The sequence below is a fragment of the Mus musculus genome, chromosome 9 (genome assembly GCF_000001635.26).
Source record: "Mus musculus strain C57BL/6J chromosome 9, GRCm38.p6 C57BL/6J".
NCBI lineage: Eukaryota > Metazoa > Chordata > Mammalia > Rodentia > Muridae > Mus > Mus musculus.
In genome coordinates, this window is record NC_000075.6 from 70,060,445 (window position 1) to 70,204,623 (window position 144,179).

Sequence of the window (144,179 nt, forward strand, 5' to 3'; positions counted from 1 at the left end):
ATAGCCAAGGCTATGTATTGAGAACTTGTTTCAAATCAACAATCAAAAAGATACTTTAAAACTGTTTTTAAATTTGTATTTAAGTGTGTGTGTGTGTGTCTGTGTGTGTGTGTCTGTGTGTGTGTGTGTCTGTGTGTGTACGTGTTGGCATGAATATGTGTTTGTAGGTGCCTTCATAGGCCAGAAGAGGACATCAGATCCCATGGATCCAAAACTACAGATGGTTGTGAGCTGTCCTTGTGAATGCTGGGAACGAAGCCTGGGTGGGTCCTCTTCAAGACCAGCAGTAAGGACTTCCAACCACTGAGTCACCTCTCCAGTCCTGGACAGGTTTTGTTCTTTTCATTTCAGTGTGCAGGGTAGCGAAGGGAGGAGGAGGAGGGAGGGAGACTTTTGTTGGTGTTTGTGTTTGTTTGCAAACCTACAGCCTTCTCTTGCTAAACTAGCATTGTAGTGCTGAGCTACACCTCAACCCTAGGTTAGATTTGGGGGGGGGTTAGAGTTTAATCTGTTTACACTTAAAGAAATCACTGATAAAAAGCAGTTTCCATCTTTCCTTGCTCTTTGCTTGTGATAGGCCTTAAACTTTGTCTTTCACCCTCTATTTCCAGTACCACCAACTCCCTATTTATTTATTTATTTATTTATTTATTTATTTATTTTGTAGTGAAACATTTCCTTTCTCACTTGCTTTCATATTTCTTATGAATATTCTCTTGGTGATGACATGAGGGATTACATTAGCCGGCTTAAGTTATAGCCCTGAGTTTGAGATTCTATCAACTTATCTTTAGAACAGGCAGATGCTCAGCTCCGAAGCAGCTGTTCACAGCCTCTCTGTATTTGCTTTCCTAAAATTAGATACTTTACTCAAAACATAAGCTACTAATTATTAGAAATGCATTACTATCCTGAGTTATATAGAATTAAGATGTGGAATGATAGACCAAATTTAGGACAATATCAGGCTTTTATTACATTTATTTATTCACGAGTGTGTGTAGGGGGTGCATATACCACCATGCATGTGTGTAAGTTAGGGGACAACTTGTGGGAAGCAGTTCTTTGGGTTCATCATGTGACCAAAAGATTCAGCTGAGGTCACTGTGCTTAGTGGCAAGTACCCTCTTGGGCCATCTTGGTAGCCCATATTTTGGTGGTGGTGGTACTGCTGGTGGTAGTGGTCGTGTGGTGTGTGATGTGTGGTGTGTGTGTGTGTGTGTGTGTGTGTGTGTGTGTGTGTGTGTGTTTGGGGGTTGTTCTGGTTGTCTTAGAACTCATAGAGATCTGCCTACCTCTGCCTCCAAGTGCTGAGGCTGGGGATGTGCCCTACCGCCATGTTGTCAGCTTTAAAGGCAAGAGTAGTGGGACTCCTTTGGAGTTCAAGATGCTCAGGAGACTGAAAGGGTAAAGACTCCTTAGCCCAATAGGATCAGGGGAGAAGCTAGGAATAGTGGTGCACACCATTGACCCCACCTTTCAGGAAGCATCCTGAGGTGGATCTCTGTGAGTTCAAGGTCAGCCTAGTCTGCATAGTGAGTTCCAGGTAATCAAGAGCTATATGGGGGAGATCTTGTCTCAAACAACCAGGAAAAAAAAAAAAAAGAAAAGCTTTTCAAACACTTTCAAAAATCCATCATCGGTGAGCCTGAAATAAGTCACTCCTTACAAGAAAAATTACATAACTACTGGCAGTTATTCAACAAATTGTGAGGGAAACAGGAAACAGTATTTGTTTTATCTAATCAGCCATTTAAGGAAAGTGCAATCAACATGGTTCAAAGTCCTGCTTCCCAACTATGTAAATAATAAAACAATAAAATTTGGGATGTGAAGGAGCTCTACTAAATAATCCGGCAGCCAGCACTTCATGGCTTTATGAGCAGCATTTGAACTTTATAAGGAATCCAAAGCACATCTTTTTTAATTATGATTATTAATTATTCCATTCGTTTATGCCTCAAATGATATTATCCCCTTCCCAGTTACTACTCCATCCAAGCTCGCTAAAATCTCTTTCTTTCATCCTAACAATTTTTGTTGGTTTCTGAAATAAATCCACAGATAATGTAGACATTATGTCAGACCCATTGATGATGGATGAGCTCTTTATGACTAGAATTCATACTTTCCCACATTGAGCCATGGCAGGTGGGTACACATATACAAACTGAGCCAAGAACTGACTTGTGTGGTTTTAGTCCTTGGCTTTCTTCACGACTATTTATTTTTATTTTAGTTTGACTTACTTCTATCTCAGTGGTTCTAAAAACATGATTTGATTGAACGATTTAAACTTCTTGGCTCCAAAGACCAATGCTTCATTTTGACAGTGGTAGAAGCTTTTAGTTCACACTTGGACATCTTACATGGTCCGTTTAATTTAGATGCTTGGATCCTGTTGACACTTGGATTGTAACAACCACAGATAACATATTCTATCTCCTTAGAATTACCAGGGCCAAGGAATCTTTCCCTTGGAAGATGAGAACAACTACCAATAATTAAAGATGTAATTTATGGTATTTATACGCATGCATATCCACAAGAGCACAAGCATATGCACAGATACGCATGCCATACAGGATGTCTGTCCACAGGAAATGACAGCCGCTAACCATCATGTGGACTTTGAACTAATTTTGAAAGCACCATCAATGAAACGTGAGAGCACACATTACTACTGCCTGCTGACTTACATGAGATAAGAGAATGTGATATCTTAGAAAAGTGTTTATGATCCTTTCTGGTTAAGTCCTTCAACACATTGCACTTATTGAAACTGGGCAGAACCCAGCTACCTTCCACTACAACACAGATCCGTATCATTTCCTCCATGGCTTGGATCCTTCAATTTCAGCATTCCTATTGATCAAGACAAAAAAACCAGGGAGCTAGGGAAGGAATGGGTTGGATGTCCACACCACACTATTTGGGCTCTTTAAACCACCTGGGAGGGAAGGGATAATCCCTGCTGCTGGAGGGAAGGGATTATAACCATAGACCTAGAGGCAACTCAAGCACACATCCTCAACAGTTGGGAAGCAATATCCTTGTGGTCAGCCTGGCTCCTGCTGATCACATGCAAACTGCCATGGTTACACCTGTTATCTGAAGCACTGAGGAAGTAGAGGAAGGAGGATTTTAAGTTCAACGTTCCTTCTTAGCTACATAGAAAGTCTAGGGCTTGCTTGGGCTATATCTCAAAAATATAAATAAATAAAAATAAAACAAAACAGAAAAGCAGAGAAGAAAGCAAGTCTCTACCAAACAGCAATCTTGATTCTCTGATTGGTTGCCTTCAACACTTCTGAAAGGTATTTCTCACCTTCCCCAGAGTCCAGGATGGAGGTGAGAACCTGACTGGCCCATGGGGCTTCCATCTCTAGAACATGAAAGACTCCAAGAGGAGCCCCTCGCTCAGGCCTCAGGACAATAGCGGACACCCAAGAACTCACGATAGACCGAGCTTGTTGCAAACCACATGAGGCTTTATTCGGGGAAAGCCAGAGCTCTGGGGATGACTCATATCCCATGCAGGGGTAGAGGAGTCGACCTCGAGGGGAAAGAGGTCCCAGTTTTTATAGGCCCTTAGGGGGGAAAGGAGAAGGGGGAGAGTAGGGGATTTCCAGATCTAAACAATGTCTAGTCTCAAGAAATGGGTATGGGAGGGGTATAAGGAAAGAGTCTGGTGCAGGTGCAGCAATGGGCACACACCTGGTCAGAACATTGGCAGACACATAGGTTCAAGGAGTGGCCAGAGCATTGTGCACCTCTATTTTTCTAAATCAGTGAAGCTAGTTCTGCTAACACTGACGTCTATCTTGCCAATTTCAGGGCTTCTGTGTCCTTTTACATTCTGCCAGGATCTTTCAAACACAATCTCTGAAACTTACCTGACATGAAGATCTTCCTGTTCAGCAGGCTCCACTCTTGTTCTTAGTTTCATGACAAACTCATGTTCATGGGTTGGGTAAGAGATGACATCTCATTTTTATGTGTATGGGGTCTGTGGTGATTAGAGTTACTGTTACTGTGAGGAAACACCATGACCAAAAGCAAGTTAGGGGGGAAAGGGTTTTATTTGTTTAGCTTACACTTCCACATCATAGTCCTTTAGAGAAGACAGCAAGGGCAGGAACCCAACTAGGGCAGGAACCTGGTGGCAGAATCTGATGCAGAGGCTATAGGAATACTCCTGATTGGCTTACCAATCCTGGCTCACTCCTCTTGCTTTCTTACAGAATACAGGACCACTAGCCCATGAATAGCACCACCCACAATAGGCTGGGCCCTCCCCATCAATCACTCATTAGGAAAATGCTCTACAGCTGGATCTTATGTGCTCTCAGGAAACGCTTTTCAAAAACACCTTACTTCAGTGATACTGAGTGAATTTTTTTCTTTGAGTTTGTTTATATAGTGGATTACGTTGATAGATTTTCATATATTGAACGATCCCTGCATCCCTGGGATGGAGCCTACTTGATCGTGGTGAATAATGGTTTTGATGTGTTCTTGGATTCAGTTTGCAAGAATTTTATTGAGTATTTTTACATTGATATTCATAAGCAAAATTGGCCTGAAGTTCTCTTTCTTTGTTGCGTCTTTGTGTGTTGTAGATATCCTGGTGGTTGTAGAGCCAGGATTGGTAAGCCAATCAGGAGTATTCCTATAGCCTCTGCATCAGGTTCTGCCACCAGGTTCCTGCCCTAGTTGGGTTCCTGCCCTTGCTGTCTTCTCTAAAGGACTATGATGTGGAAGTGTGACTGTGGCTTCATAGAATGAATTGGGTAGTGTTTCTTCTGTCTCTATTTTGTGGAATATTTTGAGGCATATTGGTATTAGTTCCTCTTTAAAGGTCTGGTAGAATTCTGTCTTAAAACCATCTGGCCCTGGGCTTTTTTTTCATTGAGAGGTTTCTAATGACTGTTTCTATGTCCTTAGAGGGGTTATAAAACTGTTTAGATAGTTGACCTGATCTTGATTTAACTTTGCTACATAGTATCTGTCTAGAAAATCATCCATTTCATCTAGATTTTTCAGTTTTGTTGGATTTTTAAAAATTTTGTCAGTTTCTGTTGTTATGTCTCCCTTTTCATTCCTGATTTTGTTAATTTGGATACTGTCTCTGTCTCCTTTAGTTAGTTTGGCTAAAGGTTTATCTATCTTGTTGATTTTCTCAAAGATCCAGCTCTTGGTTTTGTTGATTCTTTGTATCATTCTCTGTATTTCTAATTGGTTGATTTCAGCCCTGAATTTGACTATTTCATACAGTCAATTTCTCTTGAGTGTGTTTGCTTCTTTCTGTTCTAAAGCTTTCAGCTGTGTTGTTAAGCTGCTAGAACAGGATCTCTCCAATTTCTTTATGAAGGTACTTAGTGCTCTTAGCACTGTTTTTATTGTGTCCCATAGATTTGGGTATGCTGTACCTTCATTTTCATTTAATTCTAGACAGTCTTTAATTTCTTTCTTTATAAATTAATCTGGCAGTTCCTCAGAAAATTGGAAATGGTTTTACCTGAACACTCAGCTATACCGCTCCTGGGCATATACCCAAAAGATGATCTACTATACCACAAAGACACGTGCACCACTATGTTCATAGCAGCAGCCTTTTTCATAATAGCCAGAAGCTGGAAACAACCCAGATGTCCCTTAACTGAAAAATGTATACAGAAAATGTGGTCCATTTACACAATGGAATACTATTCAACTACTAAAAACAAGAACATCACGAACCTTGCAGGCAAATGGGTGGAACTAGAAAATATCATCCTGATCGAGGTAACCCAGACCCAAAAGGACATGCATGCTATATTCTCACTGATAAGTGGATATTAGCTAAAAAAGTACAGAACACCCATGATACAACTCACAGGCCATATGAAGTTTAACAAAAAGGAAGGTCCAAGTGAGGATGCTTCAATCCCACTTAGAAGGGAGAACAAAATAATCATGAAAAGCAGATAGAAGAAAGGACCTGGATGGGAGAGGGGAAGGGAGGGGGAAAGGCAGGGGCAGGATTAGGCATGGAAGGAGACAGGAGAGAAGCCCAGAGGGCCAGAAGAATGAATGGAAATATGCAGCTGTGGGGGTGGGGAGTGGGGGAACCTCTAGAAAGTCCCAGAGACCTGGGATGTGAGAAGCTCCCAAGACTCCATGGGGATGTCCTTAGCCAAAAAGCCCAACAGTGGGAAAATGGAACCTGAAGGGACCACCTCCAGTAGATAGACAGGGCCCCTCGTGGAGAGATAGGGCCACCTACCCATCTTCAAAGATTCCGACTCAGAATTGTTCTTGTCTAAAGGAAATGCAAGGATAAAATGAAGCAGAGACTGAAGAGAAGGCCATCCAGTGACCAGCCCAAATTGAGATCCATCCCATGAGTGGGCACCAAACCCTGACACTATTACTGATGCTATATTGTGCTTGCAGACAGGAACCTAGCATGGCTGTCCTCTGAGAGGCTCTACCTGCAACTGACTGAGACAGATGCAGATACTTACAGCCAACCATTGGACTGAGGTCCAAGACCACTATGAAAGAGTTAGGAGTAGGGTTGAAGGAGCTGAAGGGGATTGCAACCCCCATGGGAAGAACAACAATATCAACTAACTCTGACCCCTCAGAGCTCCTGGAGACTGAAAACCAACCAAAGAGCATACATAGGCTGGCCTGTGGCCCCCAGCACATACATAAAAAAGGGCTGCCTTGTCTGGTCTCAGTAGGAGAGGATGTGCCTAATCCTGTAGAGACTTGATGGCCCAGGGAAGGGGAATGCTAGATAGGGGTGAGGTGGGGTGTGAGGGAATATGAGGGAGGGGGTGGGCAGGTAGGGGAGTACCCTCTCAGAAGCAAAGGGGAGGGGGAAGGGGTGAAGAACTCTGGGAGGGGGTACCTGCAAGTAGGGACAACATTTGAAATGTAAATAAATAAAATAATTTAATTTAAAAATAGAAACTAAATATACCTTAGTGGATAAATACACCTATATCCTCCTTTCTCTTGGTATATATAAATTCATTGCTTATTTTTAATTCAAGTATTTATTTTTAGGTCACAAAGGACAGTCACCTTGAATTTCAGATTGGCCCTTCTATTTTCATGCCTATCTATGCTGGGAACAAAGCTGAACAGAAAATGTCTAATGGTGACTTAAGCTATTTATTCTATTGGTCAGAGGTAGAAGTCCAAGTACCCATGCAGTTCTGAGAGTGTCCGGCGCACTGTGCAGGGGAAGGGACAGGACTGATAAGTGCATTATTATAAGGGTGTCTGTGCACTACCCTAAACCAAATGAAGGTCCTGGAGTGCTAGACTGTGTCAGTTAACTTACAATCAGTACACATAATGCACAAACAAGCACTAACACCTGTGCAAACACACTGACGCTGTGTGTGTACAATGCACATTTGTACAACATCTAATCATAAAAAAATAAAAATAAAATTGAAAACTAGGGGTGGCAAGGTGGCTTATCAGGTAAGGGTGCTAACCACCACCAAGCCCGGCAACCTGAGCTTGCTCCCTGAAGCTCATATGACAGAAGGGGAGAACCAACTCCAGCAAGCTGTCCTTTGCAGTATGGGGCTGCGATCCCCCACTAACAAGTAAGTATGTTCATATTTATTTGCTTATATTTATATAATGTGGGCTGGAGAGATGGCTCAGTGGATAAGAACACTGACTGCTCTTCCAAAGTTCCCGAGTTCAATTCCCAGCAACCACATGGTGGCTCACAACCATCTGTAAAGGTGTCTGATGCTCTATTCTGGTGTCTGGAAACAGCTACAGTGTACTCATATAAATAAAATAAATCTTAAAAAATATTTATATAATATCATAGTATTCTTATTTTAGACTAGGGGCTAGGGTGCAGTACTGTGTCAGAGCAAATGGGGCCATCTTCTTTGGAGGGAACTAAGTTAAAAAAAACAATTATTTAAAAAGAACTTTCTCCCAGTCATATGGTATAGTACAAAAAGAGAACTTTGAATATTCTGAATATTTTACTTCAAATTTTTTGAAGTTCATTTATTTTATGTGTATGTGTGTTTTTCTACATATGTGTACTAGATGTGTTCCTGGTGACCTTGGAGCTAAGGAATGGGCATCAGATCCCCTGGAGCAGGAGTTACAGATCTCCGGGAACGACCTTATAAGTCCTGGCAACTGAACTTGGGTCCCTGCAAAATCAACAAGCGCTATTAACTGCCAAGCCATCTCCCCAGCCCCTCTGAGGATTTTTTACTCATTGAGTAAAACTAAGTCATTCCCAGGCATGGCCAACCTTTGACCTATGGCCACATAGGGCCAAGGTGAATGAAACCCATCACAAAATTGCAAGCTTGCTTAAATATTATGAGGGTGGTTTTTTTTTTTACCATTTCTTTTAAATCTTTAACTATCTATCTATCTATCTATCTATCTATCTATTTATTTATTTATGGGGGCATGTGTGTCATGGAACACGTGTGAAGGTCAGAGGACAACATGCAAGAGTAGAGTCTCTCCTTCCATCATGTGGGTCCTGGGTATCAAATTCTTGTCATCAGACTTTATCAGCTGAGCTCATTGGCTGCTGCTGCTGCTTCCTCCTCCTCTTCTTTCCCCTCTTCTTCCTCTTCCTCTTGTTCTTCCTTCTCCTCTTCATCTTCTCTGTCCCCTGGCCATTTCTCCCACACCAGCATCTCCTTCCTCAAACTCTTTGTACTCACCTGTGTTCTAGTGGCACATCGGATCTGGATGTCTGTACTATGTGTGTGTGTGTCTCTGTCTCTCACTCTGTGTGTGTGTGTGTGTGTGTGTGTGTGTGTGTGTGTGAGAGAGAGAGGGGGGGGGAGGGAGGGAGAGAGGGGGAAGAGAGAGAGAAAAAGAGAGACAGAAAGAGAGACAGAAACAGAGACAGAGACAGAGACAGAGAGAAAGAGAGACAGAGACATAGACAGAGAGAGAGTTTGCAGGACCCAGAGATTGAAATCAGGTTATCAAGCTCTGCAGAAAGAACTCTTGCTGGCCCCTAAATGTTCTTTTCCAGTGATGGAAATGGCACACTCCTTACTTGTCACTTTCCTAAGCTCTCCCCTGGCTGATCGCCTTATAGTCCGCCTTCTTTCCCTGTCAACTTTTGTTTATTCCCTGCCTCCTCCCAGTACACACGAACAGGTTTGTTTCATTTTTATTTGTTTTTGCCTTTCACTGATGTAGTCCCAGTGCCTGGATCAGAGTGTATCACAGAGTGGGTGTTTTACAAGCATTTCTTGACTGAATTCTGGCCACAGGACCTCATGGTTAGCAAGGGGTGGAATTTGTTAAAGTAGTTTACCTAGCTACCTGCCCAAAGGAAAGACAAGACATAAGTGAACAATCCGGAGAGAGGTTTTCAAATTTGGAGGTGTCTAGGGGGTTGGGGAAGGGGGAGAATAAAGTTCATACAATTTTATTTGATAAAATTAGGAAGAAAAGCAGCGAGGAAATAGAATCATTTGCTGAAGCAGACAAGTGTTTCTGGGCAAGCCTTTATCACAACGAAGCTACTCATGTTGGCAAGGGCCCGCAGCTGTCAAGGTCAACCCCAAATGTCAGCACCCAGGAGGAAAATGAGGAAAGACTCATGTAGCCAGCACACACGGAATCAATAGAGGCATTAGAATAAACACAGATATATAGATGACAAGACAGGCAAGATTAAATATTTACCCTGTGCCTGAGATAAATGTGTTGGCAGAACACCGAGGCTAGGGAGACATTGGATAATTTGCTGTGTCAATGGGGCCAGATGGGGCCAGATGGGAAGCGGTGGCTGCCTCTCCTCTGACATTGTCACTGTTCCCTCATCCTTGGCCTCAGAATAACTTCCCAGCTTACAGCAATGTCTTCCCAGCTCGTGGCTGAGCATGTGATTATGTGTGTTCTGACTAAGTATGTATCTTCTAGGGATTGCACTATCAGGGCCTACGGGAATCATGGTCAGGCCATTTCATTACCGGAATGACACAGTCCATGGGTCATGTTGGGTAAGGAATTATTAAGAAAAGGACCATAGACACTCCCCATCAATTAAATAAGAGAAGTTAAATGGCTTCCTGCATGCTGGGTACATACATAGCACTCGTGGTCCACTGGCTCCCTGTGGGGAAGGGTTTTTGTTGCCTGACCTTTTCTGCAGGAAATAAAGCTCAGACAGAGGAGCTGCCACGTCCTCGTTTCTCATCATGTGACCCCACCTTCCTATTGCCTCCTCCATAGCCTCTCCCCATCTCCCTCTCTTAGATCACAATAGTGTCTTAACCTGTTTCTACTTCTATTCTGTTTCCAGGGACAATCACATGGAACACCTTTGAGTTAAAGGGTGTTTATTTTAAAAAAAAATTTTTTTTTCTTTCTTCTGGAGTCTTAGCCAGTCAGTATTCATCCAGTTTATCATTTTACCCTTATTTTTGTTAAGGCCTGAATGGAAATGTTAAGGCCTAGGTAACTGTTCCCTGGCTAGCCTGCCATTTTGTGCTATTACTAATATTATAAACAAACTTTCTTATAGGTTGTTTCTGCTGTTACTAGGAAACTTTCTCATGCCCAAGTTGATTGCATACTCTGTTATGTTCTGTGCCCTTGGAAACTAATCATGATAGAAGTCAGCAGAACTGCTTTGTATAGGTACCCTCAATAAGCTTTGACCCATACATACATCTAGTGGTACTTCCTGCATCTCTGTATACACTTTTATGGTATTTGCCTTCCTGGGCTGCCACTGAGATGGACCCCAACATGAGAGACACATACATCTACTTAGAATAAGACTTCCATTTTAGCCAGGGATCGGTTAAAGTTTAAGTTCCCAAGACCTCCCTGGGAACTAACATCATACTTAGCAGAAAGAAACATGTACATGGATGTACTGGCTAGTTTTGTGTCAACTTGACACCGCTGGAGTTATCACAGTGAAAGGAGCTTCAGTTGAGGAAATGCCTCCATGAGATCCAACTGTAAGGCATTTTCTCAATTAGTGATCAAGGGGGAAAGGCCCCTTGTGGGTGGGACCATCTCTGGGCTGGTAGTCTTGGGTTCTATAAGAGAGCAGGCTGAGCAAGCCAGAGGAAGCAAGCCAGTAAAGAACATCCCTTCATGGCCTCTGTTTCAGCTCCTACTTTCTGACCTGTTTGAGTTCCAGTCCTGACTTCCTTGGTGGTGAACAGCAGTATGGAAGTATAAGCTGAATAAACCCTTTCCTCCTCAATTTGTTTCTTGGTCATGATGTTTGTGCAGGAATAGAAACCCTGACTAAGACAATGGATAACTCACATCCTGATTGGCAAGTTGCAACAAAAATATTAAACAAGGCAAGTTCCCACACAGTTAAATACCCCAACAAATGGGAACAGGATAAATATACAACAAAGACATGTCCCTAAGGAAATCTCCTATCCCTACATCCTGATCGGTGAAACAACTCAACACAGACGTTTGTGGATTTTAGACTCTAAGATCCTATAGAATCTTAACTCAGTGCCATGGTTACATTCTAGAAGCTGGACCGTAGCCCTGATCGATCAGTCCTGGGGTGTATGATCAATAAACTATCCCTGTCTGAGATCGGTGTCCATGTGATTTGTGAGGTGACTCCTGGACCCCAACAATACTCAAGCCTAGTTTCAAACAAGGATTTTATTAAAATACCCTTCAAGCACACCATAACAACAAGAATTAGAAATAAGAAAGATGATGGGTCTGCAGAGATGGTTCAGAGTATAAAAGTGCTTGCTACACAAACATAAAGACCTGAGTTTTAATCCCCAGGTAAAACCACATGCCCATTGAGAGGAGAAGAGAAGAAAAGGGAGAGAGAGAGAGAGAGAGAGAGAGAGAGAGAGAGAGAGAGAGAGAGAGAACATGGCCATCAATCTCCTGTTTGAAAAAGAGGAGCAATGAACCACTGTTGAAAGGTTTTCCCACAAGTGACTTCCTGCAGTCTGGATGGTAGTGCGTCGGCAAACGCCCGGCATGGCGCCATTTCCAGCAAAGCTAAGGGATTTAACTGGTATACCCAAGACCCCAAGAACCCAAGCCGAGGAAGCAACCAAGGAGTCACCAGGTTTCCTGTCTGTCTCAGCCAAGTGCACAGAGGCACACGCCTGTGAGGTGGAGGGTGGAGACCATTCATTCTCTGTGCAGACTGCAAGCACCTGTTGCTGAAAGGCAGGCAATCCAAGGAGCCAGTGTAACAATGGTTTATCTCAGCTGCCTGCAGGCCACGGCTCTGAGCAGTTACTTCCTCCTGAGCCTTCCAAGACAAACCATCAGCAAAACCAACTGGAAAGTAACTGAAGTCAATAACCAGCTTCCTGGGATTATGATAATCAGCTATTAGGAGCACACACCCAATGCCAAGGAGCTTTGAACATGTGAAAGGTTAGGAGAACAATACCCCCCTTTTTGGCCCAAAGGTAGGCATCTCCCTGTGTTCTGGTAGCTAGAACAGGTTCACAAGGATGGCCCAAGACTATGGAAAGGCACTGATGAGTAGGAACAAGGCTGTCGGTCCCTGTGCCGTGCTCCCTCCCACCCTCCAGACCCCCAGCCACTCACTGGATGGCAAACAGGGAAGTTACTCTTCTATGAACCATGCTCACTTGGAGTGTGGGGGTCTTATAAAGATCCTATGAGATTATAAAGGTAAGAGTCGCAGCTAAAGTCACTCAGTTCCTCTGTCTGATAAAGGCCGACAAGGTAAGAAGCCAAGGGGAGCCCTGTCCCTCATTCCAGCACAACTGCTTTTTTTTGTGACTCACTTCTCCCAGGGACAGGAACCAGAGGCTCCCCTACCTGTGAGCAAGGCCCAGGAAATCTACTCTGACATAAGGATGCTTCCTTCCCTGTTGGCTCTCAGTGTGACTCCAAGAAGACTGCTCCACAGACTCCAGTTCAGCCAAGTTCTCCTGAAAGCCCAGATATAGGGCAACTTGAAACTTGGAAAAATGAGTCCCTACATTTTCCATCTTTAGTGTGTGTGTTTATGTAAATACATGTATGTATATGTGTGGTGGCCAGAGGTTGGCTTTTGGTATCTTCCTTGCTCACTCTCCACTTTTTTTTTTTTTTTTTTGAGAAAGGGTCTCACTATGTATCCCTGGCCAGCCTGGAATTCTCTATATAAACCAAGCTGGCCTTGAACTCACAGAGATGCACCTGCTTCTGCTTCTGCTTCTGCTTCCTGAGTGCTGGGATTAAAGACACAGCCTGCCTATACCACCTTATTTTTTGACCATTTAGCTAGGCTGATGAGGTCAGCGAAACCTCTGGCTCCTCCTGTCTGCTCACCTTCGCTGTTGTGAGTGTAGGCACACACATCAGGGTTTTTATTTACTACAGATGCTAGGTAGGATTGACCTCAGGCCCTCGGGTTTTCATGGCGAGCACTTTATACGCTGAGCCATCTTTTCAGCCTCTCTGGCTTTTCCTCTACAGTAAATAAAGCAAATGGAAGGCTGTCTGAAAGGGACTTACGGTTCAAAAACCCAAGGAGAGCAGACATTTCTTCACAGGTGAGAGCAGTTTTCTGGGTGTTTAGTACGCAAATGAAGCACCTCCTGTAGAGATAACATGGGGGCCCAAGACCTCGGATAGCCTGGGAGAGGTGGGACTTTGGTAATGAGAGGATTTCTGAACCCAGTTGGTGGAGATAAGAGAGACTCAGACACAGAGAGAGGAACTGAGTCAAGAAAAATGAAGGTGAGAAGAAAGATCTCTAACAGTGGCTCTCACCCTCCCTAATGCAGGGAGCCTGTAATACAGTTCCCCATGTTGTGGTGACCCCTACCACAAAATTATGCATTGCTACTTTATAACTTTATGTAATTTTGCTACTGTTGTGAATCATAATATAAATATCTGATATGCAGAATATCTGAAATGCAGAATATCTGAAATGTGACCCCCCCCAAAGGGATCTGGAAGCATAGGTTGAGAACTACTGATCCAAAAAGACATGCTCCTGAAGTCTGTAGAAATCTCTCTCCTCAGCCTCCCCTCACAATGACTCTGTTCCTTGAAATCGCTTGCTGGCATCCCTCACTGCGAGCACAGTCTCTCCTGTCCTGTTTAACTCACCATAACCGGAGCCTCTCTGGCTGCTGCAGACAAATGCAGCCCTGAAGTCCACAGCCTCCTGACTCCTCTCTGCCATGACAACCCACGGGGTCAGCTCACGCACCAGTTACCTCAGATCTCAGCCGACAGCAGGGTGGGTAAATGGCCTTCAGGGCATCCTCTGCTAGATTTGGGGCTCTCTGAAGTCTCCTCCCACACAGGTTTGTGTGTGAGGTAGTTAGCGCTCCTCCATGTAGAAGCATCCCATCACTGAAACTCCATTTTCTTCGGTATCAGTCCTCTTCCTGAGCCCAGATATCTGTTCAGATACAACTCACCTCAGCTCCTCTGAGGCCCAGATCACATGGGGGTTCATCTTCCACAGCTTGGTGGGATTTGGAAACACTAAGGAAACATCTCTCTAGGCAAGTTTGTGAGGTAGTTTCTAGGTTGGATTAATGGAGGCAGATGAGCAGCACCACTCCCCAAGGTAGACTGGGCAAAATAGGGGGAGTGAGCTCAATCCCAGCGTTCGTGGCTCCATGCTTTCTGACTGGATATGCAATGTGGTCAGCTCCCTCATGCTCCTGCTACCAAAATAAGCCCCTCCCCCCTTAAACTCCCCCTTTCAAGTATTTTTGTCTCAACCATGAGAAAAGTGACACCACACACCGGAGATCTCAGGACTTCCAGCCTCCTGAACTTCAGCTGTATAGCCTCAGGGCTTCAGAGCACAGAGGATGTGTGGAGCTAAGGGTCCTTGCCACACTTGACCTCCTCTGACTTGAAGAGTGAGTTGCTGGGTGTGGCTCCCAAGAGCCCAGGTGTGCTCCTTAGGAGATTTTTGGTCCACTTGATACAAACTAAAGTCAAATGAGCAACAGTCTCAATTGAGAAAAATTCCCTATCAGACCAGCTTGTAGGCAAAACTGTGGGGGCAATTTCTTGATTGATACTCCATGGGGGGGGGGCAGCTCACTGTGGGCAGTGACATCTCTGAGCACAGGGTCCTGAATTGTTTAATAAAGTAGGCTGAGCAAGCCATGGAGAGCAAACCAGCACCTAGCAGTTCTTTGTGGCATTTGCTTCAGTTCCTGCCTCTGGGTTCCTGTTTGAGTTCCTGGCCTGACTTCACTCAGTGGTGGAAGTGATTAGGACACATGCACAATCAATCAATCAATCAATCAATCAATCAATTTCTCTCCAAGTTGGTTTTGGTCATGGAGTTCATCACAGCAATAAGAAGTCAAACTAAAACAGCCAGGGAGAGTCGGCACCACAGATAACAGCATCGAGAGGGTCCTCTTGAGTTTCTAGTTAGTGGTTGGTTCTTAAATGACTTCTGAGGGCTCATGTGTTGAAGGCTTGGTACCCAACTGATAGTGTAGTACGAGGTGGTGGAACCTCGTGAAAAGAAGCTAGGTCACTGGGGCTGTGATGAGGGTGGCTTTCCTCTGCCACATACTCCCCCGAGATGTTCAGCCTCATTTTGTCCATGGGAAAGAACCAAGCAACCATGGGCTGAAGCCATGTGCCAAAAGGATCCTTTCTCTCCGGCTTTCTCTCAAGTCACAGCTATGGAAACCTGACTTACTCATTTTGGGAACACAGACTAGTTCCCTCCCTGCAGCTCAGCACCCATCCCGGGACTGGACTACTTACCCAGCCATCTTCTCTCCTCTTCCTCCCCTCTCCCTGGCTGATCATCTCCAGCTCCTTCCATCCGTGCTCAGGTTCTCCTCTTCTGACCCCCTCACTGTCCCGTCCTTCCTTCTTCCCACACTGATCTCGGAGCAATGCTCACCCCACTGTTAACAGAAACCACCTGGCCTCTTTCTCACAGGCTTCAAGGGACCCTGAAGGTCTGGGCTGTACCTGGGAGTCTGAGTTCCTAACAGATTCCAGGATGAGGCATCTCTGTCCCAGTCCCCTCCTCTGAGTGGTCAGGCCTTCCCATCAGAAGCAGCTGAAGCTTGTTAGAAGCAGGCCTCCTTTTTTTTTTTTCTTTTTTTTGCTATATATATGCTTTAAATAAAATTTGTAAGAATTTCATAGAGGAGTGCTACATGTACAGTAGCTTCACCCCTCCCCTCCCCTCTAATTCTTCTGACCTCTTTTCCTTCTTTCTTTCTTTCTTTCTTTCTTTCAATTGGATATTTTCTTTATTTACATTTCAAATGTTATCCCCTTTCCTGGTTTTCCCTCCGAAAACCACCCTCCCCTGTCCCCTGTCCCCTATCCCTTCCCCCTGCTCACCAACCCACCCACTCCCGCTTCCTGGCCCTGGCATTCCCCCACACTGGAGCACACAGCCTTCATAGGACCAAGGGCTTCTCCTCCCATTGATGTCCGACTAGGCCATCCTCTGCTGCACAGGCAACTGGAGCCATGAGTCCTATCATGCGTGTTCTTTGGTTGGTAGTTTAGAGGCAGGCCTCCTAATCCAATTCTGCCGTTTTAACAGGATCTGCACCTGTAGAGGAGATGCCTCGAAGGTACGCATCCTGGCTGCACATCAGAGTCACCTAAGAAACCGGAAAAAATCCCAACACAGCAGCAGCTGAAATCGACCGCATTCGATGGTATGCATGAAGCATCAGCCACTCTATAGCTTTCCCAGAGATTCCACAGTCAGCCAGGGCTGAGAACCCTGCTTCAGAGACTCCGTGTGATTCCACAGTCAGCCAGGACCGAGATCCCTGCTTCAGAGACTCCGTGTGATTCCAGAGCCGGCCAGGGCTGAGAACCGTGCTTCAGAGACTCCGTGTGCAGGTCTTACCTTTGAGAACACTGCTTAAATCAACAGAGGGCATGCTGTAACCTGGAGCTTCCCTGATCAGTTTCAAGGCCCATTTGTTCTTGGCAGCTGCCTCCACTTCTAATTCGTTTTGCTGTCAGTACAGGACAATGCTTACATATTCTGGGCTGTCCTGATGGCTCAGTGACAAAGAGGCTCCTGGACAAACCTAACATGAGCTTGATCCTTAGAACCCATGTGATAGAAGGAGAGAACTGACTCCTGAAAGCTGTCCTTCACCTTCCAAGCAGGAACTCACACATGCACAGTGGCTTTAAAACAAAACAAAACAAAACAAAACAAAACAAAACAAAACAAAAAACTGAGTGGAATAGGGAGTCTGAGATGGACAAATTATAGATTTTTTAGGAGGGCAAGTAGCTGGGAGTAGGGAAGGTCAGGATGGCAGCATGGATCTGGAATGTATGACAGGTACTTGTGATACTGAGGGAACCTGGAGGCCAGCTGGGCTTTGATACGTCCCTTCTGCCACAGGTCAGAAAAACGACTTTTTTTTTTTTTTTTTTTTTTTTTTTTTTTGGGAAGGGCGACAGATGGGAACCAGTTTCACAAGTTTCTGAGGAATGATGGCTTTTGTTTAACCACCAGAAATCTCATGGTACAGCTTGAGTTCGTTTCTAGACAAATGATCAACCTGAGACCTAACAGTGTCCACTTTTAATCCCAGAAGTGGGGAGGCAGAGGCAGGTGAACCTCTGTAAATTCAAGGCCAGTTTGGTCACATAGAGAGTTCCAAGCCAGCCAGTACTACATAGTGAGACACTGTTTCAAAACACCAAATTGTTACATATGTTGTGACCGATAAGAGAGGGTTGCAGTTTGCCACAGACACCCTGGCAGCTGTCCCTGGATCTTATTTAGCCATCTCTGAGTAAGAGTAGGTTCATTGATTCCAGTACTTACACAAGAGTCTGAGGCAGGAGGATCAATAGTTTGTGACCAGCTTGGGCCAAATAGTAAGGTGTCGTCTCTAAAAATACTGAATGCTTCCCTCTACAGTGCTAGCCCAAATTCTGACTTCATCATAGCCCCGCCTCCACCACCCCTGCTCTATCACCATCTGCCCTAGTGCTGGATTTCTGCCCCTCTGACCTTCAGTATTTCCCTAAACCATTCGGGCCTCTTCTTCCCACAGTCACTAACTGAACCGAGTCTAAGCCTCTGTCCCCTCGCCCACATGGAAGAGCCCATGAAGTCATGGCTGGGCTCTCTGGAAGTTCTCATCTTCTTTTTCTATAGCTGTAAATATTTATTTCACACTATCCACTGGCTACTTGTTAGTTATCACCCATTTTCTAGGCTGCCTTGGTTAGTGTTCTAGTGCTGTGAAGAGACACCACGGCCAAGGCAAGTCTTGTAAAGGAAAGCATTTAATTGGGGCTTGTTTTACAGTTTCTCCATTATCCTCACAAGGGGGAACATAGCATAGCGCACATGCAGGCAGTTGTGGTGGCCGAGAGTTATATATCCAGCTCTATAGGCAGCAGGCAAATAGATCGCCACTAGGCCTGGCCTGGGGTTCTGAAACCCCAAAGCCCATCCTCAGAAACTCATTTCCTCCAACAAGACCACACTTACTAATCCCTGTCAGGAACTATCACTTCCTAACGGCCAAGCCTGAGTCCATGAGGGACATTCCTATTCAAACCACCACATAGTCCTTAGGGAATAGTTTGGTTCCTGAGAGGGACTCAGGAGACTTGGAACTGACAATTTGAAGCAGGACTCTCTCACTAAGGTGCATTTTCAGTGAAGGAAATTCAAACGAAAAGGCCACCTGAGAGGCTCTGTGAAGAGGGCCATGCCTCCTAAAGCCACTTACAATAGGCAGCAGAGGACACATGGCAAGAGCGACCGTGAGGGACGACACAGGAAGGGACGCACAGCAGACAAGGACTTAGACGTGAGGCACCTGAGGACGGCTGCTGCAGTATGTTGGAAACTGTGTGCAAGTCAGATGTGCCTCTGCGATTGATTGTTCTCAAAGCCACATGTAGGTTGTTCCCGCTATATCAGAAACTAAGGATCTGGTATCACAGGGTGTGTGTGTGTGTGTGTGTGTGTGTGTGTGTGTGTGTGTGTGTGTGTGTATACAAGCATGCCTACTCACACATGGGGATAAAAGGACAACTGGAAATTGCCCGTTCTCTCCTTCCAGGGAATCAAACTCAGGTAGGCAGGCTTGGCAGCAGCACATTTATCCACACCTGGAAGACTTACCTCTTATCTTCCTGGAGGAGAGAACTGAGTCAAAAGATATTTTCAGCCAGTGGTGGTACACACACCTTTAATCCCAGTACTCGGGAGGCAGAGGCAGGTGGGTCTCAGAGTTTAAGTCCAGTCTGGTCTACAGAGCAAGTTCCAGACCAGCCAGGGCTACACAGAGAAAACAAGTCTTGAAAAACTGAAAAATTTTTAAAAAAGATATATTCAATATAAGCAGAAATTTATTTAGCAAAGCTAAGCAAAGCAGATACTCCAAAGTTGGATGGCAGTCGGCTGCCCCAAGGCAGGAAGTCGTCCAGGGAGTTCTGCACTGTGGACTGTAGAAGAGTTTTATGGATACTTATGAGGTGGATGATATGATCATGGCGTAAAGTGATCTCTCTTCCTTTCCAAATTGTGGTAGGCCAGATCTCCCTTTTCAGGTCTCTCTTCCCATGAACCTTTTGAAAAGATTACAAAAGGAGGGTACATCAAACCCACAATGCAAGTGATATTATAACCCTGTCGGGTCTTGTGCAGATTCAGTCCCTCTGTTTAGGGCACAGAGGTGAGAGAAAGCCATTCAGAACATTAGGAGACACAGCCACCAACATGCCACTCTCTGTGGTTTTCTTCTGCTACTTCGTGCGTAACTTCCTGCCCACCTGGTATCAGAAGGCGTGAGTCTCACACACAGATGTTCCGCATTCTCCTCTTTGCTTTCTGTAGCTTTCAGAGTCTAAGAAATGCAGACCTGCAGGCATTGCCACCCAGTGCAAGGTTCCAGCACAGGGCTTTCTTCCTAGAAGCTTCCAGAATGTCATAAGTTGTGGTAGGAAACCACAAAGCCTGATGTCCAAGGTCGGGCGTTTAATACCTCTTCAGTTGCTGAATGCCCTGAACCAAGACAGAGATTTATTTTTTCTGTTCTAAAATGGAGACAGTCATTTCTTAGTCACTGGGCTGTGACATGAGATATGTACTTTAGAGTGTCTGACAACACAGATGTCGATCAATTAAAATGAGTAAGTTTGGAGTCACCCAGATGGCTCAGCCCATAAAGCCACTTACTGTCAAATCTAAGGACTGAGCTCAATCCCATGGACCCACATGGTGGAAGGAGGGAACAGACTCCCAAAAGTTGTCCTCTGACCACGCCCCCCAAAGCACTTCTTGTCTCCATCTGCACACAAACAAATCCCAAACAAATAAATGTAATAAAACTTTTTTTTAAATAAATAAACTTAGTTTCTCCATCTGAAAATGAGAACACGGATAGTAACATAGTGAGTGGTGTTGGAAAGACTAACTCTCAGGTCCAAAAGGTTTGTGTCTGTGGTGGCTCACACATTTCTTTATAGCACTTGGGAGGCGGAGGCAGGCAGAGCTCTGTAAGTTGGAGGCCAGCCTGGTCTACAGTTAAATTCAAGGACAGCCAGGGCTACACAGAGAAACCCTGTCTCAAAAAACCAACTGACCAAACAAACAAACAAAACAGTGATTTGTGAATCACAAAGTCTTGTACCTGGACTATCCTTAGGCCATTTGAAGAGCAGTATTTGGTTATTGAAATTTTATTGTATTCTGCCATCTGGTGGTAAACAGTGCTCTGGATTCATTTTTTTTTAAATAGCTGACACAAGGTTCCTGGGTCTTACGAAATCAGATCATGCTATGCTATCTAGATCTTGAAACAGCTATAAGAGGAACCTATGAAACTTTTACATTACATGAATAATATATAAAACAGTTGAAATGCTCCCAAAGCACTTTGGAGGAGTTTGGAGAGCTGCATTCAGTCGTCCCAATAGTTCTACCTTCCTCTTGGAATCTTACCCCCAAATACAGACTCTTCAGAAAGATAATTTAATAATATTAGTTTGTTTTGTTTTGTTCTATTATTTTTAAAAATCACATTTTTAAAAGTATTTTATTTTTATGTGTTCTATTTTTTTTATCACATTTTTTAAAGAATTTATTTTATTTTTAAAAATATATTCATTTTTATTCATTTGTATGAGTGTCTTGTCTGCATGCGTGTCTGGGCACCGAGTGCATGTCTAGTGCCTTTGGAGGCCAAAAGAGGCCACTGAGTCCCCTAGAACTTGAGTCACAGGGAATCATGAGCCACCATGTGAGTGCAGAGAACTGAACCCCAGTTCTCAGCAAGAGCGGCAAGTCTTAACTACTGAGCATCTTTCCAGCGCTGGTTTATTTTACTTGTGTGTATGTATCCGAGTGTATGCCATCTTCAATGACCAGAAGGAGGTAGGCTCTCCTGGATCCCGCTGGAGTCACAGCACGTGTGAGACGCTTAATGTGGGTGCTGGGAGCTGAATTTGAGTACTCTCAACCACTGAGCCATCTCTCCAGCCTCCTGAATTACATCTCTCTATTTATTTTGTGTGTATGTGTGTGGGTTTGCATGTGTCATGATGATTCATCTGTGGAGGTCAGAGGATGGTTTGCTGGGGTTGGCTCTTTTCTTCTACCATGTGGGTCCTGGGGATCAAACTCAGGTAGACAGGCTTGGCAGCAGGCACATTTACCTGCAGAGCCATCCCACCACATCCAGTATGTATGTACACACACACACACACACATGCGCGCGCGCACGCATATTTACAAAAATTGTGTGTGAGTGTGTGCCTATTTGTTTATATGAGCACTAATTGCTTGTGGGTGCCTGTGGAGGCCACAGAGGGAATTGGACCCCCCTGGAAATTAGTGTTACAAGCAGTTGTGAGTTGCTGGGAACCAAATATGGGCCCTCTGCAAGAGAAGCAAGCATTCTTTTTGTTTGTTTGTTTGTTTGTTTGTTTTGTTTGTTTGTTTTGTTTTTTCGAGACAGGGCTTCTCTGCATTCTTAAACATTTCAATGCGGGGCCTGAAAGCTGTAGAACCTGTAGGAGCCAGTCCAGAGCAAGGGCGGAGTCGAGATGCGTCTAACCCCCACCCCCACCCCAACTGAGACCGGAAGGAGTAGGACTGCTTCTTCCCTGCTCCAGGCTTGCATGTCCCTGCGCACGCAGTCTTACGCACGACCCCCCACCTCCACCACCCTTGAGAGGTCATGTAGCCTGGTGGCCAGATTACCAGTGAAACTTCCTCTCTCATAAGGACACGTCTATCGAGCATCTGGAATTCCTCTTCACGTAAACCAGACATCCCCAGCAGCTCGACACCAGCCAATAATGTATACTCACCCCGAAAACCACTATTCACCAAGGTTTATATAGCCCTTGTTACCCCCAATAAAGGAGAGCTGTTTCACTGAAAACTGTCTCCAGAGAAAGCTGTTTCTCCTGCACTCACGCAGACCGAGATCCTGTCTAACCCACCAGCCGACTAAGCTGCATTTCTTCCGGTCCAGCCTAGTGTGCAGCAGGGCCTGGGTAACGCGAGGGAAAAAGCAGAGCTGGCTGGCATCAATACATTCTCTCTCTTCATCGTCTTCCAGGGTTTGTACATGACTTCTCCTTTCCTCTCCTTTCCCTTCCTCTAACTCCACCCCCACCCCCACCCCCCACCCCCGGCGCTGGTTAATATTGGCAGTTAGGTAAGTTTACAATCTGCTAGGTTACGAGCCTCTGGTGCTGTTTGTGAGGGATTTTCTAGGTTAAGTAAATCCAGGTGGGAAGAGACACCCTAAGCGTGGCTGGCACATCTCCACGGGCTAGGGTCAGGGACTGAATAAAAACCAAGCTGAGCACCAACGTTCACACACACACACACACACACACACACACACACACACACACACACCCCCGCTTCCTCCTTACTGCAGATGCAGTGTGACCAGCAGCCTCGGGCATCGGCCGCCATGATACTGTGCACCTTTACGGACTGGCTGTGCTTGAACTGCGAACCCAAGTAAACCTCCCCATCTTAAGTTGCTTCTGTTGGGTATTTTGTCAGAGCCACGAATCAAGTAACTAATGCAGTTTAATTAATATTTGTCGTTGGTAAGCAAAGGAATGGATATCATTGTGACGTTTTCATACATCTGCGTCAATATAATCCATTATAATCAAATTCCTTTGCCTCTCCCACCAGCATCCCTGGATCTTCGGCTCCCTCTAGCTGATCCCCACTCCCTCAACAGTCTCCACTTCTATGTTCCTGTCACACACACAGTCCATTACCGGCCCCCAAAAGTCTCCCCATCTTAAAGGTTCTCTCTTCCTTATGTCTTACGATCTTCTTTCTTATTTATTTATTTATTTATTTATTTATTTATTACCGTTGTGTTTGTGCCACAGTGTGTTGGAGTCAGTTCTCACCTTCTACCTTTTATTTGGGTTCGAGGTATGAAACTCAGTTGGGAGAGTTTGTGCAGGAAGGGCCTCCTTAGCCCTCACCTTCTGTGCTCCCCGACTTCTAGTTTTAGGACACACACACACACACACACACACACACACACGTTGTTTTCTTCCAAAAAGTTTACCACCTCCTGCCTGGCCTGGTATTCACTAGTTTGTTTTCTATAACCACCCACCTCCTGTGAGATTCACAGCTCTGTAAGGGGAACTGTTAGTCTGCAGAGCTGGTACTGTCCATAATATAGCGACATCCAGTTTCCTGTACTGCATACTTCCTGGCCCGCTTCTGACTTCTCTGCCATTAGTTTGTTGTTCCAGAGAGAGTTGCGCCCAGCGATTCTTCCAGGCCCCTTCCTTGAGGCAGTAATCAATGGACGCTTTGCTTCTGGGCTCTCCGAATGCAGATTCCTTAGCAGTTCCCATTCTTGCCGTGTGGGGGCAGCAAACACATTTACTTCTCACTCCTCCAAATCCTACAGGTGTCACAGTTCATTGGGATCTTTGTGGTCCAACCTAGTCTCCAGAAAAACTAAATCCAAAGTTATCGAGTAAACAAAGAACGGTAGTTAGGCATAAAAACAGACCAGCGTCTATCCAAACCGGTCAGATATGCCCAAGACAACCTAATCATAATTACTGATTGCTGTACTTAGCCCCAGATTACCACAGAGCTGGGCAGGTCAGGGTTGGTGTAAGAGGCCCTGAACTCAATGCAAAATGCAAAGGAGCCAGATGTCTCAGTCATCAAGCTAAATAACACTGGGCTAAAATGTGTCTAAAATTAAAACCAATCAATAAAATAGCCAGTATTTATAAATTGTTGCGTCAGAGTGTAAAGAAAGGCCTCAGATGACAGACTTTACATATGTATTGAAAAAATATAAAAGCAAAATTCTAGGCCTTTAGGCCCAGGCTTGGGAATGTGACCTCTGTGACTCAATGCTCCAAGGTATGATAATCATAAAACAGATAGACGACGTTCCTCCACCCACCTGCTTCCAGGGTTCAAAGAGTGTTCATTTAAAGAAAGTCACCCTAACCATTGGGGGGGGGACACCCGTTATGCAAATGTGCTATTGTTAGGGGCTCTTAGAAACTGTCTTGAGAGATAACCTGCACAATTACCAGGTATTCCTTGTGACTCTTGTGACTTTGCACTTCCTTGTGACTCTTAACTGGTATCTTGGGTATTTTCCAACAAAGCCCTCCCCACTTCCTTGAGTTGTGGTTTCTTCCTTTAAATACCCACTTACCCAGCTACTCGGGGTGCCACGGTCCTCTACCCCTGCATGGTGTATGACCGTGGGCCCGAGAGCACTCTTGAATTAAAAGTGCTCTTGCAGTTTGCAGCAAGACCGTTTCTCGTGAGTGATTTGGGGTGTCGCCTCTCCTGAGTCAGAACGTGGGGGAGTCCTCACGTTGTGGGTCTTTCAGTATAATGTGTATGAGTGTTTTGTCTGCAGGAATATCTGTGTACCAAAAGTGTATTCTTAATGCTGAACCACCTCTCCAGACCCTGGCCCTTACTTATGATCTGTGTGTGTGTGTGTGTGTGTGTGTGTGTGTGTGTGTGTTTGTGTCATATGCATGAATTACTATACACTAACTGTACAAACCAGTCTGTATCATGAAGTTTTCATGGGTATATAGAATATACTTTATTTATATCCATCCTTCTTTCAACAAGGCTGACCAGGGTCATATGGAATCTCAATGTACTTTTAATTTGCATGTCTCTGGTGGCTAACTGTGGCTATGAACATTTTTCATGACTTTTAACAGCCATTTTTTTTGTACTTATCTTGAAAATTCTATTGAATTTGTTTGATTGATTGGATTACTTGTTCTTTGGGCATTTAAATTTTTTAGTTCATAATTTTCTAAATATTAACTCCCTGTCACATGAATAGTTGACAGGAAAAAAATTTGTCTTATTCTTCAGGCTCCTGACTCTAGTAATTGATTCCCTTATGTACCTATTTCTAACTTGACACAATATCATCTGTCAATAATTTGTTTCTTTTTTATTTACTTACTTATTAATTTTTAGACAAGTTCTCACCACGCACCTCCATCTGGCCTGGAACTTACTTTGTAGAATAGACTTGTCTCAAACTACAGAGGTTCCCCTACCTCTGCCTAATTTGTTCTGGGATTATTGTGTGAAGGATGACATAGGAATTTTGATGAAAATTGCGTTGAACCAATAAGTACCTGGCCTTTTAAAAAACGTTTCCTCTTTTTGGGGGCCAGGTTTAGTAGCAAACATTCACTGGTGGTGAGTTTTTGGCAACTTGATACAAACCAGACTCACTTGGGAAGAAAGAAAGTCATCCCATTATCTAAACAGCAGGTCTGTGCAGCATGATTGATGATGGATGTGGGAGGTTCCTGCTTACTGTGGGTAGAGCCACCCCACCCCTCCGCAGAGTTCCCAGGCTGTATAAAAGAGCAAGCGGGGCAAACTGCTGGAAGCAAGCCAGTAAGCAGCACCTCTCCCTTGGGGGTCTCTGCTTCAGTTCCTGTCCTGATTTCCTTGGGCCATGGAGCACGACCTGAGAGTTGTAAGCTGACACAAACCCTTTCCTCACCACCACATCGTTTATGGCCGTGGTGTTTTACCACATCGTTGCTCAGCGTTGTTCAAGCTTGCTTCTGCAGTTCAGGATCATTTGTGTTTCCGTGTGGATTTTGTATTTTTTTCTACTTCTGTTTAGAATAACATAGGAACTTTGATGGAAATTGCGTTGAATCAATAAGCTGTTTTGTAGCACGACTTCTTTCAATTTTTTTTTTTTTTTTTTTTTTTTTTTTTTTTTGGTTTTTCGTGACAGGGTTTCTCTGTATAGCCCTGGCTGTCCTGGAACTCACTTTGTAGACCAGGCTGGCCTCGAACTCAGAAATCCGCCTGCTTCTGCCTCCCAAGTGCTGAAATTAAAGGCATGCACCACCACGCCCGGAGACTTCTTTCAAATCTTAAGTCTGCCAATTCATGAACATGGGAGATCTTTATACCTTCTAGTATCTTCTTTGATGTTCTACCAAAAGGAGTTATATCCCTTATCTTTGGCATAAAAGATATATAGCTACCGAGCTGGAGAGATGGCTCAGCGGTTAAGAGCACTTCCAGAGGACCTGGGTTCAATCCCCAGCACCTACATAGCAGCTCACAACTGTCTGTAACGCCAAGATCTGACAGCCTCACACAGACACACACAAAGGCAAAATACCAGTGCAGATAAAAATAGATAAATTATAATAAATAAATAAGAGACGTGGCCACCTGTGGTGCCTATTAGCATAGCAAACCTCATGCTGGTTTCCAAGCAGCTCTTGGAGTCTTTAGTGTCACAGTCCCTGTTATACATTTCAAAGTTCAGGCTCCCATGCCAGTCCTTCTCACCTCCTCCTGGACCCTCCCTCCCTCCAGTTCATGGCTTCCCTCCCCAGATCCTCTGTTCTCCCTAGAACTCTGCAATTCTTGCTATGCTTTTTCTCTGTGTTCAGCTCCTGCCTCTCACACTCTGTTCTCTCTGGTTCTCTGGTCTCTTACGGTCTTCCCTCTCTCACAGAACCCTGGTCCTGTCCGTTCTACTCCTTTCTCTCTGATCTAGATTTTTCCAGATGCCTGTGGCTGGCCTCATCTCATATCCACAACAAAAGCCTTCCCCTTAGCCGAGCCAAGGAGTGGTCTAGTCATCAGTGTATATAAAACCCATAGTGGGAGGAGACAGCTGGCTCCTGCAGGTTTCCTCTGACCTCTGTATGTGCACTGTGGCACCCCCCACATGCATACAATTATGTGTGTATACACACACGATACATAAAATGTAATTTAAAACAATAACAAGCACAGTGCCTCGCCCCTCTAATCCCAGCCCTTGAGAAATAGAGGCAGGGGGATTAGGGGTGCAAGGGCATTCTCATCCACATAGTGAGTTCAAGGTCAATGTCGGCTATGTGAGAATGTCTTTAAAAAAATAAGCGAAATGAGCAAGGATGGTCAGACAGAGGCTGGGGGTGATGGCCTGTCAGATAGAAAAGCCAGGATGCATAATCGGGTGCTTCCTAGAGTCGGGCTTCCTACTTATGAGCAGTAGGATTTGAGGTAAGTTGTGCCATTTTTCCGTGACTGTAAAATGACGGACAATGGTATATACTAGACACTGTTAAACAAAATGAGTGAGCACACAGAAGCATCTCAGCGAGGGGCTGTGGGGATGGTGGGCAGCTAGCATCACTTGATCTTCCAGAGAGCAGGTGTTTAGTTCCTAGCACGCATGTCAAGTGATTCACCACCATCTGTAACTCCAGCTCCAACGGATCCGATGCCCTCTCCTGACCTCCGTGAGCCAATGTTCACGTATGTATCACACGTGCACACACGTATACTCACGCATACACATATGTACACGCACACACCCAATGGGATTTTAAAAAATTTTTAAAAAGAGCCTCAACACAGACTTAAAAAGGTCCTTGGCACATAGCCATCCAGGAACTGCTCACTGGCGCGACTCCAGAGGCAGCCTCGAGAAAATCAAGCAGTACGTCCCCTAAGGCAGCTGGCCTGCCAAGGTTTTCTTCCCACACTCAAAGATTCTTCGCATTTAAAAGTCCCATGCCACACTTATTTGGAAATTTTATTCTCTTTATTGCAAATCTCTGGTAAAGGAAAAGACAGGGCAGCTGATTCTCCTTTAAACTTTGGCGAGAAGAGTACTCCATTGTCTTCGCAGGATGGCTGGCCTCCCCATAGCACACAGAATCGCTGGGGGTGGGGGGGTGGGGGGGATTCGGGATAGGGCTGTGACACATACTGGTTGGTGCTGGTGACTGCCTCCCAGATGCTCTGACTTAATGGGTCAGGAGGTTGTTTGGTGTCAGTTGCTCTTTAAACTCCCCAAGTGACCCCAAGCAGCCAGGGTGGAGGGTCCCTGCCACAGTGTCTTGTCACATGGTCGGCAACGTCTCGAATACCTGGCGGTATCACCAGCAGCTGTGTCACCTGCTTACATCACCTGCTAGGCCAGGGTCAGCAGGTGTCCCCTGTCTCCTCCTCCCAAGTGTCCTGTGTGCTCACCCTTCCCCCTTAGAGTCCCCAGGGGAGAGAGACACTGAGGAGGTGTGGCCCTGTCCTGAGTGAGATTTGTGCTTAATCACTCGATAAAACATGGCTAGCCGAGCACACAGGGAAAGAAGAAACCACACTGTCTGGTCACGAAGCATCGCTGACTTCTCCTAGGTGGGCAGATCCTCCTGCATGGAGACGAAACGATGTGTGGGGAGATGAAGAAATGCAGGATGGGTACATGTTCCTCACATAACCTCTCATGCATCCAAACTCAAATCAAAGTTTTCAAGGTCCCAAGAGTAGAATATTAGGTACTTTAGCAGCATATCTTACATGGGTCAACAGTAAGAGCCAGGTAGAATCTCAGTGTGGTTTATTCTAGAAATAGAAAATGCTTTTGATTTTCCTGAGTCCTTGCACATGAGAGAGGAAAGGAAAGGATGGGGTGTTGTTCTTGGAACTTTTAAATGCTCCTGTTCTCTCTCTCTCTCTCTCTCTCTCTCTCTCTCTCTCTCTCCCTCTCTCTCTCTGTGCCCTCACTTTAACACAGAAGTGCAAATGGCACAGGCTCAAGTCTTCAATGACTCAAACATGGCAACTGAAAATAAAACGCCTGCAAAGGTGCCGGGACACCCGTCTCCTCGCAGTATTACAAATGTAGTCTCGCTTTGCCTCTCTGTCCATACAAAGGTGTGTGCAGCTATTCCATGAAGGATGCTGAGTGCGGCCCACCATGACAGCGATGAAATCATTAGGATGCTTAAAATTACATAGGATCTCAGTCTTACACCACAACCCTGATGTGTTTACCACACTGTCTATTTTGTGGGTAATTTCTTTTTTTTTTTTACAGAGGACAGTACAGCGACGTAAGAAAAAAAACCAAGGCACAAGATAGACAGTTACAACAAATGTCTATAAACCCTAGCACGTAGTGCCTGTTTAGGGAACATTTAGGTAAATCGTAAAGTCTGAAAAATTCTAACATTCATTACAACTGATGAACAATTAGCTGTTCGATAAACAGGTTGCTTAGCCACCATCCCATTATTAAATATATGGCTATCACTACACAGGTTGTGAGTGGTTTCAAAAATAGCTTTAAATAGTAAAAGCCGGTACCCCTAGGTGGATATAAATATCGTGCCTTGTGGGATCTAGATAAACGTTGTAAGTTTCTACTTAATTTATAATCTGTATGGCAATTATCAATTTTAAAAAACTATTTTCATTATATAAATTGCAGGGCTTTTTTTTTTCTCTCCCAGTGTTAAACTTCTTCTCTACAAAAGACAGGTGATTTACAAAAAAAAAAAAAAAAAAAAAACCCAACATTTAAAAAAAAAAAACCATATAGACAACAAAAATACAATCCAGATGTGGACTTAAAGCTGAACTCTACCAGGACTTCTCTTAATGTAGGGTGAGGGGCAATACATACCTGTAGCAACTCATTCACTTTTTAATCAAAAGAAAAATCACCATGGTGGGTTTTTTTTTTTTTTCCAAAATAGTAGTCTTGGCTAGAGCATCAAGCATTGAAAATAAATTCTTTTCATTCATAAAAGCCTTTCAAAATCTGAGGGAATCGGGCTCAACTGCACTTAGGGAAATAACGTTGTAAAAATTGTATTTACGATTTTAAGTAAAGGGTGTTTTCAAGACTGAAGGTAAACGCTTAGACCCATGAGAGCGCATTTCTTGGCACATGCACACCCTGGATGGGATCCGGAACATAGCCACGATGTGGCTGCAGAGCCATCTGGCTCTTAGCCCCACGTGCAGTCTCCTGTCAGGTCCTTGTCCCAGCCGTCTTCACATGGCGGTCTCTGGCTTCTGCATCTGCTGGATCTGCTTCTGAAGTTGGTCCCTGTCCAGCTTCATCTTGGCCTCCAGCACTTGTCTGAGGGACCCTATGCTCTCATAGATGGCTGAGAACCCTTGAGGAAGAGGCAAAGGTCACAGGAGTTAACAGCTAAGAAGCAGTGTCTGACCACCTTCTACAGCAATAGTGCCGATTGGTTCTGACCGATACTGAGCCCTTGGGTCAGTGCTGCATGGGAACCTCCATGAAAATTGTGTTTTAGACGCAAAGGGCTCTACTGCAGTCAAGAAAGACAGTAGATGCAGATTTAACCAAGTGACCAAAGCTCACACCACTATCACCAGGAGAAATCACAGCATGTATCTGCTGATCAGATGGCCGGAGCAGGGCGTCTGTCCATCCCGCCGTTCCAGGTTATATCATAAGAAAGTAATCAAACTGCACCTGGGGAACTTTCTGTAAAACACTGCCCTGTAGTCTAAAAATACCAGGTTCAGGGGCTTCTGTGAGTCAAGAGAGCACCAGGCCTTAGGCCTCCAGTTCCTATGGCCATGGCTCTCAACCTTCCTAGTGCTGGGACCCTTTAATACAGTTCCTCCTGTTGTGATTGGTGAGCCCAACCATAAAATTATTTTGTTGCTAATTCATAACTGTAATTTTTCTATTGCTATGAATTGAAATGTAATGTCTACAGAGTGAGTTCCAGGACAGCCAGGGCTGTTTCACAGAGAAACCTTGTCTTGACCCCCCCCCCCCCAAAAGGCCAGTTTTTATCTGCGCCCCGAGCTAAGGCTGTCCCACAGCTCTCCACACCCAAACCCTGCCCGGAGAGAGCTGGGAAAAAACCAAAACAAAACAAAAGAGCAAAATTCATAAAATGAGATCTAATTTATGTGGTAAGGGAAATTCTAATATATTGTCTTTGGGTCTTTGATGAAAGAGTTGACTCAAGATACACATGAACACTCATAAACCATACACACGTACATAGGCACACATATAAAAACATATCTATATCTATGCATATAGATATAGATATAATGCACACAACATACACAAACATACATGCACCTCCCATGTGAGATGATGGGTAGGTTAATTTGCATGAACATAGCAACCATTTTGTGTTATGAACCTTAAATATACAAATAATTATTTTTTTTTTTTTTGGTTTTTTGAGACAAGGTTTCTCTGTATAGCCCTGGCTGTCCTGGAACTCACTTTGTAGACCAGGCTGGCCTCGAACTCAGAAATCCGTCTGCCTCTGCCTCCCGAGTGCTGGGATTAAAGGCGTGCACCACCACGCCCGGCTACAAATCATTTTTAATTTAAAAATTAATTGAGGACTGGAGAGATGTGTTGGTGGCTGAGCTGGTTAATTTTGTGTCAACTTGACGTAAGCTTGAGTCAGCAGAGAAGAGGGAGCCTCAGCTGAGAAAATGCCCGTATAAAAGCGGGCTGTAGGCAAGCCTATAGGTGTTTTCTTAATTAGTGATTGATGGAGAGGGCCCAGCCCATTCTGGGTGGTTCTCTCCCTAGGCTGGTGGTCCTGGGTTCTATAAGAAAGCAGGCCAAGCAAGCCATGGAGAGCAAGCTACTAAGCAGCAGCACCCCATGGCCTCTGCATCAGCTCCTGCCTCCAGGTTCCCTCTTTGCTTGAGTTCCTGTCCTGACTTCCTTCTGTAATAAACAGTGATGTGGAAATATAAGCCAAATAAACCCTTCCCTCCCCACGCTGTTTTGGATCATGGTGCTCCATTGCAGCAGTGGCAATCCTAACTAGGACAGTGGCTAAGACACTTTACTGCCCGGTCAGAGGACTGCAGTTCAGAGCCCCACATCAGGTGGCTCACAAATGCGCACACGCACGCACGCAAACACACACACACACACACACACACACACACACACACACACACACACACACTCACACATGTCATATGTAGAAAGGGGTGGGAACAAATCTTACAAATAAAATTTTGATTATGAAAAAGGTTTTGTTTTTTTTTTAAAAAAAGAAGCCATCTCCACCAAAGAAGAATTTCAAATTATTCTGTTTTTTTACTGATTTTTAAAATTAAGGGGTTTTATAATGTTATTTTTTTCCTTAGAAAGTTTTATCTGACAATTTATGAAAAAGTATAAAAATTATTCATTAAAAAAAGTTTTGATTGGGGCTGATGAGATGGCTCACTGAGTAAAGGCGCTTGCTGCCAAGCCTGAGGGCTTAAGTCCCGTTGCTGGGCCCCACAGAACTAACTCCACACGCATGTGCCGTGTGCATACAGCCAGCGATGCTGAAGAAGCTCTCAGACGTGCCTCACATGTACACGAACAGAGAGGAATCAGCAGGTAGCTAGCGCTGACGAAAATAAGAAAATGTCAGTCATGTGCGGGTTAACCATTTTTTGTTTGCTGTGTGTCATGGAGGCTCTTCATAGACTTGCAATTGAACTAGTACTTTAGGGCTGGGAGTATAGTTCCCTGGTAGCACGTGCTTGTCTAGCAACTGTGAGGTCCTGAGTTCAATTCCCACCGCTATAATAAGTAAATAAATGAATGAATTTGTTAAATTCTGCACAGCTACTTAGAATAGCAACTAGGAACATTTTGCTGATTTTTTTTTTTAAGCCAGCTCAGTCTCTGTTTCAGAGATTTCAGTGAATAGCTTTTTAGACAGACAAGCCACATGAGCTGCGTGGGGTCTGGCCTACCGGCATTAACCTCCGCTTTCATCTCCTTCATGTCCTCCGTCATCTGTAGCTCCAGCTTGCTGATCCGCCCGTGCACCTTCTCCTCGTCCGGCTTTCTCTGTCCTTCAGCATTCCTCTTCTGACTCTCTTCGATTTTGTCAAGCCTGGCCGACATCTGGCTGAGTTTCTTCTCTACGTCTCTTTCATTGGCTCCCTGAGGTCCAAGATAAGAATTGCACTTGGTTATTGCAAAAGAAGAGTGGTCACCTTGTCTCACATCAGCCAGAGGACTCAACCATCTGCAGGCACCAGAATCACAGTGGCTGGTTATCCATCCCGTATCCATTCTCAAAGGTCACCCAGAGTAAAAAAACAAAAACAAAAACAAAAACAAAAAAACTACATTTTATTCTGTCTCCTGAGTTTGGTGTGGCCATGTAATCTAACCAATGAAGTGTAAGAACAAGTGTATGTAGCTGCTTTCAGAAAAAGTTAAAGGACACTTGCTATATATCCTTAATTCTTTCCCCTTCCCTTCTGTCAATGGCTGTTCAGTCAATGCTGGAGTTCTATCAACCATCCTGAATCGTGGCGACAAGTGCTACTCTTGAGGATGGCAGAAATCTAACCTAAAAGGATTCTGAGTTATTGAAGACTGACAAGTTTTTAAGTCATTTGGGGTCCCGGAGAATGCAAACTTGGATGTGTTTCCGTGAGAGAGAAGGAAGCTTCCATCTTAGAAGAGCCACCAAATGGTCAAAAAAAAAAAAACCCAAATGGTCAGTCACAGGCTCAGAACTTCACAAACATGTCAGGGTGAGTCAAGGCACAGCAAAGGAGACAACTGGGGGGAGGGATTCAAAGTAGTACGGTCCACTAGGCCTACGCTTTGTGAAACTGCATCCACAGGTTCTAGTGGTCAAACGACGAGCATGAAGCCTTTCATCAGGTGTGATTTTGCAGCGTGACAGCAATCCTGTGATGGCACTGATGCAGAGCCTGCCACTCAACAAATGGCTCAGCATCAGGACCGAGCAGTCAGACAGGCAAACCACACTGGCCACTTCTGCTCAGCCCAAGCCCCACGGGAGGAAGCCGAAGCCGGACAAGGAAAGAGAACCCAACACAATTTGCCTTCCTAGCACTGGCTTCTAAGCCTACTGGCTTGAAGTGTGATAAATGCAAAGCTCTTTGAAGTTATTTTTTGGTAGCTCTGCAAAAATTAGTTCTTTGAGAGAGCCAGTGGAAGCAGAAGTAGACAGAAAAGGAAATAGTGTGTTCTGGTCTGACGTCCAAGCACACTCTAGTTACAGTGCATTGGAAGGGGCCCGGAGGGACAGAGAGCCACTCGACATTGGTGAAAACAAAAACTAAGTCACAACATTAAAAACAAAGAGAAAGGAGATCAGACGGCTTAGTGGTTAAGTGCACTGGTTGCTCTTCCACCAGACCGGGATTCATTTCCCAACACCCACATGGCAGCCCACAACTGTCTGCAACTCCAGGTCCAAAGAACACCACACCCAACACCCTCACCCAGGAGACATACATGCAGACAAAACAGCAATGCATACGAAATAAAAATAAATAAATCATTAATAAAACAGAAAAACAGATCAAGTAAGTAATTGTAGCTTTACTTAGAAATGTGTGATAGACAATCGGGATCATTTAAGTCAAGGTTGTGACTTAAAAGCGGTAGCTGAAAATTTTACTTTGTCTTTTGTTAACCAATATAAAAACAAAGCATTTCCTGTCTTTATGAATAATATGAAGAACAGGAAATGGGGGGCATGGCTGGGTGGCAAAGTTCAAAATTAACAGATACGACGGTTAGTGTTAATTGTAACAGAATTTAGAATCAACTGGGAGCCAAGCCCCTGGACACGACTGTGGGGAGTTATTTTTATTTGCTTGAGGTGGACAGACCCAGCCATTGTGGGTGGCACCATTCCCTGGTGGGGATCCTGAACTGTGTGAATGGGGAAGAGAACTGAGCACTGAGGCCTGTATTCACCGCTCTCATGGATACAGCACGACCAGCTGTGCTATGTTCCGGCTGCCTTAACTCCCCACTGAGAGGATGTGCGCCACAATCAGCCTTTTCTTCCTCAAGTTGCTTTTTTAAAAAAGATTTATTTATTTATCTTATGTATATGAGTACACTGTAGCTATCTTCAGACACATAAGATTCCATTATAGATGGATGTGAGCCACCTCGTGGTTGCTGGGGATTGAACTCAGGACCTCTGGAAGAGCAATCAGTGCTCTTAACTGCTGAGCCATCTCTCCAGCCCCTTAAGTTGCTTTTGTGAGTGTATTTTCCCATAGCAACAGGAAAAGAAACTGAGATAACAGGTATGAGAACCTGGGTTTGATGCTCAGAACAAAGGAAAGACGAGAAAGAGAGAAAAGGGGGACACGGGAGAGGAAGAAGGAAAGGAGGGAAGGGAAAAGAGAAGGAACATGGGGAATACCCAAGCAGCTTTGGGAGGCACCAAATAAATGTATGCTAAGTCCCTAGGTGTTGATCAGACATTGATCAACTGAATACCTATTATTGAAAAGCATCAACACTTACACTGTTTTCCTTAACAATCAAGGAGAGATGGTCTATTTTCTGCAGAAGTTCTTTCTCTATCCGCTCCTGTTCTTGTTGCAGCCAACTCCGTGCAGACAAAATCTGGTTGCTGAGCTCTTCAACGGTGCCTTTAAATCTAAACCATTAGAAAAGAAAGAAAAGGAGAGGTGTGCGAACAAGCTGAACGTAAAACAGTTTTACGTAACATCACATAACATCAATTCAATGGGAATGGCATACTTTCCTTCTCTTAGGACCATGTTCAACATGAAGTTGGTGCAGGATGGAAGCAAGCAACAGAAAGACACCTAATGATGCTCCTACCCATAGGAACTGGCAATGCAGGTACTTAGGTGGCACAGTACATGCCAGGGGATCATCTTTGCAGTTCTAAGGGTCCGTGGTACTCCTTGCTCAGAGGACATATTATCCTTCATCTATCCCCTTTCAACATCCTCTCCTTTCATATACTCTTCCTTGCCTCTTGTATCCTCCAGGACTAGAGGCTGGATTTCTTTCTTTCTCTTGACTTTTATTGTTCTTTCTCCATATGAGCATAGCCTAATCTAAACCAGTAGGAAATAAACCAGGCATAATGGAACAGACCTGCAATCCCAGAACTTGGAAGGCAAAGCCAGGAGAAGTCGAAGTTAAAGGTCAGAGTGAATTCATAGTAGCTTAATCTACTTGATGCTTTGTCTCAAAAGAAAGCACCCTTACAATAATCCATTCCTCTAGTCCCCTTTCCCTCCAGAGCCCTTAAAATAACTATCAATGTATGTTCCCCTTAATCACCTTCTTCTTATTTGAATTAGCATGTAATGAAACTATAGAATATATATAGTTATGTATAGAGGTGTAATAAACATAGAAGTACAATTTAAATAATAAAAAAATCCATTAGAGTCACTGAAATGTCTATTTTTGGTTTTATATAGTGTCACATGTCACTGGAGTACATGGCTGCCTAGCTAGAGACCACATTTTCTAGCCTCCCTTGCAGCTAGATGGATATGATGGCTAATCTCCTGGGTCATCTTGACTTGATTTGGAATCATCTGGGAGACACACCTTGAAGCATTAAGTGAGGGTGTTTCCAGAGGAATTGAATGAAGAGGGGAGGCACACTCTAAATGTATAAAATACCATCTCATGGACTGGAGTCCCATGAATTAAAAAAAAAAAAAAGGAAGGAAGGAAGGAAGGAGACAGGATACCAAGCACTCATCTTTCCTCTTTTTTTCTTTTCCTTTTTTTTTTAAAGATTATTTTATTTATATGAGTACACTGTAGCTATTTCCAGACACACCAGAAGAGGGCATCAGATCCCTTCACAGATGGTTGTGAGCCACCATGTGGTTGCTGGATATTGAACTCAGGACCTTTGGAAGAGCAGGACCTTTGGATGGCTCTTAACTATTAAGCCATCACTCCAGCCCCGGCACTCATCTTTTCAACCCCTGACTATAGATGCAATGTGACTAGCTCTCCTGTGCTCCAGCTACCACATGTTCATCACCATGGTGGATGGTATTCCCTCAAACTGTGAGCCAAATGGCCATCTTCATTACTTGAGCTGCCTTTGTCAGGTCCCAGCAATGAGAAACGTAATAGTTACAGTGCAGCGCACCAATGACTCAGATGATTGGCAGTACATGAAGTACATACATGGCTCTGATTACATCCCCCAAGACACAGCTGTTGCCCTGGGTTTTCCCTCTGTAGCAGCTGGGAAAAGCAGGACTAGAACTGTAGAGGCTCCACACTGGGTTGTCAGAGCTGCCCTGTCTGTCCTGGATCACTGACCACACAGCATAGTCTGACCTTAACATGTCTACCATTGTGTACATATAGAGATCTTTTAAAAGGCTTTAATTTTCTTATACTGAGATTGAACCTATGACCTCGGTCTTGCTAGTCAAGCACTTGACTCCTGGACTATATTCCCAGTTGAAGACACTGAAACACACCCACCAAGTTCCTTTTATCCCCAAAAGTTAATAAATGTATTCATATGGAGGATTTGGGGGAACCATTATTTAACCTAACATAACCACAAGGGATATAGGTATATCCCTTGAAGCACTATTAATAATAAATAACACTCTGCCTAAGCCCTTATCTAACACCTGGCCATCAGCTCCCTAAACTGTACACTCTTCAGGTTGAAGAACAAGGTCTGTTTTGTTTTGTTTTTCCTTCATTACTAGAACCAGAGTAAGTACTCCACAAATATATACGAGCAGTCAGGAAGGTGATTTAGTGGGTAAAGTGCTTGCTGCCCAGACAACAGGACCTGAGTTTGGATGCCCGGAATCCGTGTAAAATCTAGGCAAGATGGCTTGCATCTATAATCCAAGCACTGGAGAGATGGAAAGATGGATTTATTGGCCAGGTAATCTAACAGAATCAGTGAGAGACTCTGCCTCAAAGTAAAATAAAATAAATAAGGTGAGGAGAGGTAGAGGAAGCCTCCCAATGTTGATGGTCACCTCCACACACCCATGCCCGCATGGGCACATTGAACCTACCCCTGCGCATTTACACACATGCACATATGCATATACACACCAAAATAAAACAAATGAACCAAAGACACATTGAATGAAGCAATGGACCATCACCCAGCCCCTAGAAGCAATCATTATGAAGAAAAGGTGACTGTTGCCACATGGAAACTGTTTCCTTTAGTTTTTGTTATTATTTTCACTCTGTGTGGTAAATAAAAACGGAGAGGTGGGCAGGGGAGAGGGCTCAGCAGTTAGGGACAGTTGCTGCTCTTCCAGAGGACATGTGTTAAGTTCCCAGCACCCATATCTGGCTGTTCACGCCAGCTCCAGGGGATCCAACGCCCTCTTCTGGCCTCTGTAGACACTGCACTCATGTGCACATATTCACACAGACATAAATAAAAATAAATATTTAAGACAGACAACATTTAGACATTATATTTTTAAATAAAAGCAAGAGGGAGAAAATGTGAATTTCATGGTCTCAGGAAGAATGTGACAAAAGCCTTTACAAACGGGTGGCTTACTTAGTGTCCAGGAGCTGGAGCTGGTGGTTGCTGTCCCTGTGGGACATCTTCAGTTTGGTGCTCTGCTCTGAGATGGACAAGTCCACTCTGCTCAAAAGCTGAGAAATCTGGAAAAGAAGATTGAGTTAGAAGGCGCTCATATCTGTCTTCATGGGCCATCTCAGAAAACTTTTCATACGCTCAATGCCGGTCAGTAGCATTGAGTCACTTTACTAAGTCCATATGGGGGTTCCCTTCCTCTTTCCGTGTGTGTGTGTGTGTGTGTGTGTGTGTGTGTGTATTACTGTGTGTGAGTGTGTGTGTGTCTGTGTATGTGTCTCTGTGTGTGAGTGTGTGTCTGTGCTTATGTTTGTGTATGTGCCTCTATGTGTGAGTATGTGTATCTATGTGTGAGTGTGTGTATCTGTGTGCTTGCATGTGTATCTGTGTGTGTCTCTTTATGTGAATATCTGTGTGTATTTCTGTGTGTATGTCAGTGAGTCTGTGTGTAAGTGTGTCTGTGTGAGTGTGTCTGTGTGTGTGTCTGTGTGAGAGTGTGTCTGTGTATGTGTCTCTGTGTATGAATATCTGTGCCTCTGTGTGTGAGTCTGTGTCTCTCTGTATGTGAGTGTGTCTGTGTATGTGTCTTTGTGTGTGTGTGTCTGTGTGTCTGTGTGTTTGTCTGTATGTTTTTCTGTGTGTGTGTGTCTCTCTGTGTGTCTGTGTGTGTGTCTGTTGTGTATGTGTGTGTACGCAGGTACATGTGCACATAGGTCCATATGAAGGCCAGGGGTTAACAGGAGCTGACCTCCTCAGTTACTCTCCACTCTATGTTTTGAGACAGGGTCCCTTATTGAACACGGAGCTCACTATTGGCTAGAAGAGCTGGCTAATAGATCTAAGGATCGCCTCTCCTCTCCTCCACCCAGTGCAGGGTGGATCACAATGCCTGGCTTTTTTATTTTTAGATGATTTTATTTTATGTGCATGAGTATTTGCCTGAATGTATGTGCACCATGTGTGTTTCTTGTGCCTGCAGAGGTCAGAAGAGGGCATCAGATTCCTGAGGACGGTAGTTATGGTTGTGAGTTACCGTATGAGTCCTGGAAACCAAACTCAGGGCCTCTGGAAAAACAAGTGCTCTTAACTGCTGAGCCATCTCTCCAGCCCCCACAGTGTCTAGCTTTTCATTGGGTGCCGCAGATCCAAACTCAGGCCCTTCTGCTGGTGCCAGTGGGCGCTTTAACCCTTACATCATCTCCCTAGGGCGCTTTAACCCTTACATCATCTCCCATCTATGAAGGGCGTCTTCATTCTCACACCATCTATGCAGCCTCTGCCTTTTTTTTTTTCTTGCACACCCAGCAAAAATCAAGACAAGGGGCACTGCCAAAATATTCATCAGGAAGTGAATTTAAACTTCAGAGCTCTCTAATGAGCAATCCCAGCCCCTGCCCAGGCCTGGTATCTCTACCAGCTGTCGCGGTATGCAGCCATTATTACCTTGGACTTCCACCAGCACCATGGCTGCCAGTCCTGGAGGGCAGCATTTCTATGGCTTACAAACAAATCAAGGTTCCAGATGTACTCCCTCATCAAGTGAAGCCCCACAGAAGACCCTCTGTGGGCTACATCCCTCTGGTTCCCTACTTCTGGCCTTTGTTCTTATTTGGGATTTGTTTTCACTAAAGCTCAATGTTAAACTAGTCCTGTATAAAATGATCACATTTTCTGAAAAGCTAAGTGTTGCTCAAAATTCCTTACTTAAGATTCATATTTGTAAGATGTGGATCATCATCATCATCACCACCACCATCATCACCATCATCACCACCACCATCACCATCATCACCACCACCACCATCATCATCATCACCATTATCACCATCATCACCACCACCATCACCATCATCACCACCATCGCTATCATGTCTCTTTTGGTAGATTTCTGTATTGTACTCACCTTAACTACCAGGAAATCATTTTTTTTCCTTTTGTAATAATTTTATTCTCACAGACCCTGCTCCATTACTAGGAACTGTAGTGATATTTTTAGAGTTTTGGTTTCTTTGAAAAACACAGTAACATTACATGTTTTATGTTTTAACCCCAGGTGTGGGATAGAGCTGTTTCAGATTGTCCACAGCAACTGACTATGATTTGCCCCATGCTCTAGCAGGAGCATGATTTTGCTAGCAGCAGATAGTTTCTGTGATTGTGTGACATTGGAATTCTGGGGACATTTCAAAAGGTATATAAAAGTTAGGGCCCTGAAAGGTGGGCTGGGTTGTTGTTTGTTTGTTATGATTTATTAAGTGGTCATAAACAAAGAAGAAATAAGTAAAAGAAGAAATGAGATGTCCTGACAGTGAGATCAAACTTGCCCCAAGGAACGCCACGCCTCTAATCAGCAGGAAGCAGTCTAATAATAATGCCACCTGACTTTCCTCTGGGGTCTCTTTCCTTTCCCCTCTATCCATTTTTCTCTCATATCATATGTTAGGGGGTTGAAAGGATGGAAGAAGGGGTAGAGAAGAACCCAGCAAAAGACAAAGGACGGAACCTTGGGCTTAGTTAACACCGAGCAAGCACTCCAGTGCAAAGCTACGCCCTTAGCCTTGCCTATCATTTTTCTTTAACATTTATTTACTTCCTTTGTGTGCATGCGTGCAGATGTGTACATGTCAGCTCATGTGTGGCGATCAGAGGACCACTTGTGGGAGTCAGTTCTCTCCTTCCATTGTGTGGGTTCCAGAGACTGAGCTCAGGTCTTTAGGCTTGGCGAGTACCTCTACCCAGTGGAGCCGCCTGTCTTTGCTTTTTATTTTGAGACGTGTAAATTGATCAGGTTGGCCTAACTCACTCTTTAGCCCCCCTGCTCCCCACTCACGTGTCAGGTGGCTTACAACCCTTACAATTCAGCTCCAGGGTCTTCTAGCCTCTAGGAACACCTACACACACACACCTACACACACACACACACACACACACAGACACACAGACACACACACAGACACACACACATACACACACACACACAGACACACACACACACACAGACACACACACACACATACACACACACACACAGACACACACACACACAGTCACACACACACACACAGACACACACATATACAGACACACACACACACACACACACACACACACACACACACACACACACACGTAAAGGTAGTAAAGACCTTAAAAGAAACTGTTCCAAACTCGTGAAATACTGAGTTTCCCTTTGTGAACTATGAGTTTCAAGATAAAATACTCAGAGGTTTCCTTTGCAGGTGGACTCTCTAGCTTTGGCCTAATTGGGTCCCACATACAGACCACTCGATGAAGCAGTACGTGCAACGACTCCAGTCAGTACAGGACATATTTTCTGAATCAGACACTGGGATAAGCAGCATGCAAAGTGACAATGGGCCACTCGCCTGTGCAAGAGGTAGTTTGGGAGGAGTAACGTAGAAGTTCTGGGGAATAGGAATTGTTTTATGAATGAGGGGAAAGGATCTTTTCAATTGGCAGTGTACCAACAACTCTCTGTGGTCTGGCTTCCAGATTCGTGAAGGGCCGCTCCAGTGAGACCGAGGGAAGGAAGACAGAAAGAACTGAGGATCTGCATAAACCCATACCGGGGACCCACGCTGGTCACTGCTGTAAAAACCAAGCTACACTGTGCAATTCTGAGCTGAGAATAAACTCCAACTTCCTTCTGAGAGGCGCCTGACCCGGTCGTACCTGTCCTTCTGCGTCTTTGATTTTTGTTTCCAGGATAAGCTTGGCTGCTTGCTGTTCCTTGTTCAAGTGCTGGAGTCCCTCGTAGGTCGACTTATGCTCGGCAGAGAGCCTGGCTATGCTGGCGTCGCACCTATCCAGGCAAAGGACACACACCCATTAAAGTTTAAAAGCATGCGAAAGAGCTGCCTTGCATACGATAAAATGCAACTGGAAATGCAAGGGCTCCTCAGAAACTGCACTCTTGGGCTGCGGAGTGGGCTCAGACAGTAAAGTGTGTGGAACTGTGTCTGATGCACAGAATGCATGTGAAAAAGCCAGGTGTGGGGCTGGCGGGGAGGCTCTGTAGTCAGGAGCACTTACTGTCCTTGACTGGAGTTCAGGCTCCAGAATTCAGCCTGGCCTTGTTAAGCTCAAGGCCAGCAAGCGAGCCTGCTTGTTTTTCAATGGCTGGTAAGATGGCTCAGAGGAGAGAGGTACACGCATCCAGGCCCAGCAACCCGACGTCAATCCCCGGATCCCACAAGGTGGCAGGAGAGATCCAACCCTCTATAACTGCTGACTTCCACGCTGGCACTATGGCACATACATGCTTGTGCACCTGAAAAATGCACGCTTTACACACACACACACACACACACACACACACACACACACACACACAAGTTTTGGACCAGCAGGATGGTTTGGTGGGTAAAGTAGGTGCTGTGCAAGTCTGAGGATTTAAGTTCAGTCTTCAGAACCCACATAGAGGAAGAGAGAACTGACTCCACACTGTTGTGTACACACACACACACACACACACACACACACGCACACGCACACACACACACACAGAGTTTAAAAATAAAAGTGGGTGGGCTGGATGTCTCAGCAGTTAAGAGCGCTGGCTGCTCTCCCAGAGGTCCTGAGTTCAATTCCCAGCAACCACATGGTGGCTCACAACCATCCGTAATGGGATCTGACGCCCTATTCTGGTGTGTCTGTGACAGTGTACTCATATACATAAAATAAATAAATAAATAAATAAATAAATAAATAAATAATCTTTTTTTTTTTTTTTAAAGTGGATGGCTCCAGAGAGTAACACCTGAGATTAACCTCTGGTGCACACACAATGGAAGAGAGCAAGGGACAGAAAGGGAAGGGGAGTGGGTGGGGTTGGGGAGGGAAGTAGGCTGAGGAAGAGGAGAGGGTGGAGGATGGGGGAAAGAAAGGGAGAAGAAAGGAACTTAGGGGTCCCTACCCCCAAATGTTTTTCAGTATGGTGCCAAGGCAATCCAGTGAGGGGTGGACTAGACTTTTGACTAATGATGTTGAAAAGAACTAAGCATGCAAAAGAATGAACAACTCAGAACCCTACTTCACACCATGTATAAAAAGCTGCTTCCAGGCTGGAGATAAATCAGTGGCGAAGAACACTTGTAGAGAGACGGAGTTTATTCAGAGCACTCACAAAGGGCTGTGCACAACTCCCTGAAACACCAACTCCAGGGGGCCGATGCCCTTTTCTGGTCTCCATGGTCATTACACACACATGTGTGTGCACACATGCACACACACACACACAGTACACATACATACATACAAGGAAAACACTCATACATGGACAATAAAAATAAATAAAGCTTTTAAAAATGTAAACACACAAGACCTCATAAACGAATATCCTTAGCTGTATTTACAGTTTATCATTATATTTTATATATTACTTATAATTATTATAATTTATAATAGATAAAAGTAGAAAGAGCATATCTGCTCACAATGTGGTGTCTCTTAGCCACAGAAAGCAAAAGAAAAGATGATGTGCTGTCAGGCCACACGCAGATGAACCCTCAAACCCCGATGCTGAGTGAGTGCACGAAGCTTCTCTTAAAGCCTGCCTGGGATGAACCCATTTACAGGACACACCCAGAGAGGCCAAGCCATAGAGAGAGAAAGAGTTGTTGTGGTTGCCGTAGACAGGGAGTGAGGGAAGATGGGGGGAGACAGCAAATGCCATGGGGTTTCTTTCTGAACTGTTCAAATGTCCTGTGATTAACTGTGCACAGTAAATATACTAAAACCCACGGAATTGTATGCATCAAAGTTCTATTTTAAATATCCCTCCTTCTCTCTCTCTCTCTCTCTCTCTCTCTCTCTCTCTCTCTCTCTCTCTGTGTGTGTGTGTGTGTGTGTGTGTGTGTGCAATGCCTGCTGCAGAATTCAGAAGAGGCCATCAGGTCCCCTGGAGCTGGCACTTGTGAGCCATGTGAGTTGACGCGGATCCTGGGAAGCAAACGGATCCTTCGGAAGAGCAGCAAACACTCTGAAGTGCTAAGCTATCTCCTCAGGCCCCTCCTCCATTGTTTGCTTATATGTGACTTACATATCACAAACTCTTCTTCATAGCGAACAGAAGAAAGATAGTGGGAGAGAGGGAGGGATGTGGAGAGGTCTGCGGCGCCCTTTGGGAAGGCTCCAATATTACTCTCTAATTACCAACTCCCAGGCATATGGGTATTTTTCCTCTAACCCTCTGCCACCAGGCACACCTACAGCCTCTCGGAGAAAAAAAAGAGGAAGTAGGCACTGAGTCTTGGGAAAATGCAGACCAGGTGCCAAACACAGGAGCAAGCATTCCGTTCCAGTAGGAACTGGGAAGCTAATGTGAGCTTTGTTTCTGGAAGATATATATATATGGAGAGAGAGAGAGAGAGAGAGAGAGAGAGAGAGAGAGAGAGAGCCAGGTCCTATGTGAGGTGCACTGTGCTGAGTGGGAAGAAAGTCCCCCCCATGGAGATCCTGCCTGACCTAGATTCTACAGACAAGAAGCAAGGGCCTGCTTGCTGCTAACTATAACTATATTACCAATAGATCCATCAAAACTACACATCCAAATGGGAAGTCATATGTCAGCCTAGAAATTTAGTAATAGCACTTTAAAAGCTATACTTCTTCAACACAATTATGCAATCAATGCACGAACGTGCAACTCTTGCCAAAGAGCATTTTATCTCATGCGGATTCATTTCAACAAAGTCTCATCAGCTTTCCAAGAGGAAGACAGATATAGCCACAAAACAAACCCGAAATATCCAGTGCTTAAAACAAACACTCAAGGTGGTTTCAGAATCCAGGTGTTTGTTAACGGGGGGGGGGGGGGGTAGCTGGGGGGAGTTTGGGGGAGGGGGGAGTGTGGGAGGGGAGTGTTGGGGGACAAGTTGGGTGGAGAAGCTCATGGATCACGCTGAAGCAGAATGGAAGATTGCAGAAGGCATTTCAAGAGAATTCTTCTTGGTCTAGATACAACGTCATAAAGATGACACCAGTGTGCACTGTCCAGCGGAGGTGCTGATAGCAGCCATTTGTGGCCCACTCTTTCCCTGCCTGTGGCACACATGCACCTTAAATCTCCACCCGCACCCACAGCAGCGTGACAGTTAATTTGGGTTATCATCTTGACTGGATCCAGCTAGTGGGCACATCTGTGAGGGATTTTTCTCATCAGGCAACCAGAAGTGAGAAGACCCACACTAAACATAGGCAGCACCTTCCTGTGGCAGCCCAGATAAGAGGGGGTCTGAGAGGAACCTGTGCTGTGTGCCTCCTTGCCTTTGAGCCTTACTAACAAGGTCATCTACCCTCTTGCTGATACTGCTACCCTCCCCCACTGATATCAGACTTTCTTCAGGCTTCCAACGTGGACTAAAGACCTCTCGCTCTCTGGGAATCCCCCAGGCCCTCAGCACCAGGGTTGGGCTGCTGAGGTGTCTGGCTAAGCAGCTCCTGGGTCCTCAGCCTCTCCAGCATGGAGATAATCAACATCTGACTGCCAGACTGTGCTACATAGACCAATATAATCATTACACACATAGACACACACACACACACACACACACACACACACCACTGTTGGTTCTGTCGCTTTAGAACAGTGATTCTCAGCCTGTGAGTGGGGACCCCTTTGGGGTCAAATGACTCCTTTATAGGGGTCATCTAAGAGGATCAGAAAACACAGCTATTTACATTAAGATTCATATCAGTAGCAAAGCTACAGTTATGAAGTGGCAATGAAAATACTTTTATGGCTGGGGGTCAGTACAGCATGAGAAACTGAGTTAAAAGGCTGCAGTGCTAGGAAGGGTGAGAACCACTGCTGTAAAGAAAGACCACTAACAAACACAGTGGCCATGAAACTCCTCAGCCGTCTCAAGTCCCTGCTCCACCTTGTGGTCTCAAGTCCTTCCAAGTTCCCGCTGTTCTCTGAGCTTCGGGGTCTTTTAAAAGCCAAACAAGGACTCAAGAGTTCTCAGTCCTGCCCCAGTGACTTTTCTAGCTCGGGCATCCATCCAAGCAAGCATTAGTTGAGTATCTCCTGTTCTCAACGGGCTCCAGGGACTTGACTACAGAAGTAAATGATACAGAGCCCCACTCTAAGACAACTCAGAAGACAGCGGAGTGACTGGGTGGGGCTTACGTCGTTGGGGGAGAGGGCACTCTGCAGGCAGGGTGTCAGGGAGTACTCCCGGAGCAGAGGACATCTGTGCTACCCTTTAAAGGTGGACAAGGAGTAAGAAGAGGAAGTGGAAAGGTCCTCAGTGGGAGACCAGCACGTGCCAAGGCCCTATGGTAGAAGAATGACTTTTCTGGGAAGATTAACAAGGGTTGGCATATGACTGAAGGGGCAAGACAACAGTAGGGAGGGGTGAGGAGATCAGACTATGGAGACTGGAGGGGTTCATCCTGGCAAATGACACAGGCCAGACATGGTGGAGCACACCTCCAGTCCCAGCACTCAGGAGACTGAGACAGGACGAGATGGAGCAGGGCCTGCTAGAGTTATGGAGACTCCATTTCCATTCCAAATAAAGAAGGAGGAGGAGGAGGAGGAGGAGGAGGAGCTGGAGAGGTGACCCAGAGGTTAAGAGTGCTCACTGCTCTTGCAGAGAGCTGGGTTCAGTCCCCAGAATTCAGGGTAGCTTCCAAACGCCTAGAACTGCAGTTCCAGGGAATCTGATGTCTTCTCCTCTCGTCCATAGACTCCTGCATACATACGGTGCATATACACAGTCTGGCACACGCCTGCACATTAAGTAAATAAAAACAAAACAAAACAAAACAGAACAGAACAAAACAGAACAGAACAACACACCAGCAAGAACCAGAGAGGAGTGGAGACTCCACCCTTCATTCAGCCCTTAGAGCCTCCTCCAGCTGAACACAGTTCTTTACCCTTCAGTCTGCCAAGACGCATGCCCGGAATACAAGACACTAGATGTTGTGATATGCATAGTAAAGCCGCTATGTCTGGCTTTAAGGGAAATGTATAGTAAGCCGCTGTGTCTGGCTTTGAGTGCAGTGTCTCAGCAAAGCCTTTGCTGTGTTTGGGTCAATCAATAGAAGCTGAGAAATTGTTCTGTGGCTGTTTGAACCTTGAAGAGATGTTATTTGTTTAGAGGATCTGCACTTGGTGCTACGTGAGAGCCTGCAGCTGCCCCGACCTTGGTCCCAAGGTGCTCCCGACAAACCAGGAATTCTTTCTTTTGGTTATGGCTAGCCATGGTCAAAAGGGACCGAGATCTGTGGGAATTGTCTGCTCTCAGGGGCAGCAAGGGCAAGATAACTTTGGTAGCTGGAACCTTTCCCAGCCCCAATTAACCTTGTATGATGTTTGAATAAAGTAACTGCAGTGAGCTAGGCGGGGGTCAGCCTTTTCCAAGAAGGCTGAACCCCTCTGCTTCTTCAGAAAATGGAGACTTAGCATCTTGGTGAGGTTCTTTCTCTACTGTAGCACCTATGGACATCAATCAATAACTAGGTTTCGTCACAAATACACCAGACCGTGGCTCTCTCTGCGGCCTTAACAGTGCCTGGTCTCTGTTGGTCTCGTTCCTAATTTCATCCCATGCTCACCTGAGCTCACTGCTACCCCAAACTGGCTGAAAGTGCGTCTTTGCTCCAAATCCCCATTATTAGCTGTAAAGTTGTACTGAGCGCTTGATAGCAGCAGAGGGTAAAAGAGGCCCAACTGTAGTCAGGACAACTTCATCCCAGCCAGCTAAAAGTAATCCGGAAGGGAAGGCCTCTTGCAACAACTCTCAAATATAGTGCGCCTAGAACCCAGGTATCTCTTTAGAAACAGATTCTAATTCAGTAGCTGTGGGACGTGGGAGCAGTGGACATTGCTCACAAGGTCCCAGGTAAGAGCCAGGAAGAAGGCACAACCCGTAAAAGCACTAGCTAGACCCGATAACTTGAGTTTCCCGAGACAGGTGGGGTAGAAGGAGAGTATTGATTTCTGCATTTATCCTCTGATATCCACACAGGTGACACAGTACACACACGTGTGTATACACACCTGTGCGCATAAGCGCATAAATGTAACTGTAAACAAAATACATTTGAAGAAATATCCCAGGTAATCCTGAGGCTCTGGGTTCATGGAAAATACCCAAGTAAAGAGAAAATCACTTTCCACACTTATAGGAAAACACATATTAAAATTTCCAGCCTATGGGAAATCAATAATTTCAGGAAATAAAAAAAAAGTTAATTATAACAAAGATGAACATTTGAAAAGGCATTCAAACAGTAAGCTGTGAGTTACGTGATTCACTGACCATACTATTACGTGACCAAATAACTTCCACCAGCAGAGGGCGCTCTCTGATCATTTCCTCCCATGATGACCCAGCCAGTTTTGGCACTGAAAGAAATCATGGCAGGCTGACACCCAGGGTTGAAGTCTGCCAGTAGCTTCTGTGGTCAAAGCTAGAAAGGGGGTAGTAAAAGAAATTACTGGACTTCTTCACTAAATTGGAGTTCATAAAAAGTATGGGTATTTATGATGATGGTGGTGATGAGGGCAGTGCTCTGTGTGTGTGTGTGTGTGTGTGTGTGTGTGAGAGAGAGAGAGAGAGAGAGAGAGAGAGAGAGAGAGAGAGAGAGAGAGATCTGAGAGAAAAGAACAACCTCGTGGAGTTAGTGCCCTCCTTCCACCTCAGTTCAGCAAACTTCCAACAGTGAGCACTTTACTCCCTGAGCATCTCAACGTCAAACGAAATTGCTCTCAAGGAGTAAAGTCTCCAACATTTGAATACCTGCTGTACTGGTCATCTTCCTGGCCAGCTTGACTGAATTCAGAATCACCCAGAAGACCTCTGGGCTTAGCTGTGAGGGCGTTACTAGAGAGGCGAAACTGAAGAGGGAAAAACCTACCCTGAGTGTGGCCAGAGCCGCCTCAGGGGCTCTCGTCCCAGACTGAATAAAAAGAAGAAATCAATCTTAGTTATAACCCATCTCCCTCTGCTCCTTGACCTTGAACCCCATGAGAATAGTCACCTCACACTCCTGATGACACATCTTCCCCACCTGATGGACTGTAACTTCCAGCTGTGAGCCAAAATAACCCTTCCTTCCCCAAGACACTTCCGTGGGATGTTTTGAGGGCACCTACCTTGCAACTCTTCCTCGGAGATCTCCCAAGCCAGAGAGCTGGCGCATCTCCAGCGTCTTTAAGGCAGAATTAGTTCCATAGCTGATGTTGTCCCTGGCACGGATCTGCTCCTGGAGAACCTGGGCAACAAAAAGGACACTTAGGGTCAGTGGCAAATTCACACGTGTCCATTTCATAATTCAGGAAAGTATATGAGTGCTCGACTCATTTTTTTCCCAAAAGAAGATTTTGTTTGTTTGTTAGTTAGTTAGTTTGTTTGTTTGTTTAAAACTAAAGGTCTTACTGTTAACCCTGGCTGGTCCTGAACTTGATGTGTAGATCAGGCTGGCCTTACACTCATGAACATCTGCCTGCCTAAGGAGCTCTTTTTATCAGTGAACTGATGAACCCAGAAGCAGAGAACCAGTAAGCCCAGAAAGAGGTATAACTCTCCACTGAGAGTTCCCTAATCCACCAATAAAACTGTGTTCTTTTATTTTTTTATTATCTTTCCTTCGTATGGGAGTGATTTTATTTATCTGCTATGCCTTAAGCTGCGTGTAGACTTATTTGTTTATTTGTCTTTTGAGACAGTAGCTCATGGTGTAATCAAAGCTGGCCTCTAATTTCCCCTCCTCCTGCCTGGGCCACCCCAAGCACCGAGGAGCTCAGAGATAAGCCACCGTGCCCTGCTCCTGTTATTTTATTTTACATGGTTTTAATTTTGGATTGAATTTCTCTTTGATTTAAGGATGTCTGACTATCTAAGGATGTCAGAATTAATTAGAGTTGGCCCACACAGTGGCACAAGTATGTAATCCCAACACTCAGGAGGGTTTTGAATTGGAGGCTAGCCAAGGTTACATCACAAGACGTCGCAAAAAGTCAAAACAGAATTTAAAATGTGTTTCTTTATTTCAAGCTGTTTTTTTTATTTTTTTATTTTTTAAATAACATTTTATTTAGTTAGGAGTAGGTTTCAAGAGAACAATTTTCGGGAGTGGATTCTCTCGATCCCAGGCTCCTAGGGATCGGATTGAAGTTTTTAGGAGTGGCAGCAAATGCCTTTTCCTGCTGTTCCACCTCACTGGCTCTGTCTTTGTTAATTAATCCTCACTATACTGGCTTATTAAAAAAGTCGGTAAGACATTTCATGTTTTTAACATGCTAAGTTTTGCTTCATGGCACATGACCGAGTTTTCGAATTTTCACTTAAGTGCATGTGTGTGAGAGCCTATGCCCGGTGTGTGGGTGACCATGAACTCCAGAAGAGGGTGTCTGACGCTCTGCAACTGGAGTTGGGGGTAATTGGGACTAAGGTGGGTGCTAGTAACCAAATCAAACTGGACCACCGATCCATCTTACCAGAATCGACGACCCAACTCTGCTTTTAAAACCGAAGCTTTAACCTGGAGCTTGGTGAACTTTTCAAACTCTTCAACCCATGAGTAACTCCCGTGTGTAACTAGAATTGCCTCTCTCCTTCTGCCCCCTCCCGCTGGAGCGCCTGCCATTCCTGCGCCAGTCTAGCTTGCCCTTCCTGACAGCTCCATTCTGATTTTGATGCTCATCTCTCCGGGATTTCTTCCACTCTTTCCTGGGACCCAGAAAACTCTAAATTCAAGGCAGCAGTTTTACACTGTGCTCAGGGGTCCTAAGTATGTAAACTGCTCTTTTATTCCGGGCCGCTGGTTCCCTCTGCTGGGGGGCGTGGCTTTTCCTCCTCCTATGGCTGCTGGGTCCTCGGATGGGATAGAGCTTTCCTTTGTCGGCTCACTGGCGTGCTCAGTGGGTGTTTCTGACAGGAGTGGAAGCGTCAGTAGGCTGGAGGTACAGCCAGTGAGGGAGTTGTGCCAGTCGTAGCCAAAGACTAAGAGGAAGAGTGGGAGAGTGGGCCTCCACAGCTACCTCCACAATGTCTCCTTGCCTCCTTCTGTAGAGGGAGGCAATGTGCCCGGCTCCTCCTCCTCAGATTGCTAAGGCCTCACTCTGCCTTTCCCGGCTGCAGCTGGCACTGCCAGACCCTCTTGTCTGTGCAGTCCAGGTGCACAAGAAGGGGGGGGGGGCAAGGACGGGGGGAGGGACTAGTGAGGGGGCAGGCAGCAAGTGGCCAGTGTCCCTTACCGCCAGCACCCATACAGGGAACTGTTTCCCTATTTTGTTCAGCTTGGTGACACATTTTATTGCCACTGAAAATGGAATTTGCAATTGCCAGACCTATTATTTCCTATGGCTCCCAATTTTTGAATGAATGAACCTGCTCTCTGAAGAATGCGCACACTAGCTACAATCACCTATGAATGGCAAAACGTTACTCATCTGAGCACATTCCTGCAAGGAGACCTCAAGCCTGACTAATCCATCTCTGGCTCTCTCCCACTGGTGAAAGGCACTGGCGGAGCGCTCTCTCTCTCTCTCTCTCTGTCTCTCTCTGTCTCTCTCTCTCTCTCTCTCTCTCTCTCTCTCTCTCTCTCTCTCTCTCCCTCTCTCCTCAATAAGCACAATGGGAAGCTACCCCTAATAGAAGCAACAACAACAACAAATAGGAAGAAACACTCATGCTTTCTGTTTGGGTTTCTTCAGATTTTGTTGATAATAATAAGACACAAGGCCATGGTGCTCAAATGCCTTTGGGAAACACACATGACATCCAGAAGACCTGTTTTATATGAAGAGTCCCAGGTCCTGTCCCCAGAAAGTCAAAGCTAGGGAGTGGGCCTGAAGATAGATGCAAAAGAAGCAGGCGCTCTCCTAGGGCACCAGTGCATTAGATGCCAGGCTTTGCTTCGGTTTTCCAGCCCTGAGTAAAGAAAATGGAAAGGAATTCGCAAACAAGGGGCTTAAAATAATTAACGCAGTCAACCTTTCTAGTAGCCAGAGACACAGAAACCATACACTGGGGGCTGAGGATGTAGTCCAGCTGCTAGCGTGTGTGCGGAGCACTGCATAGCCTTGTGTTCTATCCGAGCAGAGTAAGCCTCACATGGCAGACACATCTGTAATCCCAACATCTGGCAGTGGAGGAAGGAAGATCAAAAGATCTGGCTATCATACTTGGTAAGGTCCAGAACCATTCTGAGGTAGAACTCCAATAGGGGATGTGGCTGACAGGGTGTGGGACAGGGGTGATATATATATATGAAGGCTCAGGCAGAATGAAGGCTTTCTGTTCTGTTCTGCTGTGGGTCTAACATAGCTAAATAAATAAATAAAATATCTGTTTTATTGTTTGCTTTGCTATACTAGAGACTGAACACAGAGCCTTATGTATAGTACTTATATATACATCCAGCCCAAGGTCTACTAAAATTTTTTTGAATTTATTTATTATGGCTCAGTTGGTCAGTGCTTCCCATGCAAGGAAAATATCTCAAGCTTGATCCCCAGTACCCACGTAAAAGCCAGGCCTGCCCACACAAGCTGTGATTCCAACACTGGAAAGGCAGAGACAGGAGGATCTGACCCTGTGTCCAAACTATGATAGGGATGGGTTCAGGAAGACACTGCACATCAACCTCTGACCTCTACAGACACACTACATACACATGCATGAACATATACATACATACATACATACGTACATACATACATACACTTAAAAAATAAATTGAAATACAGTATTTGAATTGTAATCCCCAAAGCACTACAACAACAAAATCCAAGAAGCACAGTTGATAAGGTAGCCAAAATTTATCCATGTTGTTCAGATTTTTGATCAAGTAATTCTACGTCTTAGAATTAATCTTCAAAGAAAAACAGTAAGTGTCAGCATAAAAATGTTTTCATAGGTGATTCCCCAGAGCAACTGTTTCAGTTTTCACAACTCTCACATCTCTATGCAAACCTGAGAGGTTTGCGAGAGGTGACCATTTAACTGTTTGTCTGTTTATTTAGAGGCAGCTCTCAGTCTGTAGCCCTGGCTAGCCTAGAACTTGCTATGTATCCCAGATTGGCTTCAATTCACATCAGTACATCTGCCTTTGCCACCCCCACCCCCACCCCCCCACCCCCCCCAGTGCTGGGATTTAAGGTTTGCAGCACTGTGCCTGGCTGTCACAGAGGACTTTAAAAACAAGGCAAACTGTGTAGAGTTCAATACTGAGCAAGAAGAAAGAATATAAAATAGACACACAGGTTGGTTCCTGCTGTGTGCCAAGAAGCTTGTAAAATAAGGGAACCTTACCATCTTCCCTATTAGATCTGGTTTGAGAGGAGAGTGAATTCCTCTTTCTTGGATTTCTCACATTACATTTATAATCAGAAAAAAAAATGTGGCTTTTTCCTTTACAGCTTAGAAATAAGCACATTTAACTTGTAGGGTTCTTATGCAGACAAGTATTGCATTAGCAATGCTTTGAAGAATATAGAAAAGAAAGAGATCTGAGCTTAACATGGTATTCACATTACTAAAAAGTTACGTGAAGAGACAGAGATCATTAGAAGGCTTATTGTTTAAGGAAATTCAAGAGCGAAACTACAGAAACCCAGTAACATCAGAAGTGTGTCCTGGTCTGCCATGTTGGAGCTTTCATTTAGAATGGGGCTGGCCTTTGGCAAGGCAAGTTCTTATTTGTCAGTCTGAGAAACTGTCTTTTAGTTAGCCAGTAAGCACAGAGTACCAGGCATGCCCTTCAGAGACAGGGTTATAGCAGGAAAGACTACAGGCTGCTCAAGTATATGGCCAAGTCTTTTGGTTAAAAATGTCTTCCTCTCCAAGAGAGAAGAAGCCAGTCATCTCCAGTCATGGTTTATTATTGAAGAAGCCCCACCCACCCACCCACCCACCCACAAGGCCATCCTGTAATGGTATTTATGCATGTGAGGTGACCATCCAGGCCCTCAGAGGCTCCTAGGAACTGCCAGGGAAGGGAGGGAGGGAGGGAGAGAGGGAGGGAGGAAGAGAGAGAGAGAGACAGACAGAGACAGACAGAGAGAGAGAGAGAGAGAGAGAGAGAGAGAGAGATCCTTCTCTACCTCTTCTTAGATGGAAAGAGATTCACAAAGGAACACGCAATGGAGGGAGGCCCCTCTACATCCAAGCTGAGGCTTAAAGCTTTCCAGGTTCTCCTTCATGTGTGGGATTGATTTTCTGGTATTTAGTTCCACCTGGTATTTAGTTTTGTCATGGGCCCCTCAAACCTGCCAAGGCCCAAACAGAAGTCTCTCCATCCACCATGCAGAAGGTTCTGTCATCCCTACCTTCAAAAGAACTCCAAATCTACCCACTTATCCCCTTGTCTGCAGCAGCTCCCAAAAGAACTGCTGTTATAGCTCTCCATGTCTGTGGGGGCTGCCAGCCTGTCTCTCTGCTTCCATTCTTGTTTGTTTATGCAGGTCGGGAATGTCAAACCTAAGATTCGGGCAAACAGGGCAAGAACTCTACCTCCGAGCTACATCCTCAGGGCCTTTGCCTCTACTCTTGGTCCTGAATAACCTCTTCACAGGAGCCAAAGTCTGTCCGTCTGTAAGCCCCACCATGGAAAGGTTTCTATAGGTTTTAGTATCCACCCATGCATTTTCAGCACCACAAGTATGAATGAATTATTTTACCTTAAAAATCAAGTAATGAAGACATGTGTGGTGGTGCATAGCTATCATCCTAGCTACTCAGGAGTTGGGGTAGAATTACAAGTTCAAAACCAGCCTGGACTACATAACAAGATACTCAACTCAAAAAAACAAAACAACTCAAAAATAAAACAAACAAACAAAACAAAAATAACCTGCAGGGCAGCAGTGGCTCATATCTTTAATCTCAGCACTCAGATAGCAAAGGAGGGCAAATCTCTGTGAGTTTGAGGCCAGCCTGGTCTACTGAGTGAGCTCCAGGACAGCCAGGGCTACATAGAGAAACCCTGTCTCAAAAAAAAATCTACATGATGGCTTTAAAATATCATATATATATATATTGGCTTACCCTCTCATCCGCCCTAGGTACTGGCTTCAACAAGCAAACTCCGAACCTCATATCCTGGTCTTCAGTGCTTCTGAGTGATCCCTTCCTTCAGCTCATGGCCCTGCAGGCTGCTTGCTGGTCCTCAGTCTGCTCCCTCTGCCTCTGGCACAGGCTCCCTGGGTGGCACAGGCTCCCTGGGTGGCACAGGCTCCCTGGGTGGCACAGGCTCCCTGGGAACCCCCTTCACCTTAGCTTGGCTGTCCCCTGCTGTCTTCAGTAGCCCTTCACATGTAACCATCCTTTCTAAACAGACCTATAGTTAATCTCCATCCCATTGTCTTATTTCACTGATATAAACTAGTGTTGCTATGGTTACTTAGCCTTCACCACCCACATGTCCATTGGAGTGTGGTGTGGGGCTGAGGGCTGAAACTTGAATCCCTGGGGAAACATGTTAGCTCCTGTCACTCAGACAGTTCCTGCTTCACCCTAAATGTATTGTCAGTTAATGTGGCTCCTAGCTCTATGGTTCAGGCCTGGTCTTCCAGGAGAAAGTTCACAGATGATCATAATCCCATTAGTGATCAGGACCTCAAAGGTGAACCAGACAAGATAAAATGAATAGGAGGCAGGGGTTGGGATGGGACTTAGTTGGTAGAGTGCTTCCCTGGTGCAGCAAAAAGTCCTGGGTTCAATCTCAACCATAATAGAAACAAAAGCTGGGGACTCGTACTTGTAGTACCCGTAACCTGAAGATGCCAACAGGAAGACTAAAAGTTCAAGGTTATCATTGGTTGTAGAGGAGTTTAGAGACTAGCCTGGGATATATAAGATTCTCTCTCTCTCTCTCTCTCTCTCTATATATATATATATATATACACACACACACACACACACACACACACACACACACACACACACACACACACATAGTGGGGGAAGGGAAACAGTTTGGTGAGTAAAAGCTCTTGCCACCAAACCTGATGACCTACATTCAATTCCCAAAATCCACATGGTAGAAAGAACACACTCCTGAAAGTTGTCCTCTGACCTCCAAACTGTGCACACGCACATAAAGATAAACAAAATAAACATAATAAAAAATTTAAAAATATGACAAAGTAGACACCATATACTATTTAAAAATTAATTTGTGCAATACTCAATGGACTCAGTCAGTTTTGTGCATGTCTGCACGCACACACACGTATGTATATATGTAACAATAATAATATAGTCATGAAGTTGAGAGGAGGTGGGATGTGACATCGGAGGAGTTGGAGAGGGGACAAGGTGGGATGGAAATGATAAATACAGGACTCATGTCTAAAATTCTCAAAAAAAGTATAAAATGTTAAAAAATAATAATTTGCACTCAAAATGCTATGTCAACAGGATGAATGGCCAATGAGCACTTGATTCTATTTCCTCTTAGTAAGCCAAGCCTAGAGAGTAGAGTAAAAACTATGAATTTGGGGAAATGGCTTAGAGCACTGGCTGCTCCTCCAGAACCCACATAGGAGCTCACAACCACCTGTAACACCAGTTACTGGGGTCTGATGCCCTCTCTGTGGCCACCAGGCACGTGATGCACAGACAGACACGCAAGCAAAACACCTATATACATAAAGGAAACCCGTAGCAATAGCTCACACTTGGAGGACTGAGGGCAAAGCTCAGGGGCAGAGCACTTGCCTAGCATGTGCAAGGTCCGAGGTTCACTCCTCAGGATCCTCCACCTCTGATGGTTTTTGTGGGGATGTGGTAATAAACCCCCAAATCTCCCTAACAGGGATTAGACTGGAGCCAGCCCTCTGAGCAGCAGGCTGGAGTTCCCTTGTCAGATAAAGACATGAAGCCTAGGAGCGCAAGCTCTCACCCCACCAGAGTGCAGTTCAGATATCGACACCAGCCTTACCTTCAGTTTTATAACATTAAAAAATTACCTACAGTCATGATTCCTATCAGAACAATACCCAGTAAAACTTTAGAGTGAACTGAGAACCAAGTATAAAACATTAGTAATAATAATTTGAAAAAAGAAAAGAGCCAAGCAATTTACAGAAGAAACTGTAAGAATCTAGCTCTCTGGCACAAATACGCCTACCACATCTTTGCATACAACCTGAATACATCAATGTCTCTTCATCTTAAATATGCAACTATCATCTTTTCTTACTACTATTATCTTGTGTAACAATAACTTGACTCTTTCAAAAAGATTTTTAAATTTTTTATTATGTGTGTGGGGGTGCAGGTGTGTGTGTGCAGGTGCTTGTAGGTGTTTGTGTGTGCAGGTGTGTGTGTGCAGGTGTGTGTGTGCAGGTGTGTGTGTGTGTGTGTGCAGGTGTATGCATGTGTGTGGGTACATGCATGTGCCCAGGAGCTGGAATTACAGGCAGTTGTAAGCCACCTCATGTGGATGCTGGGATCTGAGGTCTGAGCCTCATGATCGAGCAGCAAGTGCTCTTAAGTATTGAGCCATCTTTCCAGCCACCCTACCAACCCGGTTTTATATTGCTGATGAACAAAGAGTTCCATCATTGTATCCTCCTATACTTCCTAGGCTGAAATTCTAACCTCCAACGTTAGGAGGAGGTCTTTTGAATATAATTAGGCTATAGGGATAAGAATCCTAATGCAGAGGACTCCTAGAAAGGCCTGGGTTCCATATGTAGCAGTGTATTAATATAACAACAGGTGGCTGGGGATGTAGCGGCCTGGCACAAATATGCCGACCTTATCAGACATGAGTGTGTTCCCTCACACTGCACACACCTGACATGGTGGTGCACACCGGTTACACCAGCAGCTCAGGGGGGAGACAGCAGAAGGATCAGGAGCTCAAGTTGTCATGGGCTATAGATCAAGTTTGATACCAGCATGGATTACATGATTGCATGACCAAAAATAAATAATAGTAAATAATAAAAAGAAAAGAGCTTGCTTCTGCTATCTCCCATGATGGCAGGAAGCAGGGCCAGTGAATGTATAGGGGTGTGTGTGCAGGTGTTGTGTGTGTGTGTGTGTGTGTGTGTGTGTGTGTGTGTGTGTGTGTGTGTGTGCAGGTGTGCACATGCATGTGCAGGTGCAGGCGCAGGTACAGGAAGGTGCCCAGGAGTTTGAACCGCCTACTCTCTAGTATAGCCGGTAATAAATCTCTGCTATTTGAGCCTGTGGAAATTTGTCATAGCAGCTCAAACTGACTAATACAGCCGTGTTTTCTGTTTTGTTTGTTCTTTTGAGGAAGTTTGGCTATACTGCAGCATTTTGAATGTCTCATCAAGCTTCTTCATTTTGGATGTGTTTGGGCAGACGTGCTCAAGTTTAAAATATATCCAAATCCATATAACTGGCATTGCACAGTGGAATCTTAGGTTTCTAAATTTCCTTGCTGTTCCTTCTACATGAATTATTCCCAGTGACAAGAGAGTAAACATTCAGATACCCAAAGTAAATTTTCTGCCCAAATTAGATTTTATTCAGTTTCCCACCTCTACAACAGAAATCATCTTTTCATTTGCAAAATTTGTATACTCTAAAAATGCATGGGAATGGAAAAGAAGAGTGCTGTCTGGTTGAAGCCAGAAACATCATTTTATAAAATGTATTTCAGATGTTATAGAAAACAAACTGTGATTTCAAATTCACTACACTGTTGAACTGAGCCTTTGGTTTTGTTTTTTGTGTTTTGGGGGGGGGGGCGTTGTTTGTTTTTGTTCTTGAGATAGGGTCTCATGTAACCAAAGCCTGCTTTAAATTTGCTATATAGTCAAGGATGACCGTGAACTCCTGGTTTGTCCTGTCTCTCCCTCTCAGGTGCTGGGATTATAGGTGTGTACTAGCACACCCAGTTTCTGTTGTATCTGAGATCCAACTCTGAGCTTCCTACATACTAGGCTGGCTCTCTATCCACTGAGCTACATCCCCAGCCCTTAGAACTCTGAATTTACAAAACTAAGTTTGATGTGTTACCCTGTGGATTGTGCAGGCAGTACTTGGGAGACGGAGACTGGAGGACCACAAGTCCAAGGTCATTCTCTGCTATCTAGCTACTTCAAGGCCAACCCGGGTTATACGAGATGGTGTCTTCAGTACAAACAGACAAAGAAGTAAAAGTTCAGGGTTCAAGATGAGCTTCAAAGGGGCAAAATGGAGAAGGGAGAGGAACACACTGGGGAGTGGGGATGGTTTCAGTCTCGGGTCACTTTAATGGCTCGCCTGAAAGGGAGGACCATTGACTGCATCTGCAGCAGCCAGACACCTGCCTTCCCTCCACACTGAGCATCTGTTCATTGCATATGCCTTGCTCTGGGTTAGATAAGGGTGTCCCCTCCCAAATCCGTGTTGAAGCTCAGTCCACATCCTGGCCATGGGAAGCAGACTCAGTTTCAAGGACAGAACTTTCAAGAATGGAACCTGGAAACTGAGGGACAGCTCAGTCACTGAAGTATTTGTTTGAAATGTAAGGACTTAAAAATTGGTCCCCAGAATCCCTTACAAAACAAAAATCTGGGCATGGCAGTTGAGTAGTTGTCATCCCAACACTGGGGAGACAGGGGCAAAAGGAATCCTTGGGCTCATTGGCCATCCAATCTACCCTGCTTGGGGAGCGCTAGGTCAGCAAGAGACCCTCAGAAAAAAAATCAAAGAGGTATAGAGCTTGAGGGATGACAAGAATGACCACCCGAGGTGTCTTTTGGCCCCATACTCTCATGCCCACCTACACACAAATGCATTACCACAAGTGCACACACACATTAAATAAAGTCCTAGTCTTTGTAAGTCAACCGCTCCCCAGTACTTTACTACAGCAGCACAAATGGACTCAGACAGCCTTCCCAACTGCCTCCCAACACGGCTTCAACAATGGGAAGATGAATCGAACAAGCTTTTACCTGAGAAGCTCACAGTCTGTTCTATTTAGAAAATGCCTTACCTCACTTCGCCCCATTTACCAACTCGAAAATCTAAGCGTTTGGCAGAAAGCAGAGCAGAGAGCCTCTGCAAACCTTGGGTTAGTTAGTAATCAGACGGGTTTTAGGTCACCCCACTGAAAGCATAAACCATAGAAGAGAAAGAAAAGGTGAGGTGGACTTCACTAACATTAACACGCAGGCTGGAGAGGAAGCACAATGGGAGAGGGCATTGCCTGGCATATGCAACGCTGTATGTGATCTCTCCACTACATAGTGAGTGTGGGGCCAGCCTGGGACACACAGGATGTTGTCTCAAAAAAGAGAGAGAGAGAGAGAGAGAGAGAGAGGAAGGGAGGGAGCGAGGGAGGGAGGAAGTGCATACATGAAAGACTGCTTGAGGCTGGGAGCAGGCTACAGGTTCCCATGAATTTGGAGAAGGGATAATGGCAGTGTTCTAAAATTAGATAGTGTTAATGGTTGTGCAATCTTATACATTTACTAAAACTCATTTAATTTGTATACTGGTAGGTGGATTTTGTGGTAAATAAATTATACTTCAATAAAGCTATTAAAAAAAAAAACTACAAATCCAGAGTCTGGGAGATGTAATTCAATTAGCTCGTGCTGACCTAGCATGCACAAAGCCCCAGGCTCATTTGGTGCTACATAAACAGGTTGTGGTGGTACACACCTGCAGTCTCAGTATGCAGAAGATAGAGGCAGAAAGATCAATCCTAGGCTCCAAGAACTTCAGGGCCAGCGTAGGCCCCACGAGAGCTTGCCTCCAAACAAATAAGCACAAATATAAATCTGACTAGAGGAGCATGATTAAACACAACCCCCAAGAGGAAACAAAGGGTTCCCAGTCTGTCCATCTACCTTTTATTCACATTGCTGAAAGCTGCATGTGAAAGACACTGACCTTGTGTGGAGATGGAAGCCCAGGCTGTGCCTAATGTGTCACACTTAAGCTTTCTGAACTAAATTACGTGGGCCCTGCAGTTAATTCAAAATTAGAAATAAATGTGCAAATTCTAAGGCTAGACCATCTTGGCCTCATCTGAATTCCATGTCAGAGCAAATAAAGGAGTGTGAAAGCCATTCAAACTCCTAAGCCGCCTGAATACTACAACATGAGATGTATAGTCACTTCGGCCTAGAAACGTTTTCTCTGGAGTAGCCAGGGCTGATCTGGTCACACAGGTACTAACTGTCTTCAGAGACGGGAAAGAGTTTACAGGAAAACTTTTTGTCTAGTTTTCCACTGAGAGTCAAACAAAACAAAGTGATTTAATAATCAGCCAGGTAAATTTAGAACAAACACAAACAGTACTGACAGTAACTGCCATCAAATACTGCAGTAAGTTTAATATAACTCTGCTATTCCTGCAAGCAGTTTCCTTGGTGATCATTAAGAATAGATGAGGCAGGGCTGGCAGGATGGCTCAGCAGGTAAAGGTGCTTGCCACTAAGGTTGATGACTTGAGTTCAAGCCCCAGGTCTCACATGGTGGAGGAGCAAAACTGACTCCTGCAAGTGCTCTCTGACCACTATACATACACCACGGGTACATGCATTCATACATGTGAACACACATATACACACACAAAGAAAAACTGTAACTCAAAAAAAAGTAGAAATAAGAGACAAGGCAAAGCATCCTTTTTGTTTAAAGATGTGTTTATTTTTAGCTCATGTGTAGAAGTATTTTGCCTGAATGTGCACTTGCATGTCTGATGTCTGAGGAGATCAGAAGAGGGCACCTGACCCCCTGAAACTGGAGGTACTAGAGGTTGTGAGCTGCCATGTGGGTGCTGGGAGCCAAACCCAGGTCTTCTGCAAGAGCAGCAAGTGCTTTTAACTGCTGAGCCATCTTGCCAGCCCTGTGATGCACAGTCTTAATCCCAGAACTTGGAAGCAGGGAGACCAGGAGTTCAAGGACAGCCTTAGCTACATAGTGAGTTTGAGGCCAGCCTAGGACACATTAGACGCTGTCCTAAAGTAAATCTGGGGAGGAGGGTGTATCTCAACTGATGGAGTGCTTTCCCAGCATGCACCAAGCCTAGTTTGGGTTCTCTGAACCCCACGAAACCGTGCAGAGTATAATCCAGCACTTGAGAGAGAGAAAGAGAAGTATAAGGAGGGTAAGGTAATCCTTGGTTACAGAGAGGTCAAGGCCAGCCTGGGCTCCATTACTGAAAATACCTAGTAATAATAGACAAGATAGACAGCTCCGATCTACTGCCAAAGGCCTGAAGTTCCAGCGTTTCTGAGACAGAGGCAGGAGGACCGACACAAGTTGCAAATTCAAAGCCAGCCTATGCTACACCGTGTGCTTACATCACAAAAGGGAGGAAGGGCTGGAGAGATATTCAGTTGGCTAAGTGACAGCTGTGCAGACTGCTGAGCTGAGCTTGGGTCCCCCGCTTCCACGTAAGAGCCAAGTATGTTGGGATGTACCTGTAATCCCAAAGCTGGGAGAGAGAGACAGGCAGATTTCCGAGGCTTGCTGACCAGAGTCAATCTAAGCAAAAAAAGGTCAGTTTCAGAGTCAGTAAGAGACCCTGTCTCAAAAAATAGGGCGGTGTGAAGTGGGAAATTCTGGTTTTGCTAAAGACTCGCTAGTGTCATATGATTTTTTTTTTCTGGAAACTGTCTTACAAGAGGATGCTCTGCTGAGGCAGACATGTGAGAGGATGTTTTGCTAAGAACAGATATGTGGCGTTTTTCTGGAACCTGTCTGGTGAATGAGTGTGTGATGTTTGGCTCGAGTGGATACCTGAGAGGACACATGATATTTGGAAAGAATATAAGCATAACCAACAGACAACGGATGATGCTCTTGCATTGGTTCACTTTGCAACTCTTTCTGATCTTCACTGGACTTTGCGAACGCTGGTCTTTGCTGACGACTCTCTGGCATTGGTTTGACTTACTTTCTTCACTGATCTTAGCTTGCCATGACTTCATGGAGAGAAAAGCACTGAAGAACTTCCAGTGGTGTTCTGGCTGCTTCTTGCTGCTTCTGCCTCTTGGTTTCTTCTGGACCGAGCTGTTGCTAAAGGAGTGTTTGCTAGTGGACTAGATTGCTGACACTGAAGATTGGAATTGCCCTCAAAGAACTATTTCTAAACAGGTCCACAACCCCCACTTCTTATTAACCTTTCTTTTCTCCTACCTGGGTGATGGGCTAGAAGGGAGGTTGAAGCCTTTAAGAACCCTTATTAAAGTAGGTTTTGAAAAAAATCTAAGCCTATAGTGTTGTGATAGATAGTTTAATTGTCTACTTGGCACAACCTAGAATCACAAGAGAAGATTCTCAGTGAGGGATTGTCTACATTGGGTTGGCCTGTGGGCATGTCTGTGTGTGTGTGTGTAGAGGTGGTGTTTTAAGTTAATTGATGTGGGAAAAGCCAATCTGCCATGGGTGGTTGTGGAATAATGGAGAAATCAGGCTGACTGGCAAGCAGATCAGCATACATGAATTTATTTCTCTTTGCTTTTGTCTGTGGATGTGATGTGATGGGCTGCTTGAAGCTCCCGCCTTAACTTCCCCACAATGATGGGCAGTGACCTGAACTTGTAAGCTAAAATAAACTCTTTGTTCCCTAAGATATTTTCTGTTGGGGTATTTTATCACATCATTAGAAATGAAGTTAGGACAGGTATAGAGTGACAGGGGAAGAAACCCAAGGTCAACTCTTCATGCATGAGTTGGTGAGTACACACACACGCATACATATATGAGCATGCACACCCAAAAGCATGCATACAGGACTGTGTGACAGCTGGGACTCAGACTTGGCAGCCTTACATGGACCAGGTCTTGGGAGATGAGCATGGCATGATCCACTGGCTTGCACACCCCTTACCTCAATATCCCGATTCAGTTGCTTCACAATGGCGGTTATGTTTCTGATATGCTCTTCCAAGAACAGCCTGGCTAAGCGGTCACCTCCCCCTTTATTCTGCATCTTCTGCAAACTGCTGACGATGTCATCTTTGATGCGGAAGGCATGCTCCACCAGTGCTGCTGTGGTTTTCTCATGACAGAGGATCCTGTCTTCCAGCTGCTCCACCAGACTCACAGAAGAGTACGGCGCCATGGTCAGGGACTGGCTGTGTCGGGGCATGGTCTTCACTCGCCTGCAGAAGGGAGTCACATGGTTGGAAGATGCTGGGGAAAAGATAATCTTCCAAGCCAGATTTAAGACTCGCCAAAGAAAGAAGTACAAAATGTCTGTCGGCACAAACTAAACAGGATTTGAGGAAAAGTTTCTACCCAAAAGAGTTTACTTTGAGAGCTAGACAGGATTTTAAGGTGATTCTGCCCATGGAGTTAAGTGGGCTGCTGGAAGGCTCTGTGATCTCCAAGAAGCAGGAGGCTGGCAGAATGGACATACTATGGCTCCCCCATATTAACTGTGATTGATAGCCAGATCAAGCTGATCCCAGAGGCCTACTGCTTCCTTCTCCCTTCTCCTAAAGCGCTGATTATGAGCCCCAAGGCCTACAGGGGCCATGCAGTATCAGAAACGATGGCCAAGCACCACACAGGATATAATCAGGAGGGCTAGGCACTCTGGGGAGCTAATATGTCCCCTGCCTGGGATACCATGATTTTGTACTACACATAAAAAGACCATCTGGAAATGAGGTCTGGTTTTGGTGTTTCTTGAGTTTTTTGTTGTTTGCTATCAAAAACTGATACTTCAAAATGAGCCAGGAAAATCAGATGTGGCTGTGAGGTCACCTCACTCTTTAAATGATGGCTCCTTTGGAAAGAACCTGTGATATGCAGGTTGTGTGATGTATTTCTGTGAGCGGTATTTCCCCATAGGCATCCAATATGCAACTTCTGAATTCAAAGAGCTAATGGGAACACTCATCTCAAGCTCCACAGTGATTTCACTGTTGGCAGGAAGTTCAAGTCTATTGCAGGGCCACCGTGAAATCTCTCCCTTTTGGGTCATGAAGTGGTGGTCTACAGGAGCCATGAGAGGGACACAAGAATGCTCTTCTTGCCCTTAAAAAAATAAAGACCCTTTACAATGTAATGTCCACAAGGCATCATCTTTCATGATCTTCACACCCTCTAGAAACCCTCGTGGGATTGGTGGAAAGAAAAATTATACCTTAGATGCATATTTTCCAGATAGTATACCCTTCCTGGTTGACAAGAGAAGGAAGTACGGTGTCCTGTTGGGCCATTTTCTTCTTAATAATTCACATCTGTTGGAAAAAACACAATAAGTGCTAAATTACTGGACAGTTTATACTTAGAACTTGAAAGCACCTCAAACTCTGCTTATTTAAGCTACCAGGAGGCTCACATGTTGTGTGGAAACACTGATCAGCTGTAACTGTGATTGCTTTTGATTTTACATGTGAAATAAACAGCAACTGCTTCCCACGAAGGAGGAAAGAGCCTGGAAAACCTAAATGCTTCTGAAATGAACACTGCCAATCCTTACCAGACAGAGCAACGACGACCACCAAATGGAGGTTTCAGGAGTTTCCTCTTTTTCCATTTGCATCTTGAGCTTGAAAACTACTTTTCCATAGGCAAGACCCTTGCCTCACGTCTCCTGAAATCCGGTGGCTAGCACCCAGCTTTTCCCACATGCTCTGCCCCCACCCAGTGACACCCCCAGTTCCCAAAGCAATCTCCTTAATAGATTTCAATCTTGTACTTCTCTGTAGACTTTTTCAATAAGCCAGCCACCTTAGTCAATCTCATCTGGGTGAGCAATTATCATGTGCTTCTAAATAGATCGAAAATAAAAATACTGTATGCTTAATGGGAAGCTGATTTCTACCCACCAAGAAAATGGCATGAATGTGCTTGATTTTAAAAACTTTATTATAAAACATATCCATTCATACCAAATCCTACATAGGCACAATATTTGGCTGTCACAACTCATCAGAAAACTGAAGTTTTAAAAAGATTTTTGAACTTATGTCTCTCAAGCCTGTGGTTAATTGGCTTAAAACAATGAGTGCCTGGTACCCATGAGCTGATTCTGTAATTAGTCCCACTCCAACACTGGATCGAGAAAGGATTTCTGATTGACACCATTGTCTTGGCATCAATTCTCCGGTGTTTTATTTTTAGACTTTCAAACTGTGAACATTTCACTTTCCCAGACAAAGAACTTTAAAATTTAAACAAATTACATTTATGAAAAAAAAAAACAGTAATTCATGTCAAACAAGCTATGATGTCCAACCAGTACTTAGGTGTCAACGTTAAGAACTTCTACCATTCGGATAAAATAGAAGTAAGCGCCCGTGGAAGATTGGAACCACAGAACACTTACACTTTTAAGGTTATGTGACACTTCTATGAGATTTTCATTAATGAAATAGCCCAACTTAAAACTCATTTGGCACTTATTAGGAGACATCACATATGTCCTGCATCCCCATCAGAACGGCGGGCAGTGAAGAGATTAGCAGTACAAACCTATGACCAAATGTAGACATTCACCATCCCCTCCACAGCCGACACCACCCACATGCCTGAGCTGCAGAAATCTCAACCAGATGGACTTTGGGAAGGAAGAGAGGACACTCCTGACTGTGAGACAGCCTCAACTCTTCCCATTATCTGCCACTGACCCTACGATATAAGATTCCCTATGGCATGAGTTCATAACACACATCAACATATGCTTGAGGCCGGTGACCTTCCATGAATGCTTCAAGAATCTGCTCATCTGTCTAGTCACCTGGTTGGTTTGCACCAGCACTCTTTGTGACAATAGTGAAAGGTGTCTCTACTGTAGCTAAGTAAGAGGCTGATGACAAATCACTAGATAAAGTCCCTTCCCAGGTGGTAGCCCCAGATCTCCCCGTGGTCAGTTCCAGGGAACCTCCCTGCCTCGGGCATCTCCCACTCATTAACTGGTCAGATCTCTGACACAGTGGCTCTACATCGTCATCGGATAGGTCAAGGTCATCTGCTACTCTGACTGTGCCATAACTCCCTGAGGTTAGCCTTTATTTGGGGAGAAGTTTTGTTTGTTTGTTTGTTTGTTTGTTGAGTTGCAGTTTTACCAGTCTTGGAAGCAAATAGCCTTAGCCACTGGGATACCCAGCCAACCCTCTTAACTTCGTAGTGTTAAGGATCCTGAAACATTTCCATTCTTTCTACCATTGCCCCAGTGCTATGCCTGCTTGTCCTCCAGCTCACTATGGTGAAAAGCCATCCCAACCTGGCCTAGCACAAATACCTAGGACAGGAGACCCAAGAGAAAACTAGCCCCCATCCTGCCAAGGGCACAGGTCAACAATTTCCTGTTCCCCTTTCCTATTTGACCCCAAAGGTACTCTTCTCCATACCGACTTGAACAGACTTGAGGCTACTTTGGGTTTTGTTTATTGCCTTTTTTTTAAAAGACAGCTTCATGTAGCCCAAACTAGCCTTGACTTCACTATGTAGCCACGCATGACCTTGAACTTGTGATTCCCTTTGCTTCTGGGTGCTGACATTAGGGATATTCACTACCATGCCTGGTTTACACAGAGCATGGGAATCCAACTTAGGGTTTTGTTATTCCAGACAATCATTCTGCCAACTGAGCTACACCCCTGGTCCCAGTTTGTGACTACTTTTAAATGCTGTCTTTTCTTTCTCTCACACCCCACTCTGCTTCCCCTGTGCCTCTGTGATGTGAATGATCAGTATCTGGCTATTACCACTTTTAATGAGGGAAGGCCTGTGTAACTCAAGCCAAGGTGCCTAATTGCCAAAGCCAATCCAGCTTGACCAGACCAAGGAAAGACCACTATAAACAACCATAGTTGTCCATGTTCCCAAAGATCCTCAGACAACAGACTAGAACAAGAAGTCAGGCCTGGCTCCTTCTTTGTAGTCAGCTTATCTGCCCCATCCCAAGATCAGAAGTTTGGAAACCAGGTGAGGCATTCCTGAAGAGAAAAAAAAATCCTGGTCCAACATATTCAAGAATGGAGGAGGCATTAAGGCTGGGAGGTGGACCCATATATGGCCTGTGAGACTTACATGTCCTCACATCCAAGACACACAGCTTTACCTATACCTGGGCCATGGCAGGTGCCTTGCATTCATTAATCACACCTTGCCTAGATCCTACATCACCCCCCAGAAACTCAGAAAGCCCCCTCCACCACCCTGGAAAGAGCAGGACAAAGGCTTGTTGTGACAGTAGTTTTGTTGGCTTCCTTGTTTGACATGAGATCTCTCAATTTAGACCAAGGTGGCAAACAATTTGCTACGGAGACCAGGGTGGCCTCGAACTCTCAATCTCCCTGTTTGACTGAGTGCTGGAATGACAGGTGTGCACCCCACCCCCACCCCACCCCCGTGCCCTGTTTTACAGTACATTTTTAAAACAGTAGAGGGATAGCTGTCAAAATGTAACCAATAGCATTAAGCACATTTTTATTCTGTTCTCATTTTCAAAATACTTTAATAAGCATGTTATCGTCACAATTACAAAAATTCGAACAAGCACTTCTCGAATCAAACAATGAACCCACCAGCAGTAGCGAGTGTAGAAACTGCTCACCTTAGGCTGTTAAGAATGGAGAAGCAAGCCTCATTCTGGGTTTAGAAGACAATATGACTCAATTAGAACAACATGCTGTCGGTGTTACCTTCTCACTCTCTTGTGGGCACATTACGAGACCTGGGCCTGGTGCTGCAATTACAGTCACAGCTGTGGCTGTGGCCTGGATTACCTGCCCATGGGGACTTGGGCATATGGCACAGACATAGCAGCTCTGAGGTGCCACCCAAGGCATTTTAAAGCCCCCCCACCCCACTGAGGATGTTGAGCTTATAAGGTCCCAGGCAGGCATTTCCAGTGCCCCCGCCCCCCATCAAATGGCATTGAATCCACTGGGCAAGATTTGTCTTCTTTAACTCCATTCTATTCCACTCACAACGGGAACGCCATTGGGCTAGACAGGTGAGAGAGGATCTCTGTTTGATTCACAAAACTGAGGGTCAGAGAGCTGGGGATATAGTTCAGTTGGTAGAATGTCTGCCAAGCATGCAGAAGCTCTGGATCCCACCCCTAGTACAGCAAAACCCAGTGTGGTAGGATGCACCTACTAGCCTAGCGCCGAGGTGGAAGGAAGGGAACCAGGAGTTCTAGGTCATCCTGGACTACTCACTGAGTTCAAAGCCAACCTCAGGTACACAAGACCCAATCTCGAATAAAGGGGCAGGGGCTGGAGAGAAGGCTCAGCAGTGAAAAGCATTTGTTGTTCTTGTGGAAGGCCTGGTTTCAGTTCCCAGCATCTACATAGGAACTCAAAACCATCCATAACTCCAGTTCCTGAGAATCCAACCCCTTTTGAATAACCAGGTCATGAATGTGGTGTGCACACATACACACATTCAGGTCGAACGTCAGATACATAGCATGAAATTTTAAAATCTAAAATAAATACATTTTTAAGGAGGTTTAGAATGTTTAAAATATTTCCTGGCCTTGCAAGCAACAGTGAGTGGCCTCTGTCAGGTCTGGTGGATTCACAAACAACCCCCCCACTCCAGAGTGCAAGAAACACTTGGTGGTTGCTGCGTTAGCCCACTCACCAAGGCTCAGAGTGATACCAGTGTTTTGAGGAGAATCCCTGCAAAAAAAAAAAAAGATCAGCTTTGTTCTCATCTATTAATAACAGCTATTTTGAAATGCTATTTGTGTCTCTATTGTTTATTAGAACTATTTGTGGATGGTGTCTTCCCGATTGAGGGGCTGTAGGGCAGCAGGAACTGCATCCTATAGGAATCTGTAGCTCTCAGGAGGCCGGGTATCATGTCTCCTCGCAGATGCTCACAAATACAGGCTCATCTGCTGTTTTATTTCTCTAATGGGGAGAGGCCAGTCTTTTTAATCACTGAGGTGTTTGTGGTGATTTAAATAAGAATGTCCCCATCCGATCACATGTTTGAATGCTTAGTCATCAGAGAGTGGCCCTATTTGAGAAGGATTAGGAGGTGTGGCCTTGTTGGAGGATGTATTTCACCGGGGTTGGGCTTTGAGGTTTTGTCTATTTATTTATTTTTATGATTTATTTCTTTTTATCTTATGTGCATTGATGGTTTGCCTGGGAGGATGTCTGTATGAGAGTGTCAGATCCCCTGGAACTGGAGCTACAGACAGGAGTGAGCTGTCATATGGGTGTTGGGAATTGAACCCGAGTGCTCTGGAAGAATAGCCTTTAAGGTTTTAAAAAGCCAAGCCAAATCCAATCTCTCCTTCTCTATCTCTATCTCTTTCTGTCTCTCTTTCCCTCTCTGTCTCTCTCTGTGTCTCTATATCTCTCTTGGTCTCTCTGACTCTGTCTCTCTCTGTCTCTCTGTCTCTCTCTCTGTCTCTCTCTCTCTGTCTCTCTCTGTCTCTCTCTCTCTCTCTCTCTCTCTCTCTCTCTCTCTCTCTGGCTACAGAGCAGAATGTAGCTCTTAGCTGCTTCTCCAGTACCACACCATGCTTCCTGCCTCTATGATATTGGACTAAGGCCCTGAAACTGTAAACAAGCCCTCAACTAAATGTTATCCTTTATAAGAGTTGTCTTGGTCATGGTGACTAAGACAGTACTCTACCCAAGTGGCATATCAGTGGCTGACTCAAGATGCCCCTCCAGCTTGAGTGTGGCAGCAGCCTTCAGGTCACCTTGCAGGGAATCCATGCACTCTTGCAAGTGTGCAGCCACACCCAAAGAAATGTCTTAATATTACTTTTCCCAACAGCTATATTTGGTGACTTTTCTTTCTAGCATTAGCGAAGACACATTACCAAATGTTAAAAAGGGAGTCTGCCAAGTGCAACAGCAAGAGCAGAAAAAATATTATTAAAATTGGGTATAAACTCTCTACCTACACCCTCTCTGCAACAGGGTTCACCCACAAGCAGGGAAGGCACGACTTCTGGCTCTCGTGCAGGCTGAAGGCTGGGTGTGCATTTGGGCTTCTACCCTGCCTGATGTTCTAACTGAAAAGCTAAGGGTATGGACTTGAAAGAAACCCCTACCTCCAGCCTCATGCCCTTGTCTGGGCACTCAGGGGACACAACTGCCCTTCTCTGCCGGTCCTGGGAACCTCCTTCCCAGAGATTCCCCCTAGCTGAAGTGACCACAGCACAACACACTAATACTCTTAACTATTTAGAGTGCAAGGGAGGACTCTTGAGCCCTTCCAGGGCTAATTAAAAAAAAAAAAAAAACAGGGAGAAAAACAATATGAAATAAACAGAAAAACAAGCTCAAGGCACCAGGGGTTTCTGAAAAACATCTTCCCGGTTAAACAATTTTAAGAATTCCATAATTCGAAACGCACCCCCACACATTCTCTCCCACACAAACACTCTCTTTATTAAGCCACATTCAAGTCGCAGGATCTCTGCTTTCCCGGCCCTCCTAGAGCAGCTTCATCCACAAAGGGTGTCATCACCACAAGCCATCAGGAGCTGGGAGCTGGCTGCCACTTAGCAGGGAAGACCTCCCTGCACCCAGAGGGAAGATCCCGTGGGACCCAGTCACCTCCATGCCCACCACCCTAGAAGCTAAGTCCTGTTGCTTCAGGAGACACACATGCTTTCATTCAAGAGATCTGATGCTTCTCATGCTATGCATTCTCAATCACTTTCCTGCCGTAACAGGAAGAGGTAACTATATCTTGCTAGATTATTTTTCTTTAATCACCAGTAACCACATTTCTAACAGGTCAAAGGGGTTGAGAGGAGGGGACCAGTAGCTCAGCGGTAGACTGCTTCCTTAGTAGGCTTGAGGCTTTGGGTTCAAACTTCAGGACCACAAAATAAAGATAAGGTCTATCAGTTAACTGCTGAGCTATAGAAAAGAAACAACAAAAAATTGCCCAATAGTAAAAAACAAACAAGTCTCCCCTTTCTCCAAAACTCGTCTGGGGTTCTATTAGAGAGTCATGAGGAGCCTGGAGGAAAGGAGGTGGGAGAGAGCTTAGACAAAGCCAAGTCATCTTCGGTCAGAGGAGCTTCCTTCTGCAGTGGTCAGTGGTGAACACAGACACTCCTAACTGGTCAAAGCGCTGAGAATAAATGACTGCCAAATACACGGTCACAAAAGGGACATCTTGGTACCATTCCCCCCACCCCCAGACCCAGCTGCCATCACTCAGAAGTGGTGAGAGCACACTCTGGATAAAGTGGACAGGGGTGTGGAGTGCCCACTTCTGGTGTGACCGGTCCATTGCATCCACAGCAGAACCTTTAATATCCTCTTCTCGAGGGGATGTGTTTGGGAGGCCCTGATCCTCAGAGAGGATCCTTGCTAGGGGAAGAAGTTTCCTGGTAAGGTACCTATGCCACACATGTACATGCCTATGTGGGCATACATACATGCACATGCACACGTGTACAAACACATGCACATACACACACACACACACACACACACACTCAAGAGCGAGGGTCATGAAAGCAGAAGTGGGTCTCACTAGAAAGAGGGGGAAATCAGTAGGGGGAAGGGAAGTAGATAGCATGATGGGGGAGGGGAATATGATTGAAATATATTGTGTACATGATTTATTTGTTTGTTTTGTATGAGCACACTGTAGCTGTCTTCAGACACACCAGAAGAGGGCATCGGATCCCATCACAGATGGTTGTGAGCACCATGTGGGATTGAACTCAGGACCTCTGGGAGAGCTGAGGCATCTCTCCAGCCCTAGTGTATAATTATTATACGCTATCAAAACATTTAAACAGAAAGTCATGAAAAAGGGGCCCCACTTCTCTGCCTCCTGACCACCATGGTATGGCTCACTCTGCCTTGATGGATAGAGACCTCAAGGTGTCTCCTGAGCCTCAGGAAGCCCCGATGGAGGCTTGGTGGTCCCAAGCCTCGTGGTCCTGGACCTGGCTAGAGTCTAAATCTGGGATCTGGCAGAGACGCCATGAGCATGTGATGGCTCTGGGCATCAGTTCCCTTCTTGGTCAGCGTGGAGGATTTGCTCTGGCTGCTCAGAGCTCTAATTCTCACTGAGAAGACAGGCCTGTGGCAGAATTCTCTCAGTGACTGGATCACCTCCAGTGTTGTCTGAACACAAGACTTCCCCGCTTTTCTACACCAGCCAGGCCAGTGAGTCTGAACATTTCCTTAAACTTCGCTGATTTCCAACTAAAGAAAAGGGAAACTCCACCCAAGAAGTCAAAAGCTAAAACCATCCATGTAGAGAAAGGAAGAAGTCCATGTTACTCGCAGAAGGAACCAGCTAGCAGTCAGAGGGAGGGAAGGAAGGAGAGGAGATGGATGATGACTGAGAGGAAGGTGGTGGGAGACAAAGAACCGAGAGGGCGTGGGAGGAGCAGGCAATGAAGAAACAGGTGTCTCGGACTCCGTGGAGGAAACGGGGGAAGAATTCCTTCTCTCGCATTCAGCTGCTCACTTGGGGTGTGAAGAACCACACGGGCCATTTTTAATATGCTGTTAGGTTTCTCCACTCATTTCTTCCCCAGCCATACGCACTCATTGTCCTCCAGGGAAACCATCTATTTCACCAACAGCATGGAGACACCTTGCCAAGGTCTGAGGAAGGTGCTCAGTTGGTAGAGGCCTTGCCTCCAAGAACAAAGCTCTGGACTCCATTCCCTGAATCACAGAAAAGCAGGTGTGCTGATACACAACTGTGACTAGCACGTGGGTGGTGGGGGATGGAGGATAGAAAAGTGAAGGGCCTCTTTAGCTGCATATGAATCTGATGCCAGCCTGGGCTACAAGAGGGAGACTGGAGATCCACAGGGCAAGCTCATTTGCTAGACCAGTCAGTCAGTAAGCTCTGACAAGGAGCAGAGTCAGCACGACCTTGGCATTCAAGCTGACTCCAGAGGAGAATGAGAGCAGGAAATCCCTTGGATGCACGTGGGGGCAGGAGACAGTGTCCCCACTCAGCGTGACAACAAGCCCAATCAAAGGTCAGCCTGCAGCACATCCAGACTGGACCCTTCTTAAGTGTCAAGGTCATAAAAGACAAAACAACTGGGGAACTGGTCCAGATTAAAGAAGCCAAAAGAGACATGTCGCTGAGCCTGAGAGGTAGGAGAATCAAAAGTTCTGTTTCAAACTTGGCTTCACAGTGGACACTGTCAGAGGAAGGGAGGGAGGAATGGGGGATGGGCAGGGGGTAGCTAAAGCCATCAGTCCTAAACAGAGGAGCCTGGCATGGTAGCTCATTCTGGTGACCCCAGGATGTAAGAGGCTAGGTCAGGAAGACTGCTCTGGGTTTTGAAAGCAGCCTGGGATGAGACCTTATCCAAAAGGGGGAGGGGCAGGTAAAGGCAGTTGCTGCCAAGCCTGATGGCTCCAGTTTGATCCTTGGACCCTGCATGGTGGACACAGGTGACCTGCAATCAACAAGAGGGAACCTGTGCCTGGTACAGGAACCCAGCTCACTCTCCAGGGCTAGTGATGGCACGGATCTTAGAGGACAACCTACAACTTCCACTTTACTAAACCAGCACAACTCCTAACTTCATTCTAAATATGTCTCCTTATATCCCCAGATACATGTGGTTCCCCACCCCTCATCAAGGAAACTTCTCTTTGGAACAGATGAAGACCATTACAAAAAAACCACAAGCGATCAAGAAGCAGCCTTGTGCAGCCCAGTCCCAACGGACACATCTACAACCTAAGCTCGGGGAACACGGTGGAAGAGGGGTCAGGAAGATTAGAAAAGACAGAATTTGCCATGAGATGGTGGTGTCTCCTAGGAATGTCAGAAGCTGCACCCAGAACACCTCACTGACTGCACATGCATGAGCTGAACAAGGAAGGGCAGTAACAGACATGTCAAAGTGGGTGGGAAACCCACGAGGTCTCAAGTCTACAGAAAGAACGGCAGGTGACTAAGGAGCACTGAGAGCGGGAGAGACTGCTTTCCTCAGGAGAAGCACGTCAGCTGGCTGTCCGATACCAAGGGTCGGCTCTGAAAAGACACATACCTACAAGTAACACTATATAGACAGAAGGGGGTGTATTCAGGAATATGAATGTGTATACACATGTACATGTGCATGTACACACACACACACACACACACACTACTAAACAAATTTTTTTTAAACACTAGATTGAATCCTGACCCCCTAAATCAGACCCTTTTAAAAACAGTTTCCTAGCCAGGCAGTGGTGGCACATGCCTTTAATCCCAGCACTTGGGAAGCAGAGGCAGACAAATTTCTGAGTTCAAGGCCAGTCTGGTCTACAAAGTGAGTTCCAGGACAGCCAGGGCTACACAGAGAAACCGGGACTCGAAAAAAAATAAAAAAATAAAAACAGCTTCCTCTTCTTCTGTATAAAGTTCTATTAGGACACCTGACTAAATCTGTAGAGTAGAGTACACCACTGATTCAAACTTAATTTCCTAATTTTGACAACTGCAGTATTTTTTTAAGTCCCTTTAAAAGAAGGAAATATATGCTTAAGTATTGGGGACAGTACAGGTACACTGCCTCCCTGTTGCTCTGACATGGTACAGGAGCGTGTGTCTATACACACATATCCACAAATAGATGCAAAGAGAGAGTGGGAGAAAGTGCCAGAAAGATAAAACAAGTGTGGATGAAAGTTAATATTTATAGAATGCGGCTGAAAGAGAGATCAGAACTTTTCAGCTTATTGTTGAAGCATTTCCGTATATTTGAATCAGTTTAAGATTTAAAAAAAATTAAAAGGGGAAGGAGATTGTTAGAAAAGCAGAGTGATAAAACAACCATGTCAGGGTCCTGAGCCAGGCAGAAGTGGGAGCACACACTGGGCCTGCAGGCCAGGCAGAGGTGAGAGCACACACTGGGCTTGCAGGCCAGGCAGAGGTGGAAGAGCACCCTGCCAGCCAGAGCTCCTGTCTCAGCTTTGCCTTGAGTTATCCTGCGTTCCCTCTACATCAACCTCTCCATCCACAAAGCAAGAACAAGAAGTATTGGCCTCACAGAGATGGAGAGAACATGGGCTCCACTGGGGCACAGGAAGGTAGGCTCTTACTTTACCCCGAAGCTTGGATGGAAAAAAAGAGAAGGCCGGGGGGGGGGGGGAGAAGACAGGGGGAAAAATAACAACTTCAGAACCCTCACAGCTAGGGGCCAGCAAGAAAGGCACCAAGCTGGGCATGATGACAGACAGACAGAGGCACAGAAGGGCAGCAGGGCATTGATCAAGGAGAAGGGCACAGGGAAGGCTCAGTTCTGCAGCCAAGACCCCTCCAGGGGAACTGTGAGGAAGCAGGTTCCACAGAGAGATAAAGGAAGCGTTCAGTCAAAGGAGAAAACTTACTGAGCTCAACAGAACAGCTGATCCCACTTTAACGCTGCCGGCTCTGCCCTCCCCACGAAATAGTCAATGGCTCCCTGTGGCTATTTCAATTGAGTTTAAGTTCATTTAAAATCCACATAAATTGGAAACTCAGTTCAAGCCAGGTGTGGTAGCACATGCCTATAATCTCAAGCCTTTAAGAAGCTGAGGCAGGAGGATTATGAGTTCAAGCACAGCTCAACAATAAGAAAATAAAAATAAAACTTCAGGTCCTTGGTCACATTAGTCCCAGTCCGTGAGCTCCGTAACCACACAGTAGCAAGTACCATGACTCCCTTCACTAGAGAAGGTTCTAGTGAGCAGAATGGAAACTCTAGCACCATTTCTTACAGAAAAGATGACTTGACTGTATGGCAGAATGAGGGTGGGGCAGAGGAAAGAGGCAGCAAAGAAAGTCAAAAGGACAATGACAAACTGACAAATGAATGTGTTCCCAATCCGGGGCACGCAGGACTAGAGTAAGGGAAGGAGACTGTAGAATGGGTTTAGACTAGACTTAGGACAGACACAGAGACATCCCCGAATTCCAGACCAACACAATAAGGTCATGGAGAGATAGAGAAGGAATACTTGGAGACTCGCAGGAGGGCACAGCTGGATTTACAGAGGTGGAGGCCCAGCATCTTATCCATCAAAGGCCATTTTCTAAAAGGGAACCTGGCGTTTAAGGGATAGAAAGCCATGGCACAGAGCAAAGTGGATGCGAGTTAGTGACGAGTACAATTCTTCTACATGAAAGCCAGCCTTCATGAAATTAGAGCCAGCATCAATTTAGAACAAAACCAGTCCAAAGGTCTTTGTGACTTTCTCCTGGATAACTTGGCAGGCGAGGAGAAGAAAACACGATGAGAGTGATTTTGAGACTAGAGCCTGGAATATAAGAAGTCCAAGTCTGCACACAGTGGCTCACACCTTTGAGCTAAGCATTCTAGAGGCAGAAGCCATCAGATCTCTGGATATGAGGATACCCTGGTCTACATAGTAAGGCTCTGACTCCCCACCTCCCCGTCCCCCACACCCACCCCCCGAAAATCAACATGTCAAAACCTGTCAAGACAAAACATTGTGTTTTTCAGAGGTCACATGTGCTGATGGGAGATGTGGAGATGTAGAGCCCTGAAGATGGGCTGAGGCATTACAATGACGCGGGTGAAAGAGCTGGAGTCTTCCGTGATGGTTAAAGCCAGGCACAGTAGGTGGAAAGATTCAGTGATGTGGGAAGGTTCTTAAAGGTCAATTTTAGAGGTTGAAAGAAAATGCAGGCAGAGCCATAAGGGTCAAGGCAGAGCCATGGGGAGGGGTCAAAGGCGGAGCCACAGAGGTCAAAGCGGAGGCACTGCCAGTCCATTGAGTGGGAGAGCGGCAGCCTAAACCCAAAATCCCTAGCAAAGCTGGCAGAGCAGAGAATGAAGCCAGCTGCTCCTGAGTTCGTTGTTTATGACTTTTTCTGAGCCTCAAGTGAAGTAGTTTCCCTGCCTGAGTGAGCAACAGTCACCAGACAGGCTATTTTCTCCCCCTCCTCCCTCCTCTGTTTTTTTTCTAGACAAACAAACAAATAAACAAAAAAGAAATTAAAAAAAAAAAGTTGTGTGTGTGTCCCAGCACACACTGCCACTTAGAAGAGTCATTCTGTTCTTATACTGTGCTCAGATTCTGAACCTCTGGCTTGGGTTGTCCATCTTGGTGACAGGTGCCTTTCTCTGCTGAGCCATTTTGCTAACCTAAGCCTTGTTTTTTTGTTTGTTTGTTTGCTTGTTTTATAGAAAGGGTTTTGTTTGTTTGCTTGTTTTTGGATTTTTAAGGTCCTACAACACCCTAATGATTCCATCTTGATATTTGAGAGACTAAATAAACCCTGTCTTTTTCAAAATGTGCAGAGCAATTCTGAAGGGCCACCAGGTCTGGCAAGTACCAAACCAGGAACACAGGAATGAGGGTCTTGAGAAGACAGTATCACATTCTAAGAGTTAATACGTTGGAGGTGGCACTAAAGAATATGGGCAAGGTCATCCTGGTTCTCAGAAGAGGTGTTGTGAAGGAGGCTGTGCTCACACCCTGGCAGAGGGGAGAAGGGGGGTGGGGAGAGACAGGCTCGGAGACAGGAAATGAAAATACAGGAGTGGGCTGCAGGATACATGAGAGGAGACACGGTGGGTTAGCAGCCAGCACGGGTAGGAGAATGAGTCCTTTGCCAACGAAGGATCTAAGGTCCAGGACTTGTGGGTCTTTAAAGGGGTTGTAGGCTCACAGGCAGAATTCTTGAGCAATGAGGACTTTTGTATCTGTATGCTAATGCGATTTCTAATATGTAAACCATTAAAGATTTCTAAGCCCTCAGGTAGCTGAGCTGGCAAAAGCTTACTAACTGGAAACTTGGCTTCCCAGCTCACAGTTTTACAGAGAGAGTCAGATTTCCATGGATATCAAGAGTGTCCTTGGAACACAACGTCAGAGGCATCTCAACAGTCCAGTGATGGGAGTCATGGGGACCTGTTGTGGCCCCTTGGAGGAAAGGGAAGTTTATGGATGAAAAATGGCCTCTGTGTCATTTTTAGTTCCAGCCAGTGCTAAAATTAGAAAAAATACCACAGCCTGTAAGTCACCTCTACACACACACACACACACACACACACACACACACACACAAGCCAAGGTAGATACAATGTGCATTTCTTAATAAAGAACGTATTTACTCTCAGAAAGCTAATTCGTTAATTTTTTAATTACATTTATTCGTTTAGCTCCTGTGCCTTGTGTGGGTGTGGAGGTCAGAGAACAAGTTGTGGGGGTTGGATGATTCTCTCCTTTCACAATGTGGGTTCCAGAGATCAAACCCAGGTCCTCAAGTTTAATGGCAAAGACCTTTACCCCACCCCCACCCCCCACCGAGCCATCTTGCTAGCCCCCTAACCCCAAATCTCCAAAGAACAATGCAAATGTCTGGCCCTAGTTCTAAGTGATTCCCTCTGTAGATCCAAACCAGTTCAACATTATTTCTGTGAAATAACCTCTTAACAGCATACACAGACTTTAAGCTGAGTGCACGCATGCGCATGTCACACACACACACACACACACACACACACACACACACACACACACACAGCTTCTGCACATTGAAGAAATGACTCACTTAATTTGCCACTGCCTGCCACTACTGGGTTTTGATTTTACCTGTTCAGACACAAAGTTTCCTATCAGATCAACTACAGGAAAGAAGTATTTGGCAGCTTGGACCCTGATTGGGTTCAGGACTTAAGTGCACCGAAGGGATTTTAATCTATGCATTTTAAGGAGCCTTTCCGGACCCCAGACTGTTCCCTCCATAAAATGGTAACATTTCTTGCTACTTTGGGAGCCAGCTCATTGGAAACCCCTTGCGGAATAAATATGGTTAAGTCTTGCATCCCCAGAGGGTCCCTTCCTCAGCTCACAGTACCAGCAAAACAGCCTTGTGCTGCAACTGGAAAGAACCAGAGCCCTTCCTTTCAAAGGATGAAAACCAGAGAATCCGCGGGAGCAATGTGGCTAACCCACCCAAGGTCACTCAGCTCCAACTGTGAATGATAGACTTGCCCCTAGTCCTGGCAAACTCTGCACACCCTTGGCTCTCCTCAAACAGTCCCTCGGGGGCCTCTTCTGTCTGCTAGCTTGCAGCCCCCGCGAAGATGCAATGCCACTTGCGCTCTGCGCCTAACTTCAGCCCTGCGCGTCAGCATTCAGTTAACCCTCTCGCGTCCAGAGTGTCACGCGGGGCACACGAGGCTTCATCCCTCACCCCCTCTCCCCAGCACTATCCCATGCCTATCCATGGAGTGGTTGCTCCAAGGTCACATCGACGGTCCCTGCGGAAGCACCCGCCGCTTGAGTCTAGAGGATGCCCGGACATGTGGGGAGGGGAGACACCTCTGAAGACTCACCCGCGCGCGGATCTGGCGCGCCGAGGCTGCCCATGTCGTCGCCGGCGCTCTGGGTGCGGTGGCCGCGAGCGCGGGGCTTTGCGGGGCGAACCCGGCTGCGGGCCCGCGCTCCAATCAGCGCGCGCGCGGCCCGGCCCGGGGTTCGCGGCTCCCCCACCCTGGAAGGGCGCGAGCCGCCGCGCGCCTCCCAGAGCCTCTTCCGGGCGCGTTGCCTGGACGCGGTTGCCGTGGCAGCCCGAGCTGGAGGCTTTCCCCGCGCGCCCGCGCCCAGCCCGCCGGCGCCCCTCCTCCCACCGCGTTCCCACACTCAAAATAGCCTTTCCGCGGCGCCGCGGGTCCCCACCCAGTTCGCTGCAGGGAGTCAGCGGGCGGGGACTTGCTTACAAGAACCTCAGTCCCGTCGTAGGGCGCGTCGACTTGGAGGCAGAGGTAGGTGTAGGGAAGGATGCTTCAATGAGAGCCCAGCCTTCCAGGTCTCTATGTCATCAATCATTTTCCCGGGAATCCTAGCATCCCTTATGTACCAAGCCTGGTTCCCACAAAAATAGTTAACTGCTTTTCCCACCTCAAACTGGGGAGAAGTTAGGGGTGAGACCACAGTCCAGGAAACAGCTCCTTCCAGCGCCACACCTGCACAGGTGATGGAACCCTCCAGGCGACAAGTGTGTATGAGGGAATCACCAAGCCTCGCGCACAAGAGACAGGACCCCTGGGAAAATGCCCGTTTCTCCTCCCAGCCCTCTTCCTACCTTCTGCCTCGCTCCCAGGGAGTTCCAGCTTTGCTCTCCTTCCCATCAGTGCTGGATCCTCAGCAGGAATCACTCACAATTTTGCTTCCTCTCCGTAAGGTGGGGTTTAAGAAGAGTGGAGGATCCCACCTTTGCTCACCTCACTGCGTCTGGTTCATAGCTCTTACGTAGAGGCATGGGCTTACCCAGTGTAGGTGCTCCTGTCTGGCGGCTCTCCTCTGCCCCCAATTCAAAGGAAGCTAGGAAGAACGCAGGCTGTGCAGCCACTTGGGAAAGCTCTGGTCTTGGAATTCTCGATCCTGTAGTTATTTATGTGTCGTCTTGGGTGTTCTGTAATTAACTCGCCTGTAAAGTAATAACTCCCCAAAACACACACACACACACACACACACACACACACACACACACACACACACACACAGAGAGAGAGAGAGAGAGAGAGAGAGAGAGAGAGAGAGAGAGAGAGAAAGAGAGAGAGAGACTGCTAAGGTGAAATGGAGAAGATGAAGATGGAGAAGGCAGGGACTCTGCTCCCCTCCCGGCCATTGCAGCCTAACACATATTGATCAGATAGTTAGACGGGTATAAAAAAGACTGCTGACCAGAGGGCATGGCCTTAAGTCCTGTCTCACGGAGATCTCACCTAATAGTGTTCTTTAGTGTGTGATGGTTTATTTCTCTTTCTGTATCACTTGGTGCACAGCGTGTAAATACGGATGGGATCCAATCCCATGGCGAAAGGTTCTCTGAGAATTTCCACCATTTAAGATAAATTTGAGGGGGCGAGGAGATGGCTCAGTAGATAAGTGCTTGCCTTGCAAGTGTGAGGACCTGAATTTCATCCTCTCTGAATTTCATATATATATGTGTGTGTGTGTGCGTGTGCGTGTGCGTGTGCGTGTGTGTGTGTGTGTGTGTAGAGGGGGGAAGAGGGAGAGAGAGAGAGAGAGAGAGAGAGAGAGAGAGAGAACTCGTGTCGTGCACATATTCTCACACAGGCTCCCCACATGCACAAAATAAATAAACATGCCAGCCATGGGGATTTGGTGTTCACTTGTAATTCCAGAGCTGAGGAAGCAGAGACAGGCAGACAGATCAGGGCTCATAGGTCGTGCAGCCTTGCCTTCTTGATGAGTTCTAAGTCTGTCTTTAAAAGGTGGATCATGCCTAATGAATGATATTTGAGGCTGTCCTCTGACCTACACACACACACACACACACACACACACACACACACACACACACGCACGCACAAATGAAACATATTACTTGCCACAGTGTCTGGAAACACAGCTGTTACGATAAAGTGCCAGCTCTCCTCACAATGAGGCCAGAGTCAGGTTCCAAGGCTTTCTACCTGTTCCCATAGGCTGCCTTCTAGCGCAGGGTGTGCCTCTCACAACCAAGACAGTCAGTTCCTGTCCATTTTGTTTCCTTTTCCCTCCTTCTCCCTTCGCTCCCTCCCTATCCTGCTTCATCCTGCCACGGGCCAGGAGTCAAGGAGTCAAGGTCCTAAGAAGGGGTGGGAGTTGTCACTCTGGTGGCTGTCAAAGCATAACTTTATTACCACAAGTCCTCCTCACACTCTGGGGTAAGGCAGGGGAATACCTGGGAGGCGAGAGGGGTTTGCCGTAAGCGCACACACACCCCGACTTAATTTCTTTTTTTAAACAATCATGCTGATTAACATAAGACACCACATATTTAAAGATTCCTTTGCAAGGCCTGATGGCTCATACCTCTAAATCTAGCAGACAGTAGGTTGAGGTGGACTGGACGCCATTGTGATTTCCAGGTGAGCCTGGGTTACAGAGGGGACTCTGTCTTAAAGAAAACAAAAAAGTAAAAACAATTCACTTAATTTTTTTTTAAAAACTATGATACTAGTTCTAAAATTTCAAAAACGGTGTCAAATCAGGCCTGTGACTTCCTGCTTCTCCCCGCTCCCCCTTTTTTTCAGGCAATCTATTTTTAATCCTAATTTAAGCTCCTTACCCCTTTACACACCTGTCAGGTAAATTGCAGTCACGTACTCAATGTTCCAGAATTGTTTGTATTGTAACTCATTATAGAAAATGGCTTTTTTTCCCTTGCCTTACTTTAATTACCAAACCATGAAGTTACCACAAATTATTATATGCTAGCACAGTTTATTACTAAAAAAAAAAAAATTTTTTTTTCAAAGGAAGAAAACTTGACTTGCCTCGCCTTCCCAAAGGACTACAACTGTAAAACTAAAGATGGTTTTCATCAGTGACAGCCCAGCAGGTGAAGGCATAGACAAAATCCTGCCTCAAAAGATAGATCGATCAAGGACAACACCTAATGTCAGTCTTTAACCTCCTTGTGTCCCCACATATGGGAATACACAACTATACATATGTACCACACACACACACACACACACACACACACACACACACACAAGCACACACAAGCACACACATACAAATAAAGTAAAAAAAAGTTGAGGGCCTAGGTTTGTCAAAAGACGTGTTTGTTGGGCCTGGAGAGGTAGCTCAGTGGTTAAGAGCACTGTTTGCCCTTCCAGAGGACCCAGGTTGAATTGCCAGCTCCCACACAGCAGCTCATGGCCACCTGTAATTCCAGTCCCAGGGGATCTGATGCCCTCCTCTAGCTTTTGTGGGCATCCATGTATGGGGTGCATAGACATACATACAAGGTAAAACACCCATCCAAATAAAAAGAATAAAATGTTCAAAAATATTTTTTAAAAATGGTATTTGTAAGAATGTAAAGTAGGGCTGGCAAGAAGGCTCAGCGGCTAAGAGCACTGACTGCTCTTTCAGAGGTCCTGAGTTCAAATCCCAGCAACCACATGGTGGTTCACAACCACCCTTAATGAGATCTGATGCCCTCTTTTGGTGTGTCTGAAGTCAGCTACAGTGTACTTATGTATAATAATAAATAAATCTTTGGAAGAAAAAAAATGTAAAGTAGATGAGCCAAAACCAACGGGATGAGTTCAAGATGAATATATAGAGTTGTTACTAGTCTGCTCCTGGCCTATCCAAACAGTGTAACCCCTGAGGTATCCAGGTCTGTAGGATGTGTCACAAGCTACTTATTCCTAATAACACGGAGCCGAACAATCCTCCTCTTAGGAGCGGTCACACGTGGGAACAAAGCAAAAAAACTTTCCCATAGAGGAACAGTGAGGAAAAGCCAGTGATGTGGGGGTTGGGACCATGTCAGAGAGGGCAAAGACAAAAGGTCCACAGGTGACCTTCATGAGTAGTTGGCAGGTGAGTTAAGCAAGACCAGGTGGCAGAGAAATGCAAGGAAGACGGGTCACTTTTTCCTGTGGTTTTCTGAGACAGTGTCTCATTATGTAAACCAGGTGTGCTGGTTGGATTTTTGCCAACTTGACAAAAGCTAGAGTCATCTAGGAAGAAGGAATGCCAGTTCAGGGTTTGTCTCCATTAGACAAGTCCGTGGGGCATTTTCCTGATTGATGATTGATATGGGAGGGCCCAGCCCACCGTGGGCGGTGTCTCCCCTTAAGCAAGCATTCCTGAATTATCTAAGGTAGGTAGTGAGAAAGCTCTGGGGAACAAGCCAGTGAGCAGCATTCCCCCAGGGTCTCTGTATCCGTTCCTGCCTCCAGTTTCCTGCCTGGAGTTCCTGCCTTGATTTCCCTTCACAATGGGCTACAACTATAAGCTGAACTAAATCCTTTCTTCCTCAAGTTGCTTTTGGTCCTGGTGTTTATCACAGCAGCAGAAAACAAACTAAGACACCAGGCTTGCCTAGAATTCCTGATCTTCCTCCTTAACTTTGGATTCTTGAGGTTACATGTACATACCAACATACTTGGTCTGTGTTGATTTTTTTTTCTTCTGAGTCCTGTATTTATTCTTTAACAATTTCATAAATGTATACAATGTCTCTTATCTTGTCCATCCAGACTCCCCTTCAATCCCAACATGTGCCCTTTCAACCTTCATGTCCTCTCCTAGTTTTGTTTTTTTTTTTTTTTTTGGTCTTTTCTATTTAAAAAAAAAATGTTTCTATGTATATTGCCTGCATCTCTGTATGTGCACCTCATGCATGCTTGGTGCCTGAAGAGGTCAGAAAAATGAGCCTTGTCACCTTGGGCTGGATTTAGAGATGGTTGTGAATCACCATGTGGGTGCTGGGACTCAAACCTGGGTCTCTAGAAGAGTGGCCATTGTCCTTAACTGCTGGGCCATCTCTCCAGCCCCTTGTTTTGTTTTAAAACCCACTGCATTCAGTTAGTGCTATCTGTTGCACTAATTAGACCATCAAATGACCACTTCGTCTTGTGCAGATGACCTTAGGTTCTGTGGGTTTGTGGGTGCCTACCCATGTCAAGTACAGAAGTCTGCATTTCACAGCACCGCCCCTCTGCCCCCACCCCACCCATTCTGCCATTCTTACATTCTTTGTGCCTCTCTTCTGCAATGTTCCCTGAACCTACTGGTCACTAGAGAGTCACCACAGTGTCAGTAAGGGCGGAAAGACTTCAGGAGGAGCTCTCTACAGCCTAGTAAAAATTCCCGGCTTCTTCGCTACCGTGAATACACGATCACAGTGAAGGAACAGAAAGCACAGTGCGTCGTTCATGCTGACTGACAATCAACACGCCATCCTTAGTTTCATCAGCACGGTTTCCCTTGTAAAATATTCTATCATGGCTGAGGAGATGGCTCAGTAGGTGAAGGCAGAATCTTGGGACCAACACAGTGGAAGGAAAGATCCGATTTCCTCAGCTTGTCTGTGACCTCCACACACTCTTGAGTGCACACACACAAAACAAACAAACAAAATGTAAAAATAATAATTTAATTAATTAAATAAAAAATGAAATACTCCAGCAGTTATGAAACACTTGAGTACCCTACCCTCACCCCCAGCAAAGGGGGAATTCAAACTGTGGGACATTATTTTCTTAAAAACTTGGCACAACTAATTAACACATATTAAATAACATATGCATTATTTATGTTATGAAATATTTTTGATAGTAATTACAACTCAAAGGACATTCTTTTTTTCCTCTTTTACATGTAAACATAGTAGATATTTATATATCTGAATATACTATAATTGACTAGTTGTTTTGCTAGTAATTACTCTTCATGTCTAAGCTAATTCACAATTATGGTTTTTATATACATAATATAGTGTTAATTGCTGTCTCGCCATCTCAGAAGTATTTTTTTTAACTTTTTGTTGGTTCTTTGTGAATTTCACATCATGTAGCCCAATCTCATCCATTTCCCCCCCCCATACCCACCCTCCACCCTTGCAACCTCAACCCCCAACAGAGGGGGCAAATATCTGGTTGTGGAAGCTGTGGTGTGTCACAGTGTGCCCCACAGTGTATCCTTTTGTGGTATACATTTTGCTTGCAAATGTTCACTGCAATGGCTCACTGGTCTGGTTCAAGGTCTCTGGCTTCAGCTACTCTGTCGATACTGAAACCTCACTGGGACTCCTCTCAGGTATCCTGTTGTTGCCCTGCATCATGGAGATCCTGCAGCGTTGGATCTGTAGGACAGGCCCCTTCATGCATTCCAGCAGTTCATCAATGGAGTAAATGTTGGCCTGGGCCAATTCAAAGCCCTGGATCTGGGTCTGCATGGTATCTGAGCTGGTCAGCCCACCAGCTCTCCCACTCTCATGACCTGAGGGTTGGCTCATCAACAACGCCCCACCCCCCACCCCCAACCAGAGCCACCTCTACCCTGTTGCCCAGCAGAGGTGCAAAGTCCATTCTCCCAAATGCTGCAGCAGGTGAGGGGCAGAGCCAGCTCTCCTGCTGTCATGAACCCGGGGCCAGTTCTCCTGCCTGCCAAAGGTGTAAGGGGAGAGGAAAGTATCTTTCCCTCATCCATGCCGCCACAGGGAAGACTAATGGCAAGGGCAACCAACTCTCCCATGCTCATATCAGCTGCCTTACCCACAACTCCCAAGTGTGTGTGTGTGTGTGTGTGTGTGTGTGTGTGTGTGTGTGTGTGCAGGGGGAAGGGAATGCTCTCCCAAGTGCTGCAGCTGGCTATGAATGCCATCAGCTCTTCTGCTCTCACACCCCAAGATGCCCAGGCCAGGGGTGGGGCCAGTTCTGCACAGCCTTCAGACATCAATATGTCCCCTGGTGGCACCCCAGGCCACAGACTTTTGCCTTTGGTGGTAACAGATTGCTGCTGCTGCAGAGTCACAGACCCAGATGCGACCCCCCGTAGCAGCACAGACCAGGACCCCACCATGGTCCTGGGTGGCATCATTGGGCTGTTCCTTAACTACCCTTATGTCTACATTTCTGCCTCGCTCGTTGTGTTTCCTCCTTCTGTTTCTCTTTCTCTTACATTTCTCCACCACTTACTTGTTCCTCTTAGTGGTGCCCAGAGTTTCTGAGTGTGTGGGGTCATCTCAGGAGTGATCTCAGGGGTGTTATGCCCTTGTCTGTGCATTCTCGCACTGGGCAGGGGTCATCTTAGGCATGCTCTGCTGCCACACACACCCCTGCCCTCCAGGCCTGCTCAGCACCAGACTGGTGGGCATCTTAGGCTTGGGCTCGCTCCTCACCCAGGTCCACCTAGTGGTTCCATTAGAGGGTTGTCTGTCTCAGGTTCACTCCCACTTGGAGCCCACAATCCCGGGTGGGTTTTTTCTAGTCCCAGGCTCACTTCCTGCCCTGGGAACCCATCTAGGCCTGGTGCTGGAGTGGTGGTCATCTCAGGCTCTCTTTTTTTAGGGAGTGTTAGGCTACTGCTCATTCAGATGTTCCCAGGTCAGGACACTGAGTGTAGACATGGCCTTTCCCTCTCTACCACCTACTGACACACATGCGACACAGTAGCCACACCTGCAATGCCTCTAGGGACAGGGGAGCTTTTATTTGTTAGCTAGCTAGCTAGCTAGTTAGTTGGTTGGTTGGTCGGTTTGTTAAGCATAACTAAGCACAGCCAGGAAAAAAAAAAGCACAAAATACTGAGAAAGTCCTTCTTTGGGGTATTTATGTCTTAACTTATGTAATTGCTGGTGTAAAGAGGGCAAATTCAGCCTCGGGTGTGTTTAAATAACTCACAACTGAGATTTAAGATAGCATAATATGGCTTGCTGCAGAGATAGAGATTTTCCCCCTAAAGAGTTTGTGGCCAGAAATTCTAAAATAAGTTCCCAATGAAATGCATTCATCCTAAACTCAGTCACCCAGCCAGAGAGCACAGGAGAAAACCCACTGCACATCCATTCTGGAAACGCTTCTCTTCTTTCATCCAACAGTTTTCAGAAAACAAGCATCTTGAGCCTGGCGAGGTGGCACACACCTGTAAGCCCAACTCGGAGGCAGAGGCAGGTGGGGATCTGAGTTCGAGGCCAGCCTGGTCTACAGAGTGAGTTTCAGGACAGCCAGGGCTAGCTACATAAAGAAACCCTGTCTTGAAGAAGGAAGGAAGGAAGGAAGGAAGGAAGGAAGAAAACACCACCACCAAAAAGTACCTGATGGATAGCCCCAACTTCCAACCGTCTGTCCAGCCCAGTGTTGTATTCTTAGGCAGGTCATGACACACAATAAACAATGAGGTCCCACAGCATCTGTCAATCTTTTTTTTTTTTTTTTTTTTTTTTTTTGCTAAGGCATGTGTCACTGAACGTCGATCTTCATAGGTGGGAGAACTGGAAGGTAATGTTTACTTTTGTTCAAGAACAAAACGGAATGATGAGCGTGGGATGTAGCTTAGTCGGTAGAGGGCTTCCTAACACGCATGAAGCTGGAGGCTCCATCCACAGCATGGCGTAAGCGGAGCTTAGTGGCTCTCACCTGTCATCCTGGCACCTGGGAAATAGAGGCACCGGGATCAGAAATCTTAACAGGGCTAGCTCGGTGTAGAACTCAATAGTAGAACATATGCCTAATGTGTGAAAGGCCATGGGTACATCTCCAGCAATAAATAAACTCATAGATAGAAGGATGATGGAAAAATAAATGGATAGATAGATAGATAGATAGATGATAGATAGACAGACAAATGACCACTAGATGATAGATGATACACAGACTGTCCTGGCTAGTTTATGTCAATTTGACACAGCTGAAGTCACCTGAAAGGAAGGAACCTCAATTGAGAAAACGCCTCCATAAGATTGGGCTGTAGGTAAGGGTATTTCTTTAATTAGTGATTGGTGTGGGAGGGCCTCATCTGTTGTGGGTGGGCCACGCCTGAGCTGGTGGTCCTACTTGCTATAAGAAAGCTGGGTGAACAAGCCAGTAAGCAGCACTCCTCCCTGGCCTCTGTGTCAGCTGCTGCCCCCAGGCTCTTGCTGTGCTTGAATTTTTGCTCTGACTTCCTTCAATAAAGAACTGTGCTGTGGATGCGTAGGACAATGCATTTCCTCCCCACGCTGCTCTTGGTTCTGGTGTTTCATTATGGCAATAGAAATCCAAAGACACACAGATAAATAAACGGATTACATTAGATTCGATTATCAAAACAGACAATACAAGTTGGTCACGGTGACACAAGCCTGTCATTCTGGCACTTAGGAAGACGAGCAGTTCAAGGTCAGCTTTAGATTCGTGGTGAGTTCAAGACCTGCCTGGCACTCAGGAGAATCTTTCTCTCAAAAGAAAATAAGGCAATCTAGATCTTGCACTTAAAATAAAATTAATAGTATAGCGTTGCTCTTAGAAACATAACTTTGTGTTACAATTGCCTTGGTTTCCCCTTCAACACTTGGCTACTCTGAACCGGTCTTCAAGAGCCCATCTAGGTGCCCTAGGTGGTGCAATTACTGTAGGCCTTCCCATGAGGTGCCTGACCCTGCACTTCATACAGAAAGCTGTGGTCACTGTGAATTCAGGAAATAGCTTTTTTTCTTCTCCTTGGAAGCATAAATACACAGATGACATTTTCTTCTTTGCCCCAAGGGAACTCATGCTGTGAAGGTGTCATAAGCTATCTGTCTGTCTGTCTGTCTGTCTGTGCTTCCTTCAGTGAGTTAGTTAGCATCCCTTCGACTCTGACTCCCCATCTTCAAACACAGGATAATGTGGTACTGTCCTCCAAGGGCCGTACTGGAAATTAGAGGCAGTGATTCACAAACTCCTTTACTTATCAGGTCCAATGTAGGAATTTTATTATGATCATTTTCTCCCATGCCCTTGTTAGCTTAGTGACTAGTAACAAATACTCAACAATTACGTCCATCGTATGCAGACAGAATTTGGCTGTGAGTCTGCCTGGCTCTTTATTACTGAGGCACTTGCCTTCCCACCTACTGTCAGCCATCACCTCTTTCCCTTGTGTGTGGATGACTGTCAATGTCCTCATCAGACGTATCCCGCTCTTCGTGCCCTGTATCACTTTTTGGCTGTCTCTTCCAAAGCTGCTCTTCTCAAGAACGAGTCCTGACTTTAAAAACAAAACAAAACAAAACAAAGCAAAAACTTCAGTCCTTCCTGCCCCACCCACATGATTCAGTTGAATTAAATACCTAACAAGGCCCTTAAAGGGGAAGGGGGAGCTGGACATGCTGGCACACACCTGTAACCCCAGTAGGGAGGTTAGGGGGAAATATTGCTGCTTTGTTGCCAGTTTAAGGCTGGCCTGGGCTACACAGCAAGGCCATATCCCCCAAAAGGGGATATTGGGGTCGAATGCTTACCTAGCACACATGAAGCCTTGGGTTCATCTTCCCCACTGCATAAATTGTATTCCTCTAGCCCCAGCATTTAGACAGTGGAGGCAGAAGGTTCCGAAGCTCATAGACACTTCCAGGTCACCTAGAATATATGAGATTATGAGATTCTGATTCCAACAGTAGGAGTGGAAATCTAGCATCCGCAAGGCCTTGAGTTCAATCCCCTGCACTGCTGTTTATGCATTTGGTGCTGATGACAAGGTAAATGGGTTAGCATCACTGTCCCGTCATCTCTGTGACCACCACCAGCTAGCATCATCCTTCCCCAGGAGGTTTCTCCGAGGATGTGTGAGACCAGATGGGTTATGGAGTCCATCGATCTCCACAATTATTTTCAGTTGCCTTTCCATGCTTTTGGGTGTTTGGCTGGCACTCGTGATCACCAGGACAAAATACCCAGCTTCCCTGTGTCCCCAGATGGCAGAGGCTTTGCCCCTTGAGGTCCTGCCTACCTTTTCCTCAGCGAGTGGGCCTCCTCCTGATGGAACCTCTGCCCAGATCACTTGGCTGCTTAGCTTTCCCTGACTTAATTCTTCCTCTCAAATCCAACCAGAAGATAAAAGCTTAATTAAACCTGAGTCAACTGCTTTACTCTGTTCAGAAGACAGAATTTGATGATTCTCGTCCTTAAAAGTCAAGCCATTCTTGGAGGAAGGTCTCAGTGACACGTACAAAATTATTGCCAATTCACTGTAAGTTTGCAATCCGAACCTCTGCTTAAACAAGCTTGCAGTTTCTTACCTCAAACAAAATCAAAATCCTTAAACAAAAAGAATTTCAAGGCAATGTCTTGCTCTGAAACCCAGGCTGCCCTCCAATCTTCAGGAGGCTTGTGCTAGATCCACGAGTGCTGGGATTATAGGTGTTTGCCACCATACCCAGATTTCAAAATCTAACACTCTGCTCTCTAAACTCACCTAGTAAGCCATGTGTGGGGAGACACTCCTGTAATCTCAGTACCTGGCAATTAGAGGCAAGAGAATCAGGAGTTAAGTCATCCTTGGTTTCGTAATGAATTTGAAGTCAGCTTGAGTTACATCAAAGAAACAAGGGCTGGAGAGATGGTTCAGCTGTTAGGAGCACTGACTGACTGACTGCTCTTCCTCGAGGTCCTGAGTTCAATTCCCAGCAACCACATGGTGGCTCACAGCCATCTGTCATGGGATCCAGTGCCCTCTTCTGGGGTGTCTGAAGACAGCAACAGTGTACTCACATACATAAAATAAATAAAATCTGAAAATAGACAAACAAATGAATAAATTGAAAACAAGAGGTGCTAGATAAGTTTATTCATTCACTCATCTGCTTGATTCTGGTATTCCTTACTTCATTCTCTTTAAACTCCTGCTTACACAAACGCCTTCTTACTCAAATACATCAAGACCTTTCTTTCCCCTGACCAATCAACCATTCTGCCTCAAATTCCATTCCTTTTGGGTGGAGATTACCACACAGTTCATCATCTGGATGATAGATGGGAACCAAACACCTTGTGGGGAAGTGCTCCCTAACCAGCCTTTCTTAACCATCACCATGACCCACACTGATTGCCGCCATGCACCTTAATCACTGTCTGACATAGCCTTGCACGCTGCATGTGATGCTCCGTCTTAGGATGGAATCTCAACCCCGGCATGGTGGTGTGTACCTGAAACCCAGCACTCAGGCGGGAGGGGCTTGGGGGGCATAATCAGGAATTCAAGATTCTCCCTGCTTACACAGTGAGTTTGAGGCCCTGGGCTATAAGAGACACCATCTCAAACAAACAAACAGCAGCAACAGCAACAACCAAAAAAAGGTGGAGGAATGGAGAAGAGGGTTGGTTGGAAAGATGGCTCACAGAGTAAAGACATTCACCACCAAGTCTGATGACAAACTGAGGTCACGTCCTAGAACCTACATAGTAGGAGAGAACCGAGTCTCACAATGCTGTAGCTTGAGTTCTCTCTCTCTCTCTCTCTCTCTCTCTCTCTCTCTCTCTCTCTCTTTCTCTCTCTCTCTCTTTCTCTCTTTGCCTCCCTTTCTCCGTCTTTGTCTCTCTGTCTCCTTCCATCTCTGTCTCTCTGTCTCTGCCTCTGCCTCTCGGTCTCCCTCCTTCTCTGTCTCTTTCTCTTTCTAACACACACACACACACACACACACACACACACACACACACAAAATCAGTCAGTCACAGATGCAATTAAAAATATTGTGTTGAGGGCTACAGAAATGGCTCAGTGATTAAGAGCACTTCCTGCTCTTGTAGAGGACCAGGGTTTGGATATCACCACCCATGTAGGGAGGCTCCCAACCACCTGAAACACTGACCCCTGGGGAAAGGATGCTTTCTTCTGGCCTCCTCTGGCAACTGCACTCATGTACATGTATCTCCTCTGCCCACCAGATGCACATGCACACATGTGATTTTAAAACATCATCATAGTGGGGGAAGTGGTGGCACACGCCTTTAATCCCAGCACTTGGGAGGCAAAAGCAAGCAGATTTCTGAGTTCGAGGCCAGCCTGGTCTATAGAGTGAGTTCCAGGAAAGCCAGGGCTATGCAGAGAAACACTGTCTCAAAAAAAAACAAAAAAAACAAAACAACAAAAAAAAACCAAAAAAAAAACTAACTAAATAAATACAAAAACAAAACAAAAATATCATTGTAATAATTTTTTTAAAGCCTTCCCTTCACCTACCCCACCCGAGGTAATCTCCACAGGAAAGGCTGCAGACTGACTACTGTGCCCCTCCTACCTAAGGAGGAGACTGAGTCCCACATGGACTAGAAGGCCAACTTGAGATCGCCGAGTTGGAAGGTCAAGAGTTTGAAGGTTTGAACCTCAGCCTTCAACTGAGAATTCTAAAATCCATTGCATAATAAGCTATGCAATGCACTTTAGCAGATAATTATTTTAATTATCTGAAATTATGGAAAAAGAAAAGCAGTCTTTAGTACTTTCAAATGATTGTAAATAGCTAACTAGAGTGAAATTATTTGTCTTTCTTTCTGCATTAAACTGATTGTTCCGCAGACAAAGAGGAAAAAAAAAGTTTAACTGAATGCTCTTTGTATCTGAGGAATTATTTTTGTATTAATAAAATAGGTTTTTACCTTAACTCTTCCATTTTTAATGAACTAAAGATGACATTAAAGCCATATCCTCGTTCTTTGACAGGAAGTTGTTAAAACGTATTTGGAGCACTTTGTAGTCGATGAGCTTATGTACTTTTGACCCAAATTAGCTTTTAAATGAGTGTCTTAAGTCCTCTTTAACAAGTGTTTCCTAGAGTCACCTTCAAGGGGAAGTGTGGTCAATGACCCGTGCATTCAGAGTAAGCTGGGGACAGAGATGCAGAAAGTGTGCCCAAAGAAAAAAACAGTGATAGCTCTTAAATTAATTACAGGAATCTCAAATACTAACGCATGTTCTTCTAAAAGGCTCTGTGGTTTTCCCTGCCCCTCATTACTCCAGATCTCGTTTCTTCCCATTTTTCTTGCATCAAAGAAGTACATGTACTGAATGATAACGCCAGGCCTGCTGGTACAGATGATTCTCGGTCTCTCTCATGATTACACAGCCCTTTGAGCCTACTACTTAGAGAAGAGGAGCTATGAGTTTCACTGGCTACAAGGCTCGAGCTGCCTTCTGCAGCACAGACTTCTCTTCCCTCAGCTTTCTCAGGATTGTGACGGATGATTTTTAATTAGACCAATCATCAGCAATGTTTTTATATCCTAACTATTGTTCACAGCTGAGTCGAGTATGATAGCCTATCTTTCTTCTTCTTCTTCTTCTTCTTCTTCTTCTTCTTCTTCTTCTTCTTCTTCTTCTTCTTCTTCTTCTTCTTCTTCCTTCTCCTCCTCCTCCTCCACCTCCTCTTCCTCCTCCTCTTCCTCCTCCTTCTCCTCCTCCTCCTTCTTCCCCTTGGCATTAAAAATTGCTCTGGGGCTAGGTAGATGGCTCAGTCAGTAAATCACTTGTTTCCAAAGCATAAAGACTTAAGTTTGTATCTCTAGAACCCACATAGAAAGCTGAGCATAGTGGCGTGTGTTTGGAATCCAATGATAGCAAGACAGGAGATGGAGACCCTTGACAGGTTAGGGTGGGATCCGGAAAGCTCACTGGCCAGCTAGCGGAACCTAGCTGGCATAAGCTCCAGGCCTATAAGAGAACCTGTCTTAAACAAAAGACAGAGGGCAACCTAATCAACAGAACCCCTCACAGACATGCCCAGGGGGTAGGTAAGTAGTTCCTCACAGATGTACCTGGAGACTGGTCTGGAGTTCCAGCGCCAGTCAGGTTGACAACATTAACTATCCCAGCAATACTTTATGTATAAGGTTTTAATTTGTTGTTACAATGACAAACACCCCATATAAGGGACCCAAGGGTGGAAAGGACTTCTTTGGCTTCTGACTTCCAATTCACAGTCATCACCGCAGACAGTCAGGATGGGAACTCAACCATGAGCTTGGAGCAGAAATCCCGGAGGAGCACATGGCTGGCTCACTAACAGGGTCGTGCTCACGGTAGAATGCGTGGTTTACATGGCTGTGGACCTGGGTTCAGTCTCTAGCACTAACTGGGGAAAGGAAAGAAAGGAAAAGAAAAGAAGAAAAAATATCAAACCAGAAAAATATTGAAAGGAAGGAGCAAGCCTAGATACCTGGATACTAGTTGAAAGAACACCATATATTGTGTGCTGATGAAGGCAGAGTACGTGGTACTTACCTATAATCCCAGCACTCCAGAGGCTGAGACAAGAGGGTCACAAGATGAAGAACACAGTAAGTTCCAGGCAGGCCTGAGCTATACTGTAAGTCTTAAGTTCTCTGTCTTTCTCTGTCTCCTCGGTCTCTCTGTCTCTGTTTCCGCTGTCTCCTCTCTTTCTGTCTCTCTTTCTGTCTCTCTTTCTCTTTGTCTCTCTCTGTGTCTTTCTCTCTAAATAGATATAAATAAAATGTAATAATTTAAAAATATGTATTGTTTTGGAATCACATAGAAATGTAAACATATTAAATGTCACAAAACTGATGTGAATCTCATTTAGAAAAAAAACATAATAATAAGAATTTATTGAATGGGATTGGAGAGATGGCTCATAGGTTAAGAGCAGTGGCTGATCTTCCAGAGGTCCTGAGTTCAATTCCACATGGATGCTCACAACCATCTATCATGAGATCTGACACCCTCTTCTGGTATGCAGGCAGAACACTGAACATAATAAATAAGTAAATCTTTAATTTTTTTAAGGAATGCACTGCATAGTTTTTATGTGCCAGGCACAGATTGTGTGTATCTGCCACACTTTCCTTATGAAGACTTGTCACATTGAGCTTGCTTTTTCCTTTCTGGTCAGTAGCATCAAGATGGATGATAGATAGATAGATAGATAGATAGATAGATAGATAGATAGATCGATAGATAGATAGATGATAGATTTGATGGTTTAAAGAAAATCTGATTTCTGCCCAGCAAGCCTCTGACCCCAGGTAGACCTTACCAGAATAGGTCAAGGAGCAGGGGGCACAGCCATCCTTGCCTTCATACAACAGAATTTTCTAGAAGATGTCCTATTTGCCCAGCCATTGTTTTCCCCATGCCTCCTGGTAATAAACTTGGTTTTGTTCCCCCCCCCCCCCCAAAAAACTGATTTCATAAGTTATAGTTTAATGACCTCAAGTTGACTCAGGAATGGTGATACATGTCTGTAATCCCAGCATCCAGATGTATGGGTAGGAGGAATTAGAGTTCTAGGCCAGCCTGGGCTACACAAAGCCCAAAACAAAACAGCTTTGGCAGGACCAAAGACTCTAGGTTTAGGTCAAATATGATACAGGTAGACAGGCATCAGGGTCAAAATCCCAGTTACAATCAAGGATTTAGACTTCCAATTCAGAATAAAAAGTAACTCAGGAGGTGTTCTACAGAGGAAGCAAGCCGGGGAGCAACATGAAGCAGCATGGGTAGCGCTCCCAGCCTGCTTTTCTAATCAACATGGCCTTCCCTAGCTTGCCCTGCCAAGTCTACAGAATGCAATGGCTAATGCCCATTCATATGCACACTAATGTCTGATAAGCACTGGTCTGGAGAACAAGGGACACTGGAACAGGACAGAGCTCAGCCTTTGAGAGCCTTGGTTTTGAGGGTGTGACACTGCCCTCCTGCAACCTCAGCAGCTTGAGAGGCTAACCCTGGAGCAGTGTTTGAGCCCACGGGTTGGCTGTAGAGCAGGCTAAGTGACATAGCAAGAGCCTATCCCCAGCTAGATGAACAGGTACCTCTTCGTGGGAAACAATGGTTCGAATTTAGAAGTCCTGGTCCTTAGACCCATGGGAAAGTATCTAGAATTTTGTGTCATAGAAAAAAGTCAGTTTACCATGCTATTTAAAATGTATAAGAAATTAGCCATTTTACTTTACAATAAGCCATATAATGCACTGGGAAGAAATGGGATAAAAATGTAGAAACAAAAGGGAAGATTCAGGGCTGGAGAGATTGCTCTTGCTGAGGACCTGGGTTAAGTTCCCAGCATCCATGTTTGATGGCTCACAACCATCTGTAACTGCAGTTCTCTGTGGATCCGATACTGTCTTCTAGCCTCCATTATCCACCACTTCTTTTTTTTTCTTTTTCAAGACAGGGTTTCTCTCTGTAGCTCTGGCTATCCTGGAACTTACTCTGTAGACCAGGCTGGCCTCGAACTTGGCCACCACTTCTTATACATGCACATACCTGAAAATATAATATAAAAATCTAGAAAGTGAAAAAAAACCATGTCTATAAAATTCTTTCTAGGTTCTTATTCCGTATGCAGTATGTTGTAATTGCTATTGGGCATAAAATGGGTTTGTTTGGTTTTTGCATTAAACTCATCTGTCCTTACTTAAGAGAGCCTCTAGAATAATCACTTGCTATTTAGCTTGCTTTGCCTAAGAGAGTTAAGAGTTGTTTAATTTCATAGACAATGGAGTTAATTCACACATCAGCAGGAGGGAGGACAGAGCGCAATAAACCCAAGAAAGGCTGTCTCCCACCTACATGGGGTCACCATGGCTGCTTCAGCTAAAATTTCGTCCTTGTTACAAACACTTAGGAGGGCATCATAGGAATCACCAATCAGCATAAAATCTGCAGGTAAGCAACGCTTTCCTGCTTGTACTGCCTCTTGCATCTCAATTTCCCAGCAGGAACATGTTTGCCCTGCTTCTTAGTGGGTAGTCCCTAAGGAACGAGTCTCCATTTTTATCCTGCAATGGATTCTCTAGACCAGCAATTTCAGGGAAGCTACGAATCAATCAAGAAAACACAAAGAGCTTCCTCTGAACCTGGCTCAGAGGAAGGAGGGATAAAATAAACGGAGACTATGTTTAAGTGGCATGGTCCCTACCTTGGAGTAGGTTATTTCCCTTGGCAGAGATTTGTTTCTTTGATTGTATATTATCTGTTGTTTTGAAGGTTATTTTTATGTTTTAATTATGTGCATATGTATGCACACATGTATTCAGGTGACCAAGGAGCCTAGAAGAGGGCACCAGATCCCCTGGAGCTAGAGATACAGGTGGGTACTGGCAACTGACCTTTTGTCCTCTGAAAGCAGCCAGTGCCAGTGAGGCCTGAGCTGGCTCTCACCCCCCATTGTTTCTAAAAGACACAAAACCAAGAAACCACAGGATACCAATGAAAGAACAGTGAAGTAGTAGATTACACGGTCCACACTTTGAGATCTGGAAAAGATCAGGAAAGAACCTGTGTGTTCTTCCCATAGAGAGGGGTGCGGTGGGGGTGCGATGGAGAATGGATCAGTTAGTAAAGTGCCTGCCACTTCATAGCAAGAACCTGCTTCAGTCTTTAGCACCCAGGTAGAAAGCTGAGTGTGGTGATAAGAGCTTGAGATCTCAGCACGGAGGACACCGGAAGAAGACGGCAGAGGCTTCCTGCCTAGCCAGCCTAGTCTAATCTATAAGCCCTAGGTCCCAGGGAGGGATCCTGCCTCAAAAAAATACAGTGGATAATAATGATCTCTGAGATTGGTCTCTAACCTCCACACACATATTCACATATACCCCCTCCCATGCGCATGCTCACACGCCCACAAAGCATGGTGCCCAGCTCATATGATGCTAGGTTTCTAACTCAGGGTTTCGTGCATACCAGGTAAATGCTCCACCAACTGAGCTGCATCCCAGGCCCCTCAAGGCTGATTTCCAACTGTCATTGTTTACGGTTGGCGTATCCATGAGCACAGTCTTCGAGGGACCACATGGCTGGCCACGGCTGACCTCTACGTACTTAAAGTGTGACATTTACACCATGATGCTCACCGAAATCTGAAGATGAGAAGTCAGTCAGCCTGGCGACTATCTTTGAGGTAAAGCAGAGTGAACCTTGGGGGGTGGGGTGGGGGAGCTAATACTGACCTTAGAGTAATTTGATCCTTAAGAATTCAAGGAGACAACATTAGAAACTCAAGCAAATACAATCGGGAATGACGGGCGGTGGGGCAGGGCGTCTCTAACTGACTCAGCATCCGGACTTGAGCAGGACTGAATCAGAACACTGGGGCTGGCGGGCGCAGCCAGGATAGTCAGTGCACATCCATCTGGATATTTCAGAAGCTGAATTCACTTTCTATCTATAGCATCCCTCCGTTTGGTTTTCCTTTTTAACATTTATTTCCCAAGATGCTTGCAGAGAAACCTCAGAAGTGCGGTAACTCTCTCTTACCATGCCCCTGCCCAGCTCCCATCAACCTCATTATCCATCCTGGGCACACCCTCAGTCAACAGGAGCAGAAGTCTAGGACAGTGGCTTATTGGCTTATAGGACAGTGGCCTTGGCTGCTTTACTTGAAAGATAAATTTTGTAAAGCTGTACGCACCACCCCCCTTGTATATTTTTAAGTTGGCATCTAAAAACGTTCACCGTAGGTTCAAATAGTTGCAAAAGATGTAATTTCTGGCATAGTGATATTTTAAGACAGCCCAGTTCTAGCATTTATTTATTTATTTATTTATTTATTTATTTATTTATTTATTTATTTATGACGAAATCTTATGTAGCCCAGGCTAGCCTCAAATTTACTATGTAACCAAAAATAACCTTGAACTTTGAACCTCTTGTTTCTGCTTCTCCCAAGTGCTTGGTGGTAGACAGCCCCACACTAGGTTTTTATCCAGTGATGGGGATAAAATTCAGGACTTTATGTATGATAGGCAAGCCATGTACCAACTTAGCTACATCTCCAGACTCAGTCACAACACTCTTTAAAATGATCCCAAATCCTCTAAAGATCACAGCAAATAGATGCTGGCTTTGTAATGCAGATTCAAAAGCTTACTAGGTTCCCAGTGCCTGGTAAATAGAAGTACTATTTTTCAGCTTAGAGAGGTATAGAGGTCTCTAGAAAGAGTTGGGAAGAGACAAAATGCTATCAGTGACTCTTAGGAGGGATTGTAGCCAGTGATGCTGTTATCTCACCCTTCGTGCCCTTAGCCCATGGCTGTGTCCTCTCTGCCATTTCCGGGCTATACCCACTGCTTCCTTGCCAGACAGCTTGTGCCTGTACATAGGAGACTGTGCACTTAGCCACAGCATCAAAACTGTGGGAACTGATTCCTACAGGTCGTCCCTCAGCCGAGCCAGACAAGAGGACATCGCTAAAAGGCCCTGGTCTCCTCTCCCTCTGGGCAAGACAATGGCAAAGCCTGAGGGAAAAGAAGCCTTCTTGATAGCTCCCCTCTCCTCACCCCCTGAAGGACCGAGTCCTGGTAGCCCACCGTGGTGGTATGACACAGGTCTTTGCTCCGTTTCTGTCCCCCGTGTTCTGCCTGCATGCCTCATTCATGCTGCCCCTCTTTATACCTCTTCTTTTGATGCTTAATTTTGATTGACAACTTGACAGTACCTAGGAGACACACCTCTCAGCATATCTGAGAGAGTTTTCAGATTGGATTAACTGAGGTGAGGAGACTAATCTAGCAGTGGGTGACACTTATTCTAAGGGCTAAGACCCAGAACTGATAGTAGCTCTGGGGTTATGCAGGTTCAGCTCTGAACACTCGCCTGGAGGTGAACATCTGGAACTCTGGCTCCTGGAGACCCAGTGCCTCTTCTTACTTCCATGGGCATGCGCACATGTGTTGCAGAAACATACTCAGGAACAAACATATACACATAGATTTTTTTTTTCAATAAAGGAAAAGAATGAGCAAGGGGACTGGGGAGCCGGTTCAATGGGTAGGAGTGCTTGCTCTGTAAGCATAAAGGCTGGAGTTCAAATTCCCAGAGACTCAAAAACAAAAGCTGGACATGGCCTCGTGTGTCTATAACCCCCCAGGATTGGCAGGTGGAGACAGGCAGATCCTCAAAACTCGAAGACTAGCCAGCCCTACTGAAATGGTGAACTTCCAGTTCAAGGAGAGACTCTGTCTTGGGGAAATAAGGTAGAAAGAAACAGAGGAAGACACCGTGCATGTGTGCATGGATGCACATACTCTTATACATGCATAACTCACATCCCCCCAGAGAGAGAAAGAGAGACAGAGACAGAGAGAGACAGAGAGAGACTGATCTTGAGTATTCTGCATATATCTAAAAAATCTGGGCCGGGCGTGGTGACGCACACCTTTAATCCCAGCACTTGGGAGGCAGAGGCAGGCGGATTTCTGAGTTTGAGGCCAGACTGGTCTGCAAAGTGAGTTCCAGGACAGCCAGGGCTATAAAGAGAAACCCTGTCTCCAAAAAAAAAAAAAAAAAATCTGTTCGGAGTGGACGGACCTTCTGTCATTCTCAAGAACGTCTGAACTACCAAAACCTGCAAAGAGCTTCCAGTGGTAGTGGGGACATCCAGCTCTCAGGGGTTCACAAAGAGCTTTTCGTGTTAAAGGAGCCACAGGGGATGACTTGGGGGTCTGCAACTTCAGACTGAAGTAAGGACACTTCTGCATTTTCACCAGTTGAGATCACCTAAAAGAAAGAAATGTGCTATTAATTCTGTTCATAGAATATTGTATTTTATTTTAAAGAGGGTCCTTGCCCAAAGTGACCTAGAACTCACCTCCACTCTCTACCCTCAGCCCCCTGAGTGCTGGGACCACATGTGTGTGTCACAAGGTTTAACAAAAACAAAACAAAACAAACTAACAAAAAAAAACTTTAAATTTATTTTTTATTTACATAAAGTGACATCATTCCCCCCATCTCCTCCCTTCAACCCCTCCCAGCTCCTCCCCTCAAATTCATGGCTTCTTTTTCTTTAATTATTGTTACAAATACACATTTAAGCACAGCCTGATGAGTCGGCTTGGTGTGGTTTGCGTGTGTTTTAAGGCTGACTGATTGATATTAGACACTCGGTTAGGAAGCTCGGCCCTGGGGGAGACTAATTCTCCCTCCTCTACATCATCAATCTCCTGTCACTGGTTATCTAGGGGTAGGACTCCATGAGATTTCCTCCCTCTACACGGCCTGTTAACTGGTGGTGTTATTGTGCTGGTCTTGGTTAGGCAGCCATGTTGTTGAGATTTCATGGGTGTGGCTTTCCTATCCTATGCAGGAGTTAAAAACTCCCACAGCCATCTTTCTGGACCTCTGGTTCTTCTAATCTTTCTCCTTTCAGCCTAGGAGTTTTGTTGTAGATGTGATTTTAAAACAAACAACAATGTTCTCGTTTGGTTTTGAGGCTCTGGCAAGAGATGGTCACTTTCTCTTCATGAGCCATCAGTTAAGTCCATATCCCACTCATTCCGTTTTGTGGACTCTCACAAGCCCATAGAGTCGCTACGAGTGCTGGCCAGCTTAACTCAACACAAACTAGGGTCATTTGGGAAGAGGGAAACTCAACTGAGAAAATGCTTCCATGACATTGGCATGTAGGCATTTCTGTGAATCACTTTTCTTAATTAAAGATCGGCATGAGAGAGTCCAACCCATTGTGAGTGGTACTATGCCCCTGAGCAGGTGGTCCTGGGTTGCATAATAAAAGCAGGCTGAGCAAGCCATGAGATCCTAGCTCTCCTCCATGGCCCCTGTTTCAGGTCTTTCCTCCAGGTTCCTGCCTTGAGTCCCTGCCCTGACTTCCCTCAGCGATGGAGCGTGGCCTGAGAAGTGTAAGATGAAGTAAATTCTTTCCTTCCCAGGTTGCTTTTGTTTATCTCAGCAATAGAAACACCAAGACACTACAAATCCATCTTAATTGCCCAAGGGTCAACTACTGGACAGTCTGGGGCGGCTCTCAGAGCCCAGTGGCTATTCGAATAGGCAAGTGATAAGACTTCTCGTCTTGTCTCAGCCACTGCCTCCCACCAGACCACTGGCCCTGTGCTTAGCCAGGGTGTGATGCTTGAGTAGCCTTGCATGGAGCTGTGGCTCCCAGACACTGTGAGGGGATGCAACTTCTTCCTGTTCTCTTGGTCTGCATCTGACATGGTCACTGAGTGGCCACATCGTGTCTCACCGGAGCACCATGTTTAAGATGTGGGGTAAGCATGCTTCCCTGGCTTTTCCTTTTTAAAAAATATTTGGTTGGTTTTCCTCCACAAAGTGGTTTAGGAAGGACTTTTCTTGACCGGCTCAAGGCTACTTTTAAGGATATGTATGTGGGTCCTCTATTTAAGGCCAATAAAAGATACAGAGGAGATGGCTCAGCTGTTAAGAGTGCTTGCTGCTTTTTCAGAGGACTGGAGTTCCATTCCTAGCACTCACGTGGGAATCCAACTGCCTGCTCTAAGGGATCTGACGCCATCCTTTGGCCTTCATGGGTATCTACATGAATGTAGACCATTTGTGCATGTGTACATACACACACACACACACACACACACACACACACACACACACACAGAAATAAATAAATAAATAATATAATAAAATAAAATAATAAAATAAATCTTTAAGGCCAACAGAAGCAAGTCCTGAGAGGCCTGTGGGTCTGTCCGCATACTGGGTGCCTGCCCAAGCAATGAATGAGGTACTGCAAGGGTCCTGGTTGTGCAACTGTCTATAAGGCAGCCTCCAGGATGGGACATGACTTCTGAATGGAAGAAACAGTTCCCCTTCACAGGCTCCAGGGGCTTCCCCGATGTTCTCTGTTCCTCCATGGCCTTCCCACCTCCTAAGGCACTATGAACGCTGAACTGGGCCCACAGCTTGGAGTTCCCATTTCAGTCAGGAACCTGTCCACTTTCCAGCATGAGCCGCATCCAGGGAGAGCAGAGAGCTTCCCGCAACGGCCCAACCCCACTCTGCTCCTCGCACACTCAGGGTCTTGAGTGTCTTTCCTGGACTGGTGTCTCCCAAGTTTTCAACATCCTCTTAAGCAAGAACTGCAATGGATTCCCAGGGCAGAAGAATCTAGGAAATGTGTGAACCAAAGTTCCACCAGATGCAGGGGGTCCCCATGAAGGGAAAAGAGTAGAATTTAAAAAAAAAATTTGAGGGGCTGGAGAGATGGCTCAGAGGTTAAGAACACTAGCTGCTCCTCCAGAGGATCCTGGTTCAATCCCCAGCACCCACAACTGTCTATAACTCCAGTTCCAGTGAGTCTGACACCCTCACACGATATACATGCAGGAAAAAATACCAATGCTTAAAAAATTTTTTTAAATCATTAAAAATAGTTTTTAAAATAAAATAGTAATAGTTTTTTGAGATACACTTCCTAGCCCAGAGAGGCCTTGAACTCACTCCCCAGCCAAGACTGGCCTCTAACTCTTGGATCTAATTCCTGTCTTTGTTTCCAGAGTGTGGGGATTTTTCCCGTGTCTTGCCATATTGGGCCTTTTGCCCTTCCCGTCCTTTTCCTTGGATGCTGGTGTGTAGAGTCTGATGCTGTGTGAGGTTTGAAGGTTGCAGTACTGATGCTCCCTGTTGCAGTCCTGGGCCTCTGCTTCTAGACAAACTGCTTGTCCTTTCTGGGTGGCCACTCCAGTAACATCTAAGGAAAGCTGCCTCCACATGCCTTTTTTTTAAATATTTTTTTTATTACGTATTTTCCTCAATTACATTTCCAATGCTATCCCAAAAGTCCCCCATACCCTCCCCCCCACTTCCCTACACACCCATTCCCACTTTTTGGCCCTGGCATTCCCCTGTACTGGGGCATATAAAGTTTGCATGACCAATGGGCCTCTCTTTCCAGTGATGGCCGACTAGGCCATCTTTTGATACATATGCAGCTAGAGTCAAGAGCTCCGGGGCACTGGTTAGTTCATATTGTTGTTCCACCTACAGGGTTGCAGATCCCTTAAGCTCCTTGGGTACTTTCTCTAGCTCCTCCATTGGGGGCCCTGTGATCGATCCAATAGCTGACTGTGAGCATCCACTTCTGTGTTTGCTAGGCCCTGGCATAGTCTCACAAGAGACAGCTAAATCTGGGTCCTTTCAGCAAAATCTTGCTAGTGTATGCAATGGTGTCAGCGTTTGGAAGCTGATTATGGGGTGGATCCCTGGATATGGCAGTCTCTAGATGGTCCATCCTTTCGTCACAGCTCCAAACTTTGTCTCTGTAACTCCTTCCATGGGTGTTTTGTTCCCAATTCTAAGAAGGGGCACAATGTCCACACTTTGGTCTTCATTCTTCTTGAGTTTCATGCGTTTAGCAAATTGTATCTTATATCTTGGGTATCCTAAGTTTTGGGCTAATATCCACTTATCAGTGAGTACATATTGTGTGAGTTCCTTTGTGATTGTGTTACCTCACTCAGGATGATGCCCTCCAGGTCCATCCATTTGGCTAGGAATTTCATAAATGCATTCTTTTTAATAGCTGAGTAGTACTCCATTGTGTAAATGTACCACATTTTCTGTATCCATTCCTCTTTTGAGGGCATCTGGGTTCTTTACAGCTTCTGGCTATTATAAATAAGGCTGCTATGAACATAGGGGAGCATGTGTCCTTCTTACCAGTTGGGACATCTTCTGGCTATATGCCCAGGAGAGGTATTGCTGGATCCTCTCCACATGCCTTTGTTTCTGCTTCTGGTGGGCGTTCACTGTGGGTCCTCTTCCGGGGCCTGGGATGCAGCTTTGGGCTCCCAGTGACTCACGGAGAAAGCTTGTCTGGGTGTACTTCACCCAGCAGCCGTTCCCTAAATTATACCCAGCCCCCAATACATTTTTTTTCTGTACAAACTTTTATACTATAATAGTATTGATATCATCGATGGGCTGATTGATTGTTTGTTTTGAGACAGAGTCTCTATGTACAGCCTGGCTGTCCTAGAACTTGCTCTGTATACCCTACTGGCCTCAAACTCAGAGATCTTCCTGTTTCTGCAAGTGCTGAGATTAAAGGTGTCCATGCACCACCACCCAGCTATGATCTCTGACCTAATATTGTCTGTACTGTAACACAGTGCCTCCTTCTCCCTCTCCCCACCTCCTCCTTTCCCCTCTCCCTCCCCCCTCCTAGTGTTGGATATACTAGCTACACATTTCACCACTAAGCTGTACCCCAACCCATACCCTGCTGCATGTACTAATAATTTCTGTACCTTAACAGTACTTTCTATATTATTTTATATCCTTAGAAGGCTGTATGAGCAGTAACCCCGAAATGATACTCTGTAATTTTGTTCCTCAGTTCCTCTTTTATAATACCAATAATGCTTTAGAAAATGAAGCTTGTAATACCGTTAGCCTTAGAAAGCTGTTCTAAGCATTAAGGGGCAGGAGGAGTGGTAAAACAGAAACTGTGGTATACAGGAAGTTCTTAAAAATTGTGATTGTTGTTATTGTCCATGTTGCTGGTCTTCTAGTACTTGCTTCAACCTTATCTGTGTCTGGAAACACTTGGGAGTAAACTTTAAACCCAAGTTGCCTGCAATTGGTCTGTGGACAAAGACACCATCATTCCCGGCTGGGACTTCGCCAAGGATCTTGTGCACTCCCCCCACATCTTTACAAATAATTTCTTCTGGCAGGTGGGGGAGTGGTTGTGAGGGGGGTACTGGACCACGTGGTCATGCAGCAGGGGCTGGGTCTTCTTAGAGGGCAGTGTCAGTCTCCAACGGGTGGGATTGCCAGAACAGGAGAGGAAAAGTCACCTCCTCCTTTGTCTCTCCAGACTGGGGACATCTTGTAACATCCCTCCAGGGAGAGGAGATTTAGGGTGTAATGGAAATCAAGAGGCAAGAGTTAGGGTGGGGATTTGGGGATGCCCCACAAGAGTGTTGTTGCTCTGGACCCAGGACAAGAGTAAAGCTTTTAAAGCCTTATGAAGCCGTACATGAGTATACTGGGGCAGGAATGGAGTGGATTTGACCCCGTATTGTCTTGCCCTCACCTCCTCCTTTGACAGTGCTTTCTTACTGGCCCAGAGTAGGCTGACTCATTTCACTTTGGCCCTTTGTAATCCATTTTTAGAGTAGTTTTTTGGGGGGCTTTGCTTTGCAGTTCAAATTTTATTTAATATGTGTATGAGTGGAAGTGTGGCCTCGCTATATAGCCCAGGCTGACCTCAAATCCCAGACTCTTCTGTTCCCGACCTCTAAGTGCTGGGATTACAGGCACGCTGCACCACAGCCAGGAAAGGAGCCATTCCCAGAGCCATTTGGAGAAGCCCATGGATTAAGATAGACGTTCCATATGGTTTATGAAATAAATGAACAGAAAAGTCAGTTAAGTATGATGATTCCCCCTACCGGAGCGCACCCTGATTCTCCACTACCACACAGCGCCTAAGACGGTGTCCTCAGAAGTCCCCCGGGGCTTCTGCAGAAGGAAGGTGGACCCAGTTCCTTGCTCCAATGCGGCTCCTCTGAGTGGCATGTTGAGAACTGAACCTCACAGGCTTCAGAAAACAAATGGAATTTCTGTAGTAAAGTGAAAGACGATAGCGCATGGGTTCATTTATATAAAGTGTCTGGAAACGCTAATTTACAGCAACAGAAAATAGATTGGTGCTTGCCTGGGGCTGGGGTAGGAGTGGTGGCTAACCAAAAATGAGGATGAGGGAGCATTCTGAGTTAGTGGAAACATTCTAAAACTGGATTCGTGGTGATAGCTCTACACTCTGTTACGTTACTGAAGCCATTCAAGTGTGCTTGTGCAATGGGTGATCTTCGTTTTATAAAGGCTGGTTAGTTTGTTTTTTTAAGTTCGTGCAGGTAAGTGAATTAAATCAGTATGCCAAATAGACATTACTATATACATTATAATTTTCTTGGCATTACTCTATGCCCCATCTACAACCTCAGCTTCCTCACCTGTTCAGTGGGTGACAGTGGTAGCTAGCTGAATGAAATACCTTCCGGAAAGCAGCACTTAGAGACCAGCATGTAATTAACAAAGTTATTAGTGCTGTTCTTAATTTTTCTTTTCTTGTTTTTAATTTTATATGTGTGAGTGTTTTGCCAGGATGTTTGTGTGCCATGTGCATGCAGTGCCCGTGGAGGCCAGAAGAGGGCACCAGACCTACTGGGACTGGAGTTCAAGAGCGCTGAGAGCCACAATGTGCGTGCTTGAAATCGAACCAAGCACTCTTAAACTGCCGAGTCACCTCTCCAGCCCTCTAGCACTTCTTAAAGTATTGGTTTTTTATCCTTGACATAGGAGTCTTAAGAGATTGTTTCATGACTTGGGAGGGATGCTAGTCCTGGGTTTTTCAATGATCTGAGAAGAAGACGCTGAGGTTTCACTTCCGGTGGCTCGGGCTCGCCAATGCCCCCATGCTCAGTGGTTTCACGGTTCCTATCTGTAAGGGTCCCTGACCTTTATATCCTCTCCTTCCTGGTCAAGATGTGAGGATAAAAGGCAAGATACCAGTTATCGCTGGGCATGGTGGCCCAAGCCTTTAATCCCAGCACTTGAGAGGAAGAGGCAGGCAGATTTCTGAGTTCGAGGTCAGCCTGGTCTACAAAGTGAGTTCCAGGACAGCCAGGGCTAAACAGAGAAACCCTGTCTCAAAAAATCAACCAACCAACCAACCAAACAAACAAAATACCAGTTACCAAGCAGATGGAGCAGTTTTGGAGTGGTAGGTGCTTGCGGCTCCTAAGTAACTGTTTCAGACTGGCTGCCCCTAGGAGATATCCAGAGATGGATGAGTTAGAGAACTGGAGAGATGGCTCAGCTGGCAAAAGCACTTGTTGCTCTTACAGAGGACCCAGGCTTGCTTGCCAGCACCTGCGTGGTGGCTCTAGTTCCAGCAGATCTGATGCTCTCTTCCGATCTCCTCAGGTACCAGGCATGCATGTGATGCACATACATTTGTACATGCAAACCAATAAATCTAAAAGATTTCTGTGACAATATACTTAGCAAAAGCAACTTAGGGAGGGAGAGTTTGTTTCTGCTCTGACTTTGAAGGTTCCATCATGGCAGAGAAGGTATGGCGGTAGATGTGTGACACAGACAGTCCCATTGAATAAGTCACATTGCATCCACAGAAGAGATCGGGGAGAAATGCATGCTGGTGATCAGATTGCTTTTGTCTCCATACTCAGTGAGATCCCAGCCCATGACATTTAGACAAGCGTGAGCCAGCCCCCCTTCAGTTAAACGGATCTAGGAACTCCTTCAAAGGCAGGTTTGTCTCCTAGGTGATTCTAAATGAGTCAAATGAACAATCTATATTAACCACCAGGTTAGACTTGATCTAGACAACTGAAAGTATGCCTTGGTCCACGATGCCCAGAGGAAAGTCAAGGAAACTGCAGTGACAAGAGTGTTAGAGTTCTCTAATAGAACAGAGCAGATGAGTGTGTGTGTGTGTGTGTGTGTGTGTGTGTGATGGAGTTTATTAGCATGACTTATGGACTATAGTCCAGGTGGCCCAGCAATGACTCTCTCCTGATGGAAAGACCAAGCCCAAGAGTCCCGTACGGAAGGACTCCTAGGGAGGTTCTGGTTTTCAGTCTGTGTGGTTCTAATATCAGCAAAGGACTGTCTAAGCCACAGGATCAATGAACTTGTCATCAAGAGGGAAAAGGTACATAACAAAACAAAACAAAACAGCTTCCCCATTCTGTATCCTTCCAGGTAGGGTGGGTCTCTCCATCTCAAACGATCCACTCAAGAAATCCCTCACAGGTGAGCTTCAGCTTTGTTGGCTCCAGATGTAGTCAAGTTGATGACCAAGGTTACCCATCACAGCTAGGAAGCAGCGCCAGAGGAAGGGGCCTGGCTGCAGGGCCTGTGGGAAGGTTTGTTTCTCCTATGGGGACACTGATTTCTGAAGTTCCTAGGAAGCAAGGCTGGACAAGATGAGTAGCAGAAATTCCAGAGGGGTGAGGGCCACAGCTGCCTCAGAGTCTTGTTCCCACTCTGCCTTGACTGGCCAGGCTGAATCATGACTTGTCCCGTATATACCCACCCATCTCCTGCCGTGTGGCCAGGCTATTCTGAAAGAGGTCCTGGCCCTCACAGACTCCATAGGCTAGAGGGAGACACAGACAAACTAGTCTATAACTTAAGTGCTAACAAAGAAGGGGAAGCGGCTACCCTCGCATGACCTGGTTCAAGATGTTATCAGAGATCTTCCAAAGGAAATGACATCTTAGAGCCTTGAGGAGAAAAAGGAGCAAACTTGCCCTCAGCCATTTGCCTGTAAACAACCCTGATGGAACTCACTGGGCCACAGACACAAGAGAATCCCAGCTGAAGTGCAAGGAGGACTGGCTGGGAAGAGAGAGGGGTCCACAGGGGAAGAGGCTGTAGTAGCGACCTTTCTCTGCTGTGGTAGAATGCCATGACCAGAAGCTACTCCTGAAAGGAAGAATTATCTTCTACAATGGCAGGAGAGGCGTGGCAGCAGTCAGCTGTCTCCGGGAAATGAGAGATCACATTTCTGTCCACATCCTGGAAACAGAGAATGTAAACCAGAAGTGACATAATGCTGTAAACCCACAAAGGTCACCCCCATTGATGGACTTCCTCCAGCAGGGTTCCACCTTCTCAAGGTTCCAGAACCACCTTAAATGGTACCACCAATGCAGAACCAAGTATTCATGCAGGTGACCCTATGAGGGGCATTTCTTATTCAGACCACCACAGAGGGGCACAAGGACAGGTAATAGGGTTGATAATAACAAAAATACATCATATAATGTGGATGAAAATGTCATAACGAAACCCATTAGTATATATTTATATATGCATATGACCTATTAGTGTGTATTTACATATTATATAACTTATTCATATATATTTAGTTATATATTATATATAAAACTCATTAGTCAATGTTTACATATATATAAACCCATCAGTATATATTTAAATGTACATATATAACCCATTGGTGTGTATATGTGTGTGTGTATATATATAAACATAACACATCAGTCTGTTTTTATATATATTATATGTAGCACATTACTCTGTGCTTATATATATTATATACACACATTACTCTGTGCTTATATATTATATAACCCATTAATATATGTTTATATTTATGTATGTGTCTATAAAATGCATAGTATCTATTTATATACATATTTATCTCATTAGTATATATTTTTACATATTTTATATAACCCATTATCATATATTTATAAATCATATATAGCACATTAATCTGTTTGTACATTATATGACCCATTAATGTGTATTTAATATAATAAAAGCAGAAAAATGGAAAAGGAGCAAAGATTTGGAGGGAGGAGTTCTTGGCAGAGAGGAAATGAATATATAAAGAGCCTGGGCCAGGTGTCAGCTCTGTGTTCAAAGAGCAAAGGAAGCCAGCATCTCTGGAGCAGAGTGCAAAGGAGGCAGGTGATGGAGGAGGCTTCAGTAGTCAGAGCCAGGCTTTGCTATTGGCCTTGGGAAACATACTGACTTCATCCTGGGTACCACGGATGAGAGCCATTACTAAAGTGATGAGCAGAGAAGCTAGTGACCTCACATGTAGATGATCCCAGCCATTGTGCAGAAGAGATCTCTGGATGCAGGAACTCTCTTGTTTGACTATTACTGGGAACGCAGGACTGAGCATCTTCTACCTGAAAGGCCCGCAGGCCTTGTCTGAGGTGCAGGAAGTCAGGGCCAGTCCTCTCATGGTACTGCTGCTCTGAGGTACCTTCCCTTCAGACAGAGTTTCTTTTCTGTTTAGGCCCTGTTCTCAGATGCTTCTCCCATACCTGACCCTGACAGTTAAGGGCCTGCCTGCCTGCCTGTCTGTCTGTCTGCCTGTCTGTCTATGGAAGCTTGCCTTCAGAAACACTGCAATCTCCATCAATTCTCATAAATAAGTTTTAAAAACACAGAAGAAAATGTTACAAATCAAAGAGAAAAGGAAGATTTGGAGGGAAGGGCTAAGGGGTATGGATGTGATGGGGGTAAAGTGCCTACCTAGCAAGCACAAAGCCCCAGGTTCTATACCCAGCATGGCAAATAGTAGGAGTAGTGGCTCAGACTCATTATCCCTGCACTCAAGATGTAGGGGCTTGAGGAGCAGAAGTCCAAGGTCATCCCAAACTACCTAGTCAGTTTGAGGCCAGCCTGGAATACACAAGACCCTGACTAAATAAACAAATATATCAATAATTTTCCCCCAAGTAGTCTCTTTGAAACCCCTTGAATTCATCCTTTGTAGCAACAGATATATTTCCCAGTGTGAAGTATAGTGTGTGCTGTGGCAGTTAATATTAGTTGTTGGGAAACCCTGAATACTTAAGGTCCAAGTCTACCATGTCTGGATAGTGCCCCTGAGCTCCATGCAAAATGGCGGATTCCCTTTCCCAGAGGACTTCCTCTTCTCTACCTTATCTGGGGAGCCCAACCCCCACTCTACCTGAGGCGTGCCAAGGAATCTTTGGCAAAATTATAGGTTCAACTTCCTGGAATGCCTTTCCATGCAAATGAGGCATCCCCAGAATCTTAAACCTCAGCCAATGAAGCTTCACCCTAAGAAGAACCTCTTCCGCCGGGCGGTGGTGGCGCACACCTTTAATCCCAGCACTTGGGAGGCAGAGGCAGGTGGATTTCTGGGTTCAAGGCCAGCCTGGTCTACAAAGTGAGTTCCAGGACAGCCAGGGCTATACAGAGTAACCCTGTCTCGAAAAAAAAAAAAAGAACCTCTTCCTACTTTCCAAGGTTCTCTAGTCCTTGTTCACCCCAAGTAAAGAGTACTGTTTCGTTGACCTTCGTCTACAAGAGCTGTTTTCTGTTTTGTTTTGTTTTGTTTTTTCTTTTTCCCCCTCCCCCTTCTCCCCCTCCTGGCATTTACTGCCTGACCAGCATCCTCCTGACCCACCCCTTCCGGACTTCGATTCATCCTTTCCTGTCTGGTGTGCATCAGACTTCAGACACCCCAAGGGAAAATTCAGACCACAGAACTCAGCTCTGCTCCATCCTTCACTGCTTGGTGTGCTGTAGCACACTGAGGGAAGAATCGAAAAAATGGAGCCACAAGTAGTTATGACAGGAATAGAAGAATGTATGTATGTATGTACACACACAGTAAGTTGGTACTGAATAAGAGTATTAAAATCATCGCAGGAAAAATAAGCCAAATAACTTACCTGACACACCAGACTGAGGGAAGGCCAGGGCCTGATTTCCCCACTTGGATCCCAGAAAGAGGACACATCACCCTGGGATTAAGCCCTCACTGACCTGTCGAGACCAGCCAGCTTATGTGCAGAGGCACAGACAAGCAGAGAACTCCTCACAAGGTTGTCAGTGTGGCTCCCCGCTGTTGACTCCACTTTCAGGTACCAGCTGCACACTCCTCCAGATCCTGCCCTCTGTGGCCCCACACCTCACACTTCTGAGGCTTCACTCAGCTCTGATGCAGCAGCAGCTGAAGCAGGAGTCAGCCTTGCATTCATTTTCTGGGCCCCTGCAGAGACTCTGTTGACATCCCTGCCAGCCTGCTCTGCCTCTCAGTGGATCTCTTTGAGTCTCCTTGAACTCTGAGGTGGCCCCTCTCACCCTTTGTGGCTATTGCGTAACCCACAGTATGGTTTCTCATGTAAAGTATCCTGTGTGCTCTGACAGTTAATATTAGGAATTAGGATTGGGACAAAAGGACCTGCTCCCTCAGCCATCCACTGTGGTATCAGGGCTTCTTGACAAACAGCTGCTGGCAGAAGCAGTATGCCTTGTGAATCTATGAACGAGTTTGTTTCTGACACAGCACCCTTTGCCTGTCTAATTTCCTTTTTAATTTCTCCTGGGGACAGCGCCCAGGCTTGTGTGCAGGTTAGGCAAGTGCTCTACCGCTCACATCCTGTCCTGAGCCCCTCATTCAACCTGAATTTCCCCCATTCAGGGCCCCGTCTCCAAAGGCTGACACCAGGGACATTAGGGCTTCAACAGTGTGAACTGTGGGAAGGAATACAACTCATAATGAAAGACGTGGGTAAACAAATAGAATCATCTGGAAACCCTGGAGCTCTCAGGCCTCTTAGGGAGCTCGAGACAAAGATTAAGTGGCTTGAACAGAGAAATTACAGGCTCATATGCTAAATGAGCTAGAACCGGCAGAAATCAGAAGGGGTCCTGTTACATGAGCAAAAATTAAAATTCAACTCACATACGAGCAACAGCCACAATAGCTCAAGTTTTACCTAACAAGGAGTATATTATGAAAAAAAAAAAACATTCTGTTTTTTAGCACCGTTCTTAGAAGATTTAATTAAGAGAACTGTTAAAGAAAGGCTTGGAGCTTGGCGTTTAATGGGAATACTGAGGTACATTGCCCTTTTGGTTAGAGATGTATTAGATCTGTTAATGCCATGGACACACACACAGAGACAGAAACATGGTGGGAACCCTGTGAAGAGTTTGGGTCTATGAGGGAGAATTGGGATCCCTTTGTTATGTTTCAGAGGAAGGGGGTGTCTCCTGTAGTCAGACTGTCTTTTATTTCATGGGGGTAGAAGGGGAGGAGGGTATCTTGCATTACCAAGAAGGAATGTGGGACTCTGAGAAAATGGAAGAATGGCAGAACACAGCTGGACTTCCTTGGAGAAGTGAGAGTGGCCCTGCCCTTCTCTAGGAATCCCTGCACACCCGAGGAGTCTAGTAGGGAGTCAGAGATTCACAGGCAGGAGTGTTGGTCAGGAGTGTTCCTTTATAGAAGAAACAGACTCTGCTGATAGGCATGGCCTGAGCCCAGCTCTCTCTGAATTCTAGAGTTTTAAAAAGATATAATTTCTCCTGAAATTATATGTAAGTGAAATTTTAAATTTGTAGCAAGTTGGGGTTTTTGTTTTGTTGTTGTTGTTGTGATGGTGATGGTGGTTGTGGTGGTGTGTGAGAGTGTCCGCGCACGTGTGTGTGTGTGTGTGTGTGTGTGTGTGTGTGTGTGTGTGTGCGTGTGTGTGTGTTATGTGTAGCCAATGATAATCTTGGAACTCCTGATCCTCTACCTCTACCTCACAAGTGCTGACATTGTGGGTGGGGTGCCACAGTGTAGGGGCCAGCAAAATGTCTGGGCAAATCGATTCTACAATTGAACTGGAGAGCTATAAATCTTTGAATGGCTAGGAGAACTTCTAAAAGAGACAACCTTGTGGAGAGTGTAGATATTCTAAATAGATACACTTGTGATCCTCCCTTTAGGTATCAGACTTATTGAATGGTCCCCAGGGAACTAATTCCTCACTCTCAGATGTCTCACCATAGTAGGAGGTGAAGGCTGGAGCCTGCTACCAGGCAGAGGAGGAACTTGTCCCCCAGGATTGTCAGACTATGGTACAGGAGAGACAGGTGATGGGTTGGTGATGGGCGAGACCACACCTTCCTTGCCTGGGATGGCTTAGTTCTGCATTCTTCCTACTTTCCATTCAAGTTGAAGCCTCATGTAGGATGCTGGGGAAGGAGGTGGGGGAAGAGTGTCACGAGGTCCCTTTGTTCTTCCTCTGAATAAACACATCTCCCTTCTTAGCTTCTTACTGTTTCTGTCTTTTCAATTGGCACATTGAGGATGTGGAACTAGGCCTAGCTTGTTAGGGACGCCATGACCCTAACAGTCTTTGACCCTAACAGCTCTGGTAACAGTTTCAGTGAGCCTAGCCCAAAGATACATCACAGGTGTTTGTTAGTGACTTATACAAAGTCTACCCTGGAAGGACAGGAAGGATTGCAGGTTTCCAGAAACTGATGGAAGGAATCTCTTCACCATGGGGACTTTTCTTATTTTCCACTTCAGCCCCCACCAGCTGCCTTTTACCTCTTCTTGAAGAGAAACAGGTATTTAGACTTTGTTTCTTTGACTCTCATGAAAATCTGACCCATGGAAGTTTCTTCTGGACCTTGGGCTTTGTTTTGCACTTGACCTAACAGCAGTTTTCAACCTGTGAGTCTTGACCCCTGAGGGGGAGGTCAAGAGATCCCTTCACAGGAGTCACCTGAGACCACAGGAAAACACAGATATTTACATTACAATCCATAACACTGCAAAATTACAGTTCTGACATAGCAACAAAAGCGATGTTGTGGATGAGGTCGCCACAGCAGGAGGAACTGTATTCAAGAATAGGACCACTCGGGAGGTGAGAACCACTGACCTAGAGGCTCTCCTGAACTGTTTTGTTTCTTTAGACTATTTCAGCATGTGACAGGGAAAGTTGAAGTGTGTTGGTCTTTGGTGGCTGTACTGAGACACAGGGGTTCTGTTCAAACATTTAAGACTGAGAAACAAAAGTCCTGAGGAGAGCCAGGAGGATTGAGTTCGAAGCCATTTTCAGTTATTTGTCAAGTTTGTGGAGGCCAGCCTAGGCTTTTTGGTTTAAAAACAAGAAAACAACAACAACAACAACAAAACTGATCAGACATAGTGGCACAGGCCTTTGTTCCAAGCTCTTGAGGCAGAGGCGGAGGCGATGGGGGAGGGCTGCGGGGGCAATGTGGGGGGCAGGGGCGGGGGGGGGGGGCAGAGGCAGAGGCAGAGGCAGAGGCAGTCTCTGTGAGTTCAAGCTCAGCCTGCTCTTTTCTCTGATTGGATAAATGATCAAAAGACCTTACATAAAAGATAAAATAAAAACTAACAACAACAAAAAAAAAAAAACGGGATATTTTTGTGACACCAATCGTAGAAGACTTTCCTAAACAAATCTATATGTGCTTATGTGGACACAAGTGCAAGTGCCCACGGGGGTCAGAAGATGTGGGATCCCCTGGAACTGGACCTACAGGTGGCTGTGAGCCTGGAGTGTATAAACCTTGGGAAAAAATAATTCTGATTTTGACTCTGGAAAATAGCAAGGATTTTTATTGCGCATGACATCATGAAGCTAACAGACATGTGATAGGCCAGTTGTTTGCAACACCTATAACCAATGATGACTTCACATCCAGGCTGTATAAGGAACATTTACTGATTATCAGCATCAAAAACAAACAAAAGGGGACTAGAGAGATGGCTAGTTGGTTAAGGGTAGGTACTGCTCTTGGAAAGGACCCCAGTTTGGCTCCCAGTATCCAGAGTACCACCTGAGTTGTACCTTAGCTGCTGTTTTACTCTTAAGTGTACTCTTCTAGAAGATTCTCTTCTTGGCTAGTAAGGAGAATATTTACAGCAGCATTGTTTGCAGTAGATAATTCAAGAATACATAATTAGGAGGTGTCCTAGTTTCATTCCTGTTGCTGGAATGAAATCACCTGTCAGAAGCAACTTTGGGAAGGAAACAGTTTATTTGGCTCACAATTCCAGGTTACAGTTCATCGCTGCAGGAAAGTCACAGATGCAGGAACTTGAGACAGCTGGTTCTAACACACCCACAGTCAAGAGCAGAGAAAAACAAAAGCACCCACTCTGCCTGCCTGCTCGCTGCTAATACTCAGCCAGCTTTCTTTACTCTTATACAGTTCTGGGCCCAGCCTAAGGATTGGTATTGCCCACAGTGGGCAGGGTCTTTGAATACTAATTAGCAATGAAGACAATCCTTCATAGACATGCCAGTAGGCCAACCAATCTAGATAATTCTTCATTAAGATGCTCTTTCCAAATGATTCTATTGTATCGAATTGACTATTAAAACTAACCAGTAGAGCTGGGGAGATGGCTCAGCAGTTGAGAGCACATACAGCTCTTGCAGAGGACTTGGATTCAGTTCCTAGCATTTCTATTATACACCTCGAAACAACCTCTAAGTCCAAACCCAGGTATCTGATGTACACACACACACACACACACACACACTTTTAGAAAAACTTTTTTTTTTCTTAGACAGGGTTTTTCTGAGTAGCCCTGACCTGTGGAACTTGCTCTGTAGATCATGCTGGCCTTGAACTTACTGAGATTCACCTGCCTCTACCTCCCAAGTGCTGGGATTAAATGTGAGCGACACTACCAGCACAAAAGATATAAGGAAAGCTTTAGGGGCTGGGGATATGGCTCAGTAGTAGAGCACATAGGTTCAACCGCAAGACCCATGAAAGTAAATGAAATTAATATACTTCTAGCCAGATAAAGCATATCTAAGTGATACATTTGGCCTGTAAAACACTAGTTGGTAATCCCTGGTGAGTGTCATGGGTAGGAGTTTGTTACTAAATAAAGGGGTACAGAAGAGAGGAATGGAAGTAGACCCTCTTTCCCACTGTGTTGTCCTCAGCCCCTCTTCTTTTTTGTTGGAGATGCAGACACAAACAGATTGGATTTGAGAGAGCAGACATGGGATATTAAGATAATACTATCACCCTTTTATCCCCAAATTAAGATACCATCCTCATAGCCACAGATTTTGATATTCCTATCAGTATAGAGCAAAGGTATCATTATAAACATAAGAAACACACATGCTCCACATTCCTTGAACCACACGATGGTAGTAACCATGGCAGTGACCCTGAGTAGACCTTATGGATCTCTGAGAAGGCGAAACATAAAGAGGATGGAGTAGGGGTTTCAGCTGAGCCCTTGAGCAAGAACTCAAACATACCCCCACCTCCTTTGACTGATGACATCATTGCTTTTACTTAGCTCTGAATAGTCCATCTTCTCATGGTGGCAAAGAGGAAAGAGGCTCTAACTGGGTGAGGTGACAAATCAGGTGACTCTAAAGACCCTTTGACAAAATATTTTTATTGTATGTGCATGGATATTTTGCCTGCATGCATCTCAGCACACCATATATATATTCCTGGTGCCCAAAGAGGCCAGCAGAGGGGTGAGCTTTTTTTAAATGATCCTTACTTATACCCCCAGAAACTAGAGTTAGAGATGGTTGTGAGCTGCCATGTGGGTACTGGGACTTGAACTCAGGACCTCTGAAAGAGCAGTCAGTGCTCTTAACAACTGAGCATCACTACAGCCCCTCAACAGCCCTTTTGCGCGTTGGCTTTTATATGATGTAGCCACGGCTGACAGTGACCACTTTCACTGTAATCTCAGAATACCCACAGTTCTCTCTTGCCAGATAGCTGGCAATTGAACGCCTTCCAGCACCGAACCCAGAGATTTCTGGGACTTAGAACACCTGGGAAAAATACATATTTTAGGATCCTAACTTAAAATACTCCTCTTCACTATACATGTCAGAAAAAGCCACCTACCCTCTAAATATGCAAAGAGGAAGTTTCTGCTCTTACATAAAACTCTGTGGCCCTTCGGCCGGAAGCAATAGAGGTGTTGTCTTAGTTTCTTTACTAAGACAGGTCAGAAGCAAAGAACCTATAAAGCCATATATCAATACATGTATTAAAGGAGCTCATGGCAGGTCCAAGAAGGAGTCACAGCATCCTGGGAGTTTAGGAAAAACCTCTGAGATGACAGCTGAGATCAGAAGATGCCTCGGAATGGAGGTAGGCCTTGTGGCTTGTGGGAAAGCCTGCAGAGAGAAGAAGGAGCAGAGTATGGACAGAAAACCAGCGGAGGTGGTGGTGGAAGGAAAACGGGAGAGAATGCTGCCTGGCAGAGCAGGAGAGGGTGACCCTGAGCCCTCAGATCCTGCATACCTCTAGGAGAAAGCAGCCTTGGTTGGGTTTCAGGTGGGGATGGGGGTCTTGACTGGCACCGTACGGTGAAGTGATGACCCTGGCTGCAGCAGGCTCAGGTGAGAGCTGATGCCTCTCATCAGACTTCCACCAGTGACGTATGCCAAGAGGAAGGAGGAGGAGCTCTGACTGGCATGCACACCGCGGTGTGGAGAGAAGGCATATGGGAAGACTCTTAAGAAGGGGAAAAATCACTGGACACATTTGCTTAACATTTTATGATAGGACCTCATGTAGCCCAGGTTAGCCTTGAATTTAACAATGTAGGTAAGGATGACCTTGAACTTTAAAAAAAGATTATACTTACTTAAAGTATGTGTATGTGTATGCCATGGCATCGTGTGAAGGTTGGAGGACAGCCTGCAGGAGTAAGCTCTCTCTGTCCACCATGTGGGTTGCAGAGATCAAACTCAAGTCATTAGGCTGAGAGCCAAAGCCTTTACCTGCTGAGCCATCTTGCATTGCAGGATCTGCTGTGCCCACTGGGCTCCCTGGGTGTGGCCAGGACTTCTAATCCTCCTGCCTCCACCTGCCAAGTGCTGGGATCTCAGGCATGAGCTGTCTGTCACCTGTGGTTTCTGCGGTGCCGAAGATCAATCCCTCAGCGTGCTAGCCACACACTCTACCAACAGAGCCACAGCCAAGGCCCTGCTGTGGGTTTATCACCATAAAACACATCCTAGATTGTCAGTCACCCACACACATGACATGAGACCTGCTCTGCCTGAGTGCGAGCCGTTCTCCCAGTGCCGCACTGAGGATGCCCCTGCAACATCAGGGCTTCCTACAAGTGCTCAGGAAGAACCGAAAATCCAGCCCAGTGAGCTACAAGCCATACTGCAAAGCCACTTGAGTTGCTACTCCCCAGCCAGGGTTTAGTGTCTGGCGATGTCATGGCTAGTTGAGCCTGCACCCACTCTCCCTCTAGTGCAATTTGCCTCTGACTGAAGAGTCAGTTAACGCTGCCAACAAGCCCACAGCAAGCAGCAAGTCAAAGAGGCACACACAACGAGTGTCTTCTAACCGTCATCCCCCTGTCTCCACGTCCATCCTTATGTTGCTGTATTTGGATGATCAAAAATTAAAATAAAATTTAAAAATTCTGATGGTTTGGCATTTGTGGTATCGAAAGCAATCTGGAAAAGCCCGAGATCCCAGCGTGTGTGCATCTCCATCATTAGTTGCCTGGGACAGATTGTCAACGTGAGTTTCTGCAGGCTCAGAGGAGTGAGTGTATCCGGTGGGTCGCTTCCCTGGAAGCAGCACTAATGAGTTTCGATGCTGTGCCTTTCCACAGAAACCAGCAGTGAGTCAGAGCTAATTAGTTCACTTCTTCCCCTAGAGCCTACTGGGGGTCAAATTCTGTGCGATCGTGTTTCACAGCCTCGAGACACCGTTTCTGCTTTAATTGGTGTATCTGTGATTAATGACAGCTCAAAAACAATATATGCATAAGTGACAATGGCAAAGATACCGAGATGTAGGACCTAAACAATGCCCTGGGTGTCAGAAATAATTGATAACCAAGCATTTGCAAATGTCTGTACAAATCTGATTGTCTCTAGAGTTGAAACCCCAATTATGCTGGATTTTTGTATTTAAGTCAGTAGAGATTGAAGCTATGATTGATGGTTTTGTTGGATCGGTGTGCATATGTGTATCAAATATTCTACCGACTGTGCCATACCCACAACTCTGAGTACACACTCTCTAACGACCATGCTCTTATCTTCTTGCCTCTATCCCCTGGTGTGTCCACAGTAGGAAAACACACACACACACACACACACACACACACACACACACACACACACACGAGCTCGAGAACAGCGGGCATGAAGTCTTGGGGGGCAATCCCAGGAAAAAAAACAGACTGATATTCGGCTTGGGTCTGAGATAGCTCTGATGGCCCAGATACTGAAGGCTTGCTGGTCTGCCTATGGTGATGCTGGAGGCCCTAATGGAAGGAAATTATGCTACTGGAGGTGTCTTAGAAGAGGTCATAGGGACTCCCTCTTTCACTTCCTGACCACCGAGGGGTGATCACTACTTGTGTTATTTTGGTTTTTGAGACAGTCTCACTTAGCCCAGGCTAGCCTCCAGCTTCCTATGTTGCTGAGAATGACCTTGAACCTCAGATCCTTCTGCCTCTGCACCCCAGGTGCTAGGATTACAGGTTTGCACACAATGCCTGTTTATACAGCGTGAAGACTGCACAGCAAGCACTCTCCTAATTGAGCTATGTTCTCAGCCCGCACCACATGTTCTTAACACAATGAAGCATTCAGCCAAGGCCTGAAGCAAGGAGGGTAGACAACCACGGCCTGAAAAGTTAGAACCCGCAAGCAGAAGAAACATTTCCTCCTTTTTGTGTGGCGTTGTTTCGTTGCTGGGGATCTTAGCAGTCCCTCCCCGACTAAGCAGATCCTCTGCAGAGCCCCAGTTCCAGTCCTTTTCTGTGGTTTTAGAAATAGCTTGGCTCAGGCAACTATTTTTTCTTTTTCTTTTTCTTTCTTTCTTTCTTTCTTTCTTTCTTTCTTTCTTTTTTTTTTTATCACAATAATGTGAAGTTGACTAACTCAAGGTGAGAGAAATAGTCTTCTGGGAGATGTTAAGAGTCCCTGAAAGGTTTAAGAGAGGTGTAGAGTTTCAGCCCATTTTATGGACTTTTGGGGGAATCACATCGCAGATGCTGTAAGGAGAAAGTGTGGGGGTGAAAGTTTGTCACCATTCACCATTGCCATCTATCATCTATCTATCATATATTATCTATCTGTCTAACTATCATCTATATTCTATCTATCTATCTATCTATCTATCTATCTATCTATCTATCTATCTATCTTTCTATCTATCTATGTATCTACCTATCATGTTGTGTATTGTGCATGTTCAGGTAGGTGCACTTGTATGCATACATGTGCAGAGACATGAGGACAACTTGGGTCATTCTTCGGATTCCCAGTGAGTTCCAGGAATCCCCCTGTCTCTTCCTCCCATCTTGCTGTCACTGAGATTCCAAGTGTGTGTCACCATGCATAACACTGTAAAAAAAAATGACTTTTGTTTGTTTATTCATTTTGAGACAGGCTCTCACTATAAAACCCTGCCTGTCTTGGAATTCACTATGTGGACCAGGCTGGCCTTGAACTTACAGAGATCCTCCTGACTCTGCCATTTGAGTGCTGGCATTGAAGGTGTGTGCCACATGCAGCCATACCTGAATTTTCACGTGGATTCTGAGAGTTGAACTCAGATCCTCATGTTGGTGAGGTAAGGGCTTTACTAACTGAGCCACTTCCCAGCCCTTGCTATTTGTTTGTTTGTATAATGCTAGGGATTGAAACCAGGCACTTTCACATACTAAACACATACTTTCCCACCCAGATGCACCTCTTTAAAATGGTGTTAATGGGAATGTTGAGCCAAAAGAATTAGTTAGCATAGCATCCCCAGGAGATTAGCTGGCACACAATCCATTCCCGACTAATGTCCCCAGTCTTCATCATCACTGACATGACCTCCATTGTCATCACCATCATCCCAGCTCTTCCAATGTACAGGTATGTGACCAAGGGACACTACCGAACATTTCTAAGGCTTCTGTTCCTCATATCTGCATTGAAGCAGGAGAAATCGTTATCAAGGATACAGTGAGAAAGAAGGAGATGACGTACAGATAACAACTAACACGATGCTTAGCAACTAGAAGAGCTTCGATAAGTGGGTGTTATTATCTCCTGGTGTTGAGAGCTCGCCTTCTTGATGGATAGTCAAAATAGCTATTCGGATATGGCTTTCGTGTGACTGGAAGGAAGTCACCGACGTCCACCAAATGGAAACAGTCTACTGTACTGGGACAGAAGCTCCGGATTGATTTTTCTTTCTTCTCTTTTTAATGTTTAAGTGAAACATAAAAATTGCACAGCTTGGGGAGTTGAGAGATGGCTCAGCAGTTAAGAATGAGTACTGCTCTTTCAGAGGACTTGAGTTCAGTTCCCAGCATCCGGCAGTACATCCGGCAGCTCTGAGCTGCCTGTGACTCTAGCTCCAGAGCTGACACTGTCTTCTGGCCCCTTCGAGCATATGGCACACATGCATAGATAAACACATGAGTAAAAATAAAATATGGCCGGGCGTGGTGGTGCACACCTTTAATTCCAGCACTTGGGAGGCAGAGGCAGGCAGATCTCTGAGTTCGAGGCCAGCCTGGTCTACAAAGTGAGTTCCAGGACAGCCAGGGCTACACAGAGAAACCCTGTCTCGAAAAAAAAAAACAAATAAATAAGTAAAATATGTCTTAAAAATTGTACATGTTGGGGTTGGAGAGATGGCTCAGCAGTTAAGAGCACTGACTGCTCTTCTGAAGGTCCTGAGTTCAATTCCCAGCAACCACATGGTGGCTCACAGTCATCCATAATGAGATCTGTCACCCTCTTCTGGATTGTATGAAGATAGCTATAGTGTACTTACATATAATAAAATAATTAAATCTTTTTTTTAATTGTACATGTTGCTGCATGCCTGAAATCTTAGAACTTGGGAGGAAGATGAGAGAGGATTGGAGTTGAAGACACTAAGGCACCTCCTCCTGCTTCTACATCTCAGTGCTGGAAACACGATGTATTCTATGTTGGAATCAAACCAAGGGCTTTGTGCATACTAGACAAAACTCTCTACCAAATGAGTCATAACTTCAGCTCATCTGAGGCAGTCTTCAGGACATTTTTCCCCTTTGTTTGCTGTGTGATTTGATCCAATATCTTTCTGATATCCCCAAGTTTACTCTTGTATGTATTTAGAGCTTTGTCACTGAAAAAACTGGAGGTCACAGATAGTGTCACAAGACTTAGCAGATAAAAATATAGGTATTATATGTTGCTTGTTTGTCTCTGTAATCCCAGGATGCTGAGGCAGGAGGATGGGAAGTTAAGGGACAGCTCTGGGTACACAGTGAATTCAAGGCCATCTTGGGACACCTAATGAGACTATTAACAAAGCAAAACAGCAAGCAAAACAAAACAGCCTTCAAGCTAGAGTGTGATGTGTTCTGCAATTTCGCAAGATCTAATAGAATACAAGTTTAAGAGAGAGAGCAATCGAGTGAGACAGAGGACATATGAACGTTCGTTAGAGTCTCAGGCTAGGAGGCTCCAGGGAAAATCTTCTTCCATAAGTCATGTTAGGAAAGAATCAAAGCAAAATGAATCCTGGAAGCCAGACTCTAGTAAAAAGCCCAGGTTATTATCTTTCTTCCTCTTTCCTTTCCCCATGTTCTGTGAATGTCTGTGTATGCATATTCATGTTTTTGAATGAGTATGAGTGTGTGTGTGCGCGCATGCGTGCGCGTGTGCATGCCTGGTGCATGTGGTGGCCCAAGATTGATGTCAGGAACTATGCTTGATCTCTCTTCCATCTTATTCACTGAGCCAGGGTCTTCCAATCAAATTCATAGCTCACTGAGAGTCAGCTTGCTCAGGACGACTCCCTGTCTCTCTTGATACCTTCTAAGTCTGGAAGGGGGGGAGATACGGGGCGTGGCCGGGGGGGACGGGGCTGGAATGAGACAACTAGGACAGGGCATATGGGGGTGGGGGATGGGACATGGGGTTGGTACGGGCAGAAGGGTGGGGAGAGGAGGGACTGGGGTGATGACTATACAACATGGGGCACCCAGCACATATGAGGGTTCCGGGGATTCAAACTCCAGTTTTCACACTTGGGTGGCAAACATGTTTTAGTCACAGAGCTACTTCCCAGCCTGCCTCAAGGTGTCTTGTTTCTTTCCATCAGTATTTCCATCAAAAGTACTCATGTGATCCTCTGACCTGAGCACTGGTTGCCCCTTCCTTAACCCTTCTTCAATGACCAGAAGCACTGCAGACTCTCCATAGTAAGGATGACTCAATGAGAACCTGAGAAAGCCTGGCCTCTTGGGCTTTATTTTATTTGGCCCAGTGTTAGGGAGTGACCTGGTGATTTGGTTTTGTCAAGTTGACACAAGCTAGGGAAGAGGGAACCTCACCGGAGAAAACGCCTCCACCAGACTGGACTGGAGGCAAATCTGTAAAGTTTTTTGTTTTTTTTTTTTTTTTTTTTTTTTGGCTTTTTCAAGACAGGGTTTCTCTGTATAGCCCTGGCTGTCCTGGAACTCACTTTGTAGACCAGGCTGGCCTCGAACTCAGAAATCTGCCTGCCTCTGCCTCCTGAGTGCTGGGATTAAAGGCATGTGCCACCATGCCGGGCTTGTAGGGCATTTTCTTGATTAATGATTGAGGTCGAAGGGCCTGACCTACTATGGGTGGTACCACCCTGTATTGGCTGGTTTTGTGTGTAAACTTGACACAAGTTAGAGCCATTAGAGAAGAAGGAGTCTCAGTAAAGGAAATGCCTTTTCTCAATTAGAGATGAATGGTGGCACGCCTAACCCATGGTGGGTGGTATCACACCCCTGGGCTGGCAGTTCTGGGTTCTACAAAAAAAAGCAGGCTGAGCAAGCCAGTAAGCAGCACTCCTCCATGGCCTCTGCATCAGCTCCTGCCTCCAGGTTCCAGCCCTGCTTGAGTTCCTGTCCTGACTTCCTCCAGTGATGGATTGTGATCTGGAAGTGTAAGCCAAATAAACCCTTTCCTTACCAACTGATTTTTGGTCATGGTGTTTTGTCGAAGCAATAGAAACTGTAATTAAAACACACCCCAGACATGGCATTCCTGGATTGTATCCAAACCATAAGGAACAAGCCAGCAAGTAGTGTTCCATCAGGGCCTCTGCTAAAGTCCCTGCCTCCAGGTTCCTGCCTTGAGTTCCTGTTCTGACTTCCTCAGGAATAGGCTGTGACCTGAGAGTTGTAGGACACAATGAACCATTACCTCCCTGAGCTATTTCTGGTCAGCCTTTTAGCACCGCAATAGAAAGCAGGATAGAGGATTTGGATGCTTCTCGTCTCAAGTTCCATCGCAGTCCTAACCTACCTTCTTCGGAGATGAAAACAGATAGCAAAGCAAATATCAACTTAACAACATTCCACTCAAACTGAGGCTGACGCATTTATACCTATAATGATGTGAGAAACTGACCTCTGGGAAAAGTCAGCCTTCTAAATCTCCATATTGCCACCTATCCCACCCCAAACATTTTATTTTGAAGACTGGGGCTGACGTAAGGCTGCTGCTACACATGTGCATCTGTGTTTATTGCCCACTTCAATTTTCAGTGTCTGAAACCACAGGGAACTAACCTCATGGGAGGCTTTGAGATCCCAGAAGCCATGACAGGAGAGAAGCCTTGACACGTGCCCTGATTTCAGGGCACACTGGTTCTCTCCCATTTGCTATCCCCAGGACACTGTAATCCCAGTCTTTTCTGCTTTCAGCTCTGCTATTGAGGCCTTCTGGTCTACCACATCACCTGAGCGTGACTGACTACTGACCATTGACTTCCCCACTTTCCAACAAACCTGAATGCACACAGCCTCCGGTGTGGAGAGAGAATGACCAGCGGTCTTCTCCAAGCCTGTGGCTGCCCGTTTACCTCTTCTCCTATGCAGGACTTTCTATTGCTGTCAAGTCTCACCCCCATGTTCTGGCACAGAACTCCACAGAATCCAAGAATTATAAATTCCACCTGGGCTTCCAGGTTGTTCTAAGGTATTTTTGTTAAGGTAGGAGGACAGAACATATTTCACATTGAGATTATATATATATATATATATATATATATATATATATATATATATATATAGAGAGAGAGAGAGAGAGAGAGAGAGAGAAGCTATGTAGCCAAGGCTGACCTAACTTGTACGTGGTCCTCCTGCCTATGCAAGAGGCAAATGTGTGGGGTGATTTTCTGATTAATGAATGATGTGGGAAGGCCTAGCCCACTATGGGCCATGCTACCCCTCGGTGAGTGGTCCTAGATTGTATAAAAAAGCAGGCTGAGTAAGCCATAGAGAACAAGCCAGTGAGCATCCCTCCTCCATGCTCTCTGTATCAGCTCTTCCCTCCAGGTCCATGCCCCGACTTCTCTGGATAATGAACTACAAATGCCAAGCTGAAAACAAACAACAGACAAAAAAATCAAATGCAAAACCTCTCCTCTTCAAGCTGCTTTGGTCATGTCATTTTATCACCGCTATAAAAACCTAACTAAGACAGATTACAGTCTGGTGGCAACTGGACATTTGAACCAGGTGGTGTGTGCTGGGTAGGGGAAGGTAAGATTCAATAGGCTTGGAGCCATGTGGGTGAAAGAGAAAGGGCCCTGAGCAGCTGCTAGGAGAGGGGCTTTAAGGAAAGAGCAGAGAATATGCAGGCTTTAAATTCACTTGTTTGAGACAGGTCTTACTTTCTAACCCAAGCTGGTCCAAACCTTGGAATCCGCCTGCTTCAGATTCCCAAGTGCTGGGATTACAGGATGCACTGCCACACCCAAATTATGCAGCTGTTTTCATGGACTTTTTACTATGTTTTTGTTTATTTTTATCCTATATGTATGGGTGTTTTGCATGCATATATATCTGTGTTCCACATCTGTGCCTGGTACCCATAGTGGCCAGAAAAGAGCTTCCAATCCCCTGGAACTAGAGTTACAGATGGTGGCTAGACACCATGTGGGTGCTGGGAGTCAAATGTGGATCCTCTTCAAAGGCAGCCAATGCTCTTAACTGTTGAGTCAGCCTCCATCTCTGTCTGGTTTTTGTTGATGATGTTGTTGTAGTTGTTGTTGTTGTTTAAAGACAGCAAGCTTCGAAGTCCAGGCTGGACTTGAACTTGTGCCCTTGAAGTTCTGATCATTTTGAATTCATCTCCTGATTGCTGAGATTACAGATGTGGGCCCCTGCCTAGTTCATGTGGTGCAGAGGATGAAAGCCAGAGCTTCATGCATGCCAGACAAGCACTTTACCAACTGAGTTACATGCCCATTTTGTGGACTGTGTCTAACTTCCCCAAAGAAAGCCAGTAAACTCTACCTTCTTGGGGACTCTTAGAAAGGCAGATTCCTTTGCTGGTTGAAGGAAGGTGGTCAAGATTCAAATAATGAGCCTCAACTTGAAGGTGATCTTTTCAGCAGCAGCAGCAGCAGCAACAGCTAGAGCCCAAGTGCAGTTGGGTTAACTCATTCCACCGGATATGGAGACATGTCTTTCTCTTCCCCAGAACTCAAGATTGTAAACATTGAGGGCACAGCAGTTGGTCCCAGGTCTCTACAAATGACACAGGGCTCCTGCAGCTGCTACAGGCTCCCTCAAGGGTTGGTGGAAGGTGAATTAAGAGAGAACTGGACTGTGTGCTGGGTCCTCTGGACCCACCGTGCTCCTCTCAAATAATGTGCTTTGGCAGTTTTCTTTTTCTGTTTTTTATGATGAACGTGTTTTGTGGTCATTAAATAATATTTGGGAAATGCAGTAAACAGTAAAAGAAGCCAAGAAAATTCCTCTGTCTTACCGTCCACTCTAAACATGTTTCCTTCAGAGTGGATGCATTCTGTACATAGATTAGGGGAGAGGGAAAGGCGGGAGAGGAGGGAGGTTTATAACAGAATTGGATGCACTTCCCTGAAGCACTGCTTTCAAGGTACAGGGGTTAATGTGATTTTAAAATGCTAAATGCTAAATGAGTCATCTTAGAATCATTGAGCAATTTCATGATTTTGGTAAAAAAACAAAGTTGACTCTTCTTCATTCTGTCATTAGGAGTCACCTAACACACAGCTGCTCTTTTCATGGCCGTGCTTAGGGAGGAGAGTAAAGCACACATCAAGATACATAAATGGGATGCTGCAGAGATAGCTCAGCAAGGAAAGATGCTTGCTGCCAAGCCTGCAGCCCTGAGTTTATCCCTGGGACCCACACGGAGAGTGTCTGTTTCTGAGAGCTGTCCCCTGACTTTCACATGCACACTGTAGCACACAAGTTCTGTCCCTACCCCTAGTACATGCTCGCACGTGAATGTGCACACATGCAAACACACACACACAAACACACACGTCAGAGGCATGTGCGCCTCTATGAGTCAGGCCATCCTGGACTACACTGTAAATTCCACCCAGCAAGAGCCACATAGTCAAGTAAGACTCTGTCTCAATCAAAAGAAAAGACAACCATATTCGAAAATGGATTCAGATTGTCCATAACCTTGTGTTCAATGATGAGCTTTCTCAAAGATTAAAGATGGGTGAAAGCCGAGGTAGGACCATCCACAAGGAACAAGGAGCATTTTGAATTACTTATCTCTGATGAGCAAAGATAGGAACAAGCTTCATTTTGCTGCAGCCACAGAAAGAAACGGGGGGTCAGCTCATTGTCTCAATGCTTTTGAGAAAATATTCTCTGGGGAGTTGTTTCTAGTCACAGTGGTAAGCTTTCCAACCTTCAGGTTTCTCATAAGTATTTCCTAAACCTAGAAGGTCCCATCCATCTCCCTAATGAATCCTATCCCATGATTCCTCACCTCTCTTTTATATATGCATGTACATAGAAATGGAATATTCACATGTGTGTGCATATGCATGTATGTATGGACATGGAAGCCAGAGGGAGATGTCAAGTGTCCTGATCTATCACTGTCTGCCTTATTTCTCTGAGGCAGAGACTCTCACTGAAACTGGAGCTGGAATGGTGGCCAGAGAGCCCCAAGGATCTCCCTGTCCCCACCTCCACAGTAGGGGAGTTACAGGCATGGCATGTGGCCATTCCCAGTATTTTTATTTGAGCACTGAGATCTGAACTCAGGTCCTCTTGCTTCCATAGCAAACATAATCTTAGCCATCTCTTCAACCCCATGTTTTAAAACCTGTCTAAGCAATCTTTACAGGAGAACAGCTCAAGGGCGCCATGCTAAGCAGCTCTTCATTGCTTTCTAAATCTAAATTGCATGATCCCTCCTTTGCCTTTGTATTACCTTGCCCATGGGTTTTTTTTTACTATTGATAATATTATTCTTAAAATTTGAAACTCGTCAGTCAAGTGCCTACCGTGCAAGCATGAGGGCCGGAGTCTGGATCCCAGCACCCATGTAAATCCTGGGCACAGCAGCACAGGTCGGAACCCCAGTGCTGAGGAGGAGAGACTGGGGGCCTCCTGGGGTTCATTGGGCAGCTAGCACTAGCCAAACTGGTGATCTCTAGATTCAATGAGAGACTTGTCTCAAGAAATACGATGGAAGGGCTGGGGATATGGCTCAGGTGATAGAGTACTTGCCCCACAGAGCCTCAGTTGTGATTCCCAGGAACACATACAACCAGACAAGGTGGCACACACTTGGACTTGGACTTGGGCGGTGGAGGCAAAAGGATCAGAAGTTCAAGGTCATCCTAAGCTAATGGGTGAGTTTGAGGCGAGTCTGGGCTTCCTGAGACCCTGCCCCTGAGTAAATAAACTACTGAAAAACTAAGGAAATGTACCAAATGCACTGTCTTGCTCCCATCCCTCTGACACATCCACAAAAAATTCTGTGCATTTCTTATCCTTTCCGATGTTTTGTCATGGAAACATAAGCACACACCTATCGATGTTTCAGTAGGCTCTGCCCACCCTTTGTTGGTGATTAAACCCAGAGCTCCAGACATGCAAGGCCCTTGCTCTATCAGGGAGTCCCACCCTAGGTTCTACCTCCTCATCTACAAAACTCCATATACGTGTTATTCTGCACTTCGCTCCTTTACTTTGACCTTATCAATACATCTTGGGATTCATCCCACATTGGAAATCATTCTGCTTTTAAAGCTTTTTAAAATTTAAAGAACTCTATTAAATGCTGCCTCCTAATGTACTGAGCCAGTTTTGCTTGTGATGGACATTTGGGGTGTCGGCCATCTTTTGCTACACCAGTGATGCACTGGACATATGCCGAGTTGCATTATGTGTGTGTCTCTTTGGAGAAATTCCAAAAACTACAGATGGGTGTCTCAGAGAACGCATACCCTAGAAGCACTGAGAGGGAGGCTGTGTTAGCCAGACTTTCATCACCGTGACAAAACCCCTCACATAAAAACAGTGTGAAAGGAGGAAGGTTTCTCTTGGCTTGTGGTACTTCACCGTGCTGCCAGGGTTTCACCACCTCTGTGGATAGCCCCACCATCTGGGATCAAGCCTTCCACACAGGGGCCTATTGGGGGACATTGTGCATCCCAAACAGAACATTCCACCCCTGACCTCCAAAGGCTGATGACCTTCTAACCATGCAAAATGCACTTTGTCCATTTCAAAAGTTCCCAGCAATTCTTGGAAGTTCAAGTCCAAGGTCTCCCTGATATCCAAGGTGAGCTCACAGTTTGTCAAAAACAGAAAACAATATATACGTACAGTGTACACACGCCCTTTAAGTAAATTCAGGCCAGTGGGTGGGCTCAGCAGGTAAACTATAGCTGTTGCCAATGTTGATGGCCTGAATTTGATCTTAAAGCCCCACACAGTAGAAGGAGAGAGTCAACTCTTAAAAGCTGACCTCTGACCTCCACTCCCGTGCCACATGTGTAACACACACAGACATGCACACACATAATATAAATAAAATGGAATAAAAGTTAAGGGAAAGTTCTTAATCTGTTTTTTTGTTTTGTTTTGTTTGTTTGTTTGTTTTTTGGTTTATCAAGACAGAGTTACTCTGTATGGCCCTGGCTGTCCTGGAACTCACTCTGTAGACCAGGCTGGCCTCGAACTCAGAAATCTGCCTGCTTCTGCCTCCCGAGTCCTGGGACTAAAGGCGTGGCCCACCACTCTCTGGCCTCAATCTGTTTTTAAAGCTTTTTGGCATTACATTTTGTTTGCATTTCATTTATTATCATATGTGTGTCCATGATGTAGGGCCCTATCTGTATGTACTACTGCAGGTGTGTGGAGGCCTGTTTTAGTTTGCTTTTCTGTCGCTGTGATAAACACCATGACCAAAAGCAACTTGGGGAGGAAGGGGTTATTTGACTTCCACTTCCAGGTCACAGTCTGTCATCGAGGAAAGTCATGGCAGCAAATGAAGCCAAACTATGGAGGGATGCTGCTTACAGTCTTGCTTTATCTTAGACTCTCTGCAAGCTTTCTTATACGTCCAGATCCACCTGCCCAGGAATTGTACTGCCCAGATCAAGTACCAATTATGAAAATTCCCCTCTGAACATCCACTGATGAAGGAGTTCCTCAGATAAGGTTCCCTTTTCCCATGTGTGTCAAGCTGATAGCCAAGATTAGCTCTCACAAAGATCAGAGGGCAGCTTTTAGTTCTTTCCTTCCTGTGGGATCCAAGGGTCAAACACAGGTTGTCAGACGTCCTTACACTTGCAGAGACACCTCATCAGTACCTTTTATTTATCAGCACACATTACCTTTTTTTTTTTCTTTTTTTTAAGCCATATTGGTTTTTCAAGACAGGGTTTCTCTGTATAGCCCTGGCTGTCCTGGAACTCACTTTGTAGACCAGGCTGGCCTCGAACTCAGAAATCTGCCTGCCTCTGCCTCCAAGTGCTGGGATTAAAGGTGTGTGCCGCCACCACCCAGCTTTAAATGTGTAGCCCAGGCTGGCCTCAAACTCATGATCCTCCTGTCTCTGCCTCCTTCAACAAATCCTACTGGCATGTGCCACCATTACCGGCCAGTTATTTTTTTTAAAGATGTATTTTATTTTAAATTGTGTACATGTGTGTCTATATATGGGTTCATGTATGAGTGCAGGTATCCTCAGAATTCAGAAGAGGGAGTCAGGTTCTCTGGCTAGAGTTACAGAGCTACTTGATGTAAGGGCTGGGATCTGAACTTGGGTCCTTGGCAAGAGCAGCAAGCACTCTGAACCACTGAGTCATCTTTCCAGCCTCAAGATACGCTTTTTACATTTGTATTTGAAGCCAGGCTACGGTGGTACATGTCTTTAATCCCAGCACTCAGGAGGCAGAGGCAGGTGGGTCTCTGTGAGTTTAAGCCCAGCCTGGTCTACAGAGTTCCAGGACAGCCAGAGCTACACAGAGAAACCTTGTCTAGAAAAAATATAAAAACAAACATTAAAAAAAAAAACCTTAATAATTAGGAGAAATTTCAGGCCAGAGGGGTTTATTTTGTCTCACTGTGTAAGAAAGGATATAGTCCGAGGTGGTCAGGTAAACACGGCAGTTAGTCACACGGCCTCTGCCCTCAGGAAGCACAGGAAAGGGGGCTGGGCTACAGAGCCTCAAGGCCCTCTTCTGGCAACGCACTTCCTCCACTGAGGCTCCACCTCCTAAACCGTCCACAACCTCACACAGCACCGCCAGCTGGGCACCGAGTGTTCAAACACTTGAGACGGCGGGGGGACGTTTCACATTCAAACCAACCATCTGTTTTTAGAGTCGCACTGTTGGTCAAAGCATTGTTTGTTGGTTACCCTTTAGTGAAGCATTCCTCTTGGGAGAAGCAACCAAAGATTGTGCTGTTTGACTTTGGGTGAGGGTGGGGGGAGCTGAGATTCCCTTCAACATGATAAAAGAGGTCATCTCTTGTTGGATTCACACAGAAGGACATCACCCCAGAAAACCTCTTAGCCATCTTTCCAGAATCGCCTCAGGACAATCAGCCAGGCCACAAAGGGGCACTCATTTATCTGCCTGCCTGGCCACTGGCCACCTGTGCCACCATCTTTATCAGCCCACAGTATCACTTCAGTCTGCTCATTCAGAGTGACACTTAGCTAGCTGCTCTAGCAGGACTGGTGGATTGTGTGCGGGATGGAACGGAGACACGGATGAAAGGGAAGCAGCGTACTCTCAGAAGTATAAAACAGAGACAAAGGGAACCCTTAGGTGTAGGAGGTGGTGAATGTTCGGCGTCTGTGATGGCAGGTACCAGTCACTACTCTAACAACCTTTTGGGATTAGGTTCATACTGTGGTGCTTGGCACTGAACCCGGGGGCCTCAAGAGTGCCAGGCAGGTGCTTTACCCTGCTAAGCTAGATCCAAACTCTAGAGATAAAAATCTTCTGTTTTATGTATCAAAAGATGACCTAGTCGGCCATCACTGGAAAGAGAGGCCCATTGGTCAGGCAAACGTTATATGCCCCAGTACAGGGTAATGCCAGGGCCAAAAAAATGGGGATGGGTGGGTAGGGGAGTGGGGGGGGGGCTTTTGGGATAGCATTGGAAATGTAATTGAAGAAAATACGTAATAAAAAAAAAGAAAAAAAAATCTTCTGTTTTACAGATAAGAAAAGCATGCCAGAGGTGGTGCTGCAATGCCTTTAATCCCAGTACTTGGGAAGCAGAGACAGGCAGATCTCTGAGTTCAAGATGAGCCTGGCCTACAAAGCAAATTCCAGGACAGACAGGGCTACACAGAGAAACCCTGTATATATATATTTGTGTGTGTGTGTGTGTATGTGTGTGTACACACGTATGCACACCTGTGTTTGACTTATAGGTACGTAAATTCATTAACTTACATCTTTTTTGGTTTGGCTTGGTTTTTGAGACAGGGTCTTTCTACATAGACTTGGCTATCCTGAAACTCACTATGTAGACCAGGCTGGTCTCACACTCACAGAAATCCATGTGCCTCTGCCTCTCAAGTCCTGGGACTAAATGTGTGTGCCACCATGCCCAGCTGAACCCACATCTTAAAGCTATACACTATTCTGCTGGGAAGGAGAAGTCCAGATATTTTATTTTATACATTTTTTTTTACTTCATGCATTTTATTTTATTTTATTTTATTTTATTTTATTTTATTTTATTTTCAGACAGGTCTGCAACTCACTGTGTAGCCAAGGATGACCTTGAACTTCTGCTCCTCCTGGCTCTACCTTCCGAGTGTTGATTTTCCAGGCATGTGGCACCATGCCTTGTTTATACAATGCCGGGAATTGATGTTGGAGCTTCATATATGCTAAGTAAGCATTGACCAACTGAGATGTTTGAAAATCATCTGCCAGACTCCAGAATAATAGCTTAACTGTGTGTGCACAAGACAAAGCACTGCTGGGAATTATTCTAGGTTTGGGATGCCTTTAGATTTCACAATCTGATTTGGTTGTGTTTTTAGGAACACATATAAGAGCAGTGAGCTCCTCTGTTGATGCAGATGTTCTTTATATGACAGAAAGATTTTAGTCCCATCAGGGCAGGCACTTGTCTGATTCTTCTCCAGGGCCTGTACCAGGACTCAGTGACGGCTGCTTGCAGTGGGTAGGTGGACCAATAATGGTTTGGGCACTGGGATACACATCTTAAGCATGGAGCCCTGGGTTCAATGCCCAGCACCACAAAACAAAACAAGACAGAACAAAAGCAAAAACAAAACAGTCCAAAGGGAAAGTGATGGTCTGGAAGCCATATTATCAACATGCTGAGCACCAGCAATAAGAAATGTTCTAATCAAAATGAATCCCAGTCTGGGAGATGTCTCATGGGTTGTTGCGGGGAATATTACAAAACAAGTCTGTATGTCCCTGCGCTTGTGCTGCCTACTCTCTGCCCTGACGGTGGCCTGGCCGGTCATGCACTGGCGGGGAATGGCTGACCTCCTTTTATCTTGTGGAGACTCTGACTCAGAACTCCACAATCTCTCCACCCAACTTGCTAGGTTCCCATTGTCAAGTTGTTACCACGCCAACCACATGCTTCAAATTCCCCCACGGCCTTTGTGGTGCACCTCAGGCAAACCCACGCTTTGCCACCATACCTTTCTTTCTTGAATCCAGACGAGCCGCTGCGTGAAGGAAAACACAACACAAACTTAGCTCAGAAATGAAGGTAACTCAATCACTGGGCACAGCAACTAAAATCTCAATCTTGTAAGCCTTGTTAAATCTAAATCCTCTGATGGCGAACCCTAAAGGATCCGCCATTGAAACTGGGAGACCCGTAGCTACATCCTGTTCTCAGGCTACCCTCGTCCAAAAAAAAAAAACCAAAAAAACCCAAACTCTCTCCTGCTTCCTCTCTTCCTCAGTCCAACCTGGAAGTCCCTCCTACTTGCCCAGTGATTGGCTCCTTTATTCATTAGGGGATGGGTCACAAGATCAGCATCAGGCCCATGCACAACAGTGGGTAATGCACCTGCCTCTGGAGCCTGAAGGACCTAAACTTGATCCCAAGGACCCATGTAAATAAAGGTGCAGAGTGGTGGTCTGCACTTTTAACCCCAGTGCTAGGGAGGCAGAAACAGGAGAAGCTCTGGGGCTTGCTGGCTGCAGTTGAGACTAATTGGCAGCTCCAGGACAATGAGAGACTCTGTCTCAATGAAGGTGAACGGTGTTTCTGCAGATGACATCTCTGGTTTCTGCATGCACATGCACTCTGTCACAAAAAAAAAAAAAAAAAAAAAAAGTAAATTCCTAAGGGTATAATGTCCTACAAAATATATCATCCTAAGCACACTTGAGAGGACATCCATATTCTAATAGACACAAATATTTATAGGCATATATACATATAACGCAGATTGTGTTAAGTACATGGCGAAACGATGTCACCTGCTGACACTCTACAGGGGCATGACAGTGAACAGGACACGATGAGATCATAGACTTTTTTTCCCCGATGAAGAGATGGATAGAATTAACTCTGAAGCTTTACCAAGATAGCACATAAGCCAAGGCAGTAGACAGATGCAGCCGGCAGCATACGGCATGGCCTAATTTTAGAGTCCCTACTCTGCCTGATCCTGCCCAGAAACCATGACCTCACAGCTAATCTCTTTATTTAAATTTTTTTCACATTCATGTATGCGTGTGTGTATGCATGTTTGTGTATGTGTATGTGAGTGTATATGTGTGTATGTGTATATATGTGTATGTGTGTGTGTTCATGGTGGGGTACAAATGCATGTTCATGGGAATGGAAGTCAGAAAATAATCTGAGGTGTCTTTTCTTTAGAGTCTTCCATTTGTTTGGTGTTTGAGCCAGAGGTCTCTCACTGACCCAAAGCTTGCCAGATAGGCTACCCTGGGTGCTCAGCCTACCCTGGGTGTCCAGGGCCTGCCTGCCTCTACCTTCTCAGTGCTGTAGGTATAAATGAATGCCACCACACCCAGCTTTTGTTTGTTTTTAAATGTGGGATCTGGGATGGAGCTCACATCGGCATGCTTGCCCGGAAGCACCTCACTGACTAAGCCATCTTCCTAGCCATATAAGGTCTGTTAAAATGGGCTTGTTAAATAGCACATACTAACCTCAAATTCAAGATCCTCTACTTCAGCTCCCAAGTAGCTGGGGTCACAGGTGCCTCCCACCTCTTTTAAACAGGATGTTTGGCTGCATCCCTGACATCTTTAGAGAATGCAGCTGGACAGACACCTGCTCGGAGCACAACCTTCTGAGGCCTGACATGACCTGTGGCCTGGGTGGTGTGTTATGAAAGGCTGAGCTAGTGAGTCTGGCCCTGGAGGTCACTTTGTATCCCTCCCTTCCTCTCCCCCTTTCTTCCCTGGACCTTCAATCAAGATGCCAAGAAACAATTTTTCTGAGAGCTTCAGCCAACCTTGCTGACCTGTCATTCTGGAACCTGAGTCAGGATTGTGACAGACAGGATCCTGCCATTTTGCAAGCGGAAACTAGGTAAGAAGGAACACCTCAGAGCTAAGTGGAAGATGTTTAAGGTTATGGAAAGAGCATCCATCTACACAGATGAGGCTCTAAAGGCACATTTGTCTGTGCTGATTTTTTTTCATGCATGCATGTGTGCGTACGTGTGTGTGTGTGTGTGTGTGTGTGTGTGTGTGTGTGTGTGTGTGCAATCAATTAAAGGACTATACCGCTTAAATAAATAAATAGCGAAATGCATGATGATGGCCATTTGGTGCAGAAAGCAGAGTAGCAAAGTCATGTCACTCAATAGTCCCCAAGGATCTCAGTTCTGTGCAGCATGCAATAAAGCAGAGTGGATAGCATTGACCTTGAAGTCTTCAAGCAGAGACTGCCCATCATTCTGCATGTCTAAGAAGGCACTGGAGCACGCACACACTTCAGGCTCAGTTTCCCTTTAATAAATAAATAAATAAAGTTTGTGGTGCTTTAAAAAAAAAGATTATGTTTGTTTTTAGAATGGTTCCAGGGTTGGGGGTGTGGCTTAGGGGGTTGGAGGTAGGATGTTTGCTTGGCATTCTTGAAGCCCTGGGTCTGAGCTCCAGCATCACAATACTGCAATGATGCATGATGGTGCATAGTAAACCCCCTCCCCTCACTGAAGGCAGGATGATGAGAAACTCAGGGCTAGCCTGGAATACAATGAGACCCAATCTTAAATCAATCCACTTGTCAAGTTTCAATGAGTAAAGGCACTTGCTGCCAACCTGACAATCTTAAATTGGACCCACCCACGTGGTGGAAAGCTCTAACCTGTGAGCTGTCTTCTGACCACCACACTGGCGTGGGCTTCCCCCTCCTCCGCATGCTCACATAAAAATAAACAAAACGATTCTCAGCCAGGTGAGTGGGGATGGTGGCAGTGGTGGGATACACATCCATCCATGCAGGGAAAATATTCATAAAATTAAGTCTGAAAATTTTTCCTTAAAAACAAAAACTGATATTGAAGGAGAAAAGAAAAGCAAGATGCAGCCACGGAGGGGCTGGAGAGAAGGCTCAGCAGTTAAAAGCACTCGATGCTCTTCCAGGCGACCTGCGTTTAGTTCTGGCTTCCATGTCAGGTGGCCCAAATTGCTTGGGACTCTAGCTCCAGGGGTTCTAGCTCCCTTTTCTGGCCTCTACAGGCACCCATACATATAAATTAATAAATGTTCTACACAGAGTGAATCCGAGAGACTTGGCCATTTGCAAAGCTTGCCCCTGCAGTAGGAGACGGGGTGGTATTATTAGTAGTAGTATTTGCTCCTTCTAAGCACTGCAGGGGGAGGGTGTGTAGGTCGGTGGTAGAATGCTTGACTTTCATCTGGAGTGCTGTAAGTTTGATCTCCAGCATCAGAAAATAATAAGAAGGATAATAGCAGTGCTGAGGGTGGTAATAATAGCAACAAAGAAACATCGGGGGAAAGGTAGGGTTTACATTCTTTCTATAAAAATCAAACTAAAATGGGAAGATAAGGAATACATTGCTTTAAATTGGGAAATGATATAATTAGGATGGCAAAATGGCTAAAGGAGCTTTGTTGTCAAGCCTGAATACCCACCATTGGTTCCTAGGATCCGTGTGGTAGAAGGAGAGAGCTGATTCCCTCAAATTATTCTTAGACTTCCACACACAGGTTACGGCATGTGAGTGGCCACACTTATTCATGTGCATGCACACAGACTCACATACACAAACAGGCACACACATTTTCCTTCCAACATATGCATATATCTCTACACATTTATTTCAATAATCACTATGTAGTACATTGTCCTACTGAAATTCTCTTTAACACCATACTTTCAAATCGTCGTCCAAATATTTTAGGGGAAAAACAGTGTGTAAAGTTGGGTGAAATTCTTTATGTAGATGTAATTCTTATTTCCTTTTGCTTTCTGTGGTGCTGCTGATCCATTCCTTATCCATTGTAAGCACACTTCTCCAGTCAGCTGCACTCTAGTAATCCTTACTCTATTTCAAGAAAAGGTCTCGTGTGTCTCAGGCTGGTCTTGAACTTGCTGTGTAGCTAAGAATGAGCTTGAACTTGTGATCTTCCTGCCTCTACCTCCCTAGTGCTGGGATTACAGGAGTGTACCACCAAATTCCGTTTATGTGGTGCCGGGGTTGAACTAGGTAGGTGTTACCTGAACTGAGCCCCAGCCCCAGCCCCAGCCCCAGCCCCAGCCCCAGCCCCAGCCCCAGCCCCAGCCCCAGCCCCAGCCCAGCCCCAGATTCCTATGTTCCATCAAAAGCAGTAATTTTTCCAAGAAGCCTCGATTTGGAGACGGTCAAGGAATTTTTCTAAGTGTGCTTCTGTTCACACTGGGCCTGCATTCTGGAAACCGTCCTCTGACGGGCACTTCTGATGAAGAAGCATTGCCCACAGGAGAAGAGCCGGGCTGTAGGGTCAGGGATTTGATGCAGGGATTTTACTTGGACAAGCTACTTCGAGCTTTCTCTCACTTTAGTTTTCATTCTCTATACAACCCTTGTCGTGTCTCACTATGTAACCCAGGCTGTCCTTGAACTCACAGAGATCCATTTGCCTCTGCTTACAGAGTACCGGGATTAAAATCCAGGTCGATTTAGTTTTCTTGATTTGGAATGGCTCAGTTTAGTTTTGGAGACTTCTAATGGAGCTAAGAAGGTTGTAGGGAAGATTAAATGTGATCCTGCTAATGCCTAGTAAATGTGACCACAGACACCTGTGAAGACAGAAGCAGGGCCGGGGAATTAAACGGGACAGTTCACATGATGTGACAAGCCTGTTTCCTGTGCATCTGTTGCAGGCTTTCCCCTGAGTAACTTTCTTAAAACTTTGTTGTGAATGCCCGTGAAGTGTTCTTTGATGCTGTTGCCATGGAAACTGATTTTCTAGCCTAATCTTATTTTAATAAGATTAGGGGCTACTTTAAACCCTGCCCCACAAAAATGTATTAGCGAGGACTTGTATTAAAATCGCTATTTGTTTATATAATATATTTTCATAAACATTTATTTTTGTATCTAGCTTTCTTTCTTTCTTCCTTTGCATTCAGGCTCAGCTACAGCGCAGTTAATTATGCTAAGGTGTCTGTGGGGCTCTTACCTGAACAGCGCAGTGCCATCATGTGTTTGGAGATGGGGGGCTCACCTGAATGGTGCCTTCTGCAGGGGAGGGGGCTTATGTACACAGCACCATTATCCGGGAGCAGATGCACAGAGCCTGCACAGAGCTATCATGTGTCTGGGGAGTGGGGCTCACCATTATGTACCTGGGGGATTCACCTGAACTGAGCCATCATGTGTCTAGGCTAAGGTAAGTTTCACAGTTAGGAAAGAGGCTTCTTCATAGCTCCCAAGGCTTTGAGTGAGGGAGCCTCCCTTGAGAAAATATTTCCATGGAGTGGCTTGTAATCAAGTGTCTGGGTGCACTTTCTTGATTAATTATTGATTCGGGAAGGCTCAGCCCACTGTGGGTGGTGTCATCCTTTGGCAAGTGGTCCCAGGTTGAATGAGGAGGAAGCAGGCCGAGCAAGCTATGGGGAGCAAGCCGGTAAGTAGCACTACTCCGCAGTCCTTGCTTCCGGATTCCTGCCTTGAGTGCCTGCCTGACTTCCCTTCACCACAGACTTCAGCTGCAAGCGGAAACAGCCGCCTTTCTCCCCAGTTTGCTTCTGACTATGATGCTTTATCACAGACTAACTAGAACAAAGGGATTTTAAAAAATCTTTAAGATTATTTTAATTTTTAACGTTAGGGGTGTGTGTCTGTGTTATCTGCCATTTGTGTGCAGTACTCACAGGGGCCAGAAGAGGGCAGTGGGTGCTCTGGAAATGGAGTGACAGGCAGCGGCTGCCTGACACTGGTGCAGGGAAATGATCTTTGGTCATCTGGAAAAAGCAGGAAACATTCTTAACCGCTGGGCCATCTCTCCAGCCCCAAAGATAAGGATTTTTAAGAAACATAATTCAGGGACAGACAGACACAACACTTCAATGGATAAAGGCATCTGTTGCTAAGTTGGACAACCTGAGTTCAATCCCTGAGACCACATGGTGGAAGGCGAGGACAGGTTCCTGAAATCTGTCCTTTCACACACACACACAGACACACAGACATATAGACACACACACACACACACACACGTAATTTCAAAAGATATTTTTTATGTTACAACAAAAAATAGTAAAAAACCAAAAACAAAACAAAACAAAACAAAACACAATTTGGCTAAATATCTTGAGTACCTATATAATCTCTCATTCAAACTAATCTAAGAGTAAAAAAGGCACAATCAGCAAATTTATCTAAAGCTTGTAGGTTTCTTCACTTGTAGGCTGAGGCAGGTCTAATGACTGAAATCAGGTCAAGGCCAGCCCTGGGGACATAGTGAGACCCTTACCCCACCCCCAGAGAAACCGAAATTACGTGAGAAAAAAAAGCACAATCCATGGCTCTCCTAGATAAGTCAGAACTGTGAGCACACTGGTCCAACCTGACACTGTACCTCCCTAAGTGGAGAGGTCCCAAGGGGATTCTTGGTGAAATTAGTGGCCGGATCACATGACCAGTTATGGTCGATTATACACTCAAACAGAGACAAAGGCTCAGTCAACCATGAAGGAGACAGAGAGGAACCTCGATAGTGGTGGGATATCAGAGCACTCCCGGGAATTTCACAAATGCTCATGCAACAGTGCTCACGACTCTTTGTGCAATTCAGGGGCGGGGCTGCCTGACGTCAGAGTCCCACATCTGAATCCCAGACCTGAGGCTTGGGGAAGGGTAGAGGGATAAGGGAATCGCCTCTGTGGACCGTTTCCATGTGCGGTTAATCTCTCACTCACTCACGTCAGAATGTTTCACAAAGGAGGGAATTTAAACGGCAGAAAAATTAAGATCTTACAATTTGTTTCATATACCAAAAAGTCTAGTTATCTGACTGCTCAAACTCTAGAAAATGAGCTAGGGTGGGGGTGGAGGTGGGGGTGGGGGTGGGGCATTCTCATCCAAGCCCTGACTGCTTAGATTAAGAGCACCTCTTGACTAGAAAAGAGAGCAGTAGTGTAAATAAAGCACTTTGCTCGTTTGTTTGTTTGTTTGTTTGTTTGTTTTTGCGCACAGCCCAGGCTGGCTACAAATTCACTATGTAGTTGAGGATTACTTAAACTCCTAACCCTTCTCCCTCCACAACCCAAACGCTGAGATAACAGATGTGGACCACTTCACACATTTTATGATGAGCTCGGAATCAAATCCAGGGCTCAGTGCATGCTAGGTAGGTTCTGTACCAACTGAACTAGCTACATTCTTTAAGCCCTAAACTTTTTTCTTCTTTTTTCTTTCTTTCTTTTTTTTTTTTTTTTTTAATTCAGATCTACGAGTTCGAGGCCAGTCTGGTCTTCGAGCAAGTTCCAGAGCAGCCAGAGCTGAGCAGAGAAACCCTGTCTCAAAAAATAAAACCAAACCAGACCCCTCAAATAATCATCAAA

At 45.3% G+C, this 144,179-nt stretch overlaps 1 protein-coding gene, 3 long non-coding RNA genes and 1 other non-coding gene across 10 annotated transcripts in view; all 5 read right to left on the reverse strand.

The window, feature by feature from the left end:
• Positions 1-19,346: 19,346 nt before the first annotated feature.
• Positions 19,347-22,601, reverse strand: Gm39369. 2 transcript variants are annotated; one of them, XR_870891.2, is made up of 4 exons: positions 22,453-22,601; positions 20,183-20,294; positions 19,777-20,008; positions 19,347-19,572 (listed from the first exon to the last, which is right to left on the reverse strand). It is a non-coding gene; the product is annotated as a predicted gene, 39369 (long non-coding RNA). The 2 variants fall into 2 exon arrangements; XR_870892.2 differs by lacking the exon at positions 20,183-20,294.
• Positions 22,602-28,859: 6,258 nt separating this feature from the next.
• Positions 28,860-82,114, reverse strand: Fam81a (family with sequence similarity 81, member A). 4 transcript variants are annotated; one of them, XM_030244712.1, is made up of 9 exons: positions 80,869-81,105; positions 65,743-65,839; positions 64,480-65,633; positions 49,814-49,932; positions 42,376-42,505; positions 38,644-38,750; positions 35,607-35,742; positions 33,047-33,239; positions 28,860-30,447 (listed from the first exon to the last, which is right to left on the reverse strand). In XM_030244712.1, exons 3-9 carry the CDS (start codon positions 64,738-64,740, stop codon positions 30,323-30,325), a joined length of 1,071 nt encoding a protein of 356 aa, XP_030100572.1. In that variant the 5' UTR covers positions 64,741-65,633; positions 65,743-65,839; positions 80,869-81,105; the 3' UTR covers positions 28,860-30,322. The 4 variants fall into 4 exon arrangements, with proteins under 4 accessions (XP_030100572.1, NP_084060.1, XP_006511614.1 ...); NM_029784.2 differs by having other exon boundaries at positions 28,866-30,447; positions 64,480-64,753; positions 80,869-81,113; XM_006511551.3 differs by lacking the exon at positions 80,869-81,105 and adding an exon at positions 81,803-82,114 and having other exon boundaries at positions 28,967-30,447; positions 64,480-64,753.
• A 6,247-nt stretch (positions 82,115-88,361) lies between these two features.
• Gm24257 lies at positions 88,362-88,492 on the reverse strand. The gene has a single exon (XR_003948492.1). It is a non-coding gene; the product is annotated as a small nucleolar RNA SNORA17 (small nucleolar RNA).
• A 750-nt stretch (positions 88,493-89,242) lies between these two features.
• Positions 89,243-99,823, reverse strand: Gm39476. 2 transcript variants are annotated; one of them, XR_870893.1, is made up of 5 exons: positions 99,715-99,823; positions 99,449-99,624; positions 91,272-91,389; positions 90,899-91,018; positions 89,243-89,442 (listed from the first exon to the last, which is right to left on the reverse strand). It is a non-coding gene; the product is annotated as a predicted gene, 39476 (long non-coding RNA). The 2 variants fall into 2 exon arrangements; XR_870894.1 differs by lacking the exon at positions 99,449-99,624.
• A 36,810-nt stretch (positions 99,824-136,633) lies between these two features.
• Gm26849 overlaps positions 136,634-144,179 on the reverse strand; it is a 45,979-nt gene continuing 38,433 nt past the window's right edge. The window contains exons 2-3 of the long non-coding RNA XR_001779215.2: positions 139,030-139,114; positions 136,634-137,432 (exon numbers count right to left, since the gene is read on the reverse strand). This is a non-coding gene — a long non-coding RNA (predicted gene, 26849). The remainder of the gene's footprint in view (positions 137,433-139,029; positions 139,115-144,179) is intronic.

Coding starts and splice junctions, on each gene's coding strand:
- Fam81a (NM_029784.2), bottom strand. Junction 42,506..49,813: donor CTCCGAGGAAGAGTTGCAAG/GTAGGTGCCCTC, acceptor TTGCCTGGATAG/GTGCGACGCCAGCATAGCCA. Junction 30,448..33,046: donor GAAAGCGGAGGTTAATGCCG/GTAGGCCAGACC, acceptor CTCTTCCTCAAG/GGTTCTCAGCCATCTATGAG.